The sequence below is a fragment of the Athene noctua genome, chromosome 6 (genome assembly GCF_965140245.1).
Source record: "Athene noctua chromosome 6, bAthNoc1.hap1.1, whole genome shotgun sequence".
In the NCBI taxonomy this organism is placed as follows: Eukaryota; Metazoa; Chordata; class Aves; order Strigiformes; family Strigidae; genus Athene; species Athene noctua.
Genome location: NC_134042.1, coordinates 42,151,385 through 42,295,563, shown reverse-complemented (window position 1 = coordinate 42,295,563; position 144,179 = coordinate 42,151,385). Strand labels below are relative to the sequence as shown.

The window sequence follows — 144,179 nt, the reverse complement described above, 5'->3', positions numbered from 1 at the left end:
TCAGCGGGGAATTTTGCAAAGGAAGCTTTGAGTTTGAGAGACCAGCCCAAACCATAACTCATTTTCACTTAATCTTGAGCATAAATCTGCACAGGAAAGAAGGCTCCAACTTCACTTGAACTCATAGTCTATGCATTTGAGGTAACAGATTATTTAGAAAAGCCAAGGATGCTCATATAAATTAGACAACCCAGGGAGGACATACAGTCCAACAAATGAAACAACAGTGCAGCAGCAACAGCAAGAATTTTAATCACTTCAATACCATGAAAAGTAACTGATGACAGGTCTTCTAACTTCATTCCCTCTCACAGAAACAACTCTGTTTTAAATGAAACCCCAGAATCTTAAAGGCTTGAGACAAAGACTATCTGAAAACTCACACTATCATGAACTTTGGATCAAGCCTTTGGACTGCCAGGTCTTCAAACCAGTTATTGTCTTCTGCTGTACATCTTCAGTACCTAGAACAAGCATCTTCTCCTGCCATCACACCTCCCTTCTCATAGAAACTTTCCAAAATCAGTCCTCACCTGCACCTCGCTTTCCATTCTTTCTCTCACCACACAGATTTTTCTGGACTTCTTGATTTTCAGGCCCTTGCTTCCACAGTAAACTCCCATCTCCCTCATGCCCATTTTCACCTCATTTTTCCTTTTATTATGAATATCTCTCCCTATGACATTTTCTTTCCCCTAAGTTACAAGTATTTTAATCTCTTGGTCTTTACAAAATCAACCCTTCAATTCAGTTTACTATACAGCTACCAGCTCTTTTCATTTTGTTTTTAAATCTCAAAACATTAACTGTGATGTCTGCTCTGCCCGAAGTAGAACTAGATGTGAAACAGTTTTCCCATGGCATGAAAGATCCTGAGATTTCTTTTTTTTCCTGTTTCACAATGAGATAAAACTGATATTGTTTGATATTTTTATTAAAGCCAGAGACGGAGATGTCTCAGACTAGACAATAAGTCTTGCAAAGGTAGTCATATTGGAAAATCTCAGTCTACCTACTTAACAGAATTTTTTAAAAGTCACCCAGATTAATGTTTTTCATATTGTTCTAAGGGCTATAATGGGAACCTAGCACCACTTCACTTCTCCCAAAATTTAATCTTGAGCCAGGAAAAACCTTCCAGATTAAATCCTTCATTGAGATTAATATGGCCTCATGAACAGTTGTGATTTCAGAAAACTGTGCTAAAACATTTATCTGCTTTAACCTGGATGACTCCCCTACAGCTCCTCTCCACTCAAAGAAGTCTCCAGCAATTCTTCCCAGATAAAGTTTTCCTGAAGATAGCTGTCAGGTTTAACACCTCCATCTGGAATCTGGTCCTCACAAGGCATCTTTATGTCCAAATTATGCTTGCCTTCTCCTGCCTAATCATACCCATGATATCTCCTGGAAGATCTTCACTGTGTGGGAACCACAGGACTGGCTTGGCATACTTTATATGATTGCCAGAGGTTGATTCAAGGAGTTAGGCCAAGACAGATACCTTCTGATGAACTTTGGTTCTGATGAACTGTCTGTCCCAGTCTTCTGAGCATGAGCAAGTGGGACTGGCACATATCAGACACCAGCACTTGGTCCAGTGTAGTATCAGCAGATTTTATAAATATATATATATATATATATATATATATATATAATCAAGGCTACACTGAAACAGATCAAAGAATACCAAGACAAGTAAATCTATCATCTCAGGTGATGGCTAGTAGTGGATGTCATGGGAACAGCATTAGGACTGAAAAAATGTATGGTCAAAATTCTCCAATTTTACTTTATTGTTTCATTAACCGAAGGTTTCTTATCCAGTTTAACAGCTCTTATTAGATATTTTCCATTAATTTATCTAAACATTATTATTATTTTGAAGCTCTTACATTCTATTTCTCACCTGTCTTCTACCTGAAATCATCCCATGAGCACATCTAACACTCATTACTGAGCTCTCAAATACACATCTTTGTTTTCCTTTATGAATCACCTCATGGCTAACATGCACTTCCTTTAATTTTTGTGACCATGCCTGTGTAGTGCTTGACAATAGCCTGTGGCTACAGCTGGGTCTGCCTAGAGCTGCATCATCATTTTGTTTGCCACTGTCTCTTGCCATCTTGTACTTAACATAGACTTGAGGCAAGGACATCCTGTTCTGTGTTTGTATAGCAGCCAAAAGAGCAGGATCCTGGCCCACAACTAGGTGGTACGACAATAAAAAACTACTAAAGCATTGTCAATAAGGGTTTCAGCACAATCATCATCTTTATGGTTAGCCAAGCTGTAGGACTTTGGGAGTGGGAGCCATCATTTGTAAAGTGGTTTGCACACATCCTGGCATGAGTCTGCCTCTTAAATCAGTTTGCCTTTGGGGAAGGAAACTCTGGGTCCTTGCAAGGAAAGGTCAAGCACATTTATCTGCCAAAAGCCAGTCTCCCAGTGTCAACAAAATGGCAACTATCCACACAACAGGTAAATGTAGTTTGAAGGAGTTCCACAAGTAATATTGGCAGATGGAGTTAATATGACCTCAAGCCTGCCCTTCAGGCCATTTAAGAATGGCAGGTAATTTAACAATGAAAATCTGATCACATTAACACAGGGGAGGAAAAAAAATCAAAATAAATGTACTAATCCAAAATGGAAACCACTGCTTCTACCAGATCTTTGGCTATTATGACAATGTTACCAAATCTTGATATTTTAGTATGTTTCGTGACTTTGGGGACTATTTTTTAAGGATTACTTTCTAGAGAAATGTTTTTGGCGTCAGTGCCTTGGTTTTTACATAAAAAAAGCATTTCAGCAAAAGCTTAAGGACATGAAAATGAAAACAAAGAAACCAGAAAATAAATAATATTTACTTGGAGATGGAAGGCGACAGGCACAATGATTTGGAAGGTCTCTCAACAGTTCAGACATCTGACTCTGTGAGATCAAACCTTATGAGGAAGTCTTTATTAAAATCTACAAGATCTACTGTCCTTTTCCTGCAAAACAGCTTTCATTAAAAATGGACCTGAAATTAAAGCTTGAAGAAAAATAGAGTTTTTGTAGGGTTTGGGAGTGAGGAAGATCTGGGAGGAGTCCAGGGAAGAGCTGTAAATAGGTTGAATATGTAACCACTTATAGTCAGAATTATCCTGAAGGATGTTGAATTCCCACAATTCCTGTCTCACCACTAGCCTGTGTTTCTTCTCCAGGAAATTTTGTAATTTCCCCCTGGTTTAATTATCCCCTTAACTGAATTAGTTTGTCAGTATGCAGAGGACATAAATAAAACTAGTCATGGGCGATAAAGCCTTGCAAATCTTCTATTGTACTGCTCCAACTCCCTATCATCCCTCCTAATTTTTAATTGAATGTTGCCATTAAGCAGTCCCCTTTAATATGCAGCCAGTGAGGTTTCTTCAGCATGCAGACTCCTGTACTCCCAGAATAAGCATTTACTGACATGACATTTCTAATTCTAATTATTTTAGATTATTTTCTAAGTCATTAAAAATAGAAGGATTTTCAATATTCAATTAAGAAATAGGCCAACAGCCTAAGAAAGAGCCTTAGCAAATATACTGAAGGTATTCTCAAATATTAAAAAACTGCTGCCAGAGGAAATGTGTATGATTTCTAAAGCTGCTTTCTGAAACTGCTGCTAGAGATAGCAGGATAAGCTGTTGTAATCCTAGGTCTGGAAGCAGGGATACCACATCTTACAAACTGCTGTAGGCAGTAACCAGGAGACCTTTCCCCCTCCTTCCCCATGCTTTAAACCTGTTTCCAGCCCACTGGAGTGGGAAATACATGCAGTGATACCACAGCCAGTTTCTGCCACCAAACAGATGGTGACTGCTGGAAGCCAGCAACACAGATCCTAGTCACTGAAACTTTATTGGGAGCACCCACCAGTGTGAATAAATGTCTTTAGACGGACTAATTAAAAGGACTCTTTTCATTAGTTAGGACCATCTGTTAGGCCACAGACCTGGTGGAATTGCATACAGGTGGACATTCCTAGGTGGGAATCGGCAAAAGAGCATCTCATGGCTTGTAAAGATACTGTGTCCCAGTAACAGGCTAATGAGGTTTCACACAGTGTGTTCCTTCAATCTGTTCCTTCAATCCACAGAAAGATTTTTAGCCCTCTCTCCCCACTTCACCTGGATAGGTACTGACTGGTGTTGAGCACCAAGCTCAAAAGCAGCTTAGTCTTCCTCGTCAACTGTACCAAACATTTCTGGATGTATCTGTACCCTCCCATAATTATCCTGGTGTTTGCATCCATCAGAAAAAGGAAAAGACAAAAAATAATTATTTTCCACTCCCCTTCCCCCACCTCCCCAAAAAATTACAAAAGACCAGCTTGTAAAAGCTCAGGAAGATTCTACAAGAATGAATGTGGAATCCATGATAATAAGCTTTGAGGCAGAAAGGATAGAAGTAGAAAACATTTCCAAGCTTTTGCTTGAAATCAAATCCTTCCCATAGTACAAGGTAATTCATGTAAGACTCAGTATTATCATTATCATACACACTCCAATTCAACCTTCCTTTGAAAACCCTGTACATATGACATACAGTGCAATGCGCCAGACTTGCAGTTTTATACTTTCTCTTGCTTGCCCCTCACCCTCTGCATCCCTCAGTGTTTATACATGATCTCATATTCAAAGTTATTGGCAACAGAACTCCTGCTGAATCCCATATTTTCTGACTGCTCAGGGCTTTAAAAAAGCCAAGCCAGCTTACTCCTGTGAAGCAAAAAGCTCACATGTAAACACCAAGTTGTGGCTGTGAATCACTGCTGGCAGTTGCTCACATTTCCTGGCACGGCAGCCTCTAACAAGGTACACTATTATTTGATATTTGCTTTTCTGAGGCACCTGTAATTCTCAGATAAACCAAAAGCTGTACAAAAAATATGTGGGTTAAAAATTCCAGTCTAAACATGGTAATACAAGTGCCGGTCACAGCAATTCTCCTGTACTATCCTATATGCTACCAAGACTTCTAGGGGTGAGAGCTGGACAGAGGAAATTTCATTGCTAAAATAAGATAAAGGTCTGAAAGGAAACATTTTCAAAAAAGCAGTTGTTTCAGGCCTTAGTATACATAAAAGGTCACCAACAGTTTATTTTTTCCCCCTTATACATCACCTTTGGACAGCCAAACAGTTAAGGCAACAGACATCCAGGAAGCTGGCTAGCCAACATACAAAGAGCTTTAAAAACAGCAGAAAGGCCAATATGCTCCTATTTACAATATTTTGTGACCCTAACCTAATCATCATGTTTTATTATTTCCTCATTTTATAGCTCTGCTCTTTCAAGAGAGCCAGCAGCCAACATTTCTTCTCTGCTGGCCAAAGGACCAGCCAAGTGTCTGCTTCACAGCCAATACCAGTTACTGAGCCATAAGCAGCTAATATGAGGTCGTGAATGCACAAGGTAGCAGCTGATGCCCTTCTACTGGAAAATTAGACTTGGGTTTTAGGCACCTAAGGATTTTTTTAAATAGACTTAATTCATTCTGCAACACTGTTTGAAATTATTTGATCAAATTTCGATTTAAATTAGGGCAGCCAGTGGAACTACACTGATTTATGCCAGCTGAGGAACTGACTATATTTTAATACTACATTCTCTTGGTTTTGTGCAAGAATAAATGGGCAAGAATTCAAGCCCAAAGAAAGTAAAATACCATTGTGTAATTTCAAGACCAGATAGAATCACGTGTGCTGAAATCAGAAACCTCTAATTTAAAAATTACAAAACAGAGATGATTTTCCCAGTATGGGAGTTTACAGATCTCAGCAGAAGGTCTTCTAGACTCAGCAAGAAGAGTCACTTATATCTAAAGCCAGATAAAAGCATTTATGTGGTGTATTCACTTACAGCCCGATGTAAACAACAGTGATGACTGTTGGATTCCTTCAGCTGATACCTCCACAAGCAACCAAACCATTTGTAGATGAACTGTGTAAGATGGGAATGGTTCATTCCATTACCTGAGAATGGTATATCGCTTCACAGAAATGCAGTTCCTTTACAAGACTCTCAGCCCTAACAATGACTGGCATTCTTCTCCTTGTAACACTGTCCCTGAGCATAGCTGTCATGCAGGGGGGAAAACAATGCATTAAACCTATCTGAGTTCATCTTACCTGAATTCATAAGACTAATGCCTAGAGACCCAGATTTAAAGACGATCTCACCCCAAAGCTTTATGGCCTCCTGGAAGCCTTGCACATGAGCATGCTCTGAACAGATTTGTCTTTGAACATGGTTGCTCCACCAAGAGATACAGTGGGTGGAGTTCCTGTCGTATGGAGAGTCCAGTTATAAATTGTCTATAGCTAGTGATGTATCCAGATGAGGTAGAGGCTGAAAGATCTTGACAAAGTTTGTGTTCTCTGTCTTCTGAGGATAAGAGCCCCACTTCACTAAACTCAGTAGGAACTTTATCTAAGGGTTTAAATTGTACTTCAGCCCTTAATGACATTTTGCATAGGATCAAACAGTAGTCCCTGAAAGAAAAAGCCATTCCAAAGCATTAGTCTTATACAGAGACAAAAATTAAATTCATATTTGCAAGGAAAAAAGTGAGCATCCCAAGAAAACTGCTTTTGCAATATCGAACTCCCCCTACATATTCAACTCATATGGAGCCTGATACATAAGCCACACAGAACTCCTAAATGGGAACACTGAAGCACTAAAAAAGGGATTTCAAACTTTTGTAGAATATTACGTAGATTTCAGAGAACTTGAAGGATCTAAGATGTATGTAAAGCAGGAAGATGCTTCAGCAAACAAAAAATTATTCGATTGGTTTAATAGTATATTCTTACAGCTATGCAAACAGATACAATTATCCTTAGAATTCCATGTTAGCCTAAACATGGACAACTAGGTAAGATCAATGCTGCAATTTCCCCTTAAAGAGAAATTCTTTTTCCAGTATGCATCAGAAATGCCAGTCAACACACGACAGGCAAGTTTGTGTTCCAGCACATAACTTACAAAGGGTTGTTTTCTGACAAATACCAAAGAAAATTTCTGCCCAGGGTGCTATAAAATATTTTTAACGCTTTGAAACTCTGATCCTACATCAAGAGTAAAACCAAAAAATCGCAATTTCACCTTTACCCAGTGCATTGTCTGTTGAGGATACTTCCTTAGATATACAATTTGGCATTTTCTAAGTATCAGCTCCATTCTGTAATTCATCAAAAAATATGAAGAGGAGCCATTAGGCCACAGAGTTATTTTTTCCTCACTTGACATTAGGGATTCATAAAGGAAACATTTCATAAGACAATTTGTTGAATTTCCTCATCTGCACCGCTGAAAAGAATTTTAGGGGATGTATCCCTACAGGATCCATACGTTGGTTTTGCTTTGAGAAGAATTTTGGGAACAGCACCCTTAGCAGGGTTATTGGTATTTTAATGTTTTTCTATTTCTCCATTAAAATGCACCTTCTTGCAGAAACATATCTTTTTAATAGCCTCTGACTACAACAAACATGGGAAGCACCTGTGCAGCAGCAACTAGTGAAATTTCAAGCAGGCATCTACATTTGTTAGTCCCAGCCCAAAGGGAAATCAAATAGCTCTTCAGTAAATCTGGTAAAGAAAAACTGGATGATAGTGGAGGTCTAGAGTATCTACCTTTTTGACATACTCCTAAAAATTATTAAAATAAAACCTGCATTTAGAGTCAAATGAAGATTTATAGACATATTTTCACTTATACAAAAAGTAAGCAGTAATGCACTTTTACTAATGCATCAGCATGAAATTTTGCAAAATTTAAATTAAACCTTCTGCTTTGAATCCCAGCATCAGCAGCTTTATCCTTAACCTATAAGGAACAAAAGTGTCCTGGATCACACAACTAAGGGTATAAGTTAAAATCTACTCTACAATTTACCAAGATCAAATTTTACCCATTACCCTTTTAACTAGTCTTCTTTCTCCTCCCATTTATATTTCATTCTTGTTTTAATCAGAAAGCAGACCTGTTAACAGTTCATTCATAATCAACACTGGGTAGGTACAATCAGTATTGGTCCAACTTTATCCCTACAGACTCAACATGTCACCTCTGGGACATTTAAAACCTCTACTGGCCCAAAGATCAAAAAATAAAATTCCATTTTTCAACTTGCAAATCCTTGAGTGCAAGTAGCACTGAGTCTCTAATATTTTAGGGGAGCTATAGTTAATCATTTGTAAAGATCATAAATGTGCATATAAAAGTGAGAAGAGGTGGGGATTAAGGTGTACAGCTAAGGTGCAGCAACAAATTGAGGAAGAACAATTTTAGAGTAGAAGTTAAAGAAGAATGAGAGATATTTATAGTTACTAATCACGCATAAAGCACCACAACTTGCCATCCTACAGAAAGGCTGGCAGTAGAGATAGGGGTCTGGGAACAGGCATGATTCATGTACTGGCTAATGCATATTGTAATAGCATCCTGAAACTAGTGGCAACAGCAGAAGCACGGCAAAACAAGCAAGACCACTCAGCTAAATATGCCATTACAATGCATGCACAGTTGTTTTATTATACACAGGCCAGTAAATTAGTAGTCATCACCTAACAACGTATGATTAGGTTGATTTCAGAAGCAGATACAGATGGGCAATGTGGATGTCCACAGGAACTGCAAGCAGTGAAAAGCTACATGCATAGGAAAACTGGACAAACTTTGCCCTCTGACAGATGATGCACACGGATAAAGACAAGCTCATATTTTCCCTCACCACATGTCAGGGGATAAAAAGGTGTTATAAAATCTTCCATTCCTTGATTACACACAGCCATAAATGCCAGGTTGTTTTAATTAAAAGGATGGAAGATCAGCATTTAAAAAGGTTTAGAAAAACTGTTTATGAGAGAACTTCCATTTACCCTTCTGTAATATGCCACTTACAGCAACATACATTCCCCCACACCAAATGTGAAGCTCATGTTTTTCAGCACTGCTTTTTGGGACTCCCAGCATGTTTTATGAGTTCTACACAAATTAAAATAATGGGCGAGATGATTCAATACCAACCTCTGTTACCTAGTCATGGACTGATTGCATTTCATTTGCTTCCATGGTGCTGCAGTCACTGCCTCTGAGCAATTTTGTCCAAAATGGTTCCTCTAGAGCAGAAAAGATAAATTTCTAATGTCTGAAGGAGGCTGATCCTAGCCACCAGCCTGACTGTAAATATTTGTTGTGTATTGTAAAACATCATTGATCACCATTTCCTACTGTAATGCTCTTCATTACATGATCCTGTTTTCAGGCCTTCAGTCCACCATTGTTTCCTTTTAGCTTAGAGATGATATACTTTTTCCTTTACTTTTTTTTTTTTTTTTCAATTAGTGGGTTTGGAAGTTTGACAGTGGTAATAAATGTAAAGAGCTTAAATTTAAGGTATAATTCTGTGCTCATGCTATTCAAAACCAACTTCAATATAAATAATAGAAACGGACAAACCACATGAAATAGCTAATTATTTTAAATCTTGTTTTTAAAAATCAAAATAAGACAATCTTCACAAATTAAACAAAGGCTGCAAAAGCCAGATCTTCTGCAGCTTGTACAATAAATTTAGTATTATCCACCTTCAAACAAACAGACTGTATGAATCATGTTTCCAACAATCAGGAAGCAGTTAGTAATGCCATCACTGTTCATATGAGTTCAAAATTGGGTTTTTGAGTGGTTGAACCACTGTTTCAAACTTCTTACCAAAAGGCTAAAGCAAGAATCTTAGGTATTAACTTGAAATAAGGTGATAGGGCTTTCAGATTAACATCAGATATTAAGATTCAAGATGAAAGCTGAAAAGCTGAAAACACCAGTGCTTCCTTGTAAGAGGGAGAGAGCTGACTCCACTGAAAAACATAGTCCATGTTACCATTTCTGCAGTCAAATAACATGCTTTCACCTGATGCTCTGAAGATGTGATTAGGAAACAAATCTTCAAGTATTAACTCCCACTCCACCCTTCATTTCAGGCAATTCACCCAGGTGCATACAGCAAGAACAAAACAGGATAACAAAATGGCCAAACTTGGCAGTCAGAAAGTAGACCGTCACCATTAACCAAGTGAGAAAAGTCTTGCTTTTCCCCTAACCTCAACCCACACACAATAGATTTAACCATGACAGTATAATTGTTTCAGGACTCTAAGTGCTTAGCTTCAGTGCTTGTGGCAATGAGTGCTGCAAATTAACAGCAGGAGTGAGGTAAATCAATTACCTACCCCATATAGTCTTGCCTATCTGTACATAAATACATGCATATCTACACATTGGCACAGCCTCCATCACAAGACACAAATTACTGAGAACTCAGTGCAATGAAAGGAGGGTAGTCGTGATGCTGTAGCACACCACAACAGCCCCGAGATTCCTCTAGCACATCAGCCTATAATGACACCCTAAGACCATGACATTGCACACCAGATGCATTGGTACAAAGCATATACCTTCTTCTTCTTGTCTATAAACACCCCCTTTGGCTCCTGAGATTCAACCACTTCCCTGCAGAGCCCAGAGGGCCATTGGAGTTATACTCACCATCTTAAACACCTGCTGAGTTTATATTTTTTCAATACATTTTTAAACAGAAAAACAAGAATAAAGAAATTTAAAACCATACCTATATTTGAATAATATTAAAAACAACTTAAGCATTAAAGCGACAGCAGGCAGGAAATCATGAGCTAAGACTGCTACTTCTACTTGGTTCTTTCTGCAACTCATAGCAGCAGCAGCACTCCTTTCTGTCCTCTCTAAATCAGATGCATGGTTATTTAGATGCATTTAATTAATTTAGTTGTGCATGGCTCCTTCCTCTTGCAAAGCAGATAAAAACCAAGCAGGTAGTGATCAAATACTTTAAAAGATCAGCAGTCAGAAGGACATGGCTATTTTATTCTCCCCTCTCTCCACCTAAAATTGTAGAGGCTTACTGAGAACCAAAGAGAACTGAGACTCTCCAGTTACTTCTGACCCTTTAATTAGAGCAGCAGGCAGAAATAAATAAACCTTCTACCTTTATGACCTTTGATTTCTGACATTCCAAGACAATGAGGAAACATTTTAACAACAAAATTCCCCATCTGAGGGAGGGCGAAAGAGTCTGATCTTCCCCTTCCCCCCAAAGGGGAAAAGGTTTGTCCCCTTTGTCAAACATATTTCTGTTTGACAGTTAACATCCCTTTTGGATTAAATGGCTGTTGCGTCCTTTCTATTACTGCTCTTTAGGTAATAAGGGTGTCTTCTGGAAGAAGTCTGGAAGAAAGTTCTTCATGAATGTTACTGTAACAGATGTGTTAAATATATGTTTTTTATAATTTTAAAAAATCAGGACAAGAGCTCAAATTGTCTCAAAACAAACTATCCTATAATATTAGAGGAAGAACAAGTTTAAAAATTATTTATGATTCAATTTCAAAGTGAATTGTTTTACTTAATTTGGATGTAACCCTGTAAAGCTTTTCTTTGTTAATTTTTAAACTGAAAACTTCAGTTTTAGACAAACTGGAAAATCTTTAAATCTAAAATATTCTCAGCTCATTTAAATCACTGAATATGATCCAAATTTGTGTCTGTTCTAGTTAATTTCGTTGGATTTTAAGTAGATTTGATGATTTTCAAAAGCAAACCTGTCTACTTAATACAGCTCTTCATAAAGACTTGTTTGAAGACTGCTTCAACCTGCAGCAACTTTTATTGGCCTCTGTTCTTTTCACTTAAAATCTCTTTATCGGGATAATGAAAAATTGAAGACAGATCCTCAAGCTCGTATAAACTAAAAGAACTTCTCTGACTGGTAGATTTATGCTAGACAGATTCTGGTGCTTCATTTCAGCAGCAGGCATTGCTATTATCATTTGTTCAGAAAATATATTTTGTAGAAGAGCATACAACACTGGTTTAAAAAATACAGCTATAATTATCTAATGTTCTCCTAAATGTACTAATCCAAATAATTTTCATCAGCAAGTGCATGGTTCTTTTTATATACTAGAGATTCAAGCATAAGCAGTGATAATGGGCCAGACCCATAACTAGCATCAGAACTAGTGATTTCAGGAGATGCACACCTCCCCATCAATTAGGATCAGATAATAATTCAGTCCAATAATCTTATTCTTCACTTTTTTCCTCCATGCAAATCCTGACCTATGATACGTTTTAAGAGTCTAACTTTCAACAGACTTCTAAAAATTATTTGGGCATCTTTACTGGCAATATACTGGAGGGATAACTGTAAAGCTTCACTTCTCACAGGGCCACCTAAGAAATAGATTTTTTTGAAGGAATCAGCCCTTCATTTCTCTCAGCAATGCAAGAAAGCCTCACTGAAGAGCTTCCTGCTATTCTGCAGGGTGTCTGAAAAGGGGAATTGCTGTTAACCATGCCTCTCCAGCTTCATTGTTATCAGCATACAAGATCCTTCTTTGCCCATTTTCCCCTCGCCTTTTGCTATTTATATTTCTTCAGGCATAATTTCTTGCTTTTTGAAAACGGAGACCTATCTGCCTCATGAGAAGATTTTCAGAGGTAGAAAAAAAAAATTTGGAGAAAAGTCATCTCAGATTTTACATATGTTAGTGTAACTTGAAGACACAACTTGAAGACACTTTTCTCCTGTATACCTACACCTTCATTTTACAATAGACAGACTCACAGTATGGGAGTAAGGCTGCATGTAAGTCCCCTCCCTACTGCTAGCTCCCCATGAAGCCCTGAGACACATTTAGTCTGTCTCACACACCCCACATCCTCCCAAGGTGCCAGAAACCTTAGGGTTTGTTCTTATTAACATCCCCTTCCTCTCCACTCTCAAATGCTAAAATGAAGAGGGGTGAAAAAAATGCAGGCGAATCTCACTGGTCTTAGTTTTCACTGCTTAAAGCCGAGGCTTTTACCTCCATTATAGTTCTTTGGGCACATCTTAATTAATCCCATTTAAAAATCACGGATGTGTTTATATTGTTTTCATATGAAACAGTAAAATAAAACAAGTCACAAATCTTTTAATTTTCTAAAAATCCCGGTATAATGGGATTTAATGTAGACTGAATATCTCCGCTCTACTTCTGGTATCACCACACTCAGCTGAGTTACTGGCTGCTTCAAAGCAGCTGCTTAGTCTAAATAACCACAAATGTTCAAAGAAAGGACTGATAGGTGCCGGAAATTTCTGCTCCACAGAATAAACATTTCTGCAATCTGAATGACCAATTTCTCTGCAAGTCCCAACCAAAATTGTTTAGATATACTTTGTAGCTAGCATCTGACATATACTACATTTTTTACCTTGGTAAAAATACAAGATCAAAAGAGTATAACCAAGGGGTATAATTTTCTCCTCCTTTGTCACATCCCAAAATGTTAAGTACATGTTCTTTTCCAACATCTCCACACAAAAGAATAAAATGAACAGCAGTGAACTTCAGTCTATTAAATGTCACCCCAAAATAGGTAATTACCATATGAACATTAAACTGATGCACTCCTCTTCTTATAAGGTTCCTTTTTACTAGCTAAAGATATTACCAGATCTTAATTGGTATGACAATAAACTCTCTTGGAGCTGCAATTCAAAGACCTCCAAAACTTCACCTACCAGCCTAAACAGTGTTGATAAAACTAGGCCAGAATAAACCTTAAAAAAATAATCACTAAGCACAGGTATACAGAGCATGTGTTAGAGCCAGAATTGCATGCAGAACTTTGAATTCATGTCTACTCATATAATCTACACAGGTCACTTCTCAGTCAGTAACTGTTGGTCTGTGTCTCTGTAGAAAGGTTTACTGGAACACTGTCTGTGTCCTTACCTGTGAGCTTCATGATGAAATGCAGATACATGAGTATCCGTATGTTGTAGACTATAGGAAAATAGGATACCAGCACCAGGCATCAACTGAGCAGTTGAAATCAAAAGTTACAGAAAAACTTAGATTGCACATGAATCTAGCACTTGATTCATTCACTGAGGGGAAGAGAGGAAAGCCAAGCATTTCAAGTTCTTAAAAAAATTATCTCTAAAATTCAGAGCTGTTTAGAGACAATCTGATTAACTTCACTCAAAAAAAATACTTAACAGGGAATCTCTTGTCTATGATAGTTCCTTCATCAGCTCTTTCCTAAAATACAGGAAAGAGAGAGAAACCCCTGAGGAGTTGACAGGGATCGTGAGAGTGGCTGCATTCATGTTACATCAAGAGCAGCCATGAGAGAAGCCTTAATATTAGGTATCAGAGAAGAAAGAATGGAAAGTACTCCAGTCCAGACAGGCCAAAGCATGAAGCCATGGTACGTCACATTATTTTAGTTCAGGATGTCCTAGCCAGTTTTGTTCCTGTATGAACTGACATAAAGCTCACTTTTCTGTTTATATAGTACTTAAAGCAGAGGGTACGCATAAAAATACCCTGACGCTGAGAGGTTGAACAAACTTCAGCATGTTTAAAAGGATGATCTACATTAACATTCAAATACTCGTCTACACCCTTCCAAATGCAAAGCAGTTGATGTTTACCATGAATGAAAAATTTTTTTTTTCTAGAGAAGTTGAAGAATCTAAGAAGTTACTTCAAAAGGAAGCAAATAACTGAAAAGCCACATATACACATAAATGCTCTGTGATTAAGCTCATGTCATTGTTGATCAGTCCATGTAATCTCCATGTCAATGTGAAGTCACATAGGAAAATCTTTCTAACAAGGTCTGTAAATCCCATATCCTTCCATGGACTCAGCACCTTCTTTGATGTTCCATACTCAAACGACATAGCTTGTAAATTTTTTTTCCCAAACCCACAGCTTTCCACTTAACTACAAATTTTCTTTAACAAGTGCCTGTGAACACCTGTGTGCTCATAGTGACAAATGCATTTTCTTGCTTTCTCACTGTAGATTCCCATGTAGGAAACAACACTGAAGCCCAAAAACTGGGGAAAACAGGGAAGAGGCATGTCACAAAGCTGCAGCTCTCCAAAAGCTTTCAACACAGAAATGAGTTTTCATATTTCTATTCCAATTCGACAGTTATTTTCTCCATTTGTGTCAAAAGACAAGCCTCATCCACAGTCTCACAGCAGACACAGTCCAACTGGCACTGCTAATCTCACACAGACTTGATGCACTAAGCCATGATGCACTACCAACTCTGACATGACTTACTGTCCCTGCTTCACAGACCTGCTTTCTGCCAGAGTGGCAGGGAAAAAAAACGGGGCACCAGCCTGCTTGTAAGGGTTTTAGGCATTTATTTGTTGGGATGATCACTGTCATCGTGTTAAATTGACAGAAAACGGGATTGCTGATTTATACCCACAGCAGAAATATTCAAAAGCAGCAAGAAACAAAACATACAATTCAACAGTAGCACATAGCTTCTACACCCAAAACTTTATGGAGAGAGTTGTCTCATCTTACCTCCCTCCCAGCTGCCACAGTCCTCCCCTCTCCAAGCTCTCTGTGGGCTCCTGGGCCCCCACTCCCTTCCATCTGCTTGAGCCTGTGTGAAGCTTGGAAGTCAACCCTCGACCAACAAAGAGCTCACAAGCACCAGTTCCATACAGACTAAGTTTTACAGCTGCTCTTCAGGATCTAAGCCACAGCTTCTGAACTGATTCATCTGAGAATACCTTGCCAGCTCCTGCACTTGATTCTGCCTGGGGAGAGCAGCAGCAGCAATAAAAAAAAAGGTCAGGACCGCCGCTGTTCAGCATGCACATTTTACATGCTGAAATAGTTTTTGCAAGAGTTAGTGCAGAAAAAAAAAATCCTTGCTCCAGGATGCTGGCAAGGAAAATTATTCCCTCTACCAACATGTTGGCAAGGAAATATTCAACACCCCCCCCTCACACCAGTGCTTGCAGACTGGAAATTTTCCTTGCATCAGGATGCTGGCCAGTCTAACACAGCCCACAGGCATCTTAAAGCTAACATTTTTTATTTGCCTAACAGCAACATTGAAATCTTTCAACACCAGCTTCATTAACTGAGTTAGACATCAGTAAGGATTACTTTCAAACGTTTATTTTCATCTCCCTCACTAGCACCTTCATACAGACAGATTTTTAGGAATATGAGCCATTCTACCATGAGGTTAAAAGAACATAGTTTTTGTTTTGTGCTTGTGCAGAGAGATTAATTGCATACAGGATCTGTCAGTGACACATGCTGTCTGTTCAGATCAACTTTCTTCTCCAATCCATATCACAATCTTAATTTTGAAGCAAGTTTTGCTACTAGCATGCTACAAGCCACGAGGTTCAGAGAAAAACAACATGCACTTCACATTGCTCTAAATAAAGGAGTATTTGCAAGAGCTTACTTTCACACCCAGATATCACCTGGCACAGCTCCTAGTTTATAGTACATACTTTCTGCAGCATTAAACAAGTTGCAGTGGAAGAGGGAACTAGCTGACAATTTTTCTTATCTTAGACCCAGAAACTGAGGCTCTTGTAGCCTGCCCCCATTTCCAGAAAGTCCATATTTGCATTACCACACCCCTTAAGTGTGCTGTATGCTACTTCTCAGCAGGGTTTATTGGATTAAGTACACCAAGAACTGCATGGCTTGGGACATGGGTACAGAGCTTTATGCATCTGACCATATTAACTGATAACTGTTTTATAGGCCTTGAGCTTTGCAGCATCTACCAAGGGCTACTTCTGACTTCAGGCAGAACAGTCATGGTGAGTTTAGCAGCAGCATTTCACAATCAAGGTCTTCCACAAACAGTTATTTTCTGCAAGATGAAAGCAGACTCCCTGGACAGCCAATAACCGGCTCCCTGCAAAGTTAGTGCTCTATGCCCTTCAGATTAGGGAAATTGCAGATTTGTTTTCATTATGAGAAATAAACTGATTAGCAGATGGCTATTCATTTTTCCCCCGTCTGTCAACTCTAATATAATATAAATGGAAATCTTACTTCAATGAACATTCAAAGAGCTCTCAGAAAAAAATCAAAATTCCTTACATTAAGAAGTGTATGGTTTTTGCAAATTAAGTAAATTAATCTTTTAAAAAGGAAGTTTGTTTTTACATTTGACTGATAGCATACAATATAATTAAAATACATTGATCTGCAAGCTTTAAGCAAATGATTGAAGATTAACTTAGACATTAGAGCCACTTAGCTAGGTTTTACCCAGTGAGTGAGTGTTCTTCAGGCTGCATAAGTGCCATTTCTTGTCTATATTTTGGCTCAGTATCTTTATCAACATGGAAAATCATAATAGGTTGTTAAAGGAAAAAACTCAAGCTAGAAAGTCCCACTTTGCCCTTGCCACACTCTTCAGGGCCAACATGTCTGATGTTTTTGTCTAGACTTTGGTTTCTCATTTACACAGCATGCAGTGGAATGTGCATTTCAAATACGCAGGAAAGAGCTTGTGAAGGAGGCACAGGAGTGTATGCAGGAAGGCCTGAGCCCATGGCTGAAAGAAGAGGCAGAGATGAGCTGTCACCCTGGATATGTCATTCCATATGTCTGTTATCTCCCACCATTTCTCTGCCTGCTCTATTTTGATTATAAACACGTAGTTGGGGTTGCTCACAATAGCCCAGGGAGGCCTCAGCCACAAGGGTCTTTCCAAGTACAGCATAATGTGAAAACAAACAACTCCGGAGGGTATTTACAGAACTATAAAAATACAAGAGAATGTTTTATTTCCCCTGTAAACTCTTGTTCAGAAATCATTGTGAAAGGACAAAAATCAACATTACGCTGGTGCTGTCCCCTACCTGTTCAGCTACTTTAATAAACAACATGATCTGGTCTCGCTATAAATTTGTACAAAAAAAAAATCACAGCATTTCAGTGTATTGCTCTCATGTTTTCACATAATTTATGCCTTCTTGATCCCCAGCTATCACCTGGACATCAGCAAATACATTCTCCCAGATCCAGGGAGATTAGGGAAAGTGCTTCTGCATTGGTTACAATAGTTTTCTTCTCTTGCCCAAACCCAGCAGTCAGAGCAGCAGCACACCAGGCTCCAACATAACACCAGTTTAAAAATACGAAAAGGTACTGAACTGTAGTAGCAAACACAAATCTGGACGAGATAGGAGAACTGTGGAACAATGCACATTGTCAATGAGTGCTTGCCTCTCACCAGGAATATACCTCTAGTCAATAAAGCACATAAACATATGTGTAAGTCACATTGCAGTCAGTGAGCCTTAAAATGATTAAGTGCTTTCCTGAACAACAGCTTAGAGGAAATAAAGTATTCGCTTGTATTTTTATAGTTTATTTCAGAAGAAGGTCCCTTGATTGAAATAATACTGTTCATGTTGTAACTATTTGACTCATGGCTTGAATTTCCTGCCATATAGAGTTTCCCCAAACACCTGGAAATTACAAAACAAGGATTTGTCTTAATGGCAGTTTCCAGTCCTGCAGTAGGGGCATCAATTATCTATTTCCTCCTAGAAAATGAACGATAAATTGTTATCTAAAAACTCAGATATTGAAACACATTCTGTAGAGCAGACTAAGATCTAGAGCTGTCATTCTAACCCCAGGCCTGAAAAGGAAGTGGACATGAAGTCCTCAGGAGCTCTGAGGGAGCAGAGGACCACAGGGCCTCCTAGTTCCCCTCTCATTCCAATCTTTCTCTGATTCCCTGGGTGGTAATACAATTGCTGTATCTCAGCTGACCAATCCACAGGTCTAGACCCTTTTCCAAAGACAGGCTTATCTGCCATCTTCAAAGTGTTCATCTCCTACCTCAACTTGAGCTCCACAGCTCTCCAGGAATGATAGAAGACAGGCTTGCTGCTGTAACCCAGCAGCCACCCTTTGGGTAACTGTTTAAAGCAGGTAAGCAGGGCTGAGCATGCTTCAGCTCAGTCCAGCAGCAACAGCACTCAATCTTTCCTAAGGAGAGGGCGAGCTCAGAGCCCAGATCAGTCACCCACAGGGAGGAGTGTTGGGTTATGGGACCTGGCTCATGGTCCACATTGCAAAGCCTTTTCATCATATGATGCAGACCCTCCAGGACTACTTTATCACCGGGGATCTTTACAACCCTCTGCATTTTGCATGGGTTCAAAACAACAAAACTTCCTCATTATTCTACACCAAGAGAAAGAGTTAAAGAATTTTAAAGCCAAGAGATTGGATTTTTACTGTGTGAAATGAATTCAGCCAAACACAGCAACCTAGTGGAATCCCCAGACCTCTTTAAATGAGCCCCTACAGCAGATAATCTCTTCTTAATCAGTTTGATGCTCTGATAAATTGGCTCCTATTGCCTAGCATGGGAAGAAAAGGAGCAACTGAGTCAATGCTCATTTGAAACAGAGTATTTTGAGATAGAAGCTATTTGTATATGTAAATGCCAGAAAGCCTCTAATTTAGAAACACAGGCAATTCATTCCTATTGCAACTCCACAAGTCTGTTTATCTAATCCTGGGATATTTTGAGGGATTTTACGTTAGCCCATGTGCATATCATTCCGCTTGCCTGCACAGCAAAATTTGCTTGAGTACACAAAACATATAGCAACTTGTTGGGCTGAGTAATAGTAATAATCCATCTAATCACAGTCAATTCAGCTGCTGGTTGCTTATGGGCATCTTTTACACATTAATTTAAAGACTGAATAAGCAAGATCAGAGCAGCTATTTAACAAAAGCATGCTCATAAAGCTCCTCTAAGCACCCAACACTCATTTTCAGAGGCTTGTGATCTAGGAGCATGCTTTTAAAATAAGTTTACCAGTTTTAACCTTTCTGCCTGTCATAAAAACACTCTCAAGTTAGGAAATTCTACTTCATTTGTTACTAAATAACACATATTTCCGATCACTAATTTGGACATTGAGAAAAAGGACACAGATACGCAAACGATGTGGTGGGTTTTATTTGGTTTAGGGGGTTTTTGGGGAAGGGGTTGGTTTTGTTCAAAGTTTTTTGTTACATAAAACATTTATTGGGCCCATTCTGCAGTCTCAACTTGCCTTATTTTCAATGAGTTACACTCAGCCAGTCAAAATTACCCCAGTGAGGTGATTGGCAGTACAAGAAGTCTAGGTGGCACAAGCAGTTTCTTTGTTAAGAAATATTTCTTGTTTAGATGTTTAGGCAGGGATGCAATGTGCTCTAACTGGTTGAGGTTGTGACCCATGATGGATTGCCATTTGTTTCCAGCTGCCTCATGGCAGCCATGGTGACCAGTATGGAGCAGTTCATGGCCTACTCAAACAGGTCACCACTGCGAGCCCACACTGCTTGAGCCTGGTGACTTGTGGTCCCTTACACTGTCATAACAGGGAAATAAAGTAGTCCAGTAGCTTGTGGCTTCAAGGTTGGATGTGGAAGAACTAAGGGTCAAATTCTTCCAAACATGGTGGACATTCCCACGTGGAACAAGGAATCCCTGATCAGGGTGTCAGGAAGTGGTATTGCAAAGCACACAATTAAAAAGTATGACTCCAGAATTCTGTCCAAAATTGTGCCAAAGCTTGTTCCAATCCATGGCACTGTAAACAGGATCCAGTCACTTGGACCATGATGACTAGAGACAATACCTCTATATCAATCTTAAGTGTGCTGCAGGAGTAGCTGTTCCTCAATCACAGCAACCGGATCACAGGGACATGTGTATTTCCTGCACAGGTGTTGTTACAGGCAAAGGTATAGGAGAAGATCAATTAATTCCTCCCCCACGACAACAGCACAGCAGTTTGACTGCAGGAGAAGGTGCACTCGTTGCTTAAACTCAACTCTAAAGTCACTAGAAGTCAACTACCAAGAGGACAGAAGCTCCCTCTGCCTTTCCAGAAAGAATATCAACAATAAATCAGAAGTGGGTTCTGTGAAGACTTGGATGAATATGCAAGGAGATAAGAAGCATAAGTATTCACCGAGAAAGAAATCTCAGCATGTGAGAAGCAAGAACAGCTCTTCCTGAGAACTTTTTCCTGGCTTTTTGCTTTAAAGTTTGAGGCACTGAATGCAGACAAAAATTCCGTGGATGAAAAACAGATACACAGCAAAAAGCAAGTAGTGAAAGTGCCAGTGACCACAGATGTCTCTACCTCTGCATAGCAGTAGTTCTGCAGAGTGCCTGGAACACTCCCAGCAAAATGCCATTCAAGAATCAGGAGGCTTACTAACCACCATTAAGCTTCATAATATTCCAGTTAGCTGTATTTACTGTACCATACATTGCAGAAGTACACAAAGATTGAGAAGCCAAGTGTCTTAAATAGTCTGTGGCAGATTCAATGTGTGTTTTATAGTAATGAAAAGGAAGGCTGCTTAATAACTAAGCACCAGATCAATACTTGGGAGATCTGAAGTCACTTCTTTCCCATACACATTTTGTCTTGTGGCTGGCATGCCTCCAGATATCTCCAGGTTCATCCATAGTACAAGTGGGTGAAACTAATTATACAGGAGAAAGATCTGGGACTCCTTAGATAAGGACAGAAAATGTCAAGGTAACCCAGCCACACACAGCATGAGCTAGTACTGCTTGTGCAGTAATGTTGTTTTCCATATGAAAGAAGGGAGAAATTACTCTTTAAACTCCCAAAAGCTTAGTCTTAGACAATAGTAGCTAAAGCACAGGTTAATCCAAGGAGGTTACACACCACCCCCAGTGCAGATACACATTACACAAGGTATCTTATTCCACCTTTTGTTGCAAAGTATAAAACGATTTCACATGAAGGCAGTCTTGAAGGCCAAGAATGTGGACAAGTTCATGCTAGTGATGCACTGTAACTTCACATCACAGCTTACTGCTCATGCCTATCTGTGCCATATAGACTACACTACGATCCTTTGTGATTATGAAGCTTCTGTTTCGTGGCAGCTGAGTCATCCAGACACACAAGTGAAAACAGAATACTTCACAGGAATACTTGTAAATGCTCATGGGACTCAGCTACCCTCTCCCAATGAAAAGGAGAGAAGCTATAGGATAAGTATTCATTCCTGTGTTCTTCAGCACCAGTGCCATCACCTGATCTCACACTAACTGGGGAAAAACCGTGACCAGCAGTTTACAGAAGCAGCAATATAGATCTGTCTTATAGAATTAAAGATGTGAAAGCAGAGACATAATGGAGTGATGTTAGCTTTGACTTCATAATTCCTTCAGTTTGTGCTTCAATAGACTTATTCAAAGACTTACTTAAGAACACACCTTGTGCATATGGGCTCTTACTGTACTACATCGATTTCAACTTTTCTTTGATATGTTCCCAGGGCCACGGCAGTACAACTTGTATCACAAATTAGCTTCAACCTTTTCATTCTATCAACCGTAAAATACGTACTATACATTGAAATATCTTTCCTTCTCTACAAGAAAACAAAATTTGAGATTAACAGAAAAGACCCCTGGGTCAGGCTTAGAAAAAAGGTACTAAAAAGAGCTGGATTTTCAAGCTTTCCTCTATAGCCTGTGTATGTTCTTCTACAACTCTCCCAGTACCAGTAAGTCTGTTCATCTCAGGGGAATTCCATTTGATAGCATATTTAGTTCACAGGACTAGCACAGTTACATTAAACAGAGGTTGCTAATAAAACATTACGTCTCCCTCCCCCCGGCACTCCATTTGCCATGATGTAAAAGGCAGACACCCCATAGAGAAATTAATCAGAAAGAGGGAGAATGAATCTAAGGAGTGAAAATTAAAGACCCCATGACATCTACATCCATCTACTACATCCAGATGAAACATTGTCCCAAAACTCAAGGCTGTATTAAGATCCTTCTGAGAGATGGAAGTGGTTATAGAATTCAGCATATTATCATCAGTATAAATTATAGTTATTTAAATTGAAAGATTTCTCTTTGCTCATCACTGAAGCTCCACAGAGAACACCGTATCTTTTAGAGGAAAGCACACCTGTTTTACTCTGCAAAGTGATGAAAAAGACTTAAAGCTTAAAGACAGATCCTGTAGAGGCAGTGTCACTCTGACTTCAGTAAAGCTTCATCTCCGCTAAGGATATAGCCTAAGAATCTACCTTTCTCCCATAATGAGAAATCTGAAGAAGTATCTATGTTGAAAGAGACATAATTGGGTATCTCCAAATCCCAATTCTTCCCTGGTTGGTCTAACTGCTCTCAAAGCTTTTCAGCAACAGAACTATTCCAACATAAGTAGTGCCTAAAACTGTCTTAAGGATGTCTTCATTTCCATTTAGCCCTTAACCAAATAATCCTCTATTATGATCCCTACAAAAAGATGTTTGCAGAATCTATCAAGGCTGTATATGGGAAGGATCCCAAATGCCTGGGCTAACAAATTTGGTTGAAATGGATTAGCTTGGATAGAATACAAAAGAAGCAATCTTGGCTTTAAACACACATGCACTACTCTAGCCTTTAAAGATCTGAACTTGCAGCACTGGGAACAGCTTTAAACAGCAAGGGAAATAATAAAATGTGGACAAAAGTGCATGCATTATGCAGTGTGTTTTAAACAACCATGCAGGTATACAAATTTTGCAACACCCTAAATGCTGAGATTTAAATTTATGACATGTGAGCAAAAGTATGTGCAAGAAAAACACCTCATAAACCTTAGATCTTACAGACAGTACTAGGTTTATGAAGCAATACCCAGATTAGAGCTTCCTCAAAAAGGAATTCAGTAGCACAGGGTGCAAAATGCTACTTCTAAATTTGTTAGGCCTGATTCAGATAGAAGACCTGAACTTGGAGTGGGGAGCACGAGAGGAAAACCCTTAAGTAAATAACATCCCTCCACAATACAGGATACAGAGGAAACACAATATCCCTGCTCTATATGTTAAGTTACATCAGGTGTTTTCAGATGTATAAGGCCGAATCAACCGTGCAAGCCTAGTTTTTTACCAAATGCTTTATTTTTTACCAATGTAAGAGCTTAACCTTGTTTTAAATTTAAGCTCACCTCTTCTAGACACACATAGCAACCTTAAAACACTTTAAGGGAGATTGCAAAAATCCCAACAGGACAAGAACTTTAAGTATAAAACTGCTTCTATTCTCATACACCAAGATTATTCCAATCTTGGCAGCTCTGAGTCCAAGATCACAATTGGTCCTTGAGAGATTATTAAACAAGTATTAAAGTAGGATGAGGACTATATTACATGCTCTTGCTAGACAATCTCATACTTCCTGTGTCACAAAAGCTGGTACTTTGAAGCAATTGGCTGCACACCAGAAGGTAGATAGGAAATGGAAAATGTAGTTAGAGCTGCCTTTCAAAACACGCATCATAACTTATTCAGCATGAAAAAAGTTTCTTACCTCACGCTTTTGCAGACTGCTGAGTTGAGGAAAATACAATGATCTCGCCTCCTCTGCACGAAGGATGGTAGTGCCAGACCGTCTGAGGGTGGAAAGGGCCTTCCCACATATTTAAAAGTCCTGTTCAAACCCACATTCCAGTAAAATCAATCATGGTAGAGACTGCAACCAAATAACAAGACAGCAGTCCCATTAGTTGCTATCATTGCAAACCCAATACTTGTCAGAACATCTTTGGTACAATCCTGCGTAGTTACAAAAGACATTCCCCAACTCCTGCCGTGAAAGCACCGGAGGAACAAACAGCAGCAGGCAATTTATTCTGCTACAAAATACAAGTCTGCTTTTCTCACTTCATCCCTCCAGATTTCTGTATTTCTGTTTCTTCCATCTTCACAAGAGCTTCCTTAACTTTCTGCCACTGCATATGCAAACAAAAGCCAACAACTAACCAGTTGCCCAGGTCCTGTGTTTTTCAGAAAAGCCCCTCTGATCTTCTCAGCTCATAAGGAACCCTCTGCTTAAACTTACCAAACAGCTTCCTACTATATCACTTCCAGTAACAGAATGCTACAAACATTTCATTTAACAAATTTCAGTAGGTCATAGAATCATTTAGGTTGGAAAAGACCTCTAAGATCATCAAGCCCACCACTAAACCATGTCCCTAAACAGCACATCTACACAACTTTTAAATACCTCCAGGCATGGTGACTCAACCACTTCCCTGGGTAACCCTTTCAGTGAATAAATTTTTCCTAATATCCAATCTAAACCTTCCCTGGCACAACTTGTTACTCGGGAGAAGAGATCAACACCCACCTCACTACAACCTCCTTTCAGGTAGTTATAGAGGGTGATGAGGTCCCCCCTCAGCCTCCTTTTCTCCAGGCTAAACAACCTCAGTTCCCTCAGACGGTCCTCACAAGACTCATTCTCTAGACCCTTCAGACCAGCTTTGTTGCCCTTCTCTGGAAACACTACAAGACAGACATTAAGCTTTTGGAGCAACGGGCCCAAAATCTGAACACAATATTCAAGGTGCAGCCTCACCAGTGCCAAGTACAGGGGGACAATCACTTCCCTGTCCCTGCTGGCCATGCTATTCCTGATACAAGCCAGGATGGCTCATATTCAGCCTGATGTCAAGCAACATCCCCTTGTCCTTTCCCACCAGGCAGCTTTCCAGCCATTCTTCCCCAAGCCTCTAGCGTTCCGTGGGGTTTTTGTGACCCAAATGCTGGCACTGAGCCTTGTTGAATCTCATACAATTGGCTTTGGCCCATCACTCCAGCCTGTCCAGATCCCTCTGTAGAGCCTTTCTACCCTCAAGCAGATCAACACCCCAACCCAGCTCGGTGTCATCTGCAAACTTACTGAGGGTGCACTTGATCCCCACTTCTAGATCATTGATAAAGATATTACACAGAACTGGATTACTACTTGCTTATAGATCAAAAATTTGATAGTAACAATTTTTCCCAGTATTACGTTATAACAGACTTCCAACAGCACTATCAATAGAACAACAGCAAACCACATGAAAACACCACAGCTATGTACAAGACTGTCCCAGTATTTAAGTGATGAAATTTATCTTGGGCTGTGGCTGAGATAACATCTGCAATACCAAGATATCTCATTCCACCACTGCAGTGATGATAGCAAGGTGCTATCCCGGTTACATGATAGGAAAGAACAAGTACAAAGAAGTACAAATAACATCATTTAGTAAAATTATTTATGCTACAATGTCTTCCAGGAGTTAAGAAACATCCCAAATACATCATATAAACCTTATGGTGCTGTCTTCATGAAATATAGGAGGAGAAAAAATGAGAACATTTGTAACAAATGTTTATGATAGATTGAGTCAAGATGACTACTTATGCTTAAACATTATTTGGAGGATGTTGGTTTATTTACCTGGTAAAAGGCTTAGCAGGACTAGATCTTAGTACTGATTGGCACTACGCATGCAAACACTCTGCAAAATATTAACTGAGTGAAATAAAGTGCATTGGAAGTTACCATGTGTTTCTGACTGTGTAATGCCACTGGCTTACTCTTGCCATTTCCCTTGGTTATTTTCCACTACAGCCTTATAAAACAACAGGCATTATTTCATTACTGTGTTCAATATTATAGATTCTTATCTTCTTATGGTACCATCACAAGAACAGTAGAAGGAGGGCTGTTCTCTATATCTTTTAAGGAAAGGGTCTGGTCCCATAGGCACTTGATGAATAGAAATTGAGAGGGTTTTTGGCCTTGGCACATTAAACCATGCCCTAATGCAGCAGGCAAATGATAATTGAGATAAAGGCTTAGGTATATGAATAACTTCCACTACATATTAGACTGAAGTCAAGGGTAACTTCACTCAAGGGTTAATAATCTGCCCAGGGTTAAGGCCTGAGTGAAATGTCAGGGTTTATCTGAAGCTATAAGGAAGACTTGTTCTAGCTTTCAACACCAGCAAATAAAACACCTTATTTTAACAAGTTCACAAAGCAAAGCAATGCAATTTTGTTGCTACTGCAGTTTTCTACCCCAATGTGTGTCTGAGCGTATAATAAAATGTATCATTTAGTCCACATCAACTTTTCCCAGGAATGTGACAATATTCAATTGTAAAAATATCAGTGAATTCCTACCTGAGGCAATTTAAGCAGAATTCAGATTTTCTAGTTTTACGGTGATGAGTATCCTTTACTCAGAAGCACATTTTTGTCCTGTAAATAACATTTCTGCATTTGATTCATGATGTTTGGGCAGGTCCAGGCAATATTAGACTGGTAGCTCTGGGATGTGGTGTATTTTCCAAAAGGAACAAGGAGCTGAGTCTATTACCTACTAGCCTCACTGACATGGGTGCCTTTGCTCTTCCTCAGTTTACCCTCAGTAGCACTCTTCTAATAATAGCGTGCTTCAGTGTTTGCAAAATATACTGAGTGCTAGGCACTGTGCACCTAAATACATATACTAATGATTTCCCTTCACTGCAGGGTGCTCAGCTCTGAAAATGAAGCATTTTGTCCTGCCATAAAAACATGAGAAAAGGCTCAACCAAAAACCTCTTCTCAGACTAAATGCTTCAGTTTGAGCTGACAATTTAAGTTGGAAGAATTCACATCCACTTCAGGCTAAGTTGTATTTCAAACTAACATAACTTTTTGCACTGTTATGAGAATAAGAGAACTGCGGTAGGAAATACGAACATCAGCACTTTTTTCTCCCTTTAAGCACAGTGCAGGCTTTGATGTAGCAGTAAATGAGAACAGGTGTATTTTGTAAACAAATTTCTACATCAACTTTCAAGATTACCATGTAAAGTGATTAAAAGACTCATCTGCCTTAAAGAATAACATAAAATAACAATTATTCTCTTTTTTTGCAACGATATTAGGTTGATCAATTAGGCCTGTTGCAGAAAGACTTGAATTAGTCTGATTAGTCTCAGCTACTTAAATTCAGAAACAGATGCCTCACTTTGCAAGACTGGTGATTAAAGGCCACATTCACCAAAAAAATTGGATTATACACACTTAAGACAATACCTGCTATTTTTCAGCCCTCCCCCCCACCGCAGATTGCCTGTACAATTAGTGACTCCAAAAAATTCTTAGTAGAACCCCTCCAAAGCTGAGACATGACTGCCCTCACTTCTAAGACAAAGGTATGCATAACCAAGACTATTTTCAAATGTTGTCCTCGTATCGGGACTGGTCACAGAGGTCAAGAAATCCATTCAAATCATTTACACAAGGGTGCAAATCAAAATACAATCCTTGCATGTTCCCAAAAGAGTCACCCATATGGTTATTACTAGCATGGGAGAGGCAGAATAATAATATAGGAGACTTGGCAGCAGATAAAAACCCTCATAACACTCCAGCCAGCACAAGCAAGTGAGAAAGCTAGGACTCAGAGACACAGAATGTCTCATTATCTACCCCAGAAGGCACAGCACTGCCAATGCTGCTCTTTATCAAGTCCTTAACAGGTGTAAAATTAGCACTTGTTATTAAAGACAATGGAGTTACATGTATTGCCAGCAGCTGAAGAAATGCGTTAGAATTGTTTTCACCTCCAGTTAATTCGCTTCCATTCAATAATGCACATGAAGCCTGTAAATTAGAAAAGTGCTTTCTGAAGCATGGCAGTGAGCTAAGCCAGTGTGTAAGCATCCCTTCTAAACACAGGTGCTTTCCTGAACGAAGGCCTAAGGACCAAATCCTCTTTTCATCAATACTGATGTAAGTTTAAACAAATGAAATTTACCTAAGTGTACTCTCAGTTAAAGATGCACTGATGGGATCTGTAACCAGAATCTGGAGTTCTAACAAATCCTGGTAAGCAAATTCCAGGACAGTTATTTTCAGCGTTTCTAACCCCACTGAACACAGATCGACCAGCTGCACTGATATCCTCTCTTCTCAGCTACTTAGAATTCATTCCCAGAAGCAGAGAAAGGCATTATTTACTAAGAAAAACCCTATTTCAGATGTATCTCATTACAGGAGATGACTTCAGGTTTAGGACTAGAAGTCACTGAATCACTCAGGAGTGTGTAGCTTCATTGCATATTTTTCTGTTTTAATACTATGCTCAGCTTTGAAAGCAAATTATTTAGATTCACACTGCACATAGTAATTCCTCTAACTGCTGAGCCATTTTTATTCAATAGCACTGTACATCTCACCACTCTCCCCCTTTTCCCCAGTAACTGGGAGGAGGGTTGGCCAACATCAAACAAATCTGACCAAGGGCAGAAAGCTCAGTGATAATTACATTCCCACAGGGTTTCATGAAAACTGGCAGCGAGATAGAGGAAATTAACTCCTCCACCAAGGGAAGGGCAGACACAAGTCAGGCATCATGCAGCCCCCGTGGCAGCAATTGGCCAGGCAGCCAACACACAAGTCACTGCACTAGCCACAGCACATGCTGCCTTTTGTCTGCTGGGGTTGTGGCTGGGAACGTGTCAGGAGGTCGACTTTCGTGGGAGGGGATGGAGGGAATGTGTTCATAAGTCTGTAAGGAACCATGCTTCTCTGCTTCTCCAGCCAGATAACCATGCACAGTCTGAAGTGCGAAACATGGGGCAAAGCTCTTGCAAGGGGTGATTTAACTGTAATCTCTCACAGCAACAATGCTCTCTTGCATTAATATAGTCTGTTACTGCGGGGAAGGTGGGAGGAGAACACTGGTACTGGTCTAAGGGAGAACAGTAAACTCAGAGTTAGTTACTAATAGCAGCAGGTTCTCTTCTGTTCTAGCTGTTCTGCAGTTTTCCTACTGTCATTTTATTGCGCAGTCAGAACATGTCTGAAACACCCAATATAAAAAGCAAACTGTGTTTCTATTCAAAGGCCTCTGGACAAGTTCAAGTTTGGACAAAATGAGGAAAAAAAAAACCTGTTCGCTAAGGTATGAAACATCTTACCACTGTCCTTAGTTCATCACGCATCTTAGAAAAGGCAAAAATCAAAATAAGGCAAATAAAAAGGGCAATTTGTCTTTACACAGAGCAAATCTCCAGCTGTTGTTGGATTGTTAGGTGTGGTGAGTCACAAGCACACTGCCAGGGCTGTCAAGTCGTCACTTAAGCTGGCTACAGTACAAAGCTAAGTCCTTCCACATGGTCACCGCTCCCCTCTCTGTGTGCAGAAGGGCTACAGAAAAAGACTACAGCCTTTTCACTGCTTGTTCCAAATGCACGGTGAAATGTTATTTCTTCATCAGCCTCACATCCCCCTGGGCAATAGGAGTGATTGTTATCTGATGCATGTAAATGCTAACAAAACTCCCATCTTGACAATAAGTGGTTTAAAACTTAAGGTACAAGAAACAGCAAATGCAGTGCAATAAGGACAAAAACTGGACAGGTTCCAGGTGGCCCACAGGGCCCTGCCATGCTGGCAGTAGCATCTGTGACATTGCTAAAACTAGACCCGGGACTTTTCAAAGACTGGAAAATAGCAGGAGAACTTGAATTATAGTCTGGTTGCCACAGATACTCCTGTCAACCAGTGGAGCTGCTCAGTCATGCACTGACCCTCTCCCCAGCCTACACGTGTGCACTCCAGAAATGAAGAGCAGCAACAGCTCCCTTAGAAGATTGTGTGCCAACACGCTGCAGACTGGCAAAGCACATCAGTCATTCACTCTGATACGATGATAGCACAACAAAGGCAAGGCTGATGCAACACATTTGTAAACACAAAGCCATGCTGGCTGTGTTGAAGTATTGCCACACTTTAAACTTATATACAAATAGCAGGACTACTGCCTGTGCAGCTTGTTGCTGTGGGAGATTACAGATAAATCACCCCTTGCAACGTATTGGGAGCTCTGTGTAAATAGCAACACAGTGGAAGCCACTTGAAATGCATGCAACAACTTGCATGTGTCCTACAGTGCTAGGAGCAGTCCTACATCTTCTCAGTTACCGTCAGCTGAAAAATTATTAACTAGCTGCGTATATTCAAGGGGCAGAGAGAGACTTTTGCCAGAGAAGGGAAGGCAGGGCACTGGCATTTCCAAAGGTTCCCAGTTAGTTTGCATATGGTGCTGTCAGACTGCTGTGCTCGTTTCCAGCCTGATTATTAACACTGCTAATGGGAAAAGGCCTTGGAGGGCAAGGACTGCACAGCGGCATGCCTGGTGCATACGGAGCCAAAATTCCTGGCCATATTCCCAACATATACAGACCCATCTATTATATTAACTGACCTTATACCATCAGTGACTCAAATATCGCATACGTACCATCAGCGCCATGAAGGGGCAAATTTTATGAAGATTTCAAACCTGCATTTACAATTTACACACCTGAAAAGGGATCTTTAGTCCCCGTGGCAAACCAGTCAGTGTGTTGTCAGTACATCTGTAAATCCTTCCTGACAGAGTTAATCAGAATAACTTCCCTAGTTTCTGATTTTAAGCAAAAGCAAATGAGATGTGTCATTGAATTTTAATGTTTTGATGCTATTTCAGAGCTTGGTTTGTGTTGGGTCGGCTGTCTACCATGGACAACCCCCTCAAGTAACTTCAGCATCCAGACTGGAGAAGGGAATTTTTTCCAAAGTTACAGGACCTTTGAAGAGAGCTCCAGGGCGACCCAAGAATATATCAGACCTTAGCTTGCTGATCCACTGCATTTTGTTTTTTTTTCCAAACAGTAGCTTAATAAGGCAACACAATCAGCCCTGAACATGTAAACCAAGAAAAATAGTTTGTTTCCACATTCAACACTTCCCTCAGAAGCCTACTGGATATTTTATAGAGAAGTCCCATGCAAATGGTAGCTGTCTTGCTGGAGCTCTTTGGAGTATGGGTATGTGGTGCATAGGCATTATTTCAGTAGTTGCCTAAAAAGTAATCTTTAAAAATCCTAGCAGTGTGAAGTTCTGTTTTTTTAACTTGGGTTTAGTATTTACCATGGCTTGATGGAACTGATTCCCAGTTTTTCTAACAGGTAGCTTTCCTTTACCAACCCTTCTCTTCTTATGTTGTATCCTCTCCTGGCAGGGGCCAGCTCCCATTGCACAACACCTAATGGCAAGCTGCATTTACAATCAGAATATAAGTAAAGAAGAGATGGAAGAAAAGGTGGAGATACTTTAGATATCAAAGAACAAATCAAAGACCAAGCGAAGCATTCAAAGAGGCAACAAGCAAGAAGAATAGACAATGCCCTACAGACCACTAAGAACTGGGAAAAGGAGAAAACAGAAACCTTGCATTTGAAAAAGTGTTTTATAAAATTGCTACATCAAAGAGGTTTGTAAATTATTTGTTTGGTAGAAGACTGAGCAGAAATGTGACCAGGGTATAAATGGGAGGGGGAGCAGAACACAGCTGCCCTCATTCTTGTCCACCCCTTTGTGCCTGTCCAGAATGCATGGCTTTAGCAAAGAGGCGCACAGTCCGGGCACTGGCATTTTCTTCCGTAATGGATGTATTTGTATACATTATTACATTTTCCTTCTTCTATTTCTCACCCCAAAAGCTGAAGCTTTTGAAAGCTTTTTGAAAGCTTTGCTTTCCCTCATTTCCTGTCATACAAATAAATACATGTCTTTGAAAACTGAGCAGTTTGAAAATGGCATCCCATCGGAGCCTGTCTGCAGTGTTTCAGCTGCTGTGGCTGAAGGTTTTGCTCTGTAGCAAAGGACTTTGTGAGAGACATATTTTTAAGAACTGCTACATGCTCGCTCAATTTGGAGCGAAACACAGTAGTCCACTTTGTCCTTCCCCCTAACACCCTGTCTATTTAGGCTAAAAAATTGTGTTTGTATAGCACTTAGCCCCATGAGACTTGAAGCCTTTAGGTACAAATGTAACTCATTTAAATGGTAATGTACAACAAAATGAGTGGCACCCTTCAAAACAAGTGGCATTTGTAAGTATATCTGTGCCAGGTGCTGACAAATGGAGGGTCACTGTTAAAGACACAAGGAAAGGTCTTGGTGAGCCAATATTTAAAAGTCAGTTTTTCCAGTCAAAGGCGAAACTCTAAAACATCTGCTTATTTCTCTGCTGCCTGTGCCCTGGAGCACCATGCCTGCCTCCCAGAGAGCAGCACATTAGGGCTCCTAAGGTATTTCCCATACAAGGTCAGATCAATTAAAATGTGCTTTAAATACAGTCACGTGAGCTGTGGCAGGAGCTCTGTAGCCCTGATTAGGTCCCTGACACTCTGAAGGGCAGAATCTAAGGCAATCTGCTGACCTCGGGTAGGAGAGCCAGATAACAGGCATGAACCTGCTTTTTCACTACCCTGGGACTGAAGGCTTTGCTGGCCACATAATACTGCTGTAAAACAAGCAATGCCAGGAGCTAACTAAAAATCATGTTCTTCCCCTACTGAAGTCAATAGCAAAACTCAAAAAACAAGTATTCCAAAAGTTGGGACAAGCTCTTTCAACTGTCCCAGGGAGACTGGGCTGCGCAGTGTGTGCTGCTGCCTCCCTTTGCCGGACCTGGTAGGAAGCTCCCACAGAAATGTTTACATTAAAGAAATAAGTGAAGCAAACCTTTGCAGAATGAAGCTGCACTGACTCACATCAGGACCTGGACTGTCTGCTTGGAAGACAAATCAATGAAACAAAAGCATCTCAGAGAGATCTCCTTACCACCAAAATTTGAATAAGGTCCTAATCTCTATATAATATATTAATATACAAATACAGCATGAATTATGCTGCTGATGCAGTGGAGAGAAGGCAGAGATGTTATTTTTTATCTACTGTAAGAGCATCTCTTTACTGTCGATCCTCCAGTAAGATGTAGCCAAATGACAGTTGCCCTTCCCCCTCATCTGGGAGCCACAGGAATATACCCAGGAATGACCTGTCTCAAACTGAAAGCAACAGCCAGAAGCAAAAGACATATAAAAAAGGTAAAACCAGGCCACTGAGGAAGTGTGCATCACCTGGAGTCCCTGTGGGGGTTGCTTTGAAAAAATTCCCCTCCTTTTGCCACCATGTTCCTGCTGTTCCCCTCCAGCTTGAGGGGAGAGTCTTGAGAAGGGAAACAGTCAGTAAAGTAATGGGCTTCTATGTAAGCTGTTGTAAGGTTACTGTCATGCCAAACACACCCCATCATCAGGCAGTTCCCCTGCAGGTCTGATAATAAATCTCTCTGAACATCTACACTGTCAAGAGTTATGTCTTATTCTATGTATTCCACAAACAGATTTCTGCAAGTCAAATTCTGCATGAAGCCATGAGATGCTATACGGGAGCAGCCTGGGAGGCAGTTTCTGCTTTTTAATTTGCACTTGTGATATCATTGCACATCAACAGAATTATTCTTTCCTTTCTCCTAAATACCACTGATAAGTAAAATATTATCAGCAGGATCTTCATCTGGTGAAAGTCAGTGTAGCTCCACTGAACCACTGCTAAAACAATTTACACCATCTGAAGCCCTGGAGCAAAAAAATCCAAGTCAATGGGATATAAGCCAAAATTGGATTGTTTTGCTGGATGCAAACCAGATTTACTTGCTTGCTTAAACAGGTGCCTAAGTGCTCTAGTGCATTGGGGCCCAAATATGGCACCATTTTTTATTTGTGTCCACTTCTGCCAGCTTGGACATCTGATACAGAGGTCATCCTATAGCTAACATTTTTGCCTTAAACCCTGCCTATAGCTACAATATAGAACAGCTGCCTGTGGAGTTATGTTCCACACATAACTTTAAAAATAAAATGCAAGCGACTGGAAAACGTGAATTTATAACTAGAAACAGAATACATGGGTACCTTGAAATAGAAATAAATGAAACACTTTCTACATGCTGAGAAAAGAACAAATAATCTCATATTTCTATTGCATTCTCTTTTAGTACTGATGTTTCAATACTGCAGTTAGAGTGTCCTAGAAATGCCTTAGTTGGAATTGGTTATACCAGAAGCACTGTAAAAGGTTTTACATATACATTAAATGAGTTTTTACCTACACACCATCTGACTTCTCCATAGGGAATCTATGTAATAACTGCATTTCCAAACACTTCCTAGCAATGTAGCAATGTCCCCATAGATTCAGACTGTTTAGTACATGGTTAGCAACCGCACAGCTTACAGGAGTGGCTACTGACTTCTCCAACTCATCCATCCAACTTGCAAATTCTGACAAGTGAGCTGAAATCCCACCTCCCAGGAGTAATTTTATATATTGGACTTTTGCCATGGTCCCATGATAGGAAAATGCATAAGTGGAGGCCATGTCCAGAATGCAGATTTTCCTCATTTTACTGAGTCTCTGGCCACTAGATAAAGAGCCTTGCTTTCTCACTTAATTTCTTTTGCAGTCCATACTTCATCTCTTCCTGGAAGATGCCTGACCATGCAACTTGAGGTGGTGGGGACCTCTCCTCTCCCTGCCCCTCACACACAGGCAAGCTCACCTCTGGCCTTCTGGTTAATGAAACCTGACAAGAGGTGGGGTTTGAGGAAAAGGGAATTGATGTCCTGCTTCCTGAAATTTAATCTTTAGGTTTTATTTAGAATCATAATTGCATTGGCTTAAAAAAACAGTAGTTGTCAATACTGTTGCCAGGAGATAAGCGCAATGTGAGCTGCTTGGTAAATTGGGCCATAAAGGGATCCAGAAAGGGTTGCCTCAGCAAGGAGAAGGTGAGGGATTTCATGGGAAGATCTGCAACCAAGGGAGAAAGAATTCTAGTTTGAATTAGCCCTGACAAAAGTAACTCAGGCAGTTCTCCAACACCAACGGATTTCTAAGGTTTTGATACTGTAACAAACTCAACAAGATCACATCTTTAAGTGGGCAATTTGATGGCTATTTTAAATCATTAAATCTCAACAGAAAATTAATGAAATAAAGCATCCAGCTTAATTTTGCAATTATCATTTGTACACTTATATAATTAAGCCTTTTTCAAAATAGGCTTGAATCGTGAACTAAGCATATATTTGTATAAATTTTAACTGGATGCAACTGCAAAAGTAAATAAAAGGAAAGGAATATTACAGACTCTAAGGTCTTGAGATATGAAAGATAATTTACTCTCCACAACTATGCATGTGCATAGGGAAAAGCCTGCTATTTCATCCGTCAGTGCCTCACCTTATTTTGCATCTCAGGTTTATTTTGTGTCACCAAGCCAGAGGCTAAATGCATTTAATGTGCATGCTATTACCATGTTGACATGGAACTAAGCAGCCTCAAAATGCCTCTTTTCCTACTCTGTGGCAAACATAACCTTAGTTAGAAATTAAGGACCTGATCAGGAAACACTATATAGCAGAATATTTAAACAAATTGTCAGGTTTCTAACAGTTGGAATGGATGACTAGTGGCTTGATTTTTATTTCAGAGGATTATAATATTGCCAGAGTGCGGGAGAAACAATGAAGACCTCTGAGGAGAGGATGAAGTGGCTGGCAAATGAAAGAAACATAAACTCTTGTGTCCACTCAAGAGGGGGTTACAGGATACCTTGAAGAAACTATAAGCCCAGCACTGCTGTGCTCAGAGGCTACCACAGGTCTACTCACCTTGCAGCAGCACCAGTAAGATGTGCATCTCCAGAAGACAGTGTAATGGCACCAGCACAAAACCTAACACCACGGTGCAGAGCTCTCCATCAACATATTCTCCTTCGGCCCTCTCACTTAAAGGTTTTCCTCTTGGCTAACAAATACTTGTCCCTCAGCATGCTGCTGTCTTTTTTATTTTCATTTTATTTATTTACCTGATCCTTCCTCTGAAAAAAACCCCACAATGTATTGAATCACTGCATGGTTATTCCATCTTTGGAAGAACTATGACTTTCTGCACACGTAAATTAAATATAGCAGGAATTTACAGCTTAATAAATATATCTGGTATTCAAGGATATCGGCAAGGGGATCCTCTAGAAATTCTAGATGCCACATTCCCCTGCATACAACCCAATGCAGTGCCAAATGTCAGTAAGCAGACATGGTGCAACCTTTTCCAGGGATAAATCACAGAGAAATAGGTAAGAGCAGGGCATCCTTAGTAACTTATGCAAAGTCACAAAGATATCTAAGCATCAATCTCTTGCTCTCACTCTCCCACCTCTCCAGCTGCAGAATGAGGCCTCTTGTGACAGTAGGAGAACTCAGTGTTTGGATGCCATGCTGTTAGGGCTACTTGAGGGGTGATAAAGAGGGAAAAATTTCACATTAAAGGCCATTTGGCCAAACAGTTGGAAAATACTCAAGATGGTGTCATTAGAAGCACTAGCTTTACATTAAATCTGCCTGGAGTTACTCCAGCCACCATCAGTGGGAGATGAGAGGACCAGGCACAGCTACTGCCCAACCAGAGAGCAAACAGTGTCAGAGAGAAATGAATGTAGTCATTTGCTACGATGGACCTACAGGGCCTAGGGCCTGATTCCAGTTACTAAAGTTTTCTTGCATTTTTAGACCCATTTTTAATTGCTTTATCTCATCAGGGAAAACAATTATGTGAGCCGCAGGTCTTTGTTCTGTAAACTACGAAGTACTAAGAGAATATAAGTATTATCATCGCTATTTATTTTATCCCTTGGTGTCTTGTCTCTCTTTCCTGATTGGTTTTCAGTGATGACTAATGTCAAAACTCTGCTCCCAGTTATCTCTCTTGGGCAAAGAGATAATATAATATGACACTTAACACAGTATACCACAGGTCATCCTCCCTCTTCCAAACATTAAAAGCACGAACATAGCAAGAAGCAATCATAACAATAGATGTATCTTTTATTCACAGATAAAAACTGAAGCAAGCTGTTATAATACATATTTGTACAAAGGATTTGAAAAAACCATAAAAAGGAAGATGATTAGAAAATATGATTCATTATGAAATGTGGTATTACATACACTATTAAACCTTTTCAAAAGTATTTGTTTGGCAACAATTTATCAATAGTTCCCACACTTAAGTGGCCTCCTTCAAAAAAGCACAAAATCTCATGCAGCATGTATAAACTTGATCCTGAGGGTTTGCCTTCCTTAGAAAAACTGTAAAAAGATATACTATTTGTCTTAAAAGTTCAAAATGCAAATGCTATATTTATAGTCAAAACTATATAAAAATATGGACCTAACTTAACATTTACAAAAACTTTTTGTTCCTTTTTTTTTTTGTTTGTTTTATGGTTTTGGTAATAAACATAATTCTCAATTCCTGCAGTCACAGAGAAAAAAAGAAAACCAAAACAAACCACAGTGCCCTTTGTAGACTTCCTCACATTAAGTTTACGACTCCAGAAAGACAAGGTCTGTGATAAGTGAGGTTAGTAACCACGGAAATAGGTAAGCAGTTAATATATATCTATATATGTATATATAAAATGGAAAACAAACATTTATTTTGATCTGAAAAAGTAATAATACAAAACCTGAAGGTAAAACAATCATCTCAAAATGCCATAATACACCTTTTCAATAGATAAATGTTCATAAAAATATCTTGAACCCTAAACAAGAAAATTATAATACAATTTTAATTCTGCTACATAAAACAGCTTTTCTTGAAACAAGAAGGCAAGTTCAGGTATGAAAACATAATTTACTTATTGCTTTTGCTACAATGTTGTTTGTTTTTTACATATAGTCATAAATACACTATACAGTATAAAATATTTCATAGGAATACATTTTGTGGTCTGCTTAGGTTTGCTGGCTTTAATTCTAGCACCAAATACAAAAATGAAAATCAAATCAACTGTAAAGGCACTTCCATTGTACGCTTGTTTGTTTGTCAATTAACATCTTGGTTTGTACTAAATTTCTTTGCTTCCCTCTGGTAGAAGCAATACTTGATCCTACTTTTATCTTTGTACAGTTCAAGTCACATTGAGGCACCAAATGATTTATGAACATTCCCATTCCTCAGCTGTTTCCTTCTCTCACAACATTCATTGTTGCTTCTTAATCTTCACCATTCCTCCTTCACTTCCCAGCTACTTTATCTCTTTACTTCATGTCAGACAATCCAGCTTCACTTCCTTCAGTCCCCTGAAAAACCTCTCTTCAAACCTCCACTTCCCTTACTCCATCTTGCGCATCTGTTATTCCAATATCAAAACACGTCACTATCATGATATGTGACTTGCACAGATTAACACACTGCTCCAGTTCCTCTGTCACTTGTTCCAGTGCCTCCAGGTACTCCTGTGACTCCTTATCGAGATCAGGATCCACTTCAACTGCCAGACAAAAAATTAGTCAGTAAGAGAAACAGCTCATAGCAAAACTTTGGCACAAGGGAGCCAATAATGTAGAGTACAATTTTATTTCTCTTGAACTAAGTAATTTTTTACACTTTGTTCAGCAGATGCAAAACTCTACCTTGAGGCTCCAGTTAAGCACAGCACTCAGTCTGTGAACAAATCTCATGCCTCAGTTCCCCAGCTGTAACATGGATATAGAAACATTTTTTCCTTCTTTGTAGAGGATAATAAAAGGTTATAAACATATTTAATATTAACAAGCATCCCAGTGAGTCTCTGCATTGTTTTGACATTCTCTTCTGGCTGTTTTGGAGGGGTTTTTTTATTCATTTCTGGTACTACTTGGCAGTTAACAAATCCCATATCACAGAAACATGAATGGAGTCACAGAGTATTTTTGGGCTCAGTTCAGCAAAACATCTTAGCAAGTGCTTAACTTTTTCAGTGGGACTGCTCGCATGCTGAAAACTTGATACATGCTGATCATGCTGCTGTTTTCACAAAATACTTACACTCTTCTTTCCACTTATTTGGATCCATCATCAGCCTGCACTTTGTCTCTTCCAACTCTTCCTTCAAAAATTCATGCTTTGCCTTTACTTCTCTGATTCGCTGCTGGCGCCTTTCTAGTATCTTCAGCTTGGTATGGAAATACATCAGACCCTTTTAAGACACAGAAAGACCATTTCATGAATTTGCCTGTTATGAGCTGACCTCCAACAATTTGACACAAATTGCTCCCAGCACATTATTTGTAAGAGTTAGCAGATCCATTGTTTTGTTTGGTTATGGGGTTGGTGGGGTTTTTTGGTTTGGGGTTGGGGTTTTTTTATTTGACGTTCACATTAATGGCTTCTAATCTAGAGGAACAGCATGCTACATCACTTGAGCATTTGTTGCACTTCTCTGAATTAGCAAACATCTCTTAATACATTCTGAAATTACTACTGTTTGTAGAGCAATTTTTTTTTTTCCAGCAGTGCGAATTATAAACACAGCCTAGTAATAAGGTTAGAGCTATATTTAATCCTAAAACCAACGAATTCTTATTTTCTTAAAAGCATTCCTACCTTCTCAACATCCTGGAAAGGCTATTATGAAAGAAATGGGAAAAAAAGCATCAGAAGAATATAGAAATCTGGTCTCCAAAATAGAATTAGCTGAATTTTTTGCTAATTACAACTAAATTAAAACCAGTGTAGCCCTGATTTAATAGAATCCTGTCATCTACATAAAGAGTTAATGACCCTATAGTTGAGGAAGCCTGTAAGGTTTCATCATCCAGGCATAAAGTCTTCTCATAATGTATTCATTGGTAACTTCCATTTACACCATCAGTCATGTTAGACACAATTAATTTTAGACAGTAATCATTTTCATTTTCTGTGTTAAGGGTACCCCAACATATGAAATGTAAAATTAATAATTATAGTGCTTTAATTGCAATCAATTTCCTGAACACCATTCTGGCATTCAGGCAAGGACTCTGCCTGTATACTGTAATTTAAGTTGTCTACAGTTGTTGTAAAATATGTGCTGACCTCAGTTTCCTCTTGTCTGTGTCGCTGTAATCGTTCCACATCATCAATCTCATAAACTTTAATTTCAAACGGCTCTTTTAAAGTGCCTGGCAAAGGTGGCAGATCAACCCATTGGCCAGTGACGCTGGGTTTTCTTCCTAGGGAGGCAGCATCTGGCAACGGAGCAGGAATCAGTCTACGACGCTGGAGGCCTAAAATACAGAAGATAGGTGTTCCTCAGGCTGTAAGAGACTAGCAGACTGCAGAACGTACTGCAGTGAATTAAAGGTCTAAGTTCTCAGGGTACTTAGGAAGAAATGCTTTTCTTGATCTTTTCATTTTAGTAAAATACCCCCAGGCTGCTAATTGAGTTACTGTCTTGACAAAGTACGTTTCACTTGGTTCACGGATGGGAGTGACAGCAGTTCCTCTCCCAAAGCAGATGTCTGAGTATCAGTTCTTTATTCTCTCCCTGCAAAAATATTTTGCCTGGATTAATTTTTCTTTGGTGGGCTACAACAGTATTTAATACCTTACAATGACATTGAGATAGTAATTTCAAACCAATACTGGTAATGGAAGATGAAGACAGAAATCTCCTGCTCCTCCAGTTAAAGCCAAGCCAGGCTATCTAAGATGCCTCTCATTGTACTACCTCTGCAAACAGTTCCCTCCAGAAGTACTACTAATGCTTTAAGGTGCTAAATACCAACAGTCCCCGTGGGATTGGGAAGCAGTAAGGCGGCAGCAACCAACCAAGCCGCAACCTGAGCCACCTCTAATGTCTAGGCCTATCACCACCCGTTTGCACCAACACTCAATCTCAAAGCATCACAAAACTCACCAATTCCTCAACAAGAGGACCCCCAGATTTATGAACAAACAGCATACTGCCACCTTGATGCATCTGCTAGGAATCAAGTTTCATGAAGCAGAGACTTATGTCCTTCAAAAATGCTGGTACTTTTGTATAGAAGAGTTGGCACTCTGGTGTCGAGCATTTTTTGCGATTATAAAGTCTCTCTTCATTCTCTAAAAGGCTGACCTTACACTACATGTGTCAAGGATGAGTACGTGCATAGAGCTGGTCAGGCAATTTTAACAAGGCTGCAGTCCAATCCCTAGGTAAATAGGAGGGCTGAAGGCCACCAGAAACAAGCTGAAATATCACATGGTAGCAGTGTATAAGCAGCTTTTGGGTGAACAGTGACAATAAATTTATGCCTAATTTCCTCCTCTTACTGAAAACCAGCTCAGAGATAAGGAGTCTTATTCCTTCTGGTCTTACAAAATGGAGCACATCAAACAGACAAGACAGTGCTGCTCAGAGGACAACACTTCAAAGTAACTCCTGGGCTGAGACCTCTACAGAGTGCAAGTTAAGGCTGTCAGGTAAGCCCTGTCACAAACTTCAACATGAAATGGAGACAAAATCCCAGCAGGTACCCCAAAGCAACACACATCCATAGATACCTGAAGAGTTACCTGCTTCACATATTCTTAAGAAAAACGTCCCAAATTGTTATTTGCATCCTTGATAATTTCTAAGTAACAAGAATAGTCACAACAAGAATGTTCTGGAAAGGGGAACGCTTGATTCTACTTCTACAACACCCGTTCATGATTCTGACCATCCTGATTCATTTAGCCTGAATCACCACTATACTCCTGCCTGCTGAAATCACCCACTGTAACTTTGATCATGTAACCACTTTGTTGACAGCAGGATCCCTCTGAAGAGGGCACTGAACTGATGCAGTCAAACACATATACTAAGCAGACAAACTTAATATCCTTCTACTGTACCAGCCAGGGTCAAGTTAATTTCTCCAAGGATGAAGTTAAAGGGTAAGGGGATAAGGTTTCCAGTGACATAAATGGGAGTACAATCTGCCCCTTAAATCCAGAGACTGCATGACTCCAACAGTTTGGAGCAACATAAGCTACTCCAAGAATCTCTAACACTTTGCAAATGTTACAATATATATTTAGGCCAATAATAGGTCTGCACCAAACATTTCTTGTAAGAAATATTTCATGAACTTCCTAGAAAACTCCATTTCATGTACAAAACACATTACTCTCTCAAACTCTACAGCACTCCAAAAAAGTAATACATAATTTATTGATAGAGAGCAATTTCAATTGGAAAAAGAAATAGTTCGTCATTTGTAAAGACCTTATGAGCATTTCCTGGAGCAAAACCAAATACAAATCCATCAGTGTGTAATTCCTTCTCAATATGTGTGCAATTTATACAGCTGTTAATATTGATTTATAGGAAAAGTTTAAGAGGTTGATATGCTATGGAAAGAGAACTGCTCACGAGTAGTGTCCCCCAGGGCTCAGTTTTGGGGCCACTCCTGTTTAACATCTTTGTTGATGATCTAGACGAGGGGATCGAGTGCATCCTCAGTAAGTTTGCAGATGACACCAAGTTGGGTGGGAGTGTTGATCTGCTCGAGGGTAGGGAGGCTCTGCAGAGAGACCTGGACAGGCTGGAGCCATGGGCTGAGGCCAACTGGAGGAGTTTCAATAAGGCCAAATGCCGGGGGCTGCCCTTGGGCCACAACAACCCCCAGCAGTGCTACAGGCTTGGGGAGGAGTGGCTGGAGAGCTGCCAGTCAGAGAGGGACCTGGGGGTGTTGATTGACAGCTGGCTGAACAGGAGCCAGCAGTGTGCCCAGGGGGCCAAGAAGGCCAATGGCATCCTGGCTTGTGTCAGCAATGGCGTGGCCAGCAGGGACAAGGAAGGGATCTTACCCTGTGCTCGGCACTGGTGAGGCCGCACCTCGGTTCCTGTGTTCAGTTTTGGGCCCCTCACTACAAAAAGGACATTGAATGACTCGAGCGTGTCCAGAGAAGGGCAACGGAGCTGGTGCAGGGTCTGGAGCAGAGGTCGTACAAGGAGCAGCTGAGGGAACTGGGGGGGTTTAGTCTGGAGAAGAGGAGGCTGAGGGGAGACCTCATCGCCCTCTACAGCTACCTGAAAGGAGGGTGCAGAGAGCTGGGGATGAGCCTCTTTAACCAAGTAATAAGCGATAGGACAAGAGGGAATGGCCTCAAATTGCACCAGGGAAGGTTTAGACTGGATATTAGGAAGCATTTCTTTACAGAACAGGTTGTTAGGGGTTGTAATGGGCTGCCCAGGGAGGTGGTGGAGAGTCCCCATCCCTGGAGGTGTTTAAGAGAAGGATCAACAGCACTGAGGGATACGGTGTAGTTGGGAACTGTCAATGTTGGGTTAACAGACTAGATGATCTTCAAGGTCTTTTCCAACCTAGTTGATTCTGTGATTCTGTTGCACTAAGTTTCCAAAATGACTTATCACCTGCTAAAGCAACTCAGTTGCTTTGACCAGAAAGCACCATGAGATCTAGGTCAGTTTAACTCATTTGGTTTTACTGCCAGAATCAAGCATCATGGATGTCTACAGGGATTACAACAATTACCACTTTCCAACCAAAAGCTCAGACTGAACGCATTGCTGATATTAGTTCCTACTACGTTTCCAACAGTCAGTGTGCTTAGGCTGCTGAATGAGACTGCTGGTCATTAGCTACATGGCACCAACTGCCACCAATTCTTTACAATACTACAGGACTTCAAGTTAGATCTGTAAAAACGAATACTGTAACAGCAGTCATATGAGCAGGATTTTGAAGCTACCTACAACTGTCAGCTCTTACATGAGCACCACCTGTGAAAACAAAGACGTAAGGCACCAGAGAGCAGGAAAAGGGGACCTGGTTCTCATACGCCCACCTCTGCACGGCATGGTCAGACATGTCTACCTTGGCACAGTACATGAGCTGGAGACACCTCTTCCAAGCAACTCCTCCAGTTGGTTTCCTATTGCTTATAGTATCCACATGTACCTTCTTAAATTTCTTTATAAAAACACTATTACAGTGCAATACAATAATTTTGCAATTCACTGGTATCATTAATGTAAGAGTTGCTACATCTTATGTACGCACCCTACTGCTCTGCCTCTAAACTAATGTTTACCTTTAGGTAATCTAAGGCACATTCAGCAATCTTTGTTAATTCACAAACACTCTTCTCCCCTCCAGGCCTATTCCCTGGTTTCCAAACTATAGTCCCAGCCCATCTCACTGAAATTCCTTCACAGACACCTGGAAGCAGAGCTCCTCCTCTCCTCACTGCCCTTCTCCCACCAGTCTTCCCTGATTCTCAATTCTCACAAAAACTCATCAGCACTCACCCAGCATCCTTACTCTTCTCAACCCACCTGTAAGACCCTCCCATTTTGGGCCACCCCCGTGTCGCACTCACTGCTGACCCTGCTGAGGGAGGAAGGAACGTCTCCCAGTCTGCCGGCAGCCATCTGCTATCTCCTCCCTCACAGGGAGGCTGCCGGCGCCCCGGGGCACCCAGCACCTCTCCTGCCCTCTCCACTGCAGCACCTGTGTCACACCTGCAGCTTTGAAGTGAAATAAATGACAAGTAGATGCTGTCACAGCAATACGTGTGCACACGCAAGCGCATGCAGGCAGTCTACCTCTCCACTTTGAGTCTCCCCCAAACTTCCTCTCCCTCTCTGCCAGAGACACCATGAAAACCCCGCATCCTCAGGGACACAGTGGAGCACCAGTTGACACTTAGCCGCCTTCCCATTCGTTTCTTACCTGTCGATCGTTTCTTGGGGGATTTGAGGCTCCTCATCCTGCCTGGTGAGGACATCCCGCTTTCGCTCATGGAGTCGTGCGCTGAGGAGGCACTGCCGGTGGCCTCGCTGTCCCGAATCATGCTCTCGTAGCCGCTGCTGCCCCCGCTGTGGTAAAACAGAGCCGTCCGCCCCATGGCTGGTGGCAGCTCCCCGCTTAGGACACTGCTGTTGTCACTTCCGTGCCCACTGCTGTACCGCTGAGGCCGCCGTGGAGCCGTTATCTTGCTGTACGGAGACGGCAGCACTGGGATTTGTGATTTCTCGTCGCTGAGGTTAATGCCACTGTCATTGCCGCTGTCGGAGTCGGTGGAGCCTCTGAAGTGGCCCACCTTGGCAGAGCCGCCTGACACCAGCTCGTTCACGCGGCTGTTGGCCGCTCTCATGGCCTGTTTGGTCCCCATGATGGTCCCTCGGCCAGGTTTGCTGCTGACAGGCTGCATGGAGCGGGGGGCTGCCTTCCCACCAGGGGCCATGCCAGAGCCCTTCCCTGCAGGCTGCGCCAGGGACTTCACAGAGGAACTGAGGGATTTTGACCCACTGGCAGAGAGGCCACGGTTTTTATTCCCGTTCGCTTGCACCTTCTGATTAGCTGTGGGTTTTGCCTGGCTGTTTTTACTGGGTGCAGGGGCAGTGAAGTGTGGTGGTAAACCCACACCAGAGGCAACAGGAGGGACCCCCAGCCTGGGGACAGAGCGCCCTGCCCGGCTGTTGCTGGCACTCCCATTCTCCCTCGCCATGCTTCCTTTAGATCCAACCGATGTCAGGCTATCACACCTCTCCAGGGACATGTGGCTCCCATAACGGTGCACGGCTTCACTCTTTGATGCCTTCACCTTTAAGCTGGATGTCATCTTGGGCAAAGAGTGGTCGCCCTTCAGGTTCATTTTGCTGCTGGCACTTTCACTGAAGTAAGACCCAACTTTCAACCGCAAATCTACTTCATCTTCAGCTTTTAGCATGGCAGCCCTGGCAAAGTCCAGGCCAGAGGCTTTTCCTCCACCGTTGCCCAGACCAACAGGTTTCTGCTCCAGGCTTGATTTGCGTACAGGAGGTGTTGGAGGTGTTGGCCCACCTGGCCTGGGCAACATTGTCGACTTCTGTGGTGCGCTCTTCTTTCCCAGTGATGATTTCAAGCTCCCAGTGGCCAAGGGAGCATCCAAATTCCCTCGGGTCACCGCCTCCGACAAAGTACTGTTAGCATGTGACACTGGCATCACTCCCAGCGTGGTGGCTCCTCTCTTCAGCTGTGGCATCTTCATCGCAACTTCTGACTTCTTTGTAGCTCCGCTGGAGGATTTGCAGGCCATTTCGCAACCATCCACAACCCTCTGCGAACAGGCAAGCATAGTCTGTGACTTTGTTGGCCTGGATACTGCACCAAAATACTGGGCAGCCTTTCCTGGCTGCTTCTCAGTACCAAATGCATGAGATTTTGGAGACAGAAGCGAGTCTGCAGGTTTTGCTTCCGACTGATAATCAGTACGCAACAGCCAGGGATCTTCAAATATACCATGTGGATTCTGCAGCTCTTTATAGCTGAGCACAGTATTATTGTGGATTGGAGACGAGGTAGTTTTTGTTTTCCTAGGAAGACTAGAATGTATTGTTTCTATCACCGGTGAATCACGAGAATTACTAAATTTTATTTTTATGGGTTGATCAGTGACACAAAAAGCACTTTTTATCTGAGATGCTTTGGTAGTTTCAGAGGTTTGAAGGCTTTTGCTGAGGCCTGAGGACAGTTTGCTGGAACTCAAGCTCTCACTCTCTAGTTCAGAGAAGCAAAATCCACTGTCATTCAGAGCGCTTTTCAGGGGAACAGATAAATGGGATGAATCCAAGTTGAAGGGTTCCTCGGACTTATTACAGCTGTAAGATGACTGTGCGATGAAACTGTCACTAGACTGGGCTCCATCACTTTCGATCGTACAGATGCTGACTTCACTAAGCCACGAACTGATGGAGGACCGTCTGCTGCTGGTAAAGGGATCCTTAGCAAAGGGCACAACAATATCAATATTTACACCAGTAGAAGTCTCCTGTGAGGTATAAGCATCAAACTCATCATTTATGCTGCTGATAATACTGACCGGCCTCGAACCTGATGCAAGGGCCTGAAGGGAGCAGTCGCTGTTAAAGCTAATGATACTGGAAGGTCTTCCATTATCCATAATCCCACTAATGGATAGTTCTTCCACCACAGTGAAAACAAGTTCATCTTCTCCATTCAGCTCAACAGGCTGCTGCAAAGTCACTGTGGTGGTTAGTATATCCCGATCAAAACACTTCCCTCTGAATGCTGACCTGAAGCTGTGTACCTCTATCGCACCTGACTGATTCTGGGCATTGCTACCAACCAGGAACGTGCTTCCTATGGGGTTTTGCTCAGGTTTGTTTCCCATCTGCTTGCTCATTCCCACAGGAGGAGTCCGAACTGCATTGCTATTGTCCAGCTCCAAATTCTCAGCCTTGGAGCTCAGTACGTGCTCTTTCTGCTGTGGAGGTGGAGGTGCTGGGCTTGGCAAGGGTCTCTTCACATATAAGGACTTTTCCTTAAGGACACATTCAGCTGTGACCTTATTCTGCTCTGGATTCCTTGAAGGGCTACACCTTGAGGACTGCAGGGAATCAGTGATTGTGTCTCTCTCTCCTTCCAGTATTGAGTCTATTATTTTGTTGTCAGCTCTGCTCTGCAGCTCTGTTTTCAAGTGAGGTGTGCTCTTTTCATGGCAATTGCCGTTGCCACCCCTTGGTGCAACAGCCTGGAAAGAAAGGTTATGTCCTTTTTTGAGAGATGCAGTTTCTTGTGGAATTGGTTTCTTAAATCCTCCAGAAGGAGAAGATATTTTTTCCTTTATCAGCTTAGACTGTGCATTTTCTGTACCTCCAGGGACTGGACTACAGTTGGACACAACAGAGCTCTCTCCACAAGCAAATCTGATGGGTTCCTCACTTCCATCAATGCACTCTAACCTTTCTTGCAGTTCAGCAAAAGTGTTGCATTTAAAATGGTCCTTGTCAGAACTCCTACCAATAGCAGAATTGTCTTTACTTCTCTTCTTGTTTAGGGATGGGATTATGGGAACAAACTCTGGAGGACCTTCATTATCTGTCAATTCCCTGTCAGACAAAGCTGCACCATTGGGACCAACATAGATGACAGTATCACAAGACTGTTCACTGCTGGAGGAATAATCAGGATCACTAGATATACTGAGGACAGGAAGGTCAGGGTCAAGGGCAACAGTTCGTGGGTGGAACGGCCGCAAATGGGGCGGTCTTCGGACATGCCCTTCTTCACATGAACTCTCTCCTCCAGATGAGCTTGATGCATACTGCAAATGATCAATAAGGGAAAAGTTATTAATATTCATTGATATATAAGTATATATGTATATATAATTGATTAGAAGATCAGGTTTGTTATATACTCAGAGATTTTTATGTACTATCACAACTACATCTAGTGGAAAAATGTTAGTGTGAATTAAAATAACAAGGTCATGCTACACAGATTTTACTGTATTAGGATTAATATAACAAATCACACCTCTTCAGATCATTTCCATTAAATATTATGCATCTTCTTTCTCCTCAACAGTTTTCTGTTCCTTCCTTAATGGTTTTTAATTAATACAAATATGAGATAGTTCCACATATAAGTAAAGAAAGAATACATGTTTGGAACAAAAAGAAGGGAATTTCAGGGTTAAGGATTGGGGGCGGGATGATGGCTCAGTGCCAAGTCATTTGTCAGTTCCTCTCCTGAGCTTTTATGCATTTTGTATTACTTCTTACCACCGAGAAATCCCATGTTCCCCCACCGAGAGGTTAGGAAAACTCATTTTCAAATGAATTAATTTCTGCTTGTTTGTGAACTAACCTTGGATTTCTTCTTTCGCATCCGGTGAATTCGCGATGCAAGCTGAATGGTGGTGAGAGTTTCTGCATAATTGGCTGGAGAGTCAGAAATATGTGCAATCATAGTAGTTCTGCAGTTGATGTTCCCAAGCGATTCCCTCAATAACATTGTCAACTTGTTGTCCCTGGGTAACAAATGAGAACACTAGGATGGTTTAAAGAAATCACAATCTTTTTTTGCAGATTTTTATACCACAAGCTGTGCTTTTACTCTGATAGGATATATGCATGTATGGTACATATAGATAAGAAATATGCTCCTATTATTTGACCACACTTAAAATGTGTCTAAATGTACATATACAAAGATACTGGTATTTTAAATATTTATCTGCCTCTGTATTTGCAGTATGACAAGTCACTTTATTTGTTACTTAGACAATTGTGAAACGATTGATAAGTAGTTTGTTATTTCAGCTTCAGCTTGTATTACCCAAAAAGCTGACGAGTGCTGTATTTTCAGCTGAGCAGACTTAGCACCTGGATAGCTAAGCTCTGTGAGCTCTATGCAAATGATTTCAGTAATAAGGAAAAATTAAGTCAACAGGAATGATAAGAAATCACTAAACAAATATAACAAAGTCAGATATCAGGAATATACTATCAGTGCCACCCCAGCTAATCTAGTTTCCACTCTGCTGGCTGTGCTCTGCTCTAACATAGCAAATGGGAAGCAAAATTTCTCTCCGAAGGCTTTCCTAGTGATACAAGTCCTCTGCCACAGACAGCAAAGCTGACAGGACAGGTGACATTTTGTCCTTGACTGGTCTCTGAGACATCTCAGCTCAGGGCTCCCCAGAAGCTGCTTCCTATGGTGCCCCTAAACTGGCCCAACATGTGGGAACTACTGTCATGGCTGCTCACTAAACCATGGTAGGTGACAAAGTTGAGGATCTGCCCTTCCCTATTCTAACCAATCCATCCTCTACTCCATCCACAAACCTAGCAACTAGCCTGAGGAGATTATCTTTCTGCCTAGTACAGAGGGAAAGAACACCTGCTTGAGATGCAGCACTAGATAAATATGTGAAATGACATGATTGATAACAACGGTACAAAGTTATAATGCACGAAGACAAGCAGCAATTAAATTTAAGGACTGAAGGCCAAGTTCTGGTAAAGGTGTTTACAATATGGCTGTTATCTTTAAGCTGGGCTCCCACAGGTGTGTTTGACATAATATTATTGTCAAGTACACTCCATAAAGGAACACACCTAAATGTTCAGTTCTGCTAAACGAATGTGCAACACAGTGGTCTTTTTTTCTTTAAATTCAAAGATGTATTGTTCAATAATTCATACAGAAATAACAAACTTTGATAACCATACCTGATAAACTCTCTAGTATTTTCTGAAATTTCAATACAATTTTTAAATTTGGAAAAATAAGTAAAATTTTTATTAAATTGTTCACTAATGTCCAGCTGGATGAGATCAGTCTAAATTCCAAACCCAGGAAACAAAGAGGAGAGAGAAGGAAAGAAAACACTTTGGCCATTTTCCCCTGCTTTTTTCATCAAACCCTCCCCAACATTTCACCCAACTTAAGTATATATCAATATGCGTGTAATTTTTGGCCATGTAATTAAGAATTTCATGTTACTATGTGACATTTAAGAAGTTGTGTGTATGTACATGTATACACATAGACTGGTAGATTAACAGATGTATGTATCCGTAATATAGAAGTGACCTTAGAAGAAGACAGACTCCTCCCTGACAGAACTTCCTTTAACTACGTCTTAGGTAAAGAATAAATTGTTGATGCAATTTATTTCTAAAGTAACACCAGCCACAAATTTAAGATAATGTAGACAATAATTCACTTACTTATATGGAACATGCTTAGCACCATTAATTAAGGCCAAAATTACATTGCCTAGGGCAGAGAGAGACAGACACAGAGAGCCTCCTCCGTCTCGGCTCTTGCTCAGCACTTTTTCACAGCTCCCTAGATCAATGAGATGCAAACGGCTGCGTCCTCCAGACACTAAAACAAAAAAAGTAAAAGCAGTTGTACATCACATCCTTGCATGGACTCAAGCCAAATTTGGTATGCAAAGTGTATTCAGATGAGGAAAATAATGAATACATCATGAGATGATGACCAAATTGAATATTAATAGTAAGGAAACCAGTTATTAGCCACAACTAACAAAGTTGAAGGTGACTTCACTGGCTTGAGGGTTTTCTTCATTTTTTCTTTTAAGTTTATAGCAAATTATTGTTTAAACTAACCCAAAACCATGTCATTTAAAAATAAACAATATGGTAAGAAGATTCATACTTCCTCCTTTGCCACTCTTCTCCATGCGATACTGGTATATGTGAAGAGTAAAGAGCATATGTGAATTCCTCCTATCTTCTTCCTCGCATTCAGGTTTGCTGGTACTTCTGGCAGCAATTGCAGCATCAAGGAAAAAGGCAGCTTTCTCTGCTGTCGGGGCCCTTAGCTCACTTTGGTTTTGAAGCTTGAATATAAAAAAGAAAATGACTAATTAGCACAGGGGCATTTGGTTTTTATTATTTTTTGCTGAACTGGCTAAATCTCTAGGGCACTAAAAGAAACAAATATGTACACCATGGGAGAAGGGCTTATAAATTAAAAGCAATAAATTTTTTTTACTGTCTTAAAAGTTGTCATAATTGTTGGCAGATAAAAGGAAATAAAAAGCAGAAGAAAGTCAAGCTCAGAAAAATCTATGTTGTGATATCCATTATACCTGGGTTCCACATATTGGATCTTCTCTCAGATAAACCCCAGGAGACTGGCCATCCTGAAGGCTGCCAGTGGCTACTTCAGCTAACAAATCCTTAAGGTTTTCATCTTTGCCACTGATCTCCACAGCAGATACTCTAATAGAGAAACGAGTCCCAGTTTTTTCTTTACGTTCATTGATTAATTTGAAGAGCCAAGAAATTGCACAGGGGATGATACCAAGGCTTTGTGTGGAGTTATCTTTCCCAATCATGGTAAAAGATTTTCCTAGAATGAAAAGACAAACATGAATTAATTCACCTTTCTTGTACAAAACAGTGTCTCTTCATACCACCACTGTACATTACATGCAATGCCATGTGCTGCACAGATAATGGGAAAGAACAGATGCAAAAATGTGAGGTATTTCATTATTAATCCGTTACTATTTATTCAATTAGTCTTGCAATTTTTGTAACTCAGACCCACAGCAAATTAACGTTAAAAACATCTCTGATCTTTTGATTTTCATCACAATGCAACTATATAAACTTGCTCTTGAGTAAGCTAATCTGATGTTATGTTTTACCTTTTCAAATTAAAACTTACAATCCCAGTGTAGAAATAAACCATGATAAGTTTGCAAAGCTAATTAAAAAGAAATTCTAATCTATTCATATACTCCAGGTTTATTGTTCCAGGAGCTGACAGCATGTAATTACCAGACTGACATAGTAATTAACTGTAACGAATTTGGGAGCTCACCAAGCTTGACATGACCAAAGCAAAATATGCAACCATCTGCACCATTCACAACAGACTGGATTACTTCTGCTACTGTTCCAGAGCATACCTCAGCCTGAAAGAAAGATTGGAGACAAATAAATAAAAGAGCATATACTGCTGTGGTTTTCACTGTTCTTCTGTAATGAAATGAATGACTCAATATTTTTGAGGCCCAATATTCTCCCCATTTTTATGGCACCAGTCCTATTATTTTAGTAACTATGCTATCTGAAAAAAATAATAAAATATGCTACTACAGCCTAAAATAGTTTTCAATTCTATTAAACCAATTGTCTTGGAATATTGATTCTATGACTAATGTAGCAAACTGAATGCTATCCAACCAGGCTTCCTGCTGGTATAATAGCTTAGCCAAGGCTATTCAGCAATAGTAGCAACTCCACAGAAATTAAGCTACTCAAGAGTGCTCACAGGAATTAGGCAGACATTCACACTGCATTAAGATCCCTGAATAAGATTTTATAGTATCACATTTTCCTCTTCCAGGAGAAACATCACCATCAATAAAGAGAACTTGCTAAAATATTTCAGTGTACTAAAACCAGTTTATCCACGTCAGCAAAGGTTTCAAATACACAATAAGATGATCTATTAAGTATGGCAACTGGGGGCAGGGGAGAGGGTTGGTGTAAATATGTAACTACAGTGAAATGAGAAGGCTCTGTTTGCAGGTGCATGGCAGCAAGCTTGCCTCAAGCAACGATGCCTACACAGCAGTGGCTTCACTGGCCAATGTCAACCAGAACACCACAAACAGGCCGCCTAATAGACACACCACAAAGACCTGACAGAGCCTGGCGCAAACCAGAGGTCAACAACCTGAAGGACAGGAGCAAAAACCAGGAGAGAAGCAAGCTGTGGCCAGCCACCTTGCAGCACGGCTGGCAACACAAGAAAAAGCCACATCCAGGTCTGCACTAACGTTGAGATCACTGTTGCATATTTCCGCACAAAGACACCAGCTTACGCAGGATCTCAAAACCAGCCTCCTGATGCAGTTACCATTACTTTAGGCACTGATGTGTGCAGGACATTATTTTCCATCATTAGTGCTTGGTTAGAACTTGAACCTAATAGATACTATCATATCTCTAGCTTGGAGCCCAAAAAATTAAACAAAATCCTAGGAGAAGATCTGAGGGTGGGATTCTGAACTAGATCTTGGCATGTTTTCTCAACATTAATATACCATTTTCACCTTAAATGTTTTGTGGTGTATTTTTTACCCTATTTTTTTTCAGCAGTTCAAACTTGGAGTAGTTCTTCATATGCTGCTGAATCTGTTCTTCTTTTTAAAGTTGTTGTAGGATTTTTTTTCTAAACCAAAAACTTTTCCCAGAAGAAAATTTCGGGTGTTTGTGAGGACAATCTCACCAAATATACTGCAGCTCACAATCCTCACAAATACCAGCCATCCCACCTGTGTATCAGATTTCAGGTCTGGGGCTACTACTGTACAAATACTCTACAAATTTTGCAGGTCAAAAGAAAGGCATACACCATCATCAGCACAACCATCAAGATAAAATAATCAGTCAAAAACATAGCATAAACAAACTGGAAAAGGCTAGGAAAATATAAAAGCTCCCTAACTGTTTCAGTATAGCATTCCCATGGGGTGAGCTGTATCTCTTCTCTTAACAACAGCATTTAATGTTAAGCACATGTTCATTTCCCATTGAAAGCAGTGTGCAAGGACTTTATTTCAGTGACATCAAATGGGCTAAAACCTAACTGGATGGAAAAGTGAATTTCAAATTGGCTGTGTGTCTGTCTAACAAGAGAAAATGCAGGAAGATAATTTAGTCTGCAAATCCATCTCCCCAGCTATTATTCCTTAATTCTACATCTCAACTAAACTGAAATGTAAGAATTTACCCACTCGTCTATTAATTACTATGTTTTTTCCAGGCATTAAGGCAACTCATTCAAATAAAATTCCCCAGAAACAGAAAGAACTCTTCAGGCAATCAAATGCAGTGGCCATGAGAAGACTCGGGAGGTTTATGCAAGCGACTCCAGTACCTGTGAAGCATCCTGGGGAAAAACCGCATCAAAGGCAAACATCTTTGGGACAGCAACAACACCTCTTCTGTGACCTGCATTGGAAGGCCCGCTTGCCGCTGGATCGTAAAACGTGATTTGCTTTTTTCGTGGGTCTACCTTCAGGAAGGACATGGATTCAGATGTTTCATGTGCTCCTTGAGAGGGACAAATCCTTACCATCACTTTCACCTACAAGAATTCAGAAGAAAGCAACAACTTGAGTTCCCAGCTACAGATAAACGCATGCAAAGCATTCCTCCCAAACCCACTCCCCTTCCCATGACACATTCATTTGTAATGTTTAGGTGTGTCATAACATCCGTGGGACAAAACCAGAGCCAGATTTTCCAGCCTGGTTTCCACCCTGGGGTCTTCACTGAACTAGCTTTTAAAGGTGCACTTTGTCTCTTCAGCTGACTCTGTTCCAGTTTTACCATTTCAATTTATAAATGTCTGATCCACAGGTATAATCTACTGTAGATGTAATACCATACCTAAAGAGAAGGCAACTCTAGTCTCCTACCTTTCGTGTACTCAATGTGACCTCAAGCGCAAACCTATCCACTCTGAAAATCAGTCTGAATAACACAAGGCTCAGACAGCTAGTGCATTCAAACTGAACTAAATCTAGAAACTTTCAATTGCTTGTTCACATTCTTCTAATGAAAAGGTGCTTCTCTTACAGATTTCCCAGGCAGAGGCCTTTATGCTGTCATTGCTAGGCTCTTTGGTGGTTAGTTGCAGATTTAATAGGAAAGAAAGAAAGGGGGGGGGGGGGGAAAAAAAGAAAAAACCAAACACAAGAAACCCCCAACATTAAAAGGTCAAAAAGCCTGAAAAGAAACCACTCACAAAGTACATTTCTATTGCAGCATTGCAAATGCTGATTTCCTACACATGGCATTTTAAGACAGCATTTTTAGAGAGCTCAGACATGTTGGCTGTGATTTCCAAAGCAGCTTATGGAAGCCAAGTGATCAGGTCTCATGAAAGTTCAGCAAAGGCTGTGCACCTGCTTCTTTTAAGCTTCCTCAAAATCATACTTGTACTTTGAAAAAACTGTGAAATACTGCCTCACACCCACTTATGACCATTTTTCCTTATGAAATGTTCCCACGACACAACCAGCATGTTTTATACACCTTGCGCTGAAGTAAATTACTATTACAGGTGCAACTTCAACTCTGCACTGCCCAGCAGATCAAACTTAAGAGAAAAGCAATGCTCAGCCAGAGTGACTTTCCATGGCCAGTATGAAATGTTTCAATAACAAGTTGAACAATAGTATATATCTCCTTACCCAACCACCAGACAACTTTCACAGCACCAGAGTTAATCATCAGGTTTCACTGGGTGAAGAGCCTCCATGCCTGTAATATACCACAGCCAGCACAGCTGGAACATTTTACATTCGTACTCTCCAAGAGCACCCATCAAGAGCTTCACCTTCTGCAATGCAACTACTGATCATCAAAACACCCACTCCTTTTACAGCACTTGCACCTGATTTGGCAGGGGAGTGACAGATAGCAACCTCTCTGCTGCAGATCTACCAGGTGAAGCCTCCAAACACAGACCATGCAGTTGCTGGCTGATGAGCTGGCACTCCATAAGGTGTGGAGGTGGTGAGGCCTCACCTTGAATACTGTGTTCAGTTTTGGGTCCCTCACTACAAGACAGACATTGAGGTGCTGGGGCATGTCCAAAGAGAGACAACAAAGCTGGTGGAGGGTCTAGAGCACAAGTGTTGTGAGGAGCAGCTGAGGGAACTGGGGGTGTTTAGCCTGGAGACGAAGAGGTTCAGGTATCGCTCTCTACAACTACCTGAAAGAAGGTTGTAGTGAGGTGAGTGTCAGTCTCTTCTCCTGAGTTAGAAGCAATAGGACAAGAGGAAATGGCCTCAAGTTGCACCAGAGGAGGTTTAGATTGGAAATTAGGAAAAATTTCTTCACCAAAATGGTTGTCAAGCATTGGAACTGGCTGACCAGGGACCTGGAGTCACCATCCCTGGCGGTATTTATAAAACATGTAGATGTGGTGCTTAGGGACATGGTTTAGATGGACTTGGCAGCACTAGGTTAATGACTGGACTTGATCTTGGAGATCCTTTCCAACCTAAATGATCCTGTAATTCTATGAGTTGGGCCCAACTTTTAGTCCTGAGCTGGATATTGCATGGGGAAGCTAGGTGGGGAAGCTAGGTTGGAAAGCATGCATCTCTGATAAGGAATAATCTTCCTTTTCAGTAACTTTTTTAAGCTAATTTTTACCTTAAATCTGCTAGAACCATTTGACTTCTACTTACTATGTTCCAAGAACATTATGTCATTAAAATGGTGTGCATTTACTACACTGACACATTCTTTGTGTTTTTTTAAAAATAATGTGCTCCGAAATGCACTTCCCCATCACTCCTGTAACTAGAGAAATTAATGGCAAAGAAAGAACAAAAGCTGAAAAACTACTTCAGCAAAGCACAACATGGGAAATGAAGGCAACAGTCATAGACCAGATCAGGCTGAGCCAAACTCTAGGATTGCCCTTCATACCAGACAAGATGCAAAGGCAATGGCATACACACTGAAAAGTTGTGCCCAAGCCAGGATGATTCACAGCAGATGGGTGGGTGCAGCAGTAAGCACCATGCTGAACTGTCCCTGCCTTTATCAGCTGGAGATGGTAGGTAATTTGAAGATTTCATTTAGGAACTCAACTGTTTCTTTTTTTCATCTCCTCCTTTCTACAGGGGCTAAGCTGCACACAGGCATCCCTGCACAATTACTCAAGCATCCTCACAGAAAATATTTTCCACAAAGCGGCTATAAAAGCTTTTCCCCAACAATTTTTCCAAACAAAAAGGTTAAGAAACAACCGACCCTTCCAGTAAACACTGCAGGAGGCTCCACCAAAGTAGCAGCAAATTCTTCCACCTATTGACTCAAGCAGTCCCCTGATTTCAACATTTTCTTTTCTTTCCCCTTTCATAATGATATGAATATGAAAATACACTTCCAGAAAATAAGCAAACCTTAGAATAAATGAAACAGCTGCTTCAAAAGCAAAGTGCACCAGAGGTGACACACTCAAGGCTGTTTCCCCATAAAAGCTCCATGAAGCCAGCTTTGTGTATTAGCCTGCTAGCTCAACCTTGACATGTTACCAAGGTGCTCAGAAAAATAACCTCCCTTGGGGAAAAAAAAAAAAAAAAACCAAAACAAAACACGTAAATATATATGTAAGTACAAATGCCCACTTCAGGGTCACTTGATTAAAATGAATTTTAAAATATATGCTGTTTTCAAAGCACTTCTCTAAACAGTCCTTTCTGTTCTCTCTTCCACCTATTATTAGATTATAGCATCCAGAGCTTGGATAAGAGGAAAATTGGTTTGCTCCTGACCTAAACAGCAAGTTATCTCCATCAAAGCATTACTCCCCTAACACAAAGATGGCTTTACCCCCAGAAAAACCTTGTGTGTCAAATCAGCTTTTTGAGACCACCTCTCTGAAGCAGAAAGATACTAAAATAGCTTCTCATAATGGATCAGATCCCAACTTAACAGGCCTCAAGGGTCATCTTCATTTTTACAGTGGAAGTGAGCTTTCAAGACAAAGGGGAGGGGGGAGAGAAAAGCAATTTGAGGGAGTCCCTCTTATTTTTTTGTGTATAAAAGCTGTTTTGCAGAGTAGAAACCCACTGATTTCAAATTTAGTTTCTCTGCTAAATCGATCTATAAGGGATGCCTACCAAAAATTGTAGCGTTAAAACGTGTCACACTCATTCATGATGCTGAGCCAGACTCTAAATTCGCTTGGAAATGAAGCAGAAATGCTCCTGAAAATACCAACAAGGACAAAGATTACTCAAATATATCCCTTCATAACAGCAAAAACTAAGTGCAGGCAGATCCCAGTTGCATGCACACACTTCTAAGTACGTAAAAGAAAGGTTTGGTGTTATACTATTTATTCTTCTTATAATTCTTGCCCTCCTGTGTTTCAGGACCAATCTGAAGTGACAGGTTTATATTCTCAGCTCTGAAGTTCATCCCCATACTCTTTGGGGATAAGCACTGCAGAAAAGGAGCCTACTACACAGCCAGCATGGTTCCTGCCTTAAGGATCTACTTAATTGCATCTTCCCTGGGTCTCTTTATCTAGTTCTCATACAAAAGGCATGCTCACCTGTAGAGAGAGCAATGTGCAGTGCAGGAAATCATCCAGATACAAGGGCCTGCAGTGAGGAGAGGATTCAAGAAAACACAGGAACCTGTAAATCTTAAAGTAACTTTGGCCTGTAACTAGGGAGCAAAGCAGCAATATCTGCACTGCACTCTAATGCTTTTATTTGCTTATGAAAATGAATTACTAGAATTATGTGCAATAACATTAATTTCAGGCCCACTCAGGATCACACCCTCTGTGGGCAGTTATTCAACACTATGGCCAGATTTCTGGTGGTCAGTTCCAACTGCAGCAGTACCAGCCACTATTAACACTTGTGCAAAGCAAAGGAACACATGATAGGGTATTCAGAGGAGAATGAATGAAGAAATGGAAGAATAAGACAAATCTGAAAGAATAAGAACAGGTCTTGGGGGAAAGAGAGAGCTAAAAGGAATAGCAATAGTGGGGGAGGGAGAAAGAACACAAAAAAGGAAAGAAAACAAATACAGCGATTCCAGAAAAGTCACCTCAAGCTCAGAGCATCTCTGCCCTGACCAATTTTAGACTTCTTTAAAGAGAGCTAAGATGGCACATCCATCCTGTGATGGGGGTGACCCTTCCTGCTAGAACATGGGACTTTTAGTAACTTTTTTCCCTTTTTGTGTATTTCTTCTTTAATGTCACAGAAAGATACAGAGTAAGAAAAAAAATTACAAGTGCAAATTATCAAGGATATAAGGATTTGTACATAGTTGTTCATACAGACATTGAATATTGGATAGAGCCTCCATTTTAATGAGGATTGATAGAAAACGAGGATAGGTTTGTATCTGAGTTCAATTTCTGCAAATAAAAATGAAAGATACACAAACATCACAATACTTTCACATTATTAACATTCTTGTCACTTCCTGAAGACAGCCTAAATCATGCAAACCACTGAAGTATCTCATTAAATTAACTGACTCTAATCTGGTGAGCTTTGTATACTGAGGGTTAAGACTCCACTGAACTTCCCAAATTCATGTTTCTGCAGGAACCAGGAGGTCAGCAGAATTGCTGAAGGAAACCCTATTAAAATCAAAAGTGTTTGAGAAAAGAAGATGGCATATACACCCTGGATATGACATTAAAAGATAAAGAATTTTTAAAATAAACAAATGAGCAAATAATTTGTAAAATCCATAGAAACAGCTGGCATAAGGTCAGAGGTCCATCCACCCAACACAAAAATGGTATAATTTTAACCTTAACTGGCAAGGCTGGGAGAGAGATTCATAGCAATTTTTTATATGTCAGCCTACACTGGAAGTCAGGGAAAGGAGAGGCTACAAAAGCAAACATCTGCAAGCTAGAATTAATTTGCTCCAGCTTTTAAGGGCAAACCCAGTGGATGGATGCCAAAGCATAAAAAAAAAAATCATACCACAGTTTTATGCCCACATAAAGAATTTTAAGGGAGACAAACTGCAAAAGAGCAGATTTCTGAACACAATGAGAGGGGGAAAAAGTACCCTATGTGGAGGACAGTGGCTATGTGGAGAACTCTGGGGCAAAACCCCATACAGTTTTAGAAACATGTGATGAGAACACTAGAGAACCACAGATCTATATAGTACACTCAAGTATCAGTAATATGTTGGACCAGACCTCTAGTCCTTGATATCTTTGACTCTTCTGAAACTAAAATCTAGATGCATGTTTAACAACACTGAAACATCTCAAACTGAGGGATGTACATCCTGGTTGGTACCAGCCCTTCCTCCTCCATTGCTACTGTCCACCCCTTTTCACACCTAAGAGTCACAAGGAGAGACCTTCTGCCCCATTGCCATGTGGCAGCTGCTGTTCCCATGCTGTGACCTTCTCTAGTAGTGCCAGTCCCACATACCCTCTTTGTGCAGACTTGTGATTTCCAGACTTATCCCCACATACTGAACCAGCTGGAGTTGAGCAGAACAAGACAAGGGAGTCACAGAAACCAAAATAATGGGTTCAGGACTGGTCAAGGTAGTGCAGAACATCAAGCATATGTCAATTCCAGAAAGCAAGTTTGGAAAAGTAAGACCAAAAAGCCGTGAAATCCAAATTTCAAAGCAACTCTCTGACAGCAAGACATGAATGTGAAACTGATGGCCAGAGGTAAGCTAGCAGTTTTGTCTAATACAGCCCATACGTTTTGGATATGCTTAATTGAATGCAGCTACAGCAAAGCCACATGTCAATGAACACAAAACTCCAAGACTAGTGAGGTAGGCATTGTCCCAGAAGAAATCACATCCAACTCTGAATTTGTAGAGAAAAGAGCTAGTGATAACAGAGAGAATGACACAATCCTACACAATTTTAGACAGAAACAGCCAGGAGACTGAGACAGTCAGGTCTCACATTGATTATTACACCTTAATCAAAAGGGATGAAAAGGCTATCAACTCTGAGACCAGAGAAAAGGGAAGGACCATCTCATACTTAACGAATCAGATATTTGAATTCTGTTTCTAAGACTATCATGGACCTCTGCTACATGCTTTAGACAATGAATACAAAAATTGCTATCTATCTATCTATCTATCTATCTATCTCAGAAAGTTGGTCATTCATCTTTCAGTGGAGTGAAGGATGACAAATACTCTACACAGTTTAATTTGGGGAAGACATGTAGACAGAGAAGACTCCACTAATTTCTAAGTAATGACTAGATTCCATGGCATTTTGGATGCTAAGGAAATTAAGACCCTGACCCAGCCAAGTATGTTAGCCCTGCATAACTGTAACATATGGTACCTCCTTTGAAATCAGTGGATGCGTAGTGTTCATGCACTTTATTAGCATTTGATATTATATAGTTGTCAAGTTTCAAGTCAGACAGAATGAGAAGGAAAAAATAGAAGGAATTAATTAAAAAGCTTCTAAAATTTTAGAATACATGTGCTCAAGCCCTTCTTAATAAAATAAACTCCGCCTTTATCTATCTGTATTTTGAGAAAGTGCTGGCACTATACTGGAATCCATTCTAAAAATGCTGGTCATATTCTGTGTTACACCAGTATCATAATCCCTAAATGAACAAGCAATTTGGTCTTTAGCAATAAATGTCATTATATCAAATTTGAACGGACACTAAATATTCCCTGGAAACGCACATCCTTCACAGGCATCGTGCAGCCAGGAAGTTAATTTTGTCCAATGTTCACAAAATGGCATATAACAACAGGTTAATTAAATAACTATGTTTAGACATCCACTATTCTGAATTAAGATTTCTCAGCAAGAAATTACAAAGAATTCACATTCAGTTGAATAAAGACCATTTTCCAATGAAATCACTTATTTTTCAACTACAGTGTAAATCAAATTACAAAAGTCCTAGTTCAGAGCCAATATTTTTCATGGATTTAATTGTAACTGACAGATATATAACCCTTGCTAAATTGGTTTACTGTGGGTAGTTCTTACAAGCCTTTCATATACTGCCAGTACCAATGGATGGCAAATTTATATGCAAAATTGCCATGCTAGCATAGGCCATCTAGCTCCCCTGGGAAAACCTAAAAAAAAAAAAAAAAAAAAATCACTTCTGTATTGTACTCTATTAAAGAAGAATTGATTTTCTACTCCCAGAAGACATGAAGAAAGCTATTTCATTTTTAAAGGTGAAAACAAAGTAGAAGAATTTATGTATTTATCTAATTTTTCCACGTTTTTGTTTAAGCAGTTCAAGGCACTTCAGCAGGGATGTATGTACCTTGGGTGATACAGGACTACATACATTGATAGAAGAGTACTTAGTATGATACATGATTTATATCAGAAATAACACTCCAGTCATTAGGAAACAAGCAGCAATAAAGATGACAAAATTAAGTACCTATTTGTTATCCGTCATCAAACCATCGTAAGAACCAGTGAATGGGACATACAGCACACTTAAGAAAACCCTGCAAGATCAGTAAATCATATTAGCAGCACCTTAGCTATGGCTTGGTAAAGCATAAATGAAAGTAAATGGCTAAAACACATAAATGGAGACCAGTATGTATATACCTGTCCAAGAAACATGTCTGACAATCCAGGTTCTCTTTAAATGCTCCACTTCAATTGTCTCACATAGGAGGATTCTGTCATTCTAACATAAAAAATTGACAGGATCCTTGGAAGAGACAAGCACTTAAAGCTGCTGTTGTAAGTGATGCAGTATTATGAAGAATGAGCTGAATAGAACCCCAGAAAAAACATTTTACATTAAAAAGGCTTCCTACCATGCTAAAGAAAAATAGCAAATTAGAATGCTACACACAGCCACTGTAAAAAGGATGTCTTTTTTAATACCACAATATGATAAATTATCTTAAGTAGCACATTAATGTCAGAAATTGAGCATAATCTAACTTCTTTCCAGTGACAATATTAAATGGCTTTCAGACGTCTTTCCTACTATTCTGACATTAAATTTAATAACACCCAGAGAGACCACAAAAATGATTCAGTTACAAGAATCATACTGTACTGGATCATTGCCTTTTAAGTAGGATTCAGCTAAATGATTTGGACTCTGATGTTTTTGGCACATTCAAGAGAAAGGTACGAAATTTGCTACATAACATTTATCAGTAATGAGAAAAATTCCTTTCAGTATCCAGTTTACATCGGTAGTGGTATTTTCCTTTGTGCATGAGAGTTTGATTATTGTCACTTATATGAAACACTGGTCCCAGGCAGACCTACAGTCCTAAATTTTTTATTTAAAAAAAAAAACAAAAACAAAACCAAAACAAAACATAAAACAAAGCAACTTTTCCTTGCTTGGTATTCCTGAATATTGACAATCCCTGAAAGCACCCATGAGAGTAACATCTGGCACTCTTAGTAAAAAAAAATAAGCAAAAGTCTCTAACAACAAATGTATTCAGCCATAAAATCCATATAGCAATTTCACCACAGCAGAACTGTATGATATGCATGGAGACAATGATGTGGGATTTAGAACAAATTTAGATCTTAGGCTCAAACAATCAATAATGGAGTTCAAGTGCAAGAACTGGCCATCTTCACATTCCTGCCTCCTCCAGCAGTTCTCACAATGCACATTTACTGCCTTTGCTATAGTCATGCAGCTTAAGAAAAGCCAGAATTCTAGTCTCTTGCCTTCCCTGTCCACCAAGCTCACAAGTTCAAGACAAGGCGCCACAACCAGTGACAGGACCTTTCCAATTCTACACACCACAGAAACACCCAAGATAGCCCTGATACTTCCTATGCTCAATTCAGTCAGTTCCTTAGATTGAACTGTCCCTTCACCCAGTTCAGAATAACTCTTATTCATGTGTTTAACTTTGAAACCAATGAAAATAACTTAAGGAATGGGGAAGCTCTCCACTGAATTGGTGCTTTGGCCAAAGTGAGTTTCTTTGGCAGGATAAGCCAACAGTCATGGCAGGGCAGCTTTGAAACTGCATATCAAATAAGGAAGGTAAAATTCCAGGTACCAATGTTAATTTGTTTGGTGAGGTCTTTTTTCCAAAGGCTTAGGCTTACTGGAGTCCAGGTCTATACCAAAACAACAGCAAAACACACCCTGCTGCTGCTGCATGCTGGGGTCTTAGAATTCAGCCCTTTCCTCGCTCAGCCACAGCAATAGCTCCCCTCTAAGAACGTAATTTAGAGATAAATACATGGGGGAGGAGGGGAAATCTTTACATTTCTTCAGTTATTACCATCCTCTATTAAAGTTCTTTAAAGATATTACCTCAAGGAAGAAGGACAATAGAGAAAAAAACCTCAATGAGTGACTTATTTAAGCATTATAAGCCTGAAGAGGAACATGTGTTTATATCACATACTGTTAGAGGCTCTGTAAAACTAAAGGTGCTTAATCTTCTTGCCTCTTGAACGGTCAAGAAAGTTTTTTTTTAGAAGCTCAGACTTATGATAACAAACGTAATGCTGTAGCTTCCATGATGGCTGGTAAAATAGGTTACGGTCATGCCTGATTTCCTTACATCTTATCGTTTGTGCACGTATAGTTAGAGCTTCTTTTCTTATGTACATTACCTTGTGTTAATCAATATGAAAGTTCATCTGCCTCTTTATCCACCTAGTAACTTCAGTGTCATAGCACCTTTTTCCAAGTCTTCACAATCAGTTTTAGCTTTGGCTGCTCTGAATATGCAGCTTCACCACCTCATCCAAACTATTTAGGAAGAAATCGAACATCATGGACCTCCATATGACACCACGGCAACCTTTGCTCCAGTGTGAAATCAGCCCTCTTGTTTCCTACCAGCTATTAAACCACTAGAGAATACATGACAGCTTCTGATTATTTTAAGAAACCTAGGTCAGGACATTTGTCAAAAGCTTTTTCAAGATTCAAATACACTCTACCAACCCAAGCAACCCTAATCAAATGCTCGCTGACTCTTCCACAGAATGCTAATGTATGTGTTCCACCTGTAAAAGGTTCATCAACTTATCCCTACTATATCACATTAATCCCTTTCTATCTTTATTATTTTTTCAACCACTTTGACTGATTGCCTAGTCCGAAAGTCAGCCTTACGAAACTATACTTCTAGATTCCCTCTGGAGCCCTTTTTTGCCTTTTGGCCACAAAGTGACATCGCATTTTCCACATTCTGTTCCTGTGTCTCTCACTGAATACCAGATAAAAGACAACCTTGAGCATCAGTGGTGGGAAAAAGTTTAAGAATTACCATTGCAGTGGAAATAGCCAATCATAGTGGTCATTGTAATGTTTCAACACGTACTTTGCTCTAAACTTTCAGCAGATTTACAAAATAAATGGGACTACCTAGAGTGTGTCATTACACATAATAATTAGTCGTTATACTATTCTGGCCTTACTCACAATAAATGGTATTTCCACACAGCTGACGTACCATTCACCTCTGCAGCTTTTCATAAAGGGAGCCACATTGTTCCCACTGAAGTATCTTGGGCACTTCATGGGTTTCAGTTTGTTACTCTATTTTTTATTCTCACACAATGTATATACTCCTCTCCTTAAATTTTATCTCTTCAGCCCCTTCACAGTACGAAAAGGCATGTTTCTCTATGGTATCCTGTTCTGCTCTGAAATAAACCATTTGACAAAGGAATTAAAACTTGTCAAGCTATCTGTGCTCAGAGAAATCACCCCCTTGAGGAGAATAAGGCCTGGTCCTCAATGGGTCATTCTCAGCTTAGTAAGGTGAAGTTAGGTGGGAATTAGGCAGCCCATCAGCACTGCTACATACAGCAGAAGTCAGCAAGGAACCAGTTCTCCATATCATAACGAACCATGAAAGACAAGCCAGAAGCAAGTGGGAGGTGAGGAAGGAAAAGGCTGCCCCAGCAGCTGCTTAACCCACTGTAACCACACAGTAATAATAGGGTGAGGGACACTGCTGACCTGGGACGATCACACAAACCAAGGAGAGCAACAACCACAGCCACAGATGCTGCAGTAGGAAAAAGTGACTCCAGAATCCATCACTGATTCTGTCCCCTCATACAAGAAAAAGCCAAGGAAAAAGATAACCAGGAGTGTAAAAAGGAGTAAAAAGCTGTTAGAAGAGGAAGGACTGAAGTTAACAGAGGACCATAGCACATCTGCCAGTGTTTGCTGATTGTTCTCTCAATTGCTATGATACTTAAAGCAGTGAGGAAGAAAGGTAATTACATTATTCCCATCATCCTCATAATGAGATACTAGCTGACTAAATCTTGATCAGCAGAAGCTGCTGAAGAGCAAATGATAATGAAGAACGTTACTGCACAGTGGGCTAAATGCTACCAAAAGCTGTACAGAGAAGGCATTGACATTGTACAGAGAAGGTGAAACTATGAGTGTTTAGTACCAAAAGAACACCTATATAGGACTGACACTTTTCTTTTGACTTCAAATTATAAGTATTAGAATACATGAGATTTCATTTGTGCTGACTCATCATTTTTACAAAAAGCTACATTGCTGGAGGGATTTTTTTATGGGCAAATACTGAAATTTATAAACTTGCAAAAGAAGAATGGGTTGAGACATTTAATAAGCATTGCATATTTTAAACTGTGGATCAGAGAAGATACCTAGTTACTTCATTTTTTGTGAAGCATTAAAACTAACAACTATCACACCCCATCACCATTCAGATGGTATAGATCTTAACCCAAGAACTAAAGGGCTGATTCAATTAGCAGAGATCTCTTAGCCTCTACAGCACAGCACAGGATTCTTCCAAACTGTGGTCAATAAATAGCCGGTGAGGAGGACACAGCTGGAACTCTGGGCCCAAACAAACAGTACCTTCAATAATGTTTCCAGCTGAGAGGCAAACAACAGAGATATTTGAGGGTCAACAGCAGCTTGTTGACCCATAAAGTCTGGAAATTCTTGGTGTAGTGTGCCAGGCAGAACAGAAATACCACCCACGTTGCCATCATGCTACACATAATATCCTTTGTTGGAGAAGTTCACAGAGCTGAGCAGCATAGTTGCTCAAGGTCCTGCCATGCTTCCGAGCATTCTGGTAGAGCTCTTCCCTTTGAAAGCCCTTTGCTGTGCTCGCTAATGAAGAAAGCAGGGAGACCACATGACCCCTACTCATATACTCTTCTGCCTTCTGGGATTATGCATTTGATCTTTATTAGACTTTGTTGATCTGTTTGATGACACCAGATAAACCAGAGTTTTCCACAAGGTACAAGTCATGCTGGTAAGCTCCACCGGCCACCTCAAAGCACAGGAAAAAGGCTGAAGCCTCTTAGCTACAAATAGCTGCAGGCGCACAAGCGTCATGACGTGCAAAGACAGTTTTACTGAGGTGCAGGCACAAGGAGATACAAGCATGCTTTAAAGGTCTTCCTAAGGCAAAGAGCCTCAGAAATGCCAGTCCCCATTATTCCTGGTGCCACTGCCAAGTGCTAAGCCTCACAGAGAAGAGGCAGGCACAACCAATAGGCTCTGGTAAAACACACACATAGAAATGGTGTTCCTCAGCACACCCTCCTCCACCTGGGAATCTCTAAATTGCTGTGCCAGGTTAGCAGTATTCTACCATTTAATACTACATCCTCTTTTCTAATACACTGGAAAACCAGAAGAAACCGCATTTTCATCTGTGAGTTTCCACCTGCTTAAAATAGCCCCGATTATTCCTTTGTTTTCCACTTAGCACAAACTCACTGTCTTAAGAAATACAAGGTATTCTCTGTGAGCAACAGTGTCAGCTATAGGTATTCAGGTTGACAATCTCTTCATGTTAATGCTGATTTGTATGGTTACTCAAGGTGCATATTTTAGCTCTCCTGTGCACATTACATATTTCAATTCTACCTTCAAACACTTATCTCTTGTAACCTATGTAAATAAGCTTTCAGACTCTGCTGTGTGGGTGATTAAACAGTTATAAATATGAATAAAGCTCTAAATAATTGGGTTGTATTTTAATTAATTTTAAATAAAATTAGCACAAATTCTACAGTTTGAAAGCTACTGTATTTCCTAAGCCGGAGAGACATCTATTTCTCCCCTGCTACTTCATTTCCATACTTCTGATTTACAATGACATGTGAAGCAGAGGGAAACAAAACATATTTCCTTAACCTCAGCAGACAGACAGCACCAGCATCAATGTCTGAGCCTTGCTGGCAACACAGACACTAGTTCTGCCAAAGGTGAAGCCTGTATGTGAAGCCTGTATTGGTTTTGGACCAATGATGTCAAAGAAATTTTGTCTCTCACTTTAAGAGAGGGAAGGACAAAACAACCTTTGCAATGTTGTTGTCAATGATGTTAACCAGCTTCAAGGAGGCTGACACTCTAGCACTGAATCTGCTCTGAGCCTGCCAACTCTTTCCAAAGAAAGTCAACAGGAGATAACAGCTCTCAGGCACAAATGCATGTGGCTATCTTTCTATATCAAGACCCTTCCCTTGAGCCTATCCAACTCTGTTCTGCACTGAAATCTTCCAGCCCTGTTAAAATTAATCTAGAAAACTATTTTTAAAAATTGAAATCCGAAGTTACCTTTCCAATGCCAGGGTTGTCCTTGATTTTAGACACAGCTCTCAGAAGGCATGGTGGTGCTGGGGGAGGACAGAGCTGCAGGATGCCACTAAAGTTAGTAGCATAAATAGAGAAGTCGTGTGTGTGTGGCAGGGGTGGATGGTATTTCTTTCTCTTCGAAGACAGGTTAAGCTTCTGTGCTGCTCTGTATAAAAGTAATAGCAAGAAAGGACAATGTTACTAGGTGTTAATGGGAATCTAGACCAGACAAACAGATGCTCATTGTCATCAGTACCTGCTTAACAAATCAAGTCATTGCGTTCTAATCCGATTTCATAAGGACAAACCATCAGGAGACTAACAGAAGGAAATACGGGTAGAAAAATTACTGGCAAAATAGTTAATTTCTCCCCCAACAGAGTTTCAATTATAATCTAACTCTCCCCTCTTCCTCCCAACAGCTTGACAGCTGAGTCCTAAAATGCTAAAATCTCACTGACGTAATAAAAGTGAAAATAATCCCCTTGTCACTGGAAGGACCAGATGGACTTTGCTGGTGATAACATTATGAAAGTGGTTCTTTGTACCCTACAAGTTACTCAAGGCACAGGATAACACTCCAAGTCAGCTGTGCTCAAGATCCTCTCTTGCTGGCTGCACTGAAAATCCTTAGATAACAGAGTATTTCCTTCAAGACAGATTGGTTTTTCCTCCTCAATTCCATTATTTCGCATTAAAAGGGAAAGCTATTAAAAAGACATGCTTTAATGTTCTGAATGATAATGATCCTTCTTTTGAAATGCAGAATTTCAAAACATAAAAGATGAAGAAGAAGAAAAAATTAAAAGGTACAATTAAAATTGTAACATTCTTCCTTGTGTAGAAGAATTGGAACATAATCAGTTTTTCTGCTATTCCCCACCAGCAACACCAAACAGTATAGCAAGAAACAAAACCAGAAACTCCAGTCTTCATCAAAACCCACGGGGGGGAATAAAAAAAAAAATCACCCTGCAGAGTTAAGTAGAACAAATACCCGTGTTAATGAGCACACACTGGGCAACTGGGGGTGGCAGTGAGGGTGAAATATCAGCTCTGTCAAAGCCAAGGAGAGCTTTGCCACCTGAATAAGACATGTGCGATCTGACCCCAAGACTGTCAGTAGATAGCCCACCCTCAGATATGTATTGTAAAAGCATCCAACATGCTATCTTTCAGCATTACTTTGAATGGCTGTTAAGCCAGCAAAAATGCAAAGCGTTACACTGCCAGCATCTGTGGGCAACCTGAGACTGTACTACTGATGCCAACAGGTCTTATGTGGACAAATAACTATTATAGTCCACGCTTGTAATATAAAGGCTTGCCACTTTGGACAAGTTAATTTACAAATACGTGATGACAAAAAGTCTCTTTATACAATGGCTAGTTTATATTTTTATCATGCTTTTCAGCCCAGAATCTCCAAATACTTTTCAGCGAGATCAAACTGGCACTAGCATCTGTAAAGTATTATAAGCAACAGACATATGGAGAAACTAAGGCAGTGCTTTGCTGTCTTACCTAATTCAGGGTCAATCTAGACTCCTAACCTTGCCACAAATCTAGTCATCAGGCAGCCTCATGCTGAGTCAGTTTAGTAAGCTGATCAGAGAAGGAAAATCTCCCTTTGCTTATATTTATGGTAGGTTAGAAGCAAAAATGAACACATGAACACTGAGAGCAGGAGGGCTGCACAGTTTCTTCCAGCACCACCACTGGCTTCAAATGAATTACAGTACAAAGAACTGGTTGTGTCTGAGGAGCAAAATTACTTACTTGGGTCAAGATCAGACAGCCAGTCAGTACAAGGGGCAGGACTCTCAATACAGATCTCCAAAATTTCCAGTCCTACACTCTATATTCCCAAACTCGTTTGTTAAACTCCTGAACCTTTTTACTTCATCAGCTTCTAGAGATGCAGACCCCCTATGTGCTTCCTTCTCCCTGTACAAATGCTGCAGTATTTGGGAAGACAAAGACTCGTGTGATGAAAAAAATAAGGCTCTAGTTCCAAACTCAGAGGGAGCCAGAAGCCACTGTCTTGTGAGGCACAAGTTGGACTTTTGCTCCTGAGGAAAGAATCAGCTTTTGACTCCTGCTGCATCCTGAAACCAGCAGGAACTGGATCCCACAGCAAAGTAAAACACTGCAAGCACGGGTTTATACGGAACGTCAAGGATTTGGTGGCAATGAGAACTGATTTAACTGCCTAAATCTCAAATCCCCTTGCTAATACTTCATTCAGTATAAAAACATATGCCTGAAATAGGACACCAGGCAAACAGTTGCACAACTTCACTATGGTTGCAGCTGCACATTAAAACCATAATGCCTCCTAAATTATATGCAGCTTTATTGTGCAGAAAAGAGTCTCTACCTGTTGGAACTGTCATTGTGGAACTCAAGACAGTCATTACCCTCTATCTTTAAGTACCAATTAAAAATTGTGATTATTACTTAATCATCTTGTTGATTAATACGAAAGATAATGGTTATCTCCTTGTTTACATGCTATGATCTCCCTTGTTGAAATGATAAAAACCTCCTCAAGAGAATGTCTTCAAAGTGCAATCAAGATATACTTTAAATCCTGATGAAATAGTTATTCCTTCAATAGATCTGGCTGAAGGAACTCCTCTGAGAAACATATGTGAAAGAGAATGATATACAAAGGACAAATTTACTTAGGAATTGTGTATTCAAGCATCTATCTAAGCACTAACACTCAAGAAATAAATGCACCCCAAAAGGCCAAGCTAAGCAAAGTATGTAAACAAATAAACAGAAAATTCAGCCTTTTAAAAGTATAGCATCTCTTAAAATAGCTGAGTAACACAGTTTTGGACCATTTCAAAAAGCTTATCTAAGATACCAAATCCATTACTAGTTGTCTTATCTTCCTCACCAAGACAGAACAACTTTCAGAATGATTCACTTCCAACAGTATTCACACACTTTCTGCATCTTCACTGTTCAAAGGACAGTGCCATATGCTAGCTAAAGCAATTAACTACTATAGTGCTGATAAATCCTCTTCCTATGAGTCTAGAGTGCCACGATTTTACTAAGAAATTTGGCAAGGGGACTGCTGATGTCCTGTGAGATAACAGGAAACTGAAGAAGCAGAGGAACTGGAGTAGCTGTTACAGAAAATAATCAGTGCTTTGATGGGCAACAGGCCAACTGCACTAATAACGATGTATACGGTTCACATTTAAAAAGCATCTCTACTCAGGTAGCAGTGCACAAAGCTTAATTACAACCTCTCTGTGTTTGAATGTAAGAATTACTTTGCCCAACATTAAAATGAGGTTGTTTCTGGAGTTGGAACATCACAGACATCTTGTACCAGCAGTATCAAAGAGCTTGCTGGGTTTGGTTTTGTTTGTTGTTTTGGTTGTTTTTCTACAAGGGAAAAGTTAAGGTTCTAATGGAAAGAACAGGGCAATTTAGGCAAAACTAATCACTATGAAACTGTAGACTCTGAATATGAATTCAACTGTGATCCTCAGCTCCTATAAAAAGCACAGCCAGTTCTTTAACTACTACAAAAGCCAGCTGGACAGTAGCATTCATATGCTTTGCTTGTGCTCCTGGACTGGTCCAGATAAAGAGCACCACACAAGGACTCATCAATCCTCACGCTTCTTGAAGCAGCAAGAGTATATACTTGGTAGCATCCCAGTGAAGCAGTCATTAGGCCAATATATAGGCTAAGGTGGTTTGGACATGAGCCCAACTAAAGTTAAAAAAATCCAATTTCACAAAACTCCTTATTTCAGTAAAATTCATGAGAGTATGTGTCTACAGTGAGCCACTTCTGAGACACTCCAAAGTGCTGTATTTTCTGCAGTCCTTATCCAACAACCCATTACCAAATTTACACCTAAGTTTCCAGTTCTTTTCTTCCCCAGTATTCCTTTTCTCAGGGGGAATTTTTCCCATGAAGACAAGAAAGGCAAATCTCTTGAACTGGGCCCATTTTGCCTAGCACCAGAAAGTCAGAAGTCAGGCTCACACCAGATCACTTTCTGTAGGAGCTTAATTGGGTGCCATGCCTATTTCCTGATTTACTTCTTTTTCTTAAATTTAATCTTACACAGGAGGCCCTCACATCCATCTTCAGCATCACAGTGGACTGTCTGACCTTCTCCAGTATCAACTTCTGTCTCCTCACAGGGAAAATTATGACCTGTAGAGAATACTATGCAAAATTTAAGCATTACTGTCATTTGTTTTTCTGGGCATTTTCCACACATTTTGTCACAGCTTTGACACAGATTTTCACCTACCTTTGTTTTCCCCATTCAACCTCCGCCAAGCACTCTTCTACAAAACATTTTTGCAAGGGGAACTAAACTCCACACTCTTATACCTCTCTTCCAATTAAAGCATGAGAGATACCCATGTATATTATTTTTACCTCTGGCTGTGAGATTTACTGTCTGCGTTTTGCTTAACTCTTTCCATCTTTAATAGAAGATGTCTTTTAAGATGCTCTGGAGAGTTCTTTTCTCATAGCTACGTGTCACGGTAGAAAATAAAACTAATATATGGCACATGCAGGGGCACTCAAATACCAAATGACAAGGGACAGTCTCTAATCTGCTCTTTCCTCCACACAATTTACAGATTACTAGGTTTTCTGCCATGCATGGATGAGACCAGTGAGGAAAACCATGACCAGATCAATTACATAATGTGCAGCACCTAGGGAATAAGACTGTGCAACAACAGTAGCTACAAAGCCTGCCTATTGAAAAACCCATACAATTTTTTATTTTAAATTCTGCCTATGTAATTAATATGACTTTTCAGGTATTCTAATGTACAGAAAGCTGCTTCTGGCTTATATTCACTGCACCCATTCTGCACATTATGGCTGTGAAAGTAAACAGCACAATTTAAATCCTTAAACGGTGTTCCTTCTGGGCATAATTTCTCAATGAAAAAGTACATTTGAAACTTTTTTAAGTATGAAAAATTATAGAGTTTTTTCTTAGCACTTTATGGAGATTATTATGCTTCAGAAGGAATGGTGATGTGAAATATACTCTGGGACACATACTAGAAGTGGGTCAAATAAGATAGATACAGAGGATTTAACTGACATGGTGGGTCTACAGACAAACCATCACAGGTCAGAAATAGAACTGGGAGTCCTGCTTCCCATTATTAAGCTTCACTGACAAAAATAATAAAAGAAAACTTCTGCACATTCATTTCAGCATGACTCATTACATATTAACAGTTTTAGTGTTATTAGCCAGCCCTTAACTTTCAGCAATCACTGTCATTATTCATACTGTGAGAATGCTTAAGGGCTTCACTGAAAGGGTCAAGGCCAAAGAAACACACAGTCCAAGCCTTAAATAACCTGAACTCTGGAGTTTATTCAAGAGTACACCTACTCCTTTTTGTTTTGAATTTTTGTTTGACCTTGACAGACATCATGGAATTCTCATCCTGATTCTGAACCCTCTTCAAAGCTTGCAGAATTCTGGATGCAGGTTTACACTAGGAATCAGTTTACTCTAAAGCAAGACTTTTCCAAACTTTCCCAGCTCCCAGCCCAACCAGGCATCACTCCTCTGTCACATAACCAATGCCCCAAACTTTTCCCACTGCAAACCAGCTCCAGAGGAAGCAGTGGGAAGGTCACAGTCTGTCATTGTATCTGCAGTTCCAGTTATTGTTTCCTTAATTACTCGTCAATACAGACAACAAATAGACGGATGTCCTACAATACACCCTCCAGCACTCCATCCTGAGCCTTCCGCAACTCACAGAATGAACTTGGTTGGCATTATTACTTTTATTATTACTATTACTGTTTGATTTGTGGTTCTAAAATTAGAAAGGTAGCACAATGAAACAGTGCAGTTGCTTCCAGAAGCCCAGAAAAAATTAAAAATAAACAAGCTATCCCTTTCCACTAACAGCATTCTACTTGGAAAATAAAATCTGGTTCAGAAAGAGACATTTTTTAAGAGAAAAATGGGAATGTCTAGATCTGTCATGAAGGTCTAGAAAGGAAAGGCACCGTCTGTATTTCTACTGTAAATTTTGTCCAAAGAGTCACTCAAAGTATATGTTGAATTTTGAGGTTATGGTCTGTTCTGCCCCCTAGAACAAGCTTACTAGGTTCCTTTGATGCACATATAGCTTCAGGATGATATAAAACCTTTCCTCACATTACTACCATTACACAAGTACAGCATCAAACCTTTGTTTGCTTAGCTGTTCCAGCAATGCCATTGAGAAGCACTGCCAGGAAGAACAAACAATTAATGTTCTTTATTCCAGTGGTTCAACTTCCTCAATAAATAATTAGTTGCTCTGGATCACAATACACAGCCTCAAACAATAGTATTTTTATAACGGATGATGGTAATAAAATTTCAGTAGAAAACCATTATTCTGAAACATTCCAAAATGTCAAACCACATCTAATATTATGGGGATATTACCAAGCCAACATTATGAGAGAAAGTATCTCCAATATGAGATTAAGTTCATGCCTTGCCTCTTGCACATAGCATAATCTTGCAATTCAGGCTTGAATTTCAGCCTCTCACTTTGAGTGACCTCTTAATTTTCTCTTACTATCTCTTATTAAAATCACCAAGGCAGAAATAAAAATCAGCTATGTTGACATATTAGGAACATCATCTGCTCACAGCTGATCAGAAAAGACGGGTCCAAAAGGGATTTTAAGAGGTTATCTACACTTTCCCAGTGCTCATGGTAGGATGAACTTACCTAATACATTCCGATATATATTTGTCCAACTTGTTCTCAGAAATGTCCAGTGAAAGCAAGTTCACAGCCTCCTGAGGCAATCAATTCCAGTTTTTAACTAGTCTCACTGTTAGAAAATTCACACCTCATGTCTCTCATAAATCTGACTTGCTGGAATTTATGTTCCTTATTTTCCCTGCACCTCCCCAGCAGACCTTCAGAGGAGCTTATTTCCCTCTCCTGCAGCAGCTGTTACCTGCAGGAAGACCACTACCACACCTCAACTGTCTCTTCCACAAATTAAAAAGTCCTAATCCTTCTAACCTTTCCTCACACATCAAATTTCCTTGATTTCTGACCATCTTTGTTGGCCCTCCTCCTACTCTATTCACATCTTCATAAAGTATGGAATCAAGGCTTCATGCATCAGTGAGCAATAACCAAGATTCACCTCAATTCAGGCACCATACAGAAAGACCAAGCAAAGCCACTTCAGGGTAAACTCAAAAAGACCTCTTGAAGATGACAAGTTAAAATAAACCTGCAGAGTACCCCTGACTTCAGAAACACTTGCTCATGGTATACAGACCCAAGACCTGATCCCTCCTCTAGCTACACATTATTATTTAAACACAAGCAACCAACCAAGCCCATCTTCAAGCATCCAAGCAATTTGCATACAGGAATCCAAGGAGGAGTTTTCACAGCTCTTCTCTGTAATTTTTCCGCAGGCTTAAGAAACACCAAAGGGCAGATCTTCACAAGCACCAACTGTTACACTCCAACCATTTTTTCCGCTCTCCCAAACCAGCAGTTTCGGATGCTGCTGTTACAAAATTGTCATGAGTGATGTCAGCTCCATATTCCCTTCAGCTTGCAGATTTAAGACACGTTTCTGGCCAAAGAACACTGCTTCAGCAACCAGAACCAGGGTTCAGGAACTGACTTTTTAATACATTTGCCAGAATAAGAGCTAGTCACTGCAGTCTACCACATACCATTTCCAGCTCTGTTCATTAATGATGTTAAACAAAGCAAGAGTAGATGAACATATTGCTGTACTCCTATACTCGCTGTTTACAATTGTACCATATGACAAACTGCTGAAAACCTGTGTAGGTTAATATTTATGTAAGCAAGACTGTCAACACTTAATATAGAAATATGTCGGTTCCCGACTGCACACTGCATAGATAGCCACGTATTGAAAATACAGCTACCTGAATGCCAGCAATATTTCCTCACTCTGTTTCAGGAACTGAGCTAAAGCAGGCAGAATCACATCAATCTAAGCACGCTCCATAGGCAAAATAGTTGGACTTATTTGCCAGAGAGACAGACTCATGAAACATTTGGGTTGAGCAAAATAAAATTCTGGTCTCATTTGTATTCTATCGAGAAAAAGTAATAAAGACATTTTTAAAACTACAAAGTAATGAAACAGAAGCAATGGTGCTAACTAGCCCTTCATTATTAAAGTAATTACTTAAATAGATCACTTAAAATTTTGCCCTGTAATATCAGCTCCTGGTATACAGAAAGGAGCCAGTACCAAAATGACCTACCAAGCACTAAATTATTTTTGGTAGAAAGGATATTACACTCCATGCTACTCATCAAAACCAATCTGGTATGAAAAGCATTTTGCTCGTTCAGGCTACTCCAGGGAAGACCACAGGCACATTTGAGAGTGGAAAGGATTAGAGATAAAATACAGGACATGGCCAACAAGGGTTCATCTGAAGCACTAGGTTCATACAGACCCAGACAGAAAAGAGAGGGACTGAATGAGGGGGAAAATCAGTATTTTGATATTCCTGATCACATAGAGCAGTCTGAATACAAGTTAGCATCTGTGACTATAAAGCCTCCTTTACCATAAAAGCTTTGGGCTAGGTTTTCAGGCTACCTTCCTTTGCCCCAGACACACCATCCTCAACAGACATACCTTTCTCATCACCTCCAGCTCCCTCAGTTCCACATTTTGGTGCACATCTAGAAAAACCAAAGAGGATCCATTCCTGCTTCAGCCGAGTTTTATTTCAGATGCTTAGTCAAAGGCTTGACACCTATACTGCCAAGCAAATAACTTCTCAGGAGGGCATTTATTTATTCCTACTGTTAACAAGTTAAATGGTCACTGACAGCATTAAATGATGCAGTGGAAATCACCCAAGTACAGAAGTCACATGCCCACACAATGAGTATTTTTAAACAGGGGAGGGACACAGGGGCTTCTTAAAACCCAGTGTTCCTGTGATATATTTAACTGACATCAGTTCTGAAATGATACTTCTCAGAGGTATAATAGGCTGAAATTGCAGCACTATTTAAAATAGCACTTAGCAGGAAAATGTGAGATGCATGTTCTTCCATCACTGCAGACAGAGAGATTTGACTATTTCTGACCCAAAGATGATAGCTTCAAATTTCAGCAGAAATGAGCAGCTCCTGAAGACCTGCTTAAGCCACATTATCAAAGAATATTCCAAAGCTTGCCCCGGACTCCAACTAGCTTCACTAATAACGTTTAGATTAGATTCATTTTATGCTGATTAACTTCCACTGAGTCATTTCCTCCCAGTTAAAACTCCATAGGGCAGTGATTCTTAAGTGAGCTCCGCCACTAAAGACACGAAAAGCCCAACAAAAAAGACAGAAACCCCAAGAGCATCACTCTGTGATGACTGGTAAAGCAGCACTAACTGATGCTGAGTGAGGCACTGGCTAAGTAATTTGAAATGTCCTGCCAAAAGAAACATCTTCCATCCTCCAGCAGGAAGAAGGAGGGAAGTTTTAGAAGGCCAAAATTTACAGCTATTTCACAGAGAATGTAAAAGTACCCTCAGAGTAATCCTGCAGTTGATCAAGCACTGCAGCTATGGTGCTGGTGCATTATATTGGCTCGACATTTCATTTTTGTTATAAATGATAATGTGAGATGTCTAATTTTGCCACGAGCACAAGCAAGCAAACCAGTCTGGCTCAGAATAGAGACAGTGTCACTTCAAAGTCCATCGGCCCTGCAAACCATAACCTGCACACCATAAACTGTTAGAGTGACTGTAAGTCAGCCAAGAGAACTAAATATTCAATCAACTATCAGTCTGATTTTACTATTTTGCCTGCTAAGTCTATCTGTTTTAACGAAGTATTAAAATAAATACATTATTGGAAGAGTCTGAAAGTCACTAATAAAGTTACAAAACAGGTGGAAACTGTCAAATTACATCCCCACAGGAAAGTCACTGTTATCATTTTACCTACAGAATGCTCTGTTCCCACTGCAGCAAATCCACCAGCACAGCTGCCACGCTGAGGAGCCCCAATTAACAGAGTCAGAGCAAGCAATGGTGTTCAGGAGACCGGGAACCAAAAAAGCAGGCAGACTGGAAGGGCTGGAGCGGGAGGAGCCAGAGGAGGGCTCCTCTTGACAAGCTCGTAAGGGCAGAAAGAATGGAAGAAGCCAAGGGAAAAAGAGACTCTAATAGCTAGACAACGGCAAGATTCCATATATTCAGGAAAACAGAATAATCAGGGGCATTTAGCTATGGATGAACAAGAAAATACAGAAAGGGTCATATCAAAAATCTTAAATTGAGGGAGAAAATATAAGGTTCAGGAAAGCAGAAGATCAGAGCAAGGAAAAGAAGAAATATCTACATGACTCCAGTCAAAATCACCCATGAATACTTCAGACTTTTCCCTAGTTTAAAATCCCTTCCACTGACCACCATTTACACCCACAAATAAGTTCAAACTTGGGTGGCTCTGAAGGCGCAGAGATTCTCCCCTCTGACATATCTGTGAGCCCATTTTTTTTACATTATTCTGCTTTGCTCTTCCTCTTGGGCATCATGAATGTCTCAGAATATAAACTAATCCAAGCCCCAACTGCTGTAACAGCAGTCCGCACTGAACTGCCTGGAACAGCTGAAAAAGTCACATCTCTGGGGGGGCTGCCTCTGGTGCTCCAGAACCTCCTGTATTATCATGAATCAAGGCACTCAGGGCTGATAAAAATCATCCCTCACTAAGGGTGGCCTCACATGATAAAGATCTTTAAGGTATCTGGTCACCAGGCAGCACTGCGAGTGTTTTGTTGTGCTCCAATGCTGCTTTTGCTGTGAAACTGGAGTAAAGACCTAGAACATCCTCTCCAAATTCCCAACTTCACCATGACGTCCCCTCAACACTAGACACAATTTTTCCCCTCTTTCCCTGTCTCCTCTTTTTCCTATTTCCTGCTAATCTAGTTGGCACCAGGCTCCCTCTTTTCTTCATTTTGCCACCTCCAGCACATCCCAAGCTGTTCCCACACAATCCCTATGGCCTGTGCTATCCAGATGAGGGTTCTCCTCCCAAACATCTCCCCGACACTTGATGCCTTGCACAATCTCTTCTTGGTTCATACCATGATCCCTAATCCTCTATACAAGGGAGTTTCATCTTCCAAGGCAGTGACTCCTAGATGCCCACTGCTGCTTCATCTGGTCACCACCACTCTCTCTTTCTCAGCCAATTCTCTTTGAGGTTCTCTCAAATCCTCACCATGGGCTCTCCACCTTGGCTGATCATTCAATATCTCCCCCCTCTAATTAAATAGACATACCCTGATCACAGATCTATTAGCCTTTGGGACATTTTTCATGCTTTCAGCAGTGTGATGTCCAAAATTCTACCTTCCCTCTCTTTACCTCCTCCCTTTGCTTAACTACAGCTCTGTGTTTCATCTCTGTTTGCCCTGTCAGTCTCACAGTCATCATGGATGAGCTCTTCCTAGCAGGGAGCCTGGCTTACCATATGCTGATAAAACTGTGTAAATGTATGATGCAGTATTAGCAATGATACCAGTAATGATGTTCTGCTCTTAAACATGTTGTCCTGAGAGCCACTTCTGTGTCTAAGAACAAAGCCTACTAAATTCAGGCTTATCTTCTAATTTATCCTTCTTACAGGCTAACACGAAACAGGATATACCTAAAGCATACACTGTTTTGTTTGTCCTTAATTATAGGCAGTATTATGCTGCCACAGCAACTAGGAAAGCTTAAGCTGCCCTAAGATGATACAAGATACTGCACAATGCTACACACCCTGCGCCGTCTCCTGTCCCCGCTTAGTGCTGTGCCACACGCAGGTCATATTTACTCTCTGGGGACAGTTAGCAACCACATTCCAGCAGCCGCCGCATGGCACCAGCAAGTCGAGGCAAGCCCTTTGGTGGAACCGCTCCATCTCCATTTCTTGCTCTCCCTGGCTCCATGCAGAGAAGGAAGGGGCTGGGAAGCCATCCCCCTCCCCAGCACCATGCAGTGGGGAAGACACTACAGGCACCAGGCTGCTCCAGCCCACTAGATTCAAAGGAGGGATTCATTAAGGGGAAAAGGCTAATTATACATCTGGCTCCCCCTGAAACAGTGGGATGCCCCACTCCTGCACATCTGTAGCTCTCCCCCAAGTCACAGATTGCTCAACCACCCTTCTTGACCAGCTTCCAGCAGTGACCAAATGGTAGCAAGAGGAAGTGGGGCACTGTGGGGCATTTAATGAAGAACGGTCGACGCACAGAGCAGCTGCTGAGCTGCGTTAATGCCAGCAAGCCATCACGTCCCTGAATAGCCCTACAGCTCCTGTGATATTGCTATGACACTAAGAAGGAGGGACAAACCATGCATGGGTTCTGGATATATCTGCCAGCAAGGCAGCCTTAATCAGGAAGATCTCGTACCCCACTTCCCTAGGTAATTAATTCAAATTTAATCTTCCCACATCACCTCAACACAGGGTTTCTTGGGCATGGGTTATGCTTAATGAGGAAGCTTTAACAAGGGATTCAGCTTCTTCCCTTGACCCATCGTTCACTAAGAATTTACTACACTTACCTGCAACTACAGGAAGCGCTTCTGTTTCAACCTCTCTGACTAGCTTAACTACCATGGGTCAGCACAAAAAGGTCTAACTCAGGATCCAATGAGTCACACATTTTCTTCACCTTTTGGTGAACTACTACTTATTCATAACCCAGTTATCCACTTTATCTGTCAAAGAGATTTAAATTGTGCCAGCTCTGCACAAAGCCAGGATACCAGTGCATCCCAGCAGGGTACAGGGCAAAAGTTTATAGCTATTAAATACAGAGAACTGGTGAACTCTATTAGCAGCTTAGAAGAAATATAATTCTTGCTTTCAGAAACATCTTAAACATGACAACTTAAAAAAACATATGCTTCATTTTTTTGTGCTTTTTTTCCCCTGCATTAAATTCTGAAAGTACTGATAGTCATGGAATAATCAGGTTTAACAGGTTAGCAGTAATATATGCCTCAAGTGTTCCTAATACATCATAATCTTCTTTCACAGAATTTGCATCACTGTCAAACCAAACTACTGATTTTCGGTTGATGCTTTTAACATGTTTCTATGGTTACTTTCCAAGGTCGCATCACAGAAGCCTGAACAGCAGTTCAGAAAGACAAAAGGCATTTTGCATCCTTCACCATATTAAATAATTTATGAAAGTTAAAGCATCCTCATAGAAAAAAAAATCATAAAAGAATAGGTTCTGAGGTTATTTTCTCAGCATCAGTTTGAAGCACAGTAAAATCAATATCTCTACAAAAGCCTTCAAGAACTAGACTATTTGACTAATGTTCCATATGGTACAAAATGCTAAGGAACACATTCTAAGTTTAGATCTATATGCACAAGCCTACATGAATGCACAAGCCTACATGAACTGCATGAATGGACCTTAAAACAGAACATGTAGACATCTAATTTGCTGCTGTCAGCTTCATCTTTTAAATCAGGCACTAGGCACTGTCTCAGAAAGTATTCTAAATCTAAAAAATGCAAAAATGAAACTGAAAAAAAATGAAGTAAAAATGGTAATGACAGCCTTTATTATTTCCATCACTTTTCATTCAAAGCCACACAGATTTCATCTGTCCCCAAAACGTTACAAATTTTGACTAGCATAATGAAAGCTTGTAGACAAAATATCTGAATTCTCCTGCTTACCGCTACACTAGATCAGAGTTTATTAGAACTAATTGAAGTGTCTGAGGCTTGGAACAAAAACACATTAGTCATTTAGTGGTTGTGCTAATATTGCTATGCCTTTCCTGCAGTTTCATTAGATACAGACTGCTTCAATACCCTAATCATATGCTCAGTCACAGCACAATCAGTACACAAAGTACTGACAAGCTGTCCCACCATGCCTAAAGCTGATAAGGTGTCTGCTCTATGAGTAACCTCAATTATTGACTATATTTTATGGTCAATCTAATGACCAAATGCTTATCAGTGAACCATCAGGTGCCTGTAATAGGATAGTGACCCTTAGTTTATATGTACCATTACTGCTCATTAGTGAATAATTAGATTCTTTAATCCACAACTCACAGGCATTAAAATATGATGGAATATCCTGAATCTAGAAAAAGACAACTATGTTTATTTTAACTCTTAAGATGTTCAGTTACATTACTCAGAGACTGTATGTTACATCTTGTTAAGAAAAGCTGCTTGTAAAAAGCATATCATGTGTAATGTTTTATATCATGTCTAAATTGACACAGCTTTCCCAAACATGCAGGAATATGACGAGAGTGGAAAGATAATGGGTGTGATTCACCACTGTGATTCTCCAGTTTATTAACTTAAATGGTTTTAATCTAGCAAAGCCCAGCAAATAATTTAGAAACCCGAAAACTAGTGAGTGCTGTCTGGAAGACTAATTCATCAAACAAAAGCAGGTGGATGCAAGGAAAAGTAGCTGCAACTATACGGCTATTTCCCTGCTTCAAAGGCAGCAGTCCCACGGCAGCAAGAGCAACCATGTGACCAAACCAGTTTGAAAAGATATTTTCTTCTAAACAGCTTTGATTCTTCCTAGCTGCCCTGCCACTGCTCAAATCTTCCTTCCAGCTCACCCTTGTGCACCAAGGCCAGACAGCCACGCTCTCCCCCAAACACTGTACCTCCACCCAGCAGCACAGGCAGTGCTGCCACCACTGTCACCAGCCACCAACAGGAGGAAAAGGCACTTTAATGGTGATGGCTTCCATCTCTCAGGGCCTTGATTTGCCTCCCAAGGGAGCGGTGGGTTGGTTTTTTTTGGAGATAGCCCATTAACCTCTTACCCAAGTGCTTGTCCCTTCTCCTGCCTGTTCTTGGAAACACCTTTTTCCCCCACGTGTCCAGTTGACAAAAAACCCAAAAGCTTATTACAGCTTTATACCACAGCATGTCACAATATACCAATATTTACTTAATTGAAGTGTAGCCCACAGAAGTGTCCTATAACCATCTCGCATATCTTCTCTTAGTAACAGAAAGTTTGTTCAGGTTCCTTATTAAAAAAAAAAAAATTATCCTGGAAACAGGTATAAAGTGTGGAGCACTACACAGGGCATGGCTCATGCCACACCAAAGGACAAAGCGCAGCTGCATTCTTCTTAAATCTGAAGAATGCAAGATGAAATTTCTCCTGCATTGTAAGGGTAAACTGAGAGCCTATTCACAGCCATCCATGCCTATGAGCTGCTCTTTTTGCTCTGGCTTTCTTATTCTGTCCGTAACCTCCTGAGAAGCTGCATTTTCTGCTATATCCTCTGGTCCTTTGGTAACATGACCATTGAGTAATGTCTGGCAATTTGCTTGTGTGACAAAGTCAGATGTTAATCAAAGCCTTCCTCCTTCTATGACAGATCAGAGTGAGGAAAAAAAGCTTAAAACTGATTTAATTTCTTAATACGCTTCTGTCTGCTGGCTCTAATATTTGGCTTTGATTTTGAATACTTAGCACTTCCATGCTAGACATTCTGCATTTCTAGGTAATGAATACTTTTTTTTTTTTTTTGAAAAGCAGAACATAATTAAGCTTGAAGAAATTAAATATGACATTCAAATGAGAAAGTGCTTTGGATGAATATGTAAATTTGGGCTGCACATATGCTTTAAAAAATCAATGCATTCATTGAAAAGACTATCTTAAAGACACTCATTTTAACCACGGGTACCTCTTATCACCAAGTAAACATTTTGCTGCAGCTCTCAGCTATTATTTTCCAGGTGAGGATGTGAACTATCTAGATGGACTTTTTAGTCTGTGACCTTAAAAACACAAAGCTGACTCTCACTGAAGAACAAACTGGAGTAAAAAACAAACCAGCCAACCAAAACCTGTGCAGACCTCCTCCCTTCTCAGTCACAAGACAGCCCACAATGAAGAGTCAAAGGGTGTTATTTCACCGAATAGAGACACTAGTTTTAATGTGAAAAAGACATGTATTTGCTGCCAGGAAACCATGCCACAGCCCAAAAGCTAATTGTGCTAGGACCTGTACAAACACAGTTAATGATGTTTCAGGAAGAACAAGACTGGAATCCTTTATGCATACATGAAGAAAATCTGTATCTAGTGCTGCTAAGGAAATCACAGATGTAGTTTCCACAAGCACCCTATGAAGGTTTTTGTCTTCCAAACTAACACTGCACCCCAATACACTGAATGTTAACATACACGCATATTTTTGCCGAGCTACTTTATTCTACAACAAAACTACCCTTTTCCCAAGCTTAAGTCCCAACCATACCCCCTTTTACAAAAGGGCTCTTGTAAAAAGATGGAGGTACTCACTAGATTTGGTCAAAGAGAGGGCAATGATTTGAAAAATATATGTGTGTGTGTGATTATTAATATATTAATTGTATTTATTTCAGTAGAGAACAAGGAACAAAATGTGTCAGGCTCTGCATAACACCAGTAACACACTGGCCCTGCTATGAAGTTCAGAATTTAAGTGACTGAGGAGAGAAATGCAGTAGGGAAAGAATCAGCAATGAACTGGGACTACAGTATAACACTAGTGCCATGACTCCTTTTTCATCTCTAGGTGCTTGCTGAGAGAGGATTAGCTGAACAGAGAGACAAAGGACAGAGAAGTAGATGCTTCTGCAAAGGATTTAGGGCAGGGATGACCTTCTTCCTCAACATGCTCAAGGCTGGATGGTGAAAAGGGAAAGAGGAGATGGGACTGTAAAGGCTGGAACAAAGAACCCTGATATCCCATCAGTACTGAACAAAAACAGCCAAAACATGATATCCCAATACTTGTGGTCCCTGGATAAGCCACTTCCACCCCAGTTTCTGCCAGCATCTGTCTCTCACTCATCCTTGAAGATTTCCTCCTCTTCCTCTCCCCTCCTGCTGAGGACTGCACAACTCAAGGGCAGGAAGAAGATGTAGCATGGAAACTTTGATCCATAAGGTCCCAATGGCAGGAGAAGTCAGAACAGAAGGAACAGTGGGAGAAGGAGCCTCTCCTGAGGTTAATGCTGATGGTGGCAAAGCAGCCTGGCCAGGACTACCCACCTGAGGACCTGTTCAACATATTTATGACTGACAGGGATCAATAATGAATCTCTCTTCCCCAGCCTTTGTGAACTTTTCTGCATTTCTATTTATGTTTTTAATCAGTCATAACTGAACTTGTTTCTTGAATGCTTGCTTTTAGGGAACTCAAGATTCTTAGATGGGCTCTGGAATACTGAGAAACAAATGCTGAAATACGTTAATCAGCAGTGTGATGAAAGATCATGAAAATGCTACAAAACTAATTCAGATAACTGATAACTCTTAAAGGAAAAATATATTTCTCACTTAAGTCTCTCTCTCTCTCCAACAACAACCACAAAAAAAAAAAAGAAACAAGTGCTTTGTGAAAAAAAATTCCAGCCATCCCTGTTCTTTGGTTAAAAAATTGAAAAGAATCAATTTTGAACATGGCTAGGGAATAAGCAATGTACTAATGGGTTTTAAAATGTTTTAGCTAGCACATAGCTGCTAAAGCTATAAAACTCTGATTCACTCAAGGCAAAGACAGACTCATGAGAAGCAATTAGGGCCTGATCCAATGTACAATGATGTCATTTGCAGTCTTGCTGCTAATTTCAAGAGTCTTTGAATCAAGCCAATGACAATCATTAGTAAGGATCTGTCGCCTTACAGTAAAACTACAACTGAGTTTTGCTGACCTGCGACAGAAGCATCCCTGTGAGAAAAGATTTTAGGTCTTATTTCAGATTATTAGGCACTGATTTCCTTCAGTTCCAAGGAGGGTATTTATTTTCTGGATTCCCCAGTGCAAATGACAGTCTTTACATTTGCTTATGACATGCAGATTCACACTGAAATAAATTCAAAGTAGATTAGGCTCAATCACATTGTTCATACCCACAATATGAAATACAGTGATGGAAGCTGTGCTGCTGTCCATTCTAGGTACTTTGGAGAGGATTCATCTGTCCTTATTTAGTTAACTAAACAAGAAAACAGATGTTTGAGCTTTACCCCTTACCTTTCCTCTCCCCTCCCACTAACTTCTGACACCTATCTTAAAATGAAACAAATCACCTTCTGTAGGCAACCATTTCTCTGCGCTGACTTTAAATCTGCAGCACTTAGCACAGAGACAGAACACTAACTTACACACACCACACTTGAGGAAGTCATTTCCCAAACCCTTGTGTACAGACAGACTGTTATATGTAGGCATAGAATGCTTAAGACTCACTGTACTATGTTCTTCCAAAAAACAGGACTTGGGAAGTTGAGTTCCTTCTGAAGTCAGATTGTAACTTATAGTAAGCATAATTTATTTAACGGTGTAAAACATTTTAAAGATCAAGGAAAAGGAAACAATACAATTACCATCATGATTACATGATAAGAAGGATCCTCACTCAGTACATAAATCTGACTTTAATGCCGTTCACAGACATACGTTTTTCAATATTGTCTCAAAACATGTTCAGTTCTGAATTAAAAAAGGAGTTTGGAATGCAAGTACAAAGCCCTGAATTGTGTTGTTTCAAATACCATCTGCTTGACAGCGTATTGCATTTAATCAACATTGCTAATTACAATAAACATTTTACAAACAAAACTAAGATATCATTTTTGTTATAAGACCCAAGATTGGAAAAAAAAAAAAGATTGTTCTGGGCTACTGCTAAAAAAGGAATGTCTTAAATGGTTTCAACAGTTGCTACCAACTATGGAAAAACTTTTATTTGCACACGTAGGCCATGATACTGAATAAAAGTCTAACTTTTTTTTATTTGGATCTGAGTGAAAAAACCTTGTTACTTCAGCTTCTGCTCCAAGGAAGCCTACAGAATAGCACACTTGCTACAGGTGAAAATGGCCATTAAGGGCTAGAAAAAGACCAGCACACATTTTCTTGGGTTTTGGTCAATGGACATTCCTGCTTAGGTCTCCAGAAAGACAAATAGGGCGTCACCATCATATGCCTGCTCCCCCGTGGCAGTGGAAAGCCACAGTCACGACCAGGCGACCAGCTCCACCTCTCAGCAACCAGTACCACATGCTACAACTTCTACCCATGCCAAAGACTCAACAGCATTCCACAACTGTTCGAAGTCCCATAAGCAGTTACAGAAAGCAGAAAGGTGAAAAACTACCTTATGAAGAACGAAGCTGCAGCTGAGGTACCTGCCGAGACCCCGGCTGGAGCAACCATGCTCTGGCAGGCTGCTGAGCCACCTGCTCCCGTGGGGTCGGAGTTGTTCTGCCCTGAGCTGATCTGAACATTGGGACCATCTCGGCCACTTTCTGGTGCTGTTTCTGCCTGAAAAAAATAAAGACATATGTACAAGTTAAAACACTTGCTGAATGGCCATGACAGGGAGAAATCTTGTGCAGCACTTCCAGAGAGTGTCTTTGCAAGGGTGAAGGTGCAGATCAGCAGCAGCTGAGGAGCAATACAGCTGAACAAGTCTACCACAGTAGGTCCTGCAACAGAGAAGGATTTTACCATGACCGCGGCAGATGAGCAGAAAAACACAGAGAACCTTTGTAATGGGTAATGCACAGTTAAATACTTTGACAGGCATGAAGAAATGGAAAACGATAAGCAGAACCTCTTTGTTTTACAGTGTTATTTGGGAGCTGGCAGAACTGTTTATCTGGTTCAGTTATAACTGTCAGGAATTATTTCTCAGTGGCACATCATCTACAAGACCTATCTGTTTAAGAGGAACTAACCAAACAGTCACATTTGTAACATGTTTCCACATGAATAACCCCAAGAACTAAATAAAAAAAAATTGATTTTTAAAAACATATATACAGTCCTGTTTTTCAGGTTTATTTATCTTAGTAGCACAAGTGCATGGCATCTTTTTCTCCTCCAAACTGTTCCAGTGAAAGAACAGGAGTGACTGGAGATGCATCTTCCCCAGCATAATGCATCTGCAGTATCTGAGACAGAGTTTGGAGGGTGCTGATTATTTGGGCATTTTGCCAAATATCAGACATCTGTATTGTGAAATTGTGTCATGTCGATATCTTCATGTTTAGGCCACCAACTCTTTCAGTACCAAGTTCAATTAAGTCCCATCAGTCAAATGCTCATTGACAGTGCTGGGAAGAACTCCTTTTCAGAAGAACCTGCTCTATGTCTAGGAGTACGGAAGATTTAATTAAAGATGACACCACAATAAATATTTGTCAAAAGAGTTAATTGCTTCATGTATGATAATATATGATGTTTCTGTCTTCTGAAATACTACTTTGACATTTCCAACTAATTAGCTAAAATAAATTCCAGAAAAGGAGACAGCCTTGTAATGAAGCACAAATGTAATTAAGTACTTCCTGGGATGACACCAAATTTTAAATTTTGTGCTGCCATATATCATGTTTCAGCTACAGATACGCAGACATGGTAATAGGGCTTTCCCAGTTACATACACACCCTCAATTTTCTCATACACTTACAACCCAAACAGAGTTTTTCTCATGAGAACTGACACAACCCAGTTATTAGGTACCAAGTAAAAGAAAACTCTGCCAACCAAGGAGTACTCAGCTGGTGCATGAAAGGCCATCCGAAATTTCATCTGGACTCATTCCCATAGGCTGAGTGCTGAATTCCCAGTTCCCAGCAAAGTCAACAAGAAGAAAGTGCACCCAGCTCTTTTGAAGGTCTGTTCTTTAAAGATTAATACTATTATCAGTATTATGGAGTGGCTGACTAATGCTTTACCATAGACTGCTACTCAAAAAAGTACTTTTATAGAGCTCACCTGAGAGATCTGAGGCTGAGACACAGAAGAACATTCACGCAGATTAACTTAATCCTAGTGAAGCCACTTGTGCTAGAAGCCTAACTAGAAACTTTGAGTAACCTTCTGCAAAACCCTTCACCTTGCAGTACAGAAGTCTCAAGAGATCAGATTTCTTAGCAATGCAGGTGGAAAGACAGAGACCAAGCACTGCCAGAGATCAAGACTGGCACAAAGTATGGCAGGAACACAAGCTTTAAAAAGTGAGTTTATCTATCCCATCCATGATCTACTGGCAATGACAGCCAGGAACAGAGATGCTTGGAAAAAGGTCAAATCCCCTTATGTGGTTAATTGCTTAAAACTAAGTGATGGAGTAATGAGGACATTGAGGTAGTCAATAAAGCAGGTACTTGATCACTAATGAACTGAGGCAACAAATGTGTGGTCTTGACCTATACCAGTCATGGTAATTATATGGCATGGGGAAAAATATGCAGACTGGGAAAAATCCAGTGTAACATCTGAACTACTGTTTCATGAACTGACACAAAGTGCTAATAATAAGTGGAGTTTACTACGGATTTAGCAATTTACAGATTAAGAAATCTACACCAGAAACTCTGGACCTGGTACGTGAGGCTTATAAACTGTCATACCAGGGTGCTGCTATGCACAGTGGCTGGTGGTATGATGGCCAGCAAGAGAAGGAAACCCAACCAGCACCACTGGCAGGCTAACATTTGTGTTTGAATACTCCCATACATTCTGCTGGGAAGACAACATAACCCCTCTGTCATGTTAGATGTCTCAGATTAAAAATTACAGGGCCAAAATGAATTCCCTAGACATATTTTTCCATTCACTTTTAACAGGGGCTGTAGCAGACAACAGGACTATGAAACAGAGAAAATCCCATTTAAGCAAAATTTTGAAAAAAGACAACAGAAGCAGCAATGTGTATCTAACCAATCGTATTTTAGCTAATGCATAATCTAAATGATGGCATAATTTAAGGTTAAATTTGAAAAGTGTAACATATCTAAGAACTGACTAGAACCTGTTAAGAGATCAATTCCTGTAAGAGCTACTCACACTTAACAAAAATATGAGCAATATATAACATACATTCCTTTTTCACCACTGTTTTACTTCTATGAGAATTTAGAAGCTCACATTTCTAAGAGACTGTGGATATATCAGGCATCTAACTTGAAATAGCCAAATCAAATCCGGTATTTCAGATATCAGATGATTAATATACTTTCCAAACCAACATATCCAAGTTGGATGTCTGTAAATTGCTATTCCCACATTAGATACTTTTGAAAACATGAACTGTGATTTCTGGGTAAATTTTGAAGTTTTTTATTCTCAGTTCTTTGCATGCATGAAAGGAGAATGAGAGGAAACCAAGGAAAAGGCATTGATTCTTGTAGAGGGGGAAAAAGTGAAGTAAGACATGCGAGATAAAACCATCTGAAGACTAGTGAGGAAGACAGTCTGTATCTTTTTCATTAAGTCTTAAATTACCCAGTCAGTATGCTTAAAACAGAAGTAGTATCAGTTTTGCTGCACGATGAGAAGCTGAAAAAGCACAAAACAAGTTCTTCCAAGTTTAGGATTCATTTCAAAGACTACTTGCACCATCCGAAGTACAAGATTTCCCAGCACAACCACGTTCGGCTCTCCCTGAGACACTGTGTCTCTCAGCTGAGGAGGAGGACTCAGTATGAGGAAATTTGTCAGGTCTGAGTCATTTGCCCTGAAGCAGGAAAATTAAAGACAAGTCATGGAACCCTCCTGGATACTCCTCTGTCACACCACGGTTGTCCCTTCTGAAGGGATATGAATAAGATAAAGGGGCTCTGTTTTTAAACTGAATGCAGGAATTACTTTGTGAGTCTCCCTCTTCTCAACCCATGCTCTTCTGAGGACTGCGTGTGGAAAATACAGGTCTCTAGACGCATGCAAGCAAATCTGCATGACTTGTGCACGCAAGTCTGCACAGAGAGAAAGCTCCGATCTGCAGCTGAAGGGAATTGCGCTTCACCGTTTACTGAATTTTCATAAATCACTCACGATCAAATGCAGAAATTACAACCTTGTCACTATAAAGTGTTGCTGACTGTCCTGAATATTTAAAGTGTCATAGGCCTCCACATCCAGAGATTAATGTTTGTTTTAATTTTCTAAGAAAAAGTTAGTGAGACTAAAGCCATTTACCCTCTGGAAACCAGCCAATCCTCAAAGGAAGGATTTCCAAAAGTGCTCTACAGGACCCCTTCCCTCTACTCTCTCCAAAGGTTCATGAAAACTGGTACCAGTAAGAGCACAGCAAGGACAACACTTGAAAATGTCACAGGTGTTTTGCATACAGGAAGGACCAATGTTTCAGTGCTTCATATCAGTGCCTGCATCACAGACAGGAGGATTTTGGTACTGGGTCCCATCACCCATCCTGAAGAGATGGGAGAAGAGCTAGATGTGCTGCATCTTGGCTGGCAGCATCCAAACATGCAGCTGAGGCTGGCAGGGCTGCAACAAGCAATGACAGCATAAGTTCTTCCCAGTTAAAATGGCCAAAGGCTGGGGGACAGGTCAGGAAGAGATGGAGGCGACCTGACATCCTCAGGCTGTGGAGGTGTGCTGGGCAGAGCAGGGGCATCCCCTGCGCTGTCCCCATCTCCCAGCACACAGGTTCCCTGCCATGACCAGATGACAGGAAACATGTGCCCAGGTTTAAACAAGTCAGACTAGTCCAAAATCACAGTGTAGAAAAGTTGGCAATAGATTAAATTTCCAGGTACACAGTACACTGTCAGGCCATTACCAACTGACCGACAATTACAACACTAACAAGCTCTTTACAACTTTGAAATACAAAGCCAAAAACTAAGCCATAATGTTTCCAGTCTCCTGAATATTTCCGCTCTCTGGACATTGACCTTTGTCCAGGGATCCAAAAAAGCCAAGCTAGGTGCTGCCACTTCGTCTCTGTAACACACACAAGATACGCGCCTGGCAAAAGGCAAGAAAAACATGGGAATATAAAAATCTAGAGAAAAATAGATTAATCCCAGGATAGTAATGCCATGGTAAAAGAAAACCAGAAGGTTGGATAGAGCTAAAAAAAAAAAAAAAAAAAAACACAAACCATAATCAGATATGATCTCTAAATGTCAGTATCAAGAACAGATTCACAGAAGACGGAATGGAGAAAATTACAAAAGTATCAACGAGTCTGACACACAACTGTGTAATCAGAGTCAGAACTCAATACAATTTGTTTTATTTCAAACAATCGGTCCCGTGATGAAAGCACTGAACAGGGCTTCAACAGTGAATTGCAGGTGAAGCTCTAGCGAGATAAAGCCTGATTCTGTACTGACACTTTTTTTTTCCTAAGTTGTTTTTACCCCTTTCTGACTTGCAGGCAGATGTACAGAATTTTGAGTATTTGCTTTCACTGATCATTTTCCCCTTTCAGACTAGAATGTCACAGCCAATTAAACTGTAAAAACTGCTTGATCTAATGATTTTGCAATATATTAAATTTACTGTTTGTATATGATGAAACAATAATTTTCACCCTATATGATTCATGCTAAGACTCTTATGACCTACTACCACTAACTGGAACAAATGTGATATAAATCTCTATCTGGATAATGTTCACCCTATAAACGCTTCTTTCCCGTAAGTGTGGATAAGTCCTGCATACGTCTTCTATGTGAAATGTCTCCTCCTGACTGCCTGGCATTATGTAAATTTAACAGTGTAGCATATGCCAGGTTGAAGTGAAACGTGTTCTGGATAAACTTTTTACTGCCATTTGTCAATGTTTCTGCCAGGACTCATTATAAAATAACTAGGGCATTTTATAACTACAATACACTATTGTAGTCATTTTATAACCTGCAGCTGCAATGTGGTAACAAGAATGCCTAAACCTGTAGTTTCAGACTTTTATGTGCATCTCATGTTCAGTGTAAATCAAAGGCAGAACATAATATCCCTTCCCCAAAAACAGGTTTTCAGCTACAAGAGTTGCTAATGCCTGGCTTATCACTGACCTCTAAAGATGAGACAGAAGGAGAAAAATCAGAGAAGTAGAATTAAATAGAAATAGGAGGGCCCATCTGCTGTCACATACTTGGAAAATAATATAGGAGATGCAAATACAACCTCGGGGCCCTTGCTTTTTGGATTAATATATGAATTACTAAAACAGGTTAAGAGTTTGGATCTTCACCACTAAAAATCACCAGCAGTCTGTGCTTCATGCACAGAAAGGACCTAATCCTTCAACTCCTGGGCACATGCACCCAGCTGCATCAAGTGCTGGTGTCCTTGGGAATACACGGATGGAGAAGCAGCAGCTTGTTCCCCTCTGAGCAGGGGCTCTTGATCTCAGTCTGACCCAGATCTCTCCTAAATCGTGTTTCTTGGTCCCTGAGAAATTTATTAAGGTTTTGGGCAGGTCTTGGGCAGGCCTCCGTCGTCTACAAAACTCCCGTTCATTCCTTCCTTCAGCCTGCCCATGTTCTCAAGCTGGAAGGTCTCTGCAGCCAGGGCTCTGGTAGCACAAAGATGCCACCAGGCAGCGACAGACCACTTACTTTACATTTCAGCACTCAGGACACTGGTACCAAACAGCAGGCAATGCTCTTTTTTCCCTCCTTCACAGCTATCTGTCCAGTCACACAAACTTCACCCTCCTATCTGCACATGTAAACTCACCACTTGGAAAGTCAGGAGGACATGAAAAAGGGATATTGAGAATGACACAAACCCTGCTGCACGTAAACATTCTCAAACTGGAACTTTTCACATGCAGTGGATTTAAAACTGCCAGGCTAGAGGAACTGTTTCTTATAACGCCTCCAGGCAAGCATCACAAAGTGTTGCTCAGAGGCGTCCCTGCTGACACATATTACAATAGTTACAGCCTCCAAAGCCAAAAAAATATAGCTGTGTACTGCCCAGGGTGTTTTAATTTACTACTGTGGTCAAAATTTAAAATGAACTGTTTATTCAAGTGGGCATATACACAGTTGAATCCATGCTTTTTGTCAGAGGCTTACAGGAGCAAGCGAAGGAATTCATTAACAAGCTCATAATAATGCAAATTTCTGTCAGTTTAGGATTGGGTTTCCTACAAGAAGACAAATGCTTTTCCATTAGGACTGACTTCCACAGGCCAGATGTGTCTCTAACAGCAACAAAACACAGGACACATAGAGCTTTGAATCAGGATAACTTGTATCACCTTCCTGACTCCACAACAAAATTTCTCAATGACTTTAAGCAACTCAACCAAAATCTCACTGTGCCTTGATTACTCTCCCTTCAGCAAAATGGAATAACCATGTTCCCAAGAATTGGTCTTACAATTTTATTATAATCATTATATTGTTACAATGATTGACATATGTCAGCAAATAAAGGCAAAGGTGGACAAAGACTGTCGTACCTAATTTCTATTTCAATCATGCTTGAACTGCTTATATTTTAGATGTAACTGCTTTAAAAAGAACATCCCTTGGGATCAATCTGCCTGACAGCTACCACACGCAAGGCACCCTAGTCACTTGAAGAGGTACAAGACCTCATTATCTGAAGGGAAAACTGGGTCTGTACACCCAAATCCAGACAAGACTCAATTACAGGCAAGCTCATGAAGCAGCATTAAGTTTGCAAACACAGGGACAGCTCTGACTATGCAATTGTCATTGAAGGACACCAAGGTCCCAAATTAGGGATGGAGCTGTACAAATTTTCTTGTGGCTGTTTCCCTCTGACCTGCTGTTTATTCCCCATGTGGGAACCGTGTAACCCAGATACACAGACAGTCATGATTCACCATGACTAAAGTGAAATCTGCAAGCCTGTAGATGTTCCAAAGTCTTTCAAGTAGCCAAATGTCATGACAGTAATGAGGAACTCCAGAAGAACTTCCCAAATGTGAGTGAGCAAAGAAGTGTCAGGTGAGATTTGACATAGATAAGACCATGTATTTAGGGGAAAATAACCTAAATGCCTCCTAAACAACGCTGAACTCAAAACTGGCAGCTACAACTTGGAAGATCTAAGGGTCACTGACAGTTCCTCTGAAATCAAGATGCAGCAGCAACCAAAAAAAAAACAAAACCAACACACCAAACAAATTTTGGACATCACAAAGCAGGCACAAAGAACAAGGCAAGTGTCCACATATTGAGTACTAGATGCAGTCCTAGACCTGCATCTCAAGTCAGGGGTAGTGGAGTAAGCAAAATTACAGAGACAAGTAAGTGAACAGTCAAGAAGGTGGAGCAGCTGCCTCAGGAGGAAAGATGAAAGAGGTTGGGACTCTTGTCTGGAGAAGGGAAGGCTGAGGGGGCCTGACTGAGGTTTACAAAGTCATGGAGGTGGTGGATAAGCTGAAAGAGAGTACCTCTTCATACTGGGACACTGAATTCATGGAAACTGCTGACATAGGAAGCTGTGGAGGCAGAGGATGCCAGCAGGGTCAGACAGGGATTAGATAAATTCCTGGACAGTATGTCCATAAACAGATATTAAAGGGAACAGACAGGGATGTGTCCCAGAGACTTTCTCACTGTGCATGTTGGAAGTATAAGCAGGCTGCAAAAAGCAGCCAGGCTCCACAGCTCTCCCTAAACACCATTTCCAGCTCCACTGCTGGAGACAGCCCTGGGCTAGCTGGGCTGCAGCCGAGACCCAGTAGGGTATTTCTAATGTTCTTACCATTCCCATACAAACTTTTCACTAGAGTCTTTCTTAGCTTAATTAGTAACAGGAGACTGCTCTATTCCCATAGGCCCCCATGAGTACTTCAGAACCATCAGGAGAGGTTGGTGAGACTCAAGGGGATGTCTACACAGCTACTCTGCATGGACCAACTAAACCCAGATTCTGCCCAAGCCAGGCATCACAAGGGCCACTCTCTCCCTCTTCATCCTTCCACTGCCATCTCCCCCACTACAACAGCTGACTGCCTTGCCCAGGTTTACCACCATCACTTTTGAGAAGCAGAAGGGGGAGGTTCTGAATGGCAGATCCATTATCTTTGCCCAACACCACCAAAAACACAGCAAAGGACTCCTACCTCCAGGACCTTTCAAATGCTTCCTTCAACTGAGGTATTAGAAAAGAACAAACTCATCCAGTTCTGAGACAGTGGCATTTAAGCAAACCAAGAGGAATTAACTCAGAAGCATTTGGGCACCAAACAGAAATTAATAATAATAGGAACGGGTGGTAGTAATAATAAAAATAATAATGATAGTATTGGAAAATGCCTAACCACAACATCAGTTTGTATAATAATTTATATGGACTCACTTCCCTAGAAGTGTTTCACGCTTGAATCTTACAAGTACTACTTTCAGATTCAAAGCAAACCTCTAATTATTGATCCTTTGTTACACTGGGAAATTATCTCATCGTAGTTTTAAAGTTCTATTTATAAGTCTAATAATCTCATCATTGATTATGGTGACTGTATTCTAATTATAAATCCATTATCTTCTCAACAATGAAATAAAATCAATAATGCACGTAAATGGGAAAAAAGGAATTTAAATGCATACATTAATGTCATTTCAAGTAGCACTATTTTATGCATCATCTCTAACAAAACTGTGTCACATCATTAGCAATAATGTGAAAAATCTTTTTCAATTAACAGAGCTGATTTGATGCTATGTTCGGTAAAGTGGCAATCCATTCTATTAAACACACACATATGAAATACTTGAAACATCTATGAACTCTATCTATACATCATAAATTCTCTCCCAAGTGCTGAAACAGAAAAATAGATACATTTTCTATTGATGGTTTTTAATCCTCCTTTCAGAAGCTACCATCCAGGGCTTTTCAGTGGTTCTAGTTGCAAGTAACAAAGAGCATCAGTATTTGCCACATGCTTGGCCACTCATGCCACAAAAAAATGGGAGATGCTTTCAGCAATGATCGCTGTGCATAGCTTGACTACCTGGAGACCCACGACCTCAACATCCCATCATTCCAGTACACAGCCTATGGAGCAAATGTTAAATTCAAAGCACTTTCCAGAAAATGTATGATGTTCAATCCTATTTTACACTAACAGGACAACAGGGCAATCCACACCTGCATCCAGCCCTGCAAATCAGTTCCTTCTATGTGATATACAGAGACCACTGCAAAAGGCTTTCTCTCCACCAGCCTACACATGACTAAGGCCTGAGCTCAGCCTGAATTTATCTGGTTTCTCTGCTGCATTAAACTCTGAAACCAAAGGGCATTATTCAGCTGCAGTCCACCCTTAACAACCAAGGTAGCCAGTACAGAGCAACGGTAGCCCCATAAAAGCACTTCTACATAAGATAAATACAGTCTCTCTCAAATGTTGGATGATACTTCTAAACTCCAGCCAACAAGTATGAGTCTTCATTGTAATGTGATTTCTAATGCTGGGGTGGCATGGGATGTGTTGATTAACCACCAGTTCACTGGAGAATTCCTAGTGAAGCACATGCACAGTATAAACGGATCAGCGGGAAGCAAAAGAAGCTGGGAGGAACTAGGTGAACAGAAAAGGCCATCCCTAAGAAACTAGTTCAATGTCAAGAGTAGAAAATGTAAATATTTTGGGTAAAAAAAGGAGGGTATTTTTTATCTTAGTGTAGTTTATGATACACTTGCTGGATAAGAGAATGACTGTGGGCCAAAGGCAAATCGAGTGGATTATAATTTGCACATAATCTCTAAAGTCTGTCTTAAATCTACCTCTGATGAGTACAGGTGAAGTCTGGGCCAACATTCTTTATTATTGCTTGTTGACTTCAATTGTCAACAAAGGCAAGTATGGACTTGTTTCCCTCTGAGAGCTGTAACAACAACTGCTTAGCCTAGAGGGGTGAAGGATCAAAAGAACTATTTTCAGGTGGTAATTTGATCCACAAGAGGGACTGAGTCCTGCAAATAGTTACCCTGTCCCACAACTGTAAAACCAATACTGCATTAGAAGTGTCAAATACACAATATAAAGAGACACAAGCCACACCCTCATCTAAGAAAACACTCATTTCCATCTTGCAGCCAATACACTTTCTACCAACTCTTAACATTTTTCCTAAATCTGATACCTGGGAATAGATTAAAAAGTAACCTCATTTTCACCTTCAGCATCTTACACCGGGGGTTATCTAGAAAAAGACAGCATGAAGACTTTAGCAACTACACAAACCAGAGGGCTACGTTTTCATCTGAGTGTTTAAGGCTGAATTTCCAACCCATACTTTCTAAACTGGTCTGCTTCCTGGCTGCCAGGGCAGGGTCTTGCTGACTCTGAATGCATGGCACCAGTAGCAGCGTCGTCCTCCCACATCACACCTTTGCCCTGCATTTGCTAAGGCAGAAAAGTGCAATGCAAGGCATTACTGCCCAGCTGAGATGCAAGAGACTCAGGAAAGGCCTTTTCCATCAGGGCTATAAATTAGGTTAGTGTGAGAAAGCATTTAGTAACTTGGATCAAAAGGTTTCCTTCTGCTGTTCAGACTTGTTATGGAGAGTGACCAACACAAACTTTGAAGATTTTTTTTTTCCACCCCCTTTCCTTGATGTACTTCCTCTACAAGAGTAGTAACAGCACTAAAGCTAAAGGGAAAACAGAAAAGCCTCTATGCGGCCCTGGCCCCACGACCTGTCTGGGGTTTGCCATTGACTACTGCAGAATCAAGATGTTATATACAGAGCCTGAGAAATGTCCCAAAGCTCAAAGTCATCCAGATGTCTCACAGACAAGATTCATGGTCAAAGCACTATATTTTAATTGTTTCATTACAAAATATATTTCATGCATTGTATTCATAAAAGGTCACTGAGAAAGCTATCAAGAAGGATTTAAAAAATTAATTTAAATATCCATTTGGTATGACATTTATCAGAGCAAAAAGGTAAATGCCAGAAAGTAAATCTTGTCATTCTTCTGTTTTCCACAGCCAGTTTCTTACTGCATCTTCTAAGCAAAATCTAAGTCATCCCTTGCTATAAACAAAGAGGATTTAAGGGAAGTCAGTAGAGGCTGAACTACCACCCTCAGATGAATCCATGTGGTTTAGATTAGGGTAAGCAGAAGTCTTATTCCTAGGAACTACAGGAAAGCTTCAATTGTGAAATAACTCAAGAGATTTTCCACATAAAACAAACAAACATAACTCTTTTAACTTCAGAGTATATGCACACGTGCTCCCTCTCTGAGCCTCCCTGAACCAAGCTATAAACTTATATCCAACTTTAAATTTGTGAATAGTCTCAGGGACATACACTGGACTTTTGATAAATTTACAATTTTATATACACATGCTTTAGAAGTTTTACTTAAGTCACTTTCAGTTTTCCAGTGCTCCAACTTTTCCAATTTCCTAATGGTGCATTTTTAATACATTTTTAAAGCAACCTGGAAACTGGTAAAGATTCAAGGAGCCACAATATTTTGCCTTATAGCCACAACCAATTGTATATATTTAAATCAGAAATACAGTGTGACAAAGATTTCATTTTGCATAAGATGAAAGAAAAAGCAACTTGCAAAACAATCTCTATTTCACTGTGACGTCTTTCTCTAGCACATGGCATGGCTACTTTACCACTTTTATGCAGTAGATAACAACGCATACTACTAACACAGTTAATTGAAAGCATACAGTAAAACCTCTTTTTTCCACAATACATGCAGATACTTCCAACAGGTGTACAAGGTATTTTCAGTGGTTTTAATGTTCTACCTCTCAGCCAGGTTCCAACACAACTAGGAAGCCTAAGCTCCCCTTGCTCCTCTGCTTCTGTATTAAATTGAGTGGCAATGCTGAGCACTGCTGACATGTTTTTTTCATTTGAGTAGGAAACTTATATTCACTTGTCAGGTCTAGAATTAAAAACATCAATATAAAGCTATTTATTAATTACAGTTGTCAGTCGTCCACTACAAATCAGCTGCTTTACCCAGAGTTATACCAGCTCCCTCCCCTCCACAGTACTCGCTGTCAGGTCAGACTACTTATCACTGCTACTGGTGATTATTTTTTGTAATTTTTCTCAACAGGCCACTTGGGTAAAGCAGCTGATTACATCTTCACCTTTTGCACCTTGGTTGCAATCCTAGTCTTCCCCTTTCTGGACCTTCCTCCAGATCCTTAATTACTGTTCCTCTTCACAGCTCCTGAAGCCCACAGTTATTATTTTGGCTTGAGCAGCTCCCACACTATGCTTCAAAGACACATTCCTGTTCAAAAAATTTATAATCTATATAATGGATTTTCACACTTGAACTCCAAACATATATTAAAAATTTACAATGTTCTGCACTTCTGACCCCCGACATTCAGTCCAGAAGTGTTTTCGCAACCATAAGTGACATTATAAGGTAATGCATGCGAGTTTGGGGCGGGAGATGAGAAGAGTAGAAATCATTTTTTTTTCTCCGCAGACAATTCCACTGCCGCCACTATTAAAACTAACCATAAATAAAAAATAGGGATCGTAGAAAAATGTTTGCAGGTACAAGGTCTCCTGAGGTTTGGCAGCCATACTCTGGGGTATATTTTCACATCCACAAGGTGCTGGGCACACAGCACCCCGCATCGGCTGCCCATGCAAGGGTTTGCCCTGCATCACCCACCCGGGCTCCACCAGCACCAGCAGAAAGCCACAGGTGAACAAGGTGAGCCAAGACAGACCTCCAAGATGAGAAGGACAAAGCACCTCTTGGAGTTGCTGTTGCTCTCCCACAGCTACATAAACACCTGTCTTTTGGGCAGCTAAAAAGTAGTCAAGATGAACCCCAGACTTTATCTCTGTCTGTCTTCCTATCTTTAGAAAATGAATCATGCTCACTTCATATGCAGCACTGAGTTAAAACCACTGAGATGTGAAGTGCTTGGGTAATAGTTTCCTACCAGGGAGTTCGGCACTTCTTTCAAGAACCCCGCTTTGGTAAGAAAATGAGGCAAAAGTACAGATTCCCAGTGAAAAGGGGGTATTTACAGAGTGGTTAGGATGACTCATATCACACTGAGAGTTTGAACTCGCCAGGAAAGGGGCCATCTTCTTCTGCATTTGTGCAGTGTCTTGCCTAAATGGGGGCTGAAGTCTACAAGATACAGTCACATTACACATAATAAACAGTATATTCAATGTTGTCCTTTCTACTGCAATTCTTCTTGCTCCAGAATTCCTCTAGTCACACCACCTTTGCCCAACAAGAAGATGGGAAAGGTTACTAAAGACAGACATCTCTAAAAGTATGCATACCCTCAGCTCTCCCCTGGGTTAATCTTAAACCTAAACCCTGTCTCACCTCAGGAAAGAATAGCCAAAACCACCTCTCTAACTAGGGTTTAAAAAAAAAAAAAAAAAAATCAAGTAAACTTTTCTAATAGGAAATGAAGTTCAGACTTGACAATCAGCATAAGTCAGGGAATCCCTCTCTCTGCAAAACTGTAAGATGAAGTGATAGGACCACTGGACCAGCACGTCCTGCACTGGATGCTGTTCCAGGCAAGGGCTGTACTAGCTGATTCCTGAAATCCCTCCAACACCTGTGATTCCTCAGGGGAAAAGCATAGGGGAAGCACTTTCTGCCTTACCTACCCAAATAGCTGCATCAGATACAAGGCTCTTAATAACAAAAAAGGCAGTAAGATAATTCAGACAGACGCAAAAAACCCACAATCTGGGAAGAGATGCACAACACAGTCTTCAGTAACTACATCTGGGCTTAAATGAATAAAAAAAAAAATTTAAATCGATTTAAAAAGAGAGCTAAAACAACTGAAGCTTTGCTTGTCTCCAAAGTGTTTCTAAATCTCGGTGCAGATGACTGGATGACACCCAAGCAGCCTCCAACACTCACAGTCTAGCAGTGTTTGTCCTTTCATTAAAGGTCACTGTTTTCCACACTGCTGAGTTTCTTTGCACATTTCTAGATCACACTTAAGCTCTGTTGCATTATACACATTTTTCCTTCACAGGGGTTAAATGAGGCAACTCTGTTTTATCTTGGAATAATGCAGTGGTTAGGGAAAACCACATCTATCAGTCAGCATGGTTAAGCAGGAAGAAATCTGGAGCTGGCTGTTAGTGAATTATTTAAAACAAGAATAAGAGCAGACAAGGAATGAGCAGAGAAATGAAAATACTTCTGCTTTCAGAGATTGTAGGCTTCTTAATCCAGTAGCTTTCCATTTTTTTTTCTACATTTCTGTGATATACACAGAATTTAAAAAATAATTAAAAGGCAACATCATATGCCTTTCATTGGCCAAATTTCATTATTTCATTTCAATCCTTACACATTGAGCAGCATTTTAAAGAAAAGCACTCATAGCAGCAGCTCCTCATAAACCACGAAGAGCTGAATGGGCCATTTCCCCACCCCCTTTCTCAATGTAAAATTATCAGAGCGCAATCTGACATCAGCAGAGATCCACTGGATTTAAAATGAGGGTGCCTCAAAGAGGGGATGTATGTGCATTCACAAATTTCTGTATGAAAGAGAAGTACGGGAGGGAGGAATTACATCTCCAAGCCTTTTCTAGAAGGAAACACAACAGTCACCCTGTAAAAGTAATGTCACACAGCAGCACTCTTAAATATTTATCTCTGATGATCTTGGAGCTCAACCAGTTGAAGCTACCAAGCAATATTAGGTAATGTTTATATACAACAGCACATAAGGCATTATGTTAAATTTAAAGCTGTCTACCACCAACTTACCCGGTCTTGCAAGATCTGCTATAACATCTTTAAGTGAAAACCATGAGTTCTATTTGTACACATTCCATCATTACTCCCACTTCCCTTGTCCACTACCATGTGAAAATGGTTTAGGAATAAATCTTAGTCAAAACCAGACACTATATCCTCCTCCTTAGGTTCCACAGATAGTCACAAGTCTGTAATGAACTTGCATTTAAAGGTAACATGCACCTCTATAAAGCTTTTTCATTTCCCACAAGAATTCTTAAAATATACACAGCATACAGGAAATCAACATCAGTGCTTGAAATCCAAGTGCAATGACATCCATAGGCATGTGGCTCTGAAGGAACCCTCTGAACACCCTCCGCTGCAGCAAACTTTTGTGGCACACCTAACCTGAAAATTAACATTCTCCATCACAGTCTATCAACAGCATTTGCTGAACTGAACACAGCCTCAGAGTTCAGCGCTACACTTGAGGGTTGAGTTCATCTTTGATATAATCCCATGAAGAGTTTCATATGTGACAAACTTGGCCTTTCATGTTTTTCTACAGGGGTCACCAAGTATGTGACAGTCAAATAACATCACCTGCACACATGAAGCTAAAACAGATGCAAAAACATTTCAGGAAAGTATCTCACCATATGAGATAAAGCAAATTCCATGTGACATCTGACAGAACATCGTTCAAAGCTCTTTTTCAGCTCTTCAGCTCTTGAAACACGGTTTAGAATACCATCAGCTGATCCCCTCTAAGATAAATATGTATACATCTCAATTTTTATCTTTATCTCTCTGTATATCCACACACATGTAAACAAAATTCAAGCATCTGAATTATCACTACTTACTAGACAAGCCTGAGGCAGGAAGCTGTTCACCCTGGAAATACTCCACATGCCCTCGAGGTACTGCTGAGCTTGGATGGTGACAGAGCTTAGGGCGCCGCTGAGACCACTGGGGGCCACCGTGACTTGAACGCTGGAGTTCGGAAAACCGCCCGTGCCTTGGGACCATCCAAGTCCCTTCTTCCTCTCTGCACCAGAGAAGATATTCGTCGACTTCCCAGGCTGCCTGCCCACCTGCCCAGCAATGAGCGGCAGGTCTCTCTGGGAAGAGACAGTGACCATCCTGGGTACCATGCTGGTCACTGCCCCGGCGCTGGGCGCGAGGTCGGGCATTTCTGGGTAGCTGGTTTGATTGAGGGTGTGCATCATCTGAATGGCTTCCTGCTTCAGCTGATTCAAGTGAGTGGCACAAGTTTCACATCTGCTCTCTCCTTCATTCCTGTTTTTCTGTAAATAGTCAGGCACTTGAAGCTTGTCAAAAATTAAAGCTGATAATCGTGGGTCCTAGAGAAGTGGAGAAAGGCAGAAAAAACATTCTGAGTTAAAATAATGCAGAAAGATAGAAAAGAAAGAAAAAGACAAAAGTTCTCTGTGATTTGCTCTCTGCCCGTGGAAATACTTTAGTCTGGTAACTCTCAGCCTTTTTTCCCCCCTGAACACCATAAAAGACTTGCAGGTCACAGCAGATTAATAAACCGTAAGTGAATTCATTTGTATTAGACTCAGCATGAAAATTACTATCAGAATTAAACAGTGGAGCTGTGGTGTACTCAATAACTACTCATTCTCCTAATTAACTCTCCTTTGGAGATATCTAACATGCCTGCGTTTCCCATGCTCAGGAACAATGTTAGTCGAGATGCTGAACCTTCAAATATCATAATGATTTTCAAAGGCATACCACCACCTTAAACCCAGGAAAAACAGACTTTAAAGTATTTTTAAAAATTAGTGTATGACCTGGTAAACGTTTTGTTTTCCTCACTCTCATAAACGATTAATCAAGTGGCATAAAAAACAGTTTACATGGTGCTGCCCACAGCTGGCTCCTCTGCTAGCAAGGACCGTTATTTCTGATCTCTGCAACCCAGATGGTCACAATATTCCCTTACGCTAGAGTTGCTTTGATGAGAAATAGATTTGAGCCTACAGCCATGTGTGAAGGTGTGACAATGTGCACACTAAGAAGCTGATTTAAAAGCAACACCTATTTGTTTCCACAGAGCAATTTCCCCCCCTTCCCCTTGCTAGTTCATTTTAAGGCTGCCCAGACATTTTAAAACCCAGCTCTGTGTTTCCAGTTCAGAGATAGAGTTACCTATCTCCTGAAACACACAAACGCCTTCCCATCCCAAGCCTGCTACTGTAAAGATTAGTCAAGAGATTAAATCCAGCCCTGTTGTAAATCTGCTATCAAGACTAATGCCATGCAGTAAAACTGACCTAACTTCACACACTCGTCGAGCTCTCTAAACAATTAAGGTTTTAATGAAATCACAGCACAGCCAAAGGTTTATTTGTATAATTATTTTAAGTGAAAATATTTAATTTGCTTGTTAATAATGAGGGCGCACAAAGCTAGTAAGTCAGCCATCCAACATATGCTGGGGGTATCCCCAGATCAGTACTCATTTTTAAAAATGCATTAGTTTATGCCAAGCTGCAATTGCTCGCTAGGAAATGAATGTCCTATTAAAAAACTAATTCTGGTTTTAATTACAACACACATCAATAAAACTCTTTTAAGAAGTCTTGGCACTGGTACTTTGGCTTTGCTCATTCTCTTTCAACTGCGCTATTTCCCTTTGCTCTGAATTCAGAAAGTCCTAAAACACTGCCTAACTTCTGCAGCAGCAGCACAGAATTTATCTCAATTTCAGCTGCTGGACTACTCCTGCAATAGTTTTTAATCTATCTCACAGAACACAGTACAGTGTTGCTAGAAACCATTGTGAGTATATCTAGCATCACATCATTCTGCAGCCAAAAGCCATAAACAGCAGTTGCTCTTTCTGCAATAATCTAAATTATTGTTTATTTACTGACTTTAAAAATTCTTCTCAGAAAGCTAGTCCTGCTGCTGACTAAACAATAAATTGCATTCACATTGGTGAACCAATTTACAAAATCAAGTGAAAGACACTGTTCATTTTTGTCTCTTTATTGAGGTTTAGATCCTGGTAAAAATCCCTTTGAAGTTGCACCAGTTGCTTACCCCTCATGAGCAAGAAAATTCTTTCCCTCTAAACCTCCCAGAAGATGATAATACTAAGTTAACAGATATTAGTCAGGAAAAAAAAGAGTAATTAATATTTTAGAAACTTTTTTCTAACCCTTCAGCAGAAAGTGCTATTGGTTAGACTCAAAAAACATAACGACTGAGTGCTGCAAGCACTATCAAGCCTCAGGCAAAACAAAGGCTACGCAGTCTGTCTCCCAAGAAAAACAAACAGCACAGTGCTCCACAGAAACCTTTCCAAGGGAGAGCCCTCTGAGCAAATTCTTGCAGAGGCTGACACACAGCATCTATTCAAACAGCCCCAGAAAACAGCACCTTCCAGCACCGGGTGCCCTGTCCGTGGCCAGGCACATCCCTGGCCTTGCTCCTTTGATCCACGTTGGGCACACAAGGAAGCACCTGCAGGTCCCGACTGCGTGAGCCTCATCTGGCAATGTTTAAATTGCTATCAAATGTCAAAAGTTTCAAATAAGCAATTAAAGCAAATTACTAGGTGAAACAGGCTTCTCATTTAAAAGAAACGACTTCTTTTGATGTAAAGAAAATTAATGACCCCAATTCTAGCTTCATAAACACAGTTTACAGTGTCAGGCAGATCAGAGTCAGGCCTGTCTTGCAGTTACAAGGAAATCCAGGGGATGCCATATTAAAGGGAGGAACACAAAGCAAAAAACCCAAATTATTTATGTAGAAAATTACACAGAGCAAGCCATATAAGCACACAGTATGCCAAATTTAAGCCTTCTAATTTATTTATAGTTTTAAAAAAAAAAAAAAAAAAAAAGGCATCTAATTTCCAGTGTTTGTATTTTGCCAAGCATTTACAAGGATCCTTTTAAACCCACTCATCCAGCCTCTGTGATCCCCAGTTTGCATCTTGTGGCCATGCTCCTCCAGCACCTCACTGAGGGCCCAGCTGTACAGTGAGATACTTTTATTTTTCCACTCTGTGCCACAAAAACACCTGGCTAATGGTTGAGTGTGAAGGGCAGAGGAAACACAAGTTACTGTTAAAAACATTAGCCATAACTTAAAAGTTAAGCCAGCCCCATTAAAGAGATTTTACTACCTGGTGACAATGCCCGGTCGCAGGGAGCCCCTGCATCGGCAGCTCACGCCCTAACAAGGATGGGGTGGAAGTTACACTCTCATGTTTTACAGAGGGAAGAAATAAAACTTGAGTGACCAAATGTGTTAGACACACACGTGGGAGCGGGGGAAGCAGTTAAAGCCATCCTTGTTACGGCTCTGCGGGCAGAGAGGCAAACCAGACAAAGGGGGGGTGTAAATCGCTGGGGGGATTGGCACAAAAATTAAGTATACAACATACAAGCCTCTATTCCAAAGAGTGCTCTGAAAACAATGTAGTCTGCTGTGCTACAAAGGAGATGACTCCTTTATTCCTGCACAGCATAAATAAACTATGCTGTCTGTCATACCTGCTTTCCAAATGGTGTTCTTACCTTCTGAACAAGCAGGATAAGCAAAATACCGTGATGCTGTAACATTTGTATCTTCCTCTCCTGCTACAGAAACCAAACCCCTAATTTCAGTCACAGCTTGTTAACTTTTGCATATGAATTGGAGATATTTAAACAGTGCAGACTGTTAGAAGGGTAAAAAGTTGTCCCACTAGGGACGACTGCACTGGGAAATCTAGCAGCCCCCCGTGAGGTCACAGCACAAGATAATTACATTTACTTATATGAGCAAGAATTTTCTGAAATGCCTGAATTTACCAGTGCTTTTCAGCAAGTGGTTCTTACAGACACAAGCAAGACTGCAAACTGCTGCTGGGAGATCAGACACACACGTGCAAACTGCCCACGCGAGGAAGAGCACACGGACATGGTCTGCAAGTCCTTCCAAGCTCAACCCGTCAGGGTGGTAAACATGGAAAACCAGGATGATGGTGCCGCTAGAACAGACGGCAAAACACCCATTTAGTTCAACACCAGCTGCATGTAGCCTGGAGTTTGCCTTCAGGCTTTCTCTCTGAAACCAAGAGTAAGGAAAATGAGCTCAGATTTGAAAACACAACCAGCAACATATAACAGAAAGAAAGAAAGAAAGAAAGAAAGAGTCATTTGAATTCACGCTTCCATCTCTGAGGCATACCTCAACTGCTGCTACCTCCCCATAGAATCCAGCGAGGACCGAACAGGGTTTCAGCTATGCAGGTAACACCGTTGTGCTGCATGTGGGGCACACAAATAAAACCCACATCTCACAACTGTACAATACTACACCCTGAGACCACTGCCCTTGAAACTACATACTCAGAGCAACTGGGATATGGCCAAAGACCAACAGCTCTGAAAAGCCTCTCTAACAGCTTAGGCACCAAAATCATAGCGAAGTTTTTAAAAGCATGCAACATCAAATGACCTTGCTGGCCCTGAACCCGTTCGAAAACCTGAAGCAGTCTGTCAGTGATACTGCACTTAAAAAAATAAGATTCTTTTGAAATTTTAGCTCAATCTGTAATGTCCCAAACATTTAAAGTTTGCAGTTATATCATTTGTTTAGTTAACAAGGAGTAACAGAGAAATTTTTCCATTGCAAAAAAGAAACAAAGAAACAAACATAGATTACAAGCTTTAAATCTTACCTGCAGCTACTGACTTGTGACTCCCAAACTAAGCAAGAGGAGAGGACGCAGAAAAGCATCTGGATTCTCACTTAAGAGTCCCTGAACACCCACCCATCTGTAACCTAATCCTTTCAGCGAGGAACTATCCACAGAGTGAGAACAAACGATGATGAACAAACGATGAAAAGTCAAATTGCCAACACCATCCTCAGTAATTACCTGCAGTTCTGCCTGGCCAATAGTTTCTGCAATGCAAGTATATCTGCAGCAGTATCCTGAATTAAATTCTTGATATAAAGATAATTAAAAAGAAATAAGAGGAATCAGTGAATGTCACACTGAAATATATACTTAAATATAGACCTAGTTAAACAACATTTTTAAAGGATGATTTGGGAGAAAGGAATGTACTTTCCCAGTGCAAAAGAATCAATGTTAATGATTTTTTGTCTTAATTGTCTTTCCAGATTTCTGCCGTGCTGCTTACAAATTAGTTTTTATCTTACATGACATTGTGAAATATCCACTAATATCTTCTATATTGACAAATACTTTGAAGGCTGATGCTTGCCCTTCAACTATATAGCAGTCACTGTCAGAAAAAGAGAACGCTATATTCAGCAAAACCAGAGACTGCTCAGTGTAATCAAGGAAAAACACAGTCCTAATGGTTAATTTTTGTTTTTTTTAAAAAGAAAAGTTTCCAAGTAGCTGACTGTCTCAGGGGAGTGAAAACATGAGCTGTAAGTCCTCAAGTAACTTATGTTGTGAATTCATTCATTTACTGACCTAACCTTATCAGAATATAAACAATCAAGGAAAAACAAACACACAAAGCTTTCACAAAACCAGAATTCACCACAACTCCCATCTCCTGAGGGTTAAAGGTATCTGTAACTTGCAGTGTAACTTTGCTGTCCTTGAAAACAGCCCTCTGAATAAACAGGAGGGCAATCCACATTTCCAGAGTGAGCAAAATGTGCATGCATTAAAAAGCAAATAGATATATTTTTAAGGCCAAATTCCAGGCAGTCTACCTGAATGTCTCACTACCTTTTGGTGGAAGACGAAATCAAGTCAATGGACTGTGATCTTCCTCCCATGCTGTCCGCTAGCAGGAATTCTTCAAATCTCCAATCCCATTATTCTGTTTCTAACCACAACCTCAAGTACTGCACACAGACATATCCCACTGACTCTACCCAGCTGACACTCAACCCAATTTCTTTTCATCTTTGGCATCCCAAAGAGTTTGAAAAAAGTATCCAAGCATTTTCTTACTTATTTTATAAGTATACTGCATCTCCTTTAAACAGTGCCCATCCTTCTAACAAAAGTCAAGCAATACGATAAATCTGCTAAAAAACTCATGACCCCACACTAAAAATGACTGCAGTGTGTTTAGTTATTCTGCAGCCTTCACTGAACTCTATTTATTTCCATTTCCTGCCCACTTTAATGTACTTCAGTGGCCCGCAGTAAAGTTAAAGCAATAGGTGTCTGTCATAAAGATGACTAGTGCTATTGGAATGCATAATACAGTGGAAAGAGGAAATGAGAGCAATCTGGTTTATTTACATCTCAGGCTCCCATCAGCACCTCAACCCACCTCCCAATGGTTACAGCCGCCTTTCCTGTTATCTTGCTGTATAGTCCCCTACAATGATTTGGCTTTTAACCTCACAAAACCAGAGGGTATGAGCTGATCTCCCAGATTTGTGTTCATGAGCTGGCAGAGTACTGGAGCAAACAGCCTTGCAGTGTGTTCACTGCAAAGAAAACAAAATAAAGGTAGTGGTTGTGATTTAAAATAATTAAAGACACAAACAAAACAAAAGACCCCAAAGAGATCTGCTATCACAGTTAAATTTAGATCAACACAGAGGAACCTGACTACTTCTGAAAAACAGTAATTACTGTATCACAAAATATTACTTTTAATCTCCTTTCTTTACGATCTAATTAAGCAGATATTTTACTTGCCTTTGGAATATGTTTTTCTTAATTTCATTCAATTTTAACATTTGGTGTATTCTATAAACTACACATCCATACTAGTATGTAATTTTGTCCTTATTTTTAATAGTGTATGACTTCATTTTAAAATGATTACTTTTAATTTGCATGTTTATTGTTGGTTTTAAGTAATCCTTTAATTTTCCCTCTTGGGTCTGTGGCTTACTGTAACTTCACAATGCAAATTCTGTACTGATCCTGTTCATGTGAAAACACTGTCTTACAACACCCACTGTGTCTTTTTTCTTTCTCTTTTTTTTTTTTTTTTTTTAAAGCTTCATCAAAATATTATCATTTGGAACAGCAGCAAGTTTTTTGGGCAACAGTAGCATACCCATCACCACACAATACTGAAAAGCCTTTGTTTGATTATTACTTTCAGAAATAGCCACTTAGACAAAGTTGCCTTTCATAAATTCAGACAAAAACTTTTGATAGTAATTAGATACTTTTATTTAGAAGATAAATAGCTTTCCATCCTTAATTATTTCTTCCTTGAAACCAGAGAGTAAATTTTGGATGAGCATGGTAAATCAGATTATAGAAACTCTGCCTATTAGACTGCATAAGAAGTCACTACTTCTGTTTCCTCTTAAAAGCAAACTGAGTGCTTATGAAAAGTGTTAGAACTACTCAGGAAACCAATGTTCTCTGATACCTTTATCACACTGAATGCTACCTACTCCATATACAGCTTGTGTTCATTGGGGCTGCTCAGACAATAAGGTAGCTCTGAATTTCAGCCTAGGGATGAAAACAGAGCACAGCACCACTGCACAGAAAACATGCTGCCTTGTCAAAATGCCTCAGAAACATCAATTCTTAATATCATTTTATTGGAAACAAAAGGCTGTTTCCACTGTTACAATTATTTAGGCAACAACCCATGTTTTCGAATGACAAATTACAATGGTAAGCCTTGTGAGATGGACTCCCACACTGATGAACTCTGGCTGGAGACCAGCAACCCAGCACTGAGACAGTGCAATGGACTGGGAGAGGAGTTATGCCCCAGATGAGATCTTCAGCATGTTTAAGTGATCATAACTGCATTTGTCCCAGTAGAACCATGCCCATTTGTATCACACAGACCTTTAATGAGGGAGTTCAAGAATGTCTGGACACCAGCCACAGTGAAAGCAACTCTGGCTTAGAAAAACCGGATAGGAAAAAATAGTGCTTGGAGCACTCAGGACATCTGTATACAAACCCTACAACTGTTTCAGTCCAACCATCTGAATCCAATTAAAAGAACACTCAGCGGCAGAAGTTAGGGAGTGGACACATTTTCCAAATTAACATCATTATCATAATGCAGATTTAAAATCAACTATGAAAACCAATGCTTGGCATTGGATCACACCCTCTTAGTGTCTCTTTCACTTGCTCATTTTATCAATTATTTGTTTGGTAAATGAATACTTGAGGACCGTACAGAAATGATTTAGCTTTCACAACCGAAGAGCTGCCCGTTGAGCACTCCACTTGCAAGATACAAATTGCTGCATATAGTGCAAAGTTAGCACACCAGGCAGTCTGTCTCCAGAAACAAAGTGGATTATGCTTATTCTTCATCTTAATTAAAGTGCCACTGCCTCAGTTTAACTACTTCACCAAAAAACAACTTGGCTGAAAAATTTTGGGTTTCCATCTGAACTTAGGCAGTACCGCAGTGGGTTAGGGTTTTTCGTTTTTCTCCTTGCTTGGTCTTAGTCAAGAAAAAAAAAAGAAAAAAAAAAAACTCTCTAAGGAGGGATGAATAGAAAAAGAATGATGAATTGTATTTCTAACTCATCAGCCACAAGCAGGCCACACACTACCTGAAAAGTCTGCTCTAGTTCCTTTGCTTACTAGGTGGCCCATGTGTGAGACACCTCCTCCCTCTCCAATCTGTTCAATCCACAGCAGCTCTTTAAAATGGATTCTTGGGTGCTTTTTTAATACCACACTTCAGCAGAAGAACTTCAGCAAGTAAATTCACAAATCTGCCATCAGCTACATGTTGAAAAGTGGTGTCCTGGTGCCTCCAGTATCTCTGGACTTGTCTGGAAGTAAGGTCTATCATTGTCCCTTGGTTTCAGTCAAGATGCTGGTGCATAACAATAATTGACCTCACTCTGCTGGCCCCATCTTGCATTAGGAAGAATGATAAATATGCAGATCCTAAGGGACATCTGCAGGTGTGGGACATTGCCCAAAGAATCAAATAATTCTCCTATGGAATCTCATTAGTGTGAATTATGATCTCAGCCATATAAACAGCAGATGGAGGCAGACCATTTGAAAAGTGTCTATAGGACAAAAAGCAGTTTAGAAAACAAGAATGTTGTGGGAAGTTCAAAGGAGTGTGGCTTATTTGTTTTAGAAGAGAGGAAACTGAGCAGAGTCCTCCACTATACAAAAAGTAGTTACAGAGACTGGTAACCAATTACTTTCCATCTCCACCTGGAAAAAGAAAATAAAGAAATCATGCTACTTTTCAGCAAAGATGCCTTAAAACTATCAAAGATGAGTGAATACTGCAAGTGCTACAGAATGATTTTGAGAAGTTTTGGTCATTTGTGACAGGTTCTGAAGAGCAGCTGAGAAACATCCATGGGAGGTGATCACATTTCAGTGGAGGAAACGGGACTACTTTTTAAAGATCTGAAGATCCTTTTCCAGCCCTATATTCTTATGATCCTAGTTTTGGAAAGATGACTAACACATCTGTAGACAGACTTGTTGCTTGGGTTCAAGTGCCACAGACAAAGAATATAGACTTCAAAATACTGTTCTCCGATGACTATTCAGTAACCTACACTATCTTGCTCACAGCAAGTTTTCCAACTTGCATCATTCCTGTATTAATTCCTTGCCTCTTGTCCTATTTGTGACCTTCTGTATCACCTTGAATAATTCTTCTTTTGCCAAATACTCACTGCCCATCACCATGACACCCAAAACATTCTTTATCATTAACTGTACTACATATATTTCAATCTACTCTTACAGATGAAAAGTACAGAATTGTTACATTTCATTCCTACAGGGTCGGGGAATAATTTTAGGAATCGAAATGAGATGCCTAAATCAGATGGTGTCATTCCAACCACTCCAATTTGTCCGTAACATTCTGGAAATATAATAATCAAGATTGATTAAAATCTCAAAAATGAGAATTGGAAAAAAAAAAAAAAGAAAAAAAAAAGAGAGTACTAGTTGCATTACAGTAACTACACTATCTCCTTGCAAAGGTTCAAAAAAACCTCATTGCAAAGCCAACTAAAAGGAGCTGTGAAGGAATGCAAACTAGCCATTCCAGGTTACAAATTTAAGACATCTCACAGTTGCTGATGGTACACCAGAAATGTTTATAACAGGACAGCATGAGAAAGATGAATCCATAGCTATCTGCAGAGCTATCTGTCCTGATTCTTCTAGAGGCTCTGTCATCAACACATTTCACAGCATCTTCAAAAAAATTTTCTCAGTAAACCTGTTGCTCCTCTGACCCTGAAACATTTCTATCGTGTTTTCAGGAGTAACAAATAATCACTAAAGAAAGGCATGGTTTCCCCCAAATACCCACAGATGGACAGAGATATCAAAAACCTAAATATAGATGCAGAACAAACAGTAAGGACTAGTTACTTACATTGCTTCTGAAAACTCAAAATAGCCCAGTGTGTTCTATGGCTATAATTTACCTACAGACTTCTCCTATTTCAACAGCTTCTTTACATGAGAATTTCAGCATGTAACACCACCATGGACCATGAAACAGTAGCAGTGTCATAGTAAGATAAGTAGAAACATAGCAAGAACAAGATTAGTAGTAGTAGTAAGATACCCTCATTGCTGGTTTTGTTGATCCTGTTGGTCTTCAACAGCCATTACCTGAACAGTATTAGATAACCTTTATCTACAAAACAACTTATTTCTAATAGTCCTACATCAGACTAATGAATTGCCTTGAATGAGAGTACTTTGGTTTCCCAGAAGAACACCAGTTTTTGCAAGGTAGCTGCTACCCTTTGATCATACAATCTTGTAACGAGCCTTTCAATGACTATACTACATTGTGAAAAATAAAGCATGTATCTAGCCTCAAACCCTTAAAATACCTGACTGGACACCAAAAGGCACTGTACATTTTCTGTGCAACCTAAATAACAAGTAAGAATTGCCTTTGTCAGCCCAGCAAATCACACTCATACGAGTGGGCCAACAGTCCTGTGATTAATACCCACCTGTAATCCTTATGGTGAGAAGCCCTGCAGTGGTCCTGTGAAACCTGCAAGCTGTGCAACCTCTCCCCACCCAAAGGGCTGGTGTAATCAAAGAGAAGCAACTCCCTTTGCCTAAGGCCTCTTCTACAAACATAAATCAGTGTGGCTGTGCCCACAAGTAGACAAAAACCCACTCCACCCATGCTCAGAGCACCTTGAAAGCCATGTTAATAGGGTTTATAAACTCTGCTATGACATGGGATATAAACATATTAAACACATGGGCAAAGTGAGCTTGTATCTGCTTATAACACACACACATGTAGACATCCCACAGATGGCTGGTGAAAATACCTCTATAAACTTTTTCAGGCTGCTCACACACAAAAAAAAATCCTTATCTCCTGAGACCAAGAAGCAATCAAATACCTGGCAACAATTTTCAAAACTCTTCAAGTCAGATCCTATTAAAACCAGCAACTAAGAGATGAAAGGCTCTAGCTCATCCTACCAGTCACACTTCCAGGGCTTTTAAACATTTACAGTGTCTAACATTGATTCTAGAGAAATTCCACAAATGTAGACAATGCCTAACATCATAGGATACATTTATGTTTCAATTCAGTTGAAGGTACTACATAAAAGGATGTTTTTATTTTAGTTTGTGTTCTGGGACCTTGGAAAAGAAGCTGCCTTATCACCTGCTGGAGAAGGCCAAAAACAGAGGAGGAAAGGGTTGTTTTAAGAAGAGAAATGACAGACCCAGAGTGAGACCTGGGCCCTAAAGAAATCCATAGCAACACTCATACTGAATGCAAAGTCAGTATTTCCCCCTTTAAGTTGAAGCATCCCTGTTCCTATCTTCAAAATAGCAATGAACTCTTCCACCAACCTGCCTCTCCATAAAATGCCCATTAAATTCACGTTTGTCGCTGTCAGGTGATGAGTTAAATTACATCTTGGTGTGCAAACTTCCCCCTTCATTTTAAAACAAAATTTTGTGGCAGTAGATAATGTGTCAAATTTGCTGTAAATCACTAAAAAAATGTACATGCCACCCAAGTTGCCTTATTATTTATTATTACAGATGTAAATACACATTTAAAACCAGAAAACTCTGTGTAATCATGGCTTGCTTTGCTAACATCCTTATAAAATCTGACAGCTCGTTGAACAGCTCCCATTGTGGACAGTGCCGACGCAGTTCTACAGATCATTAGAGTTAAAGGCCAGTGAAGATAACCATCTTGTCTGGCGTCCTGCACATCACAGCTCTGCTAATTTCAACCAGAAGAAGCAGTGACCCCAACAGGCTTATTTAATGAAAATAAATGCTTCATTATTTTAAGAAACACTCACTTTTATTTCAGCCCACATGTCTTCCAAAGCCGCAGTACTTCCAAAAGAATCACATTTTTAAAGTACAATCTATATGAATAAAAAACATACAATCAAACAGACAGGGACAGCACTTGAGGTGATATAAATCCAGAACTGACACACATTATTCTTTGCTCCTGTGCCAGTTTATATCAGCTGGACCAGAAACTCCACTCCCAGTGGTCAACTTGAGAAATCCAAGTCATTGATTCCAGGACTCTCAGCATCATCCCAGACCCTGACTGTATTGGTAATAATATTTGATTTATGCTTGCAGCTCTAGTCTCAGAGAAACCCATTATGCAGGATATGCTCAAAGATGTGTGTTTTACTTCACAAGACTGATGCTGTGATTCACAGAGAAAACCTGCACAGAAGGCACAGACTGGGATGTTATTGCTCCAGCTCCAATCAGCAAATAGTCTCTGAAATAAATTAACATCAGCATCTCATGGAAATCCCTGCATGAGGAAGTTAGGCAAGATTTATTCAAGGCCATAATCTCAGGAGCAATTCATCAGAATCAAAGGTAAGCCAAAAATTAAATAAATGAAAATGGGCCCAGCTAGAATAACAAAGCAGCACAGCCAAGGCAGCAGCCACATGACAGCCAGAGGCATCTCCAGAGCGATCAGAACAACTGTCCGCAGATCCTGCCAATGAGCCAGATGCTGCTGCTGGAAGAAGGCTTGTGTTGATATAAACTCAGAGATGCGAGATGCTTAACACCAAGAGCAATCAATCTTCACAATTCCCATGTGGCTGCCAAGCTTCGCTATTATGCCACAAAGAGATGAAAACAAACTTCATAAAAACACATGTAGATTCTACATGACATCAAACTCCCCCCATCCTCCCCTTACTACTCAGAAATAAACCAGCGATTTGGGTGTAGCTATGAGTGACCTGATGCTTTTCCTGAGTTAACAACACAACCAGGAAAGAATATCGTTGGCTAAACAGCTCACTGCGCACATGCTGCCAGAAAACCAATGAACTTATCATACTGTATAGGAAATTCCTATCTTCCACACCAATTAGTGACCCAGCAGTGATTGATTTTATAATACCAAACTTGACTTACAAAGTGACTTCCTCTGGGGCCAACTTTCCATTACCCAGCATGTGGAAAACTGCATATGGTCAGTGCACTCTGAAAACCAAGGCAAAATAAGTGCTATTTAAACCCCAATTCTACCATGCCTCCACATTCTTGCTTTCCTAAGGGAGATGCACTTTTGACAGTTACTTCCTTTCCCTGCTCCAACATCCTATCTCCACCACACACCAGCTGGGCACTTAATCAAAACAGAAACAACAACAGGAACCAGCAGCTATTCATTACAATAGGATCAAAACATTTCTAGGCACTAGTGCTTCAGCCAAGTCACTGTCCTTGAAGACCCTGCCCCAACCCACTTCTTGCCTCACAGACACCATTACTGCAAGTGCCTCCAACCTGAAGCCCCAGGTATTAAAAATCACAGCTTTTTTAATCAGAAGCCGCTCAGTGGCAGGCGGTCACATCTCAGAACTGCAGAAGGCAATGAAACTGGGCAGCAGAAAGGTGAGAAAATTAACTGGCCAACAACATGGGCCAATGTTTATCCTTTATTTTAATCAAGCTAGCATTAGCTCCAGTCTATAAAACCAGAATTGCACTGCACACTAACCACCAGTATAATCACAGAAACAGCACTGCAATATGATTACTGGATGCTAATTATATCTTCTAAAGAGTTAAAGACAATCAAGTACATGTAATAAAGATTTATATGCAGTTTCCCACTGACCTGGAAACAGCTCTGTACATTAATAAGTTAACGTTGCTGCCAGGAACAAAGCAAACAGTTACATCTACATGACAAAATACATGAAACACAAGAGCCAGATGTTGGGTCCTTTCATCAAGGAAGCAATTATTTAATTCCGGGGAAAAGATTTTCTCTTTCATTGTTTCATCAATACATAATACCTCTCATAAAAGACACCTGGCTTCATGGCCTGGTCTGGGTACAAATCTGGGTATTGCACAGTGGCCTGAACCTAGGGTGTCCTTTTCCCGTTGTGCAGTTGCTTCTGGGCAGTGAGTAAGGGGCATCCACATCTCCCCATTCACACACAACAGCATAGACTCCAAAGTGGCTGCCAAGAACGCATATGCTTCACCTCGTAGCTCTCCAGGAAGGCCAGTTCTCCATGTGTGGGCATAACAGGGAATGTCAGGGAGCTTCCCACACTCTCCATCACAGCTGCTGACTTTCTGCTCCCAGATATAAGGGGTTCCTTGGCCACCAACCTAACAGCTCCCCACTCCAAGCACCATCAAGAATTGCTGGTCTTTGGTGAGTCATTTTGGCCATACTCTCCTCACCCATAGTCTCTCCTCCCAAATAACAACAGCCAGCATCTCTCAACAGGTGGACACCTACAGCCACCATCAGCAGCCACCCAAAGACCATTGGAATAGTTTGGGTTGGGAGGGACCATTAAAGACCATCTAGGTTCAGTCCCCCTGCCATGAGCAGGGACATCTTCCACTAGATGAAGTTGCTCAAAGCCCCGTCCCACCTGGCCTGGAACACTGCCAGGGAGGGGGCAGCCACGGCTTCTCTGGGCAACCTGTGCCAGTGTCTCACCACCCTCACAGCGAAGAATTTCTTCCTTACATCCAATCTAACTCTTCCTTCTTCTGATTTAAAACCACTACCCCTTGTCCTATCACAGGCCTTGATAAAAAGTCTCTCTGCCTTTCTTTTAAGCACCCTTTAAGTACTAAAAGGCCACAGTAAGGTCTCCCTGGAGTCTTCTCTTCTCCAGGCCAAACAACCCTAACTCTCTCAGCCTTTCTTCACAGAAGAGGTGCTCCAGCCCTCTGACCATTTTTCATGGACCATGCTCAGCCTTATCCCATAGTGCTTACAGAGGCAACAACAGTAAATATTTACACATTGGTCACATCCATAGGCCCAGCTGGGTCTAGGCCCCCTCTGTCAAACTCACAACTCTAAAGCACTTAATGATTTTACCAAAAATCACAAATTACATGGTACCTCACACAACAAGCAATTCAGCAGTTTTGCTAACTACACTATGGACATTGTAACTGAAAAAGCACATCCCTCTGCAGGGTTACTATGAGGCTCTTGCTAGGCAAAATAGCCAGGCTCAGCCTGAAAATACCATATGTAAGGTACACTCCTGAACAAGACACAACAGACAGAAGCACTTAATAAACAGATCCATTAACTAGGAAACATCCCTGCAGCAATTAAAACTTTGCAAAGTACTACAATGTACACCTGGTTGTTGCTCTGACATCTGCTTAGGTTTTCTATGCACTTGTAAGTTGGACCAAAGATAATTGAGTTTATGGACATATCATGACAAAAATGACAAGGCACTGTTAACTGTTCATGAAAAATGGCATAAAAACTAAAATAAAGCACGTTTACTGTTTGAAATGCTTAAAAGTTACCACATTTTACAATGAACCATATACAACCAAATGGTGTTTCTCCTACTGCTAAAGAATAAAATTATTCTCAGCTAAGGATCCCATGATAAAAAGAGAGGAAATTAACAGTCTGAATAATCGGAGTTGTGCTGAGCACATTTTTAGGCATATGGCAATTTTATAATGGTCATTGGGGATGAAGAGCTAAAATTCTGTGGCAGACTCTGAATTTAAGGCATTTCACATAAAATTGCACATCCCAGGAAACAAATAAATTGTTAAGTGTGCAACCTCATAACACTACAGCCAATATTCAGCATATGTAAATCTGACTACCTCAAAATATGAACACTACTTTCAGTACAAGGACCCAATTACTTTATAAAGGGTCCAAATAAGTTAAAAATTTGTCTGAAGGCATCATTAAAAGAAAACAAATATAATGAGATCTGCCATAATTTTATACAGTCTGAGTTACTGCGACACTATGCAGCGACAATATGTGATCCAGCGTTCCCAAGTAAATGCCTTAATTACTATTGTAAGTCTGTCATTTAAATAGTTCCTTCCTGTTTAAAATGTAGAAAGCCAAATGCGTTTTCCCACCACTAAGCATTGTGTAAGACTCCTTTCTCTTCCAGCAAGCTGGCTGAAGATGGATGAGCTTCCAAACTGATATAATTTTTAATTACACGTTTTTCTCTCATTACTAATTTCCTAAACATGTCTCTAATCTTGCAGAGAAATCTCTGAGCACAGTAGGTGTATCCACATACATCATGCTCTAGAAAATTAATATGAGATAATGATCAAGACTGCCATCACAACATAACCTGAAACAAGCAAGATACATTAGACGTGATACATACTCATTAGACTCTGATCTCAAGTGTTTCTGGAAAGCAGCTGTTAACAGACAGTTTTCCTCCCTCCAACATCTTGGGGCTAATAACACAATTATTGGGGTCTAGGAGGGGGAGATGCTTCAAGCAGTCTCCCCTTCGCAATTTCCACCAGGCAGTTACAAGCTTGTGATGTCCAACGCGTGTTCACTCCTTCACCTACTTACCTTAAATACTCCACCAAGAAGCACTGTTTGCATAAGGGAGCCACGATCATCTGCTCCTCTGCAGCACATAAGCACAGGTATCCCAGCTCCCTCCTGCCATGAGGGGTCCAGCAGCTCCCTCCACCTAGGACAAGGTCTCCTGGTGCGGCTGTCCTCTCCAAGAGCACAGGAGAGCAGAAAGCGTTGGAGGTAGCCGCACCCACCAGACAGGTAGGAAGGCACGTGCCCACGCATGCCCCAAGTACCAAAAGGGGTCACACCCCCAGCAGCTGTCTGCATCAGATGCTCTTTTGGCGGGCAGGAATCAGAACTATGTATAGACCCGTCAGCTTAGGTCAACCAGGTGCCAGCCAGTTACGCACCCGGGATCTCTCTCATTCCTCAGGTATCTCTCACTACCTGAAAGGCACTGCACAGCTAAATGTGTTGCAGCATTCTTCCCCCATTAAATCAACAGGGCAAGACAGCAACTTTTAGCAGAAAAATTAAAAAAAAAAAAAAAAAAACACAAAACGGCAACTGGGCTTCTCCCCAACTAAACACATCACATACCAAATTCTTAAGGGCATGATGCTTTCAGCACACCAGCTGCCTTCTCATCAGCTGACACTTCCTGAATAAAAGGAAAATCCAAGAAACTGTTCAGAGTGGCTGACATTTAAGGAAACAAATAAAGCAAAACAAGATAAATCACAAGCACTTAAATAAGTTTATATCTCGAAGTGGTCTTAAAATGTCACAAGTACGACTGCCTGCTTACTCAAAGAAAAGGGATCGCTGCTGTTTCACAGTCAAAAACATGAAGACAGAGAGAGATTGGAAGTATAGTTGAAGTATACACACCAGATTAATGCACATAAAAACCAGTGCATATATAAGGAATACCAACAGGAGTGCTCTGGTATATATGCATGCAAGTCACTAGTCTGTAAGTGCATGCGAGGCAAAATGCATATGCTAAATGGGGTAAGTATATCTAAAAATGTAATGCTAGCTGACTTGCCCTAGGTCCCCAGGGAAGCCTGTAGCACAGACAGTGAGAGTAGACTGCAGTGGAGATGTTTCACTGCATTCACACATGCTGCTATGTAAGCTGGCTGATGGAAAAACCAACAATAACAACAACAAAAAACAACACACAATTTCACATTTGCTTTTCAAAAAAACAAAAACAAAAACAAAACAAAACAAAAAAACACAACAAAACCAAAAAAACCCAGAAACAGTTTCCCAAAACTTCTACCAATCCTATTTTTCTACCTGCTGTCCATCTACTGGCCAAGATCAAAAGCTTTAAACCCTGCCTGGACTTCAAGAACTTGATGAAGTAATTTGACCTCCTATGAGAATACTGGTTCTTCTTGAAAACAAATACTTCTCCTAAACTTCATTCACTCCACAAAGGGAAGGAAAAGCTGGGGGATGTACCCCTTTTGTCTTTCCCACAGTGTCTTGAAAGGACCATGAAGAGGATAGTTACAAACCCAAGGCTTCACCAGAGCTTTCTTGTGCACCACCCACCCCCTTGACTGCAACTGGTGCCCACATCAGACTTGTGATAATGCTGAGCTGCACAAAGCAACCCTCCAACTCAGGTGGGAATTAACTGACTGCTGAAGCCAAGGCAAGCCTTTCAAGTGACTTCGCTGGGTTATGACTGGGCTCCTACTTCTTTTTAATTCTCATTAGCATTTGCTGACAACTCCTTTACAACCAGAGGGACAGGTTCTTTATGAGAAGCCGTTTCAGCTACCCCAGTTAATGCCTTAATCCACAGACTGAAGCAGGTCAGATTATCTACACGTATCAAAGACAACTTTATGCTTCATAAGCTATTTTTCTGCTTCAGTAAGGAGTAAGCATGTTTTTATTTCTTACTATGTTTACCCATTACCTCACCAAGCAGCATTATTGTTAGTCTTTCTGAGACTCTCCTAGAATAGGAACGTATAAAACAGGATTTCCTCCAGTTCTGCACACCTACTTACTCCAGAGTCATTAATGACATAGGACTGGATTGAACAAAGACTTAACATCAAAATCAGCATTCAAAACAGCTGGGAACAAAAATGTATCTGCCTGGAACACTGCATCTCTGCTTTGTCTTTAAAAAAAAAATTTCAACGAGGAAGAAAGAGCTAAATGCTTGCATGCAGGACATGTATCCCAGTGGACTCCAAATTAAGTTTATAGCAGCTTTTATACAGCAATCTGCAAATCAAATTGGCCTTTTTACTGGAGATCAGAAGTAACTTCACTGCTGTCAAAAAGAACTCTGCAGGAAAGATCCAAGTAATGCACAAGAATCCTCCAAAAAACCCAAACCAACCACATGCTGTCTTCCATGTGATTACAAGCAACAGCTGAAATATCCAAGGGTAGGTAACACAACTCAGATTTTTAATACACCTTGAACGAATATTTTAAAGAAAACTTGTATACATGTAAGAAAAATACAAGCAGTACTGCCCCAGGATTTGTAGGAGTTGATTCCTCAGGTCATTATACCATTTGGCTGTCAGACAGGGACATTTATCAGGATTCCTTCCCCTGACAGAATGTGCTTCCCAGCATAGCCAGTGCTGCACGGTGACACGTGCCCCATATCCATCGCACCACACCACAGGACAGGCCATGGATAGCGCAGCACTGAAAAGCAGCAGACCCTGTTCCATTCTCCCTTCCCTCCCTGCCATTCCACAAATAGACATGCTAAATCAGGCTATGCTTTCAGAAGCTACCCTGTAAACACATCTCTCCTGAAAATTAACAGGAATTTGGAAAAAAATTATAGTCAAACAATGAAAAAACAAGCCAGATGCTACAGACTGCCCATATAATTACCCTATATAGGGACAAAGTCAGTAAAACGTGGAAGAAATAACCCAAAAGCTACAAGAATACTGCTTAGGTTCAGAGCTTAACATCTGAAATTACCTTGGCAATCTCTTAAAGACCTCGGTACTGGTGGTGTACACAAAAGCAGAGACAGCCAGCAGGCTGGGAGAAGCACACAAGCAATGTAAGGATGGTTGAGGAGAAACACTACTCCTCTGTTTAATGCTATCAGCTCCTGCCTGCCTGAGGACATTTCCTACCTCTACCTACAAACACAGCGATTCCCCAACCATTAAGTAAACAATCTTTGAAGATAACAAAGCTTATTCTAATCTCTCACTGATGTCACTCCTGTATTGTACTTAACTGAGCTACAAGACTCCTGGGTGAACTAACTCCTCTGTAAAATCAGGATTATTTTAACTCTGCTCTTGCACAGATTTAAGGAAACCTGTCGAGGTACAGAAAGAAGCAGATTCGGCACACAGTGGGTCTACATTTTTTTCCTGTTGAACAATCATAGACATATTTCAGCTCACTCCTTTAGATGCAGGTGAACCGCTTCTGTACCATTAACCTTAGTGAGCTAAGCTTCTGTACCAGACCTTTCATCGCTTCCAAAGGAAGCGGAGCTTTGAAAGCTGTACACTTTTAGTAAGGAGTGGATGCCCTGGACTACTTTCCAACACCAACAAATGGAACTGTTGCTCCAGTGGCAAGAAGAAAGAAAAATCAGATTGAACCTGGGCTAGCAAGAGGAATTAAAATGGAAACTACAAAAAGAAAACACAGTAGAGACCTTCCAATGCATCACCTCAGAGAACAATGCCTTTGTGTTCTCACTTGTGCTCACTTCCCAGGGTCAAGTGTTTATTCTGCATTGCAGTTCTTTAGCTATGTACTCCACGCTTTTCATGGCACCCAATCCTACAAAAGTCAAGCCCTCCCACAGCAATAAAAAGCTCAGGGGAGAAGAACTCAGAGTGGGTCAGAAAAGCCAGCCCTGCATATAACATATCTTTCATGTCATCAAAAGACTTGACAACAAGAAGCTGAAACCCAACAAAATTCTAACTGCACAAATCAGAGCTATTTTGCTCTTGAACTGCGTGTGTTTAGGAGCAGCCATGACCAGAATAATAAAAGGATGTACAGCACAAATCTGAGAAGAGGGGCTCAAGTTGTGGCTGAATATTCATGCTTAGTGTCAGTCCCAAGGCAAATTTATTTTGGCAATTCTGAGTATTATCAGCCTGGTTTGTCTGCCTCTTGAATAACCTATGTCTCAGTTATACCAAACAGACCCTGGCACTAACACCCCCCACCCCACTCCACCCCCCCCCAGGTAATTCTGTTTCCACTGAACAGAAAAATGAAGCGGATGTGCTGGAAAAAAGCAGAAGTAATGATACCTACACAGAGAGACAGATTTGGAATACAGACATTGACCCAGTTCTTCAGTCTGGCTTCCTCTTCTGTTTCACCGGTGTAAATCAATTGAAATTACACAGCACCAACAGGCTTCATTTTCCACCTGTTAGCACAGGTTTTTGATTCCACTGTCAATAAAAGAAACACGATGCAAACTGCTATGAAATGAAAATCAAGTGCCGTATGTAACTGTAGACAGAAGTAAAGAGATGTACAGCCAGATTCAGGACACCATATTGCTGAAAATACTCTTTCCTAAACTCAGGCATGGCTCCCCAAAGGGTTATTACCAAAGACATGACTACTTTCCACTGCCAAACACCCCACTGGGAGCCAGCAAGGCCATAAACTGAGGCCAGGGTGTTGCTACTCATGATCAACCGGCAAATGCTGAGCACAAAGTCTGCCCTTCCATACAAACTTCAGAGAAAACAATTCATAACCTGTGTTTCACAGAACAAGATGGCAGGCTGAGAAACACAAGTATTTTTGTAATCATTTAGCTCTTTGTGGAGGTCTCAAATTTTAAACTCAAATAAGAAGTAACTTTACCAAAGGTCAGTCAAGCAGCAGTAAGACTGCACAAGGTGGCAGGTTAAAGCATCTCATAATTCTAAGAGTATAAGCATGAAATTCAGAAAGGGCCCCCAGGGATCCCAATGCAAGACATGAAGGTGTAATTAAAAACCATAAATCCGTCAAACGAAAAATATGTAAACGTAATACATTAACTCATATATTTTTCTTCCTTGACCACATTTGTCTTACTCTACACTCCTTTGGAGCCTACAAATAAAAAATTAACAATATCAGAAGAAATATTTCTTAATATGTGGAATGTGAGTATCAATAATAAATGCTTTTTACTTTATTCTTACAGGTAATTGCTGAAAGAAGCTCTCTCAGCAGACTGCTGAGACTCTGCATATTATAAATTACTTCAGCTGTATCTCCTCTTTACAAAACCCACAGAAGGACAATATCTTACAGTGTTTCCATGCCACTCAATCATCCACACAAAATTACCCTTGTGAGAGCTTGTTGGAGGAATGTCAAATGTACTTGCCTTTCTTTGCAAGAAAATCTTCAGAGAAAGACAGCAAAAGAGCTCAGTTTTGCATTCACAGATATACAAGCTACACTAACACCTGAACATTTGAACTGGAAATTCTGGGTTTAACTTTATATTTAATTACAAGCTACAGGCAAAATAGTTACAGGCCAAATTGTGGCCTGTGTTTCACCCACAGCACAGTTTTCAAGATAGCTTACAAAAGCTCTGCAGCACCTGTAGTTCATATTAAGGCTAAAGCACTTCTTTTAAAGGTGGTATCTTCTGCCCACCAGCAAAAAGGAGCACCAGCATTGCCCAGTAATGACAGTGGCAAAGACACTTGTACCTTGCCTCCATTCTTCAAAGGCCAAATTTTGTAGAGCAAATTTGTTTCTCATCACTAATGACTGTTTCCTTGAGACCAGATGGCCCAGGGCCAGGCAGCGGTATGGTCTCTTCCTCATGACGCACCCAGCATTTGGGCACGCACGTGGGAGTTACGTGATGTTTTCATCAAAGATTGAACTCTCTTTCCTCTCTGTCACTGAAGCACTCATTCTCACAAGGGGAACAGTCGGGTCCCTATAGAAACAAGCACAGGTACACATATTCAACACAAAACTGACATGCTATCACAACATGGCTAACACTTCTCAGATAATATCCAAGTCAGCCAAACTTCCCTTTTCCTAATGTTCAACAACGAATTTTACTAAATCTGGGCCAAGTCAGCACAGCACACCATCCAATACGGGCAGAATTTGGCATGGTCTTCACACTTATCCTAAGCATACTCACCACATGGAAAGCAAAACCCTCCTTGCCCTAGTTACCAGAGATTAGCGCCCTCAACTATCTCCCTACCCTTCCTTCCATCATTTAGACATCAGGTGTTGTTCTGGCATCATTAGCCAAGCTTCATCTGCTGAACAGAGGCCAGATCTGTCCAAATTTTGCTGACTATTTACTGCAGCTGGAAATCATTTACTTGCCTGAACAGGCCATGCAGGATGCTCCCAGTCTGGGCTGGTGACTGGTCATCCAGGCCTGGCAGTGGTCTTGGCTTCTGGAGCTGCCCCCACAACATCTACCAAGTACTCCACAGACGAAGCACAGAGCACATTTTAAGGTTTGGCTCTTGGTCTCTGAACCCTCCTGGGAACTTGTGCCATTGGTCCCTAGAGCCTGGCTGCAGTTGGGCAGTAGATACAAGCAGTTGGTTTTATGCCCCACACTAGGCGATTTGCTGTTAAAGAGAGGGTCTGTCGCAACACCAGCATGTTTTGTCCACAGGCACTGAAAGAGGCTCAACAGCTACCAAGGAAAGAGCAGATTGCTTTCACCACTCCACACCAAGCAGTACAAGACCCTGCAGATGACCCAAAAGTAGTAAAGCAACTGAAAAAAGGATAACTAGATTTCTTGATTGTACAAGCCACTTGCATGGTATTTCCAACAGCTGTTGAAATGGCCACATCCCAGAGAGTTCCAGGAGACACATCACAGTCCAGGGATGACAACAGCACCTGGTGCCCTGTTTTGGGATGGGAATCGGATGTGTATCACCAATCCAGCATGTTGCCATTGACCTCAACTACCCCAGCAGGCTCACCTCCTCTAAAACACTCAGCAGTACCATTCTGCTGAGGGCTGCATGATGTACCCTGGGTACAGCCACCACCTCTGAACTGCTCAGGAACCACCTAAGATGTAAAAGCAGCAGGCAACCCCTGCAAAAAAAATTTTACTTGATAAAGCTACAGACAAATCATACTTCTGTACTCTGAAGTCCAGGAGAATAGCAACAATACCAGAAGGAGTAAACACATGCTACAGCACACAATACAGTGAGAACAACACACAATAAAAAGAAAAGAGTACAATACAAACTGAGTACATCTAACTTCCCGAATGACTTAAAACACAAAGCCAAACACTGCTCATTTACAGTATAATCAGCACTGATCAATATATACCCACCAAAAGCAACACAAACTATGCTGTAACAAATTGTATGTTGTGGTAAAGCAGGAAACACATTTAAACATAATCTTTAGAATGCTGTGAGAACTAGGACTAATGCTTTACTTTCACAGTTAATGCTGAAAGCCAGTCAATGCTCAGCCTAGCCAGAAGTATCACATTTCATTTTTGTATAGAAGACTTCCCATCCCATTCATTGAGCAGTGTAAAATCCCTCAGAAACGTTAGGGGAAGATTTGCTAAGAGCTAAATGAAAATTGATCATTTTCCCACAGCTGTCCAGCATTCCAATCAACTCTGCACAGGTATTGATGTATGGTAATGCCGGTCCGGCCCCAGCAGAAACTCAGAGCAGCCTGCCAAACTCCAGGAATGCTGATGAAAGACTGATTTTAAAGCTTGACTCAGAAAGAAGGATAATTGTGCTCACCTAAGCCTTTTTTTTGTGAGCAAGTGCTGAGATTTCGCTGATTCACTGTATGCTAGGGTGATGCATAAAACAGACTCCTAGTGATAAAACAAACATGCAACAATAGCATTATGCTGCCTAAAATAGGTGGATATATTTATACCAGTGAAACATTCTTTTTCCAACATGAAAAGGAACATCTGCCAGCTATGCCTTAAAAGCTCATGCAGCTTCAAAGCAAGTAAGTCAGTCCAAAGAACTGCACACCAAAAGTTCACATTCAATTTAACTTATCCTAGAGAAGAAGACATTACTCTTGCAAAGTGACATATCCCCACCACGCTCCTTGCTTGGAATAATAATTTGAAGCCTTGTTCTTGGGTTCTTCTACAAAATTTGTCTTTTTTCCGTTTAAAAATAAAACATTTTTAATGAAAAACTAATAACACACTTTTGCATAAACTTAAACAGCAGTGTGAGAGACTGAAGCCACTGAAGAGTTCCCAGTTCACAAGACCACACCACACTTCCACAAAGCAGCTTTCTAGTTTCATCACAGGGAGGCACAGTGCACTATGCAGATAAACCCCTTTTAGATAGCATCAGCACAGCTCTAATCCATGCTCCGCAAGCTGATCTGATACCTGCTACTTAAGCAAGCTCCCTTTTGCCTGAACACCTCCAGTCCCCTTCCACAGCCTCACCTCTCCCCTCCTGGTGAGCTGGCAGATTTTCAGGACTATCTGTTACTGTCTTCACAGTTTATCTGCAGTCCCTGGCTTGGCTGTTTCTGCTATTGCAGAGACCCCAGCCCCAGAAACCACACCCTGACATCTGACCTGAAATTTCAGTTCCAAGTCATAGAGTCTGCTGTTTTCTGTATCCCTGTGTTATATATCCTTCCTTATTATGCATATTACAGTAGGAGGCAGCTCTGCTAAGAACAGCAGTTGATGATGCTCAATGCCATATAAGAGGGAGTCCCCACCACAGAAAAGTTTTTACTGGATGGAAAAAAGATGGAAGCATTTTCTCTCTGCTGGACAAAACAGAAATTAAGCATGTAGATACTAAGCAGCTTGCCCAAATTCACAAAGTTAGTGACAGGTCTAGGGATTAAATTCATGTCTTGCATCCCTGCAATGGGACACAATTCCTCCTGTTAACAAAGGCAGCAGAGGCATGATTATCCAGAAAGTAAGGCCCAAGCCTTCTCCCATAAGCCACTCATCTGAAAGACTATACAAAATTAGCAGATAATTGTAAAAAGTCAGCCTGATCCTGATCATGAGCACAGCCAGCGACAGACAAGACCCCCACCTTCCTAAAGATGCCTTCCATTTGGGGATGTGCTGGACACATAAATACAAAACAGTTATGCTAGTGCTGCAGGTCTGAAGTCAGAGGACAGGGAGACAAATCCAGACAAACTAAATTCCATAGATCTCCAGTAAATTAAAAAAAAAAGAGGATTCAATACTCCCAAATGGACAGCTGCCTGCCATAGTCATTGTGAGCGATATCCAAATACATCTAGTTCCTGAAGGCAATCCAATTTTGAGAAAAGCAAAAGCATCGACATGGAAAAATCTTCCATAAGACATGTACATGTTTCCAGATAGATTCTCCTCCTCTAGCCAGGGTGAAGCAAAGTCTCTGCTCACTTTTCATGACAAAAATGTTCATCTGTCAGCTGAAAACCCAGGGACTAACTGGCTCTTCTCTGTATCAGCATCTTCACTGTGGGATGAAGGACTCAGACCCACAGAGTGCAGTTATGGTGGGGTACCTGAGCAGCAGGAGACCCAGGCAGCAACTGTGTACATGGTGGGCAATCCTGGTCCTGGGAAAGAAAAATCTCTTGGTAGTTTCAGCCATCCTGCTTCAATACCCTGCGGTGCCAGGTCCGGAGCAACAGCCACTATCAGTTGCTGTGGGCCGGGGAAGAGGAGGATGACTACTGCCTCCTACAACCTCGCTGTTAACAAGTCAGAGGTTGGGATCACTGTAGGTGGAAACTCTTGGCAAAAACAATAAAGCAGCTACTACATATTTCAACAGGTTCAAAGTAACCTCAGATGTTAGGAGCAGATGCTCTTTTCCACCCCCTGGGATTTTGAAATGGTTTATATGTGTCCTCCCTTTTCCCTAATAGGGAAGGGTGCTGAAGGAATTAGCTAGAGAAAGAGCGGGAGCAATACTAATTACCCTCAGCTACCCGGGAGACCGCAGTACCTTCAGCTAATTACGCAATCCCCACTCCCCCACTTCAGATCCCCCAGTGAGAAGGTCTCTTGCCTCTGGCATCTGAACTGCGAAATAATCCTGCTCACCTGTATTTTAAAATACATGTTTGAAAATCCTTAATGTCTAAAGCAAACTCATTACAAACAGTTTCCACAGCCTATCATATAGCATGCAGACTACTGCACTGACCGAAACGAGGAAACTGCTCATGTCAACACATCTGACACGGTGTTGTCACTAACCCCATTATTAGATTGCACACGTACCTGAAATCCACATCTGAGCTCGTAGCCTGAAGCACTCCACAGCCAAGTCTCTGCAAGAGTCTCTCTCACAAAATTAAATATTAAATGTGCGTCTCAAAAAAATGCCCCGTAGTTTCATATTTATTAACTAAGACATTACTTTTCCACTTACGCATTTTTGAAATGTTAAATATAGAATGTTTTAAGGTGCATTTAGTGCTTATAAAGAGCCCTGAATACTGGATTCCTCTAGAGAGGAATCTGTAGAAGAGAGTACTCCCACTCAATTCCCCTTATCCACATCAACCCACTTGCAGAGAGGATTCCCATAAAAATAAAAACAGCCCCTCAGAAACAGAGACCCCAAACTTATCCAAGACTCAGCATCCTCTTCACCAGGAGTCTCAAATTCCAGATGACCATGCCACTCAGTAGAAAGGGCTGACACATCAATAGAGAAAAATCAGCATGAGAAGAAAAACTCCACAAAAAGACAGGGGTTGCTTCTAAATGCTCAAACCGATTCCACATGGACCTCAAATTCTGTGAGAAGTCCCCACGTGCTCTGAACCCTTGCTCTTTCAGGAAAGCATGAGCCTGCAGGCAAACGCTAAGGACACAGAGACCTCTCCCAGGCTCCTCTGTGGGCAGCGCAGGCTCCTGAGGCACCCATCAGTGAGGGGGCAGGTACCCCCAGCCAGGGGTCACGCGAATTCTCCTCTCTACAAGTCCTGCTGATACCATCAGAGCAGCCAAGGTGGGAATAACAAAGCATACCTGGCCCTCATGTACCAGGACCACAGTCCTCAATCCCATGCCTGTTCTCTTGGCCCGGTTTTCCAAAGCAATGAAAACTGCTCTATTGCCCTTCTTTCCATTCCTCCTTGCTGCCAGCCCTCCTTAACAGCTTTTGAACCTGACAAATGATGTGAAAATGAGGTAGAAGGCTCAAAGCGAGTTCCTACAACTTCCACAAACTGGCCACGAGTGAAGTGGGGCAGGACCCACCTGTTATTGTTTGGCAGAAGCCAGATGTCCATGTACTAACTCACTGTCAACCAAACAGTACGTGAGCAGCTGCAGATGAAGAGAAGGTGCTGCCTCTTATCAACTCATCAAGGACAAGGAGGGAACAGCTGGGATTAATGCAGAGGAACGAGGAGAGCAAAGGAGGTGAGCAAAGCATCCATCCTACCAAGCCATCCTTCCTTAGCTTTGCTGCTCATGGCAACATGTGGGGGGTTATTCAGCATGCAGGAGAAGCCCACAGGAAAGAGCATTCCCTTTCCAAAACTGTTCCTCATCCCCCCTTCAGGTGATGCAATCAGCAGCACGTACAGGTGTACCAAGAGACCACTGCTTTGATCAGACGTGGGTGTGGTGGGAGCTCAATCCAGCAGCACTGCGTGGTGCCTGCACAGCTGAGACATGTCAGTGCAGTGTGTCTAAAGCCACTGCTATCCTCCCCTTTTTTGCAGAGAAGTCAGGCTTCCTCCAACTCTAGCTGGTGTAACACAGAGCCTTGCCAAGGACATGGCGGGCTGGGACTTGCTTAGCTCCCTCAAATGATTCATGGTTCATTAGCAACCAAAGGCATGACCTGTCCTGGTCACCAAGACTCTCTGCAGACCAGGGCTGGCAGTGTGCCTCTTTGTACTCAACCACAGCTTACCTGTTCAAGGGGGAATACAGTTTTTTTAAGTATCAGAGAAAAAGCGTTGTCCACCCCATCAGCAATAAAGAGCCCACACTCACTCCTTTGTCCCTCAGACTCCCTGCAAGCTGTTCAGCGGTGTGCCTCATGTAACATGCAGCGCAGATAACGCAACAGGGGGGAAAAAAACAGGGAAGAAAAGAAGCTCTTAAAAACTGGGACAGCAAGAACTTGGCTGAACTCAAGCTACAATACAATATGCATGTTTCTTCCCCCCCTTAATGCTGCCTCTGACACTTGCCTGCATTGGCAGTATGTACAATATAAACTCAGACCAGGGAGGTCAGGGGTGAGGGTGGGTGGGGACAAGTGAAACAGGGTCTATGAATCCCTGGGATGGGAGAAACAGAATTCTCAAAGCTAATAACTTCCAAAGTGCACTTCCTCTGGTCTTGGCCTCCTTTCAGTACCGATTAAAATAATCTTTTATTACAGTATAACTGGGTACAGTTACTACTTTTCTATAACCAAAATATTTATACCAGTATAAAACCCTTCTGTGGATGTGGCTGTACTAGCGTGCACGTTCCTTATACCAAGAGAGCTTTCTTCTTCTGCTCATAAGGGATTAGCTAAAACCATTTTAGAGTAGCTGTATATCCTTGAGGCTCCTAGAGGGAGCGCAGACTTTACTTCCAGTGATGCAGCTGCAGGAGCACATCTCTCATGTTGGACAGTCCCTGCCTGTCCCCTTCCTTTTGGAGACACATACCTCACTGACATACACCTCCTTAGAAACAACATACACCTCTTCAGAAATGACAGCGCCTTTGGGTTTACTGAACACAGGCATCACGCAAATTAATTAATTAGCATTTGTGAAGCACTGTGAAGATTTGAGGTGCTAAGTATTATTATTACTAATTTAATCTACATCCCCATTCAGTCCTCAGCCTCTCCTGTGAAACTGCCAACAGTGATGCCAATTAGCAGTAATTGTTGTGGTGGTTTTGTGACAAGGCTATTTGCCAACTGGGAGTGAGACAGAGACCACCAACCCATTTCCCGTGGATTCCCCACAGCTGCCAAGAGCCGCAACTTCCAGGCACAACAACCTGCTCTCCACCCCAGCCAGAGCCCTGGCCGTAGGAGATTCTGTATCCCATTACCAGCTCCCCAGGGACATGGCCTGCAAGGCACACACAAAACTTTTAATTAGGAATAAACCAAAGCACCTTTTTTTTTTTTTCCCCCTCTTACACTAGTTCAGCAACTGATGCTGATACTGCAATACCAAACTGCTAATATGTAGTAATTTCAGATTAAATTTTGCTGATTTTCATCCATGCTTGATGAAAAATCACATTTTGATTCACACACAGGCCTCACTGTGGTGGCAAACTGTAAAGGCAGCAGCAGTAAAAAGAAGGGAATTGACAGCGTGGGGTGCAGCAAATCTTGTACTTGGGAGAACTGTTAAAGAGTTTTAACATAAGCAGAGAGGTGTATCTTTTTATCATCTGTCCACAGAGATTTGGAGGACTTTAAAGAGATGCAAAGAACTGAGAGTATTCTGTAATCAATGCACATCATCTGAGCACCGAAACTTTATTTATATATTTTAAATATATCTAATTGAAAGGACAGCAACACATAAACTGTATGAATCATAGCCCTCTCAAGCAATTAGATTTGTTATCCCTGCAAACAGTACGTTGGCTTTTTATTCTAATGTGAATTCAATCCCTTGTCAGCTGCCCCACGCATGAGAATACACCTCCTCTCTTTCATCAGAAACGATATCAACAGCAGGAAACTAGCCCTTCTTTCATCTCTGAGGCACCCACCCACCTTTCCAAAGGCTTTTCAACCAGGTGTGGAAATCTTTCTGAATCTGTGCTGAAAGATCCCTTAATTATTATGGCAAAGGAGGTAAATCCTTTAAGAGCAGCATGCTCCAAGCAGTAGCCTCCTGTGTTTACTCATCCAGTAGTTGCTCAGTTTGACAGTACATTAGAAGAGCTTATAAGAAACTCTTTGGACTTTTATTGTATGGGCATGAAACTCTTATGGAGAGGAGATGCTTTTTCAGATGTCTTATTATACAATTAAACAAGAAAGGAGGGGGAAAAAAAAAGCAAGCTGCCTTTCTGGCACAAACATTACAGAGCGCTCAACCTGCCAGCATATTGCATCAGATTCCCACTGCAAGGCCAATTCGCAGCAGCTGAGTAGCTGAACCCCTGACTGTTATCTCCCGCTAACCTACTTCACACTCAGAAGGCAGTAAGTAAGACTGTTTATTGCATCCTCCTTTCTGAGGAGCTGCTCACTACACCAGGATTAGCGGGGGTGGGGGGGCTGAGTTTGCAATTAGGCTAGAGGTCTCACAAGCATTAGAAAAAACAAACAAAAAAAAATTACAATGTATTTTTTAAAAAATAATATCTAACTCTACTGCACTCTACTCAATAAGGAAACTCCATGCTACTCAATAAGTAAACTCCAGGTATCTGTTACCATGCGATCAGGTCTGTCGAGGTTCTGACACTGTGATGACTACTATTTTATTACGTTCCTAGGCATGCTTTGAAACCCTGCAGAAAAGGGGGATTAATTTACCCATCATCGAGTGCTTATCAAGGAAGTCCCCTGAGACTTGCAGGAAGGAGACCACACAAACAGGCCTTTGCTCACAGGTCTCCTCACCCGAACACCTGGCCAAGCCCCCTGATTCTCCTGCACTGGCGGCTTTTATTTTCCCATGACAGAGATCGCTCCCAGATAGGACACTATTCTTTACAGCAGAGGCCCACCCCAACAACGGCTCAGGGGTTTATGTGCTCCTCGCTGAAGCAGCCTATCCCATCCACTTCACAAGGGCAAATAAAACTTCTTTCCATGATCTGCAGCAATACAGAAAAAAAAAAAGGTCCAGCAGTCCTGAATTCAATAAGATACGTGACCTTTTACACCACAGAAATAAGGGCCTGCTCCAAACCTAGCAAGTCAATAGAGAAACTCCTGTTGATTTCAAAGAGCTTTGGATCCGGCCTGGAAATACAAACCTTGCCGCGCATTCGGACACTGCTCCACAATGCACTTCCAAACAAAACTATATTTAGATTCAATGAGAATGCTGTAGATCATACAGGAACTCTTTGAATGAAAATGAAGGTCAGTAGGGTTTGGCTTCCTCTTCAGACCCTCCCCCCCATTCTTGCAAACATCCAGATAAGCATTGTTTAGAAAACAATACGTTACTTCCAAATGTTATCAAAAACCCAACACGCGTTTTGTGTGCCCTGGAACAGAATCTCAGGGTCTTCTGTTGCATTTTGTCCCCTCAGCTAATCCTCAGAATCTCTTCAGGTGTCTAGGCAAGATTGTATTTTTTCACCTGCATCACCTTTTAAAAGCTTCGTGTCACGTGCCCTCGCTCAAGGAAAAGGGACAAGACCTCTGATATACAGAAAACACACACGGAAAGGGAAAAACGGGCAGGCAACTGCAATACACAGGAATAAAGGGGCACACATGGTAAAGGAAACCTCTACCACGCTCACGCACTTTCTCTCCGTTCCCTACCAGATACAAAGGGACATCATGAGGCACAAACTGGAAGAAAATGACACAGCCCCGGCTTGCGCCAGTGACACTTGAGGCCAGGAATGAGCCCGTCAGCCAAGGAGGGGCACTCCAGCACCCAGGCGGTGAAAGCCCACCAACACCATCCCGCTCCAACTTTCCTCCAGCGCCACAAACGCGGGCGTGTGCTTCTCAGCTGCGTTCTAAGGGCTCCTCGGAAGGAGGGGCTGAGCCGCGGCGACCGGCAGCTTCTGGCAGGAGGGATGAAGGTGCTGCAAAGCCCAGCCGCAGCACCGAGCCGGCATCCCCGGCACGGGGCCACCGGGGCTGGGGGAGCGGGACGGGAGCCGCGCTGGCACCGGCGCTCTCGGAGCGGCTCCGGGCTCCGCCGAGGGCTCGGCCCGGACGGCACCCGCACGGCCTCTCGCCCGCTCCGCTGGCCAAACCCCCTGATACTTCTTTTAACTTGTTTCTCGCAGTCGGCGACTCAGCGGACGAGCGTCCACCCGCACGGTTTCGCTTTCCGATAAAGCCCGGGACGGGAAATCTTGGAACTTTTGACGAACCCTCCTGGGTTGCAAATCGCCGGCTTTGCTCTCCTCCCGAAGCCGCGTGGGTGCATACCTGGCCCCGCCGGGTTGGGGGCCAGGCTCCGGCGGCCCCCCGCACCCCCAGAACCCCCTTGCCCCCCGCCGTCTCCCCTGCCCGCCCGGCGGTGCTCGGCGCTGTACGGGCGCACTTACCGGCGGGGCGTTGGGCGGGCAGCCGCCGGCGGCCAGCCGTGCCGCCTGCCTCCTCAGCTCGGCCAGCTGGGCCTGGCAGCTCCGGCACCAGCCCCCGGCCGCCGCCCGCTCCAGCGGCCGCGGCTCGGCCCCCGCGGCGGCCCCCGCTCCCTCGGGCGGCGGGCGGCTGGCGCAGCGCTCCTCGGCCGCCGGCCTCTTCCGCGGGGAGAGCTCCCGCGCCGCGCTCCCCTCCGCCACCTGCGGAGAGAGCAGAGCTCAGCGCGGAGGATCGCGGAGGCAACGCGGCTCCCACCCCCCTCGCGGGGAAAAAAAAAAAAAAAAAAAAAAAAAAAAAAAAAAAAAGAAAAGCCCAAACGCTGGGAGGAGTGTTGTAACAACTTACCCCCGGCGCTCGGGGCTCAGGCCCTGGTCCCGGACCCTTCCTGCCGGCGGCCGCGATCATGATAGCGGGGGATGCGCCCCTGCCCCGCGCCCCGCTTCGCTAGTGCGGACGGGCCGGTGCCCGGCGGCGCGGCCGGCCCGCGGCGCCCATGGCGGGGCGGGGGTCGGGGGGTACCAACAGTGATCTCGCCCCTTCCCCGCCGTCCGGGCTGCCGCTCTAGGTGATGTTGCCTCCCATGTTGAGGAGGGAGTGAAGTTTTGGGCTGGGAGTGGGAGGCGGAGTGAGCTCCCCACGGCGGCACGGGGAAGGACCCGGAGCACGGGAACACGTCGGGAAAAAAAAAAAAAAAGCTGGAAAAGTGCTCGGAGGGCAGGGGAGGAGGGGCTGGGCGGGGGCGAGTGGGGTGGGGTAAGCGGGGCGGGGGAGCCTCGGCCAGGGGGGGCTGGGGTTTAGGGTTAGGGGGGTGGGGGAAGATGACATTTCATAGTGACCCTACAGGATAGTTCCAAAACGGTGTGACTAAAGCGTGGGCACTCCCGCGGCTGCCTCCTTCACACTCCAACACATCCAAGTTCCTCGGGAGTGCGGATAAAAGGGCCGGGCTGGGGGTACCAGTTCCGCGGCGAAGCGCGGGGGCAGACAAGCCGCGGAGCCGTCGGCCCCTGCCGCGGGCGCTGGGTGTGCGGGGCAGCTGTGCCTGGGGGTCGGGGGAGCGGCAAGGGGCCCCCCGCCCCGCCGGTGGTGCTCTCCTGCGCGGGGGACTGGGGCGGGGGGGGCGGCGTCCGCGGGCAGATGCGCGGTGCCGCGGGGCGCAGCCCCCCCGGGGGCCGACTCCCCAGCCGCTCGGCGGGCGCGATGGGATGTTCCTACATGTGAAAATTGACCTGACAGATGGAGAAATTAACGTTCGCGGCTAATTGTCTACTTGGCTGCTGCTCCAGCTCGTATATTTAGCACTTATTTTTAAGTTGGTGGGTTTTATTCTTCCCCCCCCCGGAGAGGGGAGTACGCGCCGCTGTCTATCACTCCCCTCGGCTGCCCGGGCGGGCGGCGCTGGGCAGGGGCCGAGCCGGGACGTGCCCGGGCCCCGCGGAGCGGCCCCGCGGGCGCAGCGCGGCCGCCGCCGCCGTCCCTGTGACCAGGGCGCCACCTGCCGGCGCCGCCGCGCGCGGGAGCCCCCGCTCCCACCCGCGACGGAGCCGGAGCCACAGCGACCCGGCACCCCACGGGGGAGCGGCGGGGCGCGGCGGCTCCCCACGGCGACGCCGAAGGCGGCTCCTTGGCTCCTTCCCCCCCACACCGCGCGGGTGGGCGCTGGTGGCACGGGGCCGTGGGCTGGGGTCTGCGGTGACGGGAGCAGCGCCGAGCACAAAGCGTGGGGAAAAACATACGTATGGACCAAAAACCCCCAACCACCCCCCCGCCAGAGGCACCTGCCCCAGACGCTTAAACTTCCCTGGTTCTCCCGAGCACGTGTCTGAAGCGCGCCCCCCCCCAAAAAAAAAAAAAAAAAAAAAAAATATTAAAAAAAATGGGGAGAGCTGGGGCCATGTGTGTCCCCGCAGCGCGGGCAGAGCCCCCAGGGGCACAGAACCGCTGCCCCCCCTCCCGGAGCGCCCGCATGGAGCCCGGGAAAAGTTTGGGTGTGGAGGTGAAGGAGCGGGACGCGGGGGCTGCCGTGTGCCCCTCTCGGGGGCGGGCGAAGAAGCGGGGCTGGAACAGCCCCCTGCACCCGCGCCGTGCGCCCCGGCTCCCTTCCCTCGCCTGCTCGGGGCTCTGCAGGTCTCCGGGAACTTGCTCCGAAATTCCATGCGCCCGAATAACGGCTGCAAAACCCTCCTGCGCCTCCAAGTCTCAGGTTGGACGGGGCGGGGGGAGTCAAGGGATGTGCTCCCCGGCCGGCGTGGGGCTGAGCCGCGCTGCTGGGCTGACCCCCCTCCTTTTCTTATTAAGTAACAGAAACCCTCCTGGAAATAGCGCGACGCGGTGCCCCCACTCCCCATTTGAAGCCGGGGGCGCACAAGGCGCCGCGGTGCCTGGGGGGGAGCCCCGGGAGAGCGCCGGGCAGCGCCGTGTGCCCCCCCCCGCGCCGTTCCGCGCCTCTCCGCGCCGCTCCGCCGAGCCGCCAGGACTGTTCGTGGTGCTGAAACCCGCCCCGGCACGGCCGCCGTCAACTTCGCACCGCCAAGTTGGCCACCCCCTTCCCGTGAGCCGGCCCGGGGCAGGGCGGGCAAGCGGCCCCCCCCGGCCCCGTCCCGGCCTCCAGCCCCCCGGGGCCGGAGCGAGGTCCCCTCACCTTGGCTTTCCTCCGCAGGAGGTGGCTGGTGAAGCCGAAGATGATCTCCGAGTCCAAGCACAAGGCTCCAATCTCCAGCAGGCTGGGGTTTTTCCTCGTGGCGTTGGAGGCATCGGGCGATTTTTGAAAAGCCATAGTTTGGGGTTGGAAATATCCGGCTCCCTGAGCGGAGGCGATGTATTTGTATACACACACAGACAGAGGGGGGGGGGGGGGGGAAAGAAAAAAAAAAAAAAAAAGAAAAGAAGGGATAAAATAGCAAACACCTCCCACCCCTTAAAAAAAAAAAAAAGAAAAAAAAAAAGAAAAAAAAAAAAAAGAAAAAAGCCAGGCGCGGGTGAGTTACTCCTTCATCTGCCAGGATGCGCGCTGCCGGGCTGAGGTAGCCAGCAGCCGGGCAGACCCACCAGCCTCCCTGCCTCTCTCTGCCTCTCTCCGCCGCTCTCCCTCCCGTTTTATCCCCCCTCCAGCGCACCTTGCCTGACAAGCGAGCGCGGGTGCGGGCCCCTCTCAGCGCCCCGCCGGCACCGCGGCCGGGGCCGCGGCTGCGCTGGGTGCGCGGGGCCGGCAGCGCCCTGCTCCCCCGCCGCCGGCCATCAGCTCGCCGAGCGAGGGGGCTCCCACCGCCCGCTGGCCAGGAGCCCGCCCTGCGAGCCTCCTGCCTCCCCCCATCCACTGCTGGGTGGGTTTAGTGGCTGGGTTGGTGTTGGGTTGGTTTTTTTTTTTTCCCTCCTCCTTCTCCTCCTCCTCCGGGGTGAGCATAAGGAGGGAAAAGCTGCCAGTGAAGTCAGTTTAGGAGCGGAAAAAGACACGGGGGAAAAAAAAAAATAAATAAATAAAATAAAGAGGAAGGAAAAAAAGAAAAGGGGGAAAAAAGAAAAAAGGAAGCCTGAGGGCGCAGAAGTGAAGCGCTTTCCGGAAGGGATCCGGCCATTTACTCCTCTGAAAAGCTTCCCCTTTTTTTTTTCCCATTGCTTAATTTTATTTGCAGCGGGTGAGGACGGCAAGAGGCAGCGAGCTGCTCCTGGTCGAGGGAGTCGAGAAACAGGTCCCTGGAGGCTGCGGCGGGGAGAGGGGCGCCCTCCCTGCAGGCTGCCTCCCCGGCCGCCCCCCTCCGCCGCGGCTCTGCTGCCTCCACCGTACGCGTGTCCCAGCCCGGGGCCGGGGCAGCGCTCTCGGACCGGGGGTCTCCGCCGAGGCGCGGCCCGGCCCGTCGGGGCTGGATCGGGCTCCTCGGCAAAGCGAGGGAGGGAGCTCTGGGCAGCGCGCTGCTCCCGTCCTGTGTACTTTCCCGCTAAACAAATAATTCCCCCCCCCCCCCCGACAAAGGCATTATCCCGCCTCATAACGCCCGCAGCGAGAGCGAGTTGGATAATCTGTTCAGCCGGGCTCCGCACGACAGCGCGCCCCCCCCGCGGGCTCCGCGCCGGCCGCCCCCCATGGGCACCGGGCGCTGCTGGAAAGGGCGGGGGGGACAGGGCAGCGGCGGCCCCCCCGGCCATACCCCCCGCAACTGCCCTTGAGCAGGGCTGAGGAGAGAGGGAAGGAAGGACAGGAGGAAAGGAGGGAGGAAGGAAGGGAGGGAGGGAGGGAGGAAGGAAGGAAGGAAGGAAGGAAGGAAGGAAGGAAGGAAGGAAGGAAGGAAGGAAGGAAGGAAGGAAGGAAGGAAGGAAGGAAGGAAGGAAGGAAGGAAGGAAGGAAGGAAGGAAGGAAGGAAGGAAGGAAGGAGAGGAGGAGGTCTTAAGTCTCTGAGAGGAAGAAAAGGAGGACAGGAATGTGAGATGCTTACAGCAAAGGTGAAAGGATTTGTTTGGCTCCATACTGCATCCCTTCCTGATGTAGACATCTCAGACCAGAGATGTGCCAACGTATGAACTGGTCCCTGAACCCACCTGGGAATGGAGTCTGCAGGGACCCAGCCCCTGTGCTGCTTTACACAGACTCATCCCCTCACCTCACACCAACCCTATCCCAGCCTCCTGCCTCACTGTGCACCACTCTGCCTGCAGTCTTCCACCACCCTCCCCTGCACAGGTGGGACATTCCCCTGCCCTGGAAGTTCCCTGTGCTTGGAAGGTGCCACTTTACCAAAGGGGTGGGAAGAAGAGGGTGAAGGGGAGGGCAGAAGGAAAATGGTGATATGGATATCAGCTGTCCAGGTAAAGTGTGTCCCACACAGGCCCACAGCCCAGGTGCTCAGCATGAGGTAGAACAATGCCCATCACCAGAACCCAAAACATCAAATGTTATTTCCCATGCATTGGGGAAAGAGACCTGGAAACATCCAAGGGCAGAGACAGGCATGGCCATGCCAGGCCGGCCTGCTGCCCACTTTGGAGACAGCCTGAGGCATCTGTCCCCATCCCCCACATCTTCAGCCCAACCCAAGTTTAAGCATTCACATCGTCCTGGCCTGGCCCCAAGGAGAGCCCAGCTCTTCCCTGTCCCCAGGCCACCTCCAGCCCACCAGGTCTCTCTTCCCCAGCACAGTTTGCCCCTCTTCCCAGGCTCTTGGCAGGGATCCTAGGAAAGTCTGAGTCCAAAAGATGCCCTGAATGTCAGGCACTGAGGGTCCCTGTGCAGCTCCAACCTCACCCCCAATCCTGGAAAGTCTCTTTTCAATCACCCCTATTAAAGCAAGTATCTCCTCACCCCACTGCCCTCAGGTGTCTTGCCGATAAACAAGCTGAAGGGAAAGTTATTAGCTTTTATTCATGGTGTCTAAACTAAAGTAAAACATCAACAGGGTGACTGTACATAATAATAGACTAGATAAAGTCCATTTTTCTTGGGCCCTCTGAAAGCGATCCCCCGGCATTAAAACGGGTCTCTTAATAAATATCTTATCTCCCCGCCACAGAGCCCTGGCTGCAGATAACCAGACAGTCATTACTGTACCTCTGAAATAACCCCATTTCCATCAGGGCCACTTCAAACAGGCTCCTCTTTACAGATCCCCCCCTCCTCCCCGAGGGGAGACAGGAGGAAAGCTTGAACTTCCCTGGACGGGGGGTGAGCCATCAAGGGGCAGAGTATTTCATCCCAATCCCCAAGCAGAGTGGGGCTTTACTGCATCGCAATGCATTCCCTTCCATAAGTAACTATGGGGTAAAACATTCCCCCTGTGAGACAAAAGCCTGAATCTACCCACCCCACCCACCCCCATGCCCTGCGCTGGGGTGAGTGGTGCTGGGCTCCTGCAGTCTGGCTCCTCTGGGCCTGCTCTGCAAGCAGAGAGAAAGTTGGGCAGGAGAGTGGGGACAGAGCAGGCAGCTGCCACCTCCTCGAGGGAAAAGGCCTTCCCAGTGTGTGCATCCCAGGCTGCAAGGTGATGCCGTACAGGTTGCACTGGACTCCTTTATTAATAAAGCATACAGGTGATAGTGGATTTATTAAGTATATTGCTGTGATTTCACATTTAATTTACTAAGAATACAATGGTTTGGGCTAGAGGACCCAAGGGAAATCTAGGCAACAGTGAGCAAAAATCCATGAAATTCAATGTAGCACACTAATCATGGAGGCATTATAGTATTAATTGCTATAATGATATACTTCTAATCCTATCTTACACCACGCCACATAATTTCATTGGGTAAGAGAGGAAAGGAATTAAATTTAGTTCAATACAAGGCAAGCGTGTAACTTAATAGCGTAGTTTGCCTCCTGCACACTCACAGGTTTAGGGCTAATGTCATGCAATGCGGTCCACAGCGGGGAAGAAGGACGGCACAGGACTTTTGACAGCCTCGCTGAAATCTGGAAGCAATATGGAAAAGTGTTAGATTTCCGTTTTCGAGAGGCAACCCAGCCATATAAAGGATAATTAGAATTCGTTGTAAAGATGATTTATCATGTCTATCATTGTGCTTGAAAAGGCTAGGTCACCCATGAATGCTGATGAAATTTCAAAGATCTACTCCCCAAGGACTTTCTACATCTGCTGC

At 41.8% G+C, this 144,179-nt stretch overlaps 1 protein-coding gene across 1 annotated transcript; it reads right to left on the bottom strand.

The window, feature by feature from the left end:
* Positions 1–37,557: 37,557 nt before the first annotated feature.
* On the bottom strand, positions 37,558–140,367 carry KIF26A (kinesin family member 26A). The gene is made up of 15 exons (XM_074908771.1): positions 140,233–140,367; positions 137,555–137,791; positions 104,401–104,901; positions 88,187–88,353; positions 68,930–69,113; positions 54,718–54,927; positions 52,651–52,744; positions 51,911–52,173; positions 51,475–51,658; positions 51,018–51,177; positions 49,150–49,312; positions 45,226–48,601; positions 40,595–40,785; positions 39,566–39,716; positions 37,558–39,029 (listed from the first exon to the last, which is right to left on the bottom strand). Exons 1-15 carry the CDS (start codon positions 140,365–140,367, stop codon positions 38,854–38,856), a joined length of 6,192 nt encoding a protein of 2,063 aa, XP_074764872.1. The 3' UTR covers positions 37,558–38,853.
* Positions 140,368–144,179: the final 3,812 nt, after the last annotated feature.

Excerpts from the sequence above, each read along its gene's own strand:
- KIF26A (XM_074908771.1), bottom strand. The coding sequence starts at position 140,367 with ATGGCTTTTCAAAAATCGCCCGATGCCTCCAACGCCACGAGGAAAAAC. Across the intron at positions 52,174-52,650 it reads CTTTGGTCATGTCAAGCTTG|GAAAATCTTTTACCATGATT; the intron begins GTGAGCTCCCAA and ends TTTTCATTCTAG. Across the intron at positions 51,178-51,474 it reads GAAGAGTGGCAAAGGAGGAA|TGTCTGGAGGACGCAGCCGT; the intron begins GTATGAATCTTC and ends TTTTTGTTTTAG.